Source organism: Tenrec ecaudatus, chromosome 1 (assembly GCF_050624435.1).
Source record: "Tenrec ecaudatus isolate mTenEca1 chromosome 1, mTenEca1.hap1, whole genome shotgun sequence".
NCBI classification, from domain to species: domain Eukaryota; kingdom Metazoa; phylum Chordata; class Mammalia; order Afrosoricida; family Tenrecidae; genus Tenrec; species Tenrec ecaudatus.
In genome coordinates, this window is record NC_134530.1 from 255,776,279 (window position 1) to 255,920,457 (window position 144,179).

Here is a 144,179-nt window from a genome sequence, read left to right on the forward strand (position 1 = left end):
CAAGGGGGACCACTAAAGGGCTAAGGCACACTCCCTGTGTGCATCGTCAGACCCTGGAGGTCAGCAGATGGTCAGCAGTGGCCTTCAACAAGCTTCCAACCACAGGTGAGTACAAGGCCAGGGCTGGGCTAGCGCGATCTCCCACCTGCAAGCCGGCAAACACATCCAGTAAGAGAGGGGATTAATGACACAACACAATAAATAGTGCCAGCCACCACCAATGTTGCTCATTCACGTTTTAATTCGATCTCGGTGATACCCAAGAAGTTGACACAAGGCAGCAGTCTTTCTTTGTCAACACCACTAACACAGTCAACACAATCGGGGTGTGATGACAGCTTGAGGGGGGCCCCTGGGCTCCCTCCCGCATGGCCCACTTGTTCTGCCCCACACCCACCGCAATGAGCTGGACTCCGGGGATCAGGAGCAGGAAGGAAAATAGAAGAGAGCACTCCCAAACTCACCCGGTCTCAGTAGGAATTTTCTGTTCACCCAAGAAAGCGATTGTGCGCGCGCGCGTGCGTGTGTGTGTGTGTGTGTGTGTGTGTGTGTGTGTGTGTATTTTAAAGAATTGACCAGGTCTTGAAGGCCTGCTGGCATCTGAGCCATTGCTTTTGGCTTCACGTGCCTCAGGCCTGGGCTTCATGGTTCAGGGGTTCCGACTCCCCTTTGGTAAAAGTCTATCACTCCCTTTGTGAGATGGCGGTGATTGGGGGTGGGCTCCCCCCACCCAGGGGAAAGGTCGACTGTGTGGCCCTATGTTCTCTGTATTTCTGTTTGGCGTGAGTTCTCCCCAGCGTGCTTGGCGCTCCCTGGCATTTGAGTGAGGCGGACTCATGCAGAGACATTGTGTGGGCAGAGCTGGAGGGTGGGGGGGCTGGTGACTGACTTGGTTTTGCGTGTTAGGATGAGGTAGCTCCTGACACTAGCTCTATCCACAGCCACGGGTCTCATACATCCACAGTCGAGGGTACCCACCAGGCCTGTCGTGACGTGGGAGTGTGCATCTGAGGACATCTTTGGGTGGTAGGTAGGCTGGCGGAGTGGTGGAGGACTGGTTAAGTATAATTGCCTCTGGTTCCTTCTGCGCTGGTTTGAAATGCTGAGCAGCTTGTCTCACCCTGCCTCCTCGGCGCCCCCGCCCTGGGATCTCCTTGTTTCTGGAGCGGGGTCATAGCTGTGGAGTCTGCCAGGCCTGGTGATGTCTGGCTCTGCTCCCCAAAAGCGGTGGTCTTTGGAGACTTCCTCTCGTGGACCCTCAGTTCTGATATCTGAACACTCAGTATCCTGACATCTCCCCTCCCTGGCTGTTGGAGAGAAAGTACACCCCACCTCCCCACACTCTGCCAACAGATGCGTTCTCTTCTCACTGAGGCTGGGACTGCAGAGAGGGACCCTGTGCACGCATACGCCCATCACCCCCACCCTTCAAGTGCACCCAGAGACTGGCTCCCAGGCCAACTGTCTGTCCGCCTGGAGCTGGGACCACCTGGCAGCCCCTAGCACCACAGCGTCCTGTCCCTGCCTCCTGGCTTGGAAGCCTCAGCTCTGAAACGGACTCAGAACTCGGGTCTTCTCTACGGTCCATGGGATACTCTTGGGCCACTAGAGGGTTCACACTAGCCCAGGTTCCACGTCCCAAACCCAAACCCAACTCATTGGCATTGGGTCCACTGTGACGCACAGCGACCCTCTAGGACAGAGTAGAATTGCACCTGTCCGTTTCCAAGACAGTTTCTACTCTGCATGGGAGTGGAAAGTCGTGTCTCTCCCATGGAGCAGCTGCTGGTTTGGAACTGCTGACCTCATGGGGATCACCCTCTGATCCCCCTGATGCGCCATGCATCCCTGGGTGGTGCAAACCATTAACAGCCCAGCTGCTAACAGAAAGGCTAGAGATTCTTCTACCTAGACGCACCTCCCGAGGAAGGCCTGGCAACCGACTTGAGAAAAGTTAGCACTGACCACCTTTGGGATCACAGTTCTACTCTGACACACATGGGGAGCCATGAGTCTGTGTAATTGGCAATGGGGCCACACCTGGGTCCCGGGAGCATCTCATTCCCTGTGCACTCTTCTGCTCCCCCTGATTCCTGCCCCTCACACCCATCTCAGGGCAGGGTGCTGCTGTCTGCTGATTGGTAGAAGGCAGGAGCTGGAAATGGGTCCTGACACTTTGGGACCCAAGGCAGAGATTAAGTTGGTTACAAAAGCGTTGCATGAGCTTGCTGGGGTGAGGAGTCTACTTTTAGCTAGCTAGTTGAACAAGGTGCGGTAACTGCTCCCAGACAGTCTGAGTGGCCCGGGAGAACTGTACCTTGAGTAAGTGGCCCCTGCCCTCTCTGTATCCGATGGAGATGGTGCTTTGTCGATGTGGTCCACTCAGAGGAGATGCCTTTTCAAGCAGATGCCGCCCTCCCTGTTCAACGCCCCGGCAGGCGTCTTCTTTCTTCTCCCTGCACACCTTTACCCAAGCAGGGCCTTCCTCCAGAACCTGAGCTGTTCCCAAGTGGGGGACACAGCCCTCAGGTGAGGGGAGACAGCCTGGATCGGTGGGTGTAACAGGGGCATATGTTCTTCCCGGCACATAAACCCCTGTGCTACTGGGTCCTATGCTGGGACTCATGGTACTACCTGCCACCTGGGTCTGGGCTGTGTTATGAAATGTGGAGCCCAATTTGCTGTGTCTTCTCTAATTCTGCAGAAAGTGCTCGCAGCCCAAGGCAGAAATGTAAGATACTCCTTCTCACTGCGAGGAACAGTCCCCGTGGGATCTGTCACCCTGTCAGGCATACTGGGGAGAGCTGTTGAGGGCGGGAGAGCCGTGGGCTGGTGTCTCACTAGCCATGGGTAGTAGGTGGTGGGACCCTGGCATTCTCCTCAGCTGTGCTGTCAGATCTGATGCCAGGGGAGGCTCCTTTCTCCGCTGCAGCTTCCTCAGGATGCTGCCTTCGTGCAGCCAGGGGATAAAACCAAATCCAGTCGCACCCCTCGAATGCACAAAGGATTCCAAGTCAGTGGTGGGACATCAGCAAAGAAGCAAAGAGCCAGCCCGAGGCCTGGGAGAAAGGGCCGGGCTCGTGAGCCCCAGGCAGCCGTGGACGAAGGACCAGGCGCTTATCCAAAGTAGAGGAGGGCTGGTCTCAGAGCAGGAAAGCTGCCCTTGAATCAGGACCCAGGGGTGGTCAGTGTCATTCCTTGGGAGCTGCCCACTTCACAGGGAGCTCGAGACCCCCTTCTCCCACAGGATTGTAATTAGAAAGCCTAGTGGGTGGAGACCCCAGGAAGTGCCAATGACTAACATGCTCAGCGCTGAACTCAAAGGGTGGCAGTTGGAGTCCCCCCAGAAGTACTTCTGAAGAAAATGCTTGTGACCCTGCTTCTTTAGAATCAACATTGATAACAGCACGCACATGCACGTGCACATACACATGGGACCTCTGTGAGTCTGGACCAATTGATGGCAACTGCTTGGTTACTGATTAGTGGGTGGGGTAGGAGCCCTTAGCCCCAAGGGGTAGGCCACTCCCCCAGGCAGGGACGGTAAGAATGGAGGTGAAGCAAGCAATAGTCTCCAATGAGCTGCTCAAGGTAGAGTGAGGGGCCTGTCCAGCTGAGGGGTGGTGATTTTTCAGCCTAAAATCCAAGGCGGATGCTGATATACTGAATGTATGGATTGTTATAACACATGTAAGAGCCCCCCCCAATAAAATGATTTATTACATTAAAAAAGGAAACATTTAATCTGGTATTAATTAGCTCCTTTTAAAACACAATCAAACCCAAGTTTCATCGACTCCTTCATTGGCACTGAGTCATGCCAATATTTTTCCCTAAGTTGTGATGAATATGTGATATTTTAAATATAATTTTTTATAAAAGCAAATTCCAAGTAGTGAGTTTCTTTCACACCATCTTAGAGCTATCTCTTCCTTACACACAAACACACACACGCACACACACAAAAAACAAAAACTCAAAAGGAATGCCATACACAAAGTTGACTATGAAGTCCAACAGAATATTCTGTTTTATAAAACTATGAAAGCCACCCCTGGACTACATTGATATCACCCAAACCTTTTAAAGTCAATGGACTCAGAGAACAAATATTTGCTGAGCTCTTACTACATGCCAAGAGGATTTGTGAGGGTCTTTTTTACCCGTTCATTTAGACGTATGGGTGTGTCCTTCCTCTCATGTACGTGGTTTTTCATTACCAATGGTCATTCATATGTTTTTAGATAGTAGCTACCACTTATAACACTATTTGATACTACTACAGACCAAGAATATGTTGAATTTGGTGTTTATCTCTATAATCTCACTACCCTCATGTATGGAGGCATATCTCTGATATATTGCAGACTTGGTTCCACACCACTGCAATATAGGGGGTATATCAATAAAGTGAGCCACCTGGAATTTTTTACTTCCTTGGGCATGCAAAGGCTAAAAAAAAAATCCAAGGTGGATGGGAGTGGGCACTGCTCACCAAGCTCCTCCCACGGGAAGCAGAGAGACTAGCCAGCAAGGGTCATTTCTCCAGCCCTTGCCCAATTCTGCCTGAGTCTCTGATCTGAGAGAGAGGCCCCTCAGAGAGGATGCACCCAAGAGCGCCTTGTCCAGGGGGCTGGGCACTTGTTCTGGAAACTCCCTGTTAGAGGAACAAGAGAAAGGACACACACACACACACACACACACACACACACACACACACACACACACACACACACACACACACACACCCTAATGTGCATTTCATCAACATCCTTCCTTTCGCTTAGCTTTCTGATCGAGGCTGGGTGAGCAGGGGCTTGGATGATCGCCAAGGGTTGCTCGTTTGTCGGACGCGCAGGTCCCAAGTCCGTCAGGAGGGCCCTGTGCGCCCTTTGCGGGAGGATGAATCCTTGGGCCGCATGAAGAATGTCACTTGCTAGTGCAGCTCTTTGAAGGAGGGTTTTCAGAGCACGGTTCACAATCCCATACAATTTTTTCCCCTGAAATCTCAAAAGGTCTGAAAGAGCAAGTCCCGCCCCCTCCCCCCTCCCCCAGGTGTTCAGTAGCATCCCGACCCACACTGAGGGGAGGCTATTTACAGCTTTTATTCATCCCAATCGTATGTTTTGCTGCCGCCGCAGCAGTGTTCTTGGTCATGGGAACAATTCTAGACTCTGCTGGGGAGTGATGAAAGACGAGCAGGCTTCCAAACGTCGTGGGAAAACATTCATTAATTTAATTTCGATTCCATGAGCTCTGGGAAGCACCCTCTTATAGGGTAATCAGATCCCATCACCTTTCTCAAATCCAAACTTTCTGAATTCAGAACCACGGCGGTTCCCACCCATTTCAGAAGAAGGCCCGGGACTGGGAGTATGTGAAGTGTCACGTGGCCGGTGGCCAGTCTCGGCCAGCGCAGCCCCCGCTCTGGTATGAACATCGATGATTGTAGCAGTTTCACGCAAGGACCAGAGCCCCCAGGGAGTGAACACAGCGAGTTTTGTAGATTTTGGGGTATAGTAGGAAGGGCAGGGCCGGGGCCGCTTGGGGGCTTTCTTCTTCTCGAGGTGGGGGTGGCGTCTGTCTATGCTCGACCCCGTCCTGGTGCTGCCCAAAGAGGGGCCACTCACAGCAATGTTAGCTTGGAAAGCAGGGATCCAAAGCAAGTGCCCGCCTCTGTCCTGCCCCCTTCAGAGCTTCAGGCCACCCTGAGGTCACCCTGACCAAGCCCAGCAGCCCTGACATGCCTCCAAGTGGACCGTGTGCCACACAAACCCGGAGCTGGCCTCTCAGCAGCCAGGGGCGGCCCAGGCCCTCTGCCTTTCTCCTGGCTGCCTTCACCCCACTCCCCAGGGCTCCAGAGCCTACAGAGGTATCTCGAGCTGGCAGCCCCCAGAGCCTGTTGAGAAAAGCAGATGCATTTTCAAAATAAATAATATATTTTTAAATATCCCCTCCCCACCCCCCACCCCCAAGCCTGGAAAACAGCAGAAGAGAAAATGCAAAGGTCCTTGTGCCCACGGCTGCTTCTGCGAGCAGCTGCCGGCAGCTCCAGCGCGGCTCACAGCTGCTGCGGGATGCCCTGCTCCTTGTAGCCTGTGAGGACGAAGCAGAGGAGTCATGATTAGCCACCACTTCCCCAAGAAGTGACCTGCAGACCCACACAGGCTCCCAGCAGGGTGAGGGAGTGTTACTCTAGGCACCACTCTCCCAGCAGGCATAGGCCTTTGAAAGCCAAACAAAGGAGTGCCCCAGGAATTGTGAGGGTTGGGGCTCAGTGGGCACCTATGGGAGGAGGGTACTTGCTGTGGGGGTTGGTGTTTCAAAAGCCACCCCCAGGAAGCCACGGCCTATGTGGAGCCTGAGCAGAGTCGTGCGATTTCCCAATGCAGGAGAAGGGGCCAGCCAGGGAATATTATGTGTATGTTCGGCCTGGAATGGGGAGCATAATCGATATGCTTCGTGGCTCGCCAGCAGGTGAGAGGTATCCATTCCCCCAGAGGTGCCTCAGAAGACAACCTAGCACCACACCAGCCACTGAAAACCGGGGAGCCCACGCTACTCTGACACGGGAGCCCGTCGGATCCTTCAGTAGGTCAACTCGAGGCATGACTGTGTCAATTCTTTCAGCTTAAGACCCGCCGGGCGTGGGCTTCCTGAGGTCTTTGTATAATTCACACAGTACTTTGTGTTTTTGAAAGCATCGCCAGGAAATGCCCGAGAAGCCCATTAAACTCTTTTAACTTCGTCATGGCTTCCATTCCTTTTAGCTCCTCGGGGGAATCAACCTTGGATAAAAATCATTGACCAATGAGGGGAGTGGGGTGTTTGTGGGCAGGTCTGGGGGGCCTCAATCAGGGGGGCCTTGGGGAACCCCAGGCACAGGCCCTGTCTCCAGTCTGCAGACTCACCTTGGGAAACTGGGGAGCATCACCAGCAGGCGAGGCGGTGTGAAAAAGAGGAGGAAAAGAGAAGACAGTCGGAATCCAGAAGCCATGGAGAAAAAGCAGAAACATCCAGAGAGGGAGGGTTGAGGGGGAGTACTGGGAGACGGGCGGAGGCCCCAGAGCTCGAGGCCGGGCTGGAGAGGTGCACCCTGGGGGGCTCCAGCCTGGTGAGAAGGCCTCCCATAAACTCTCTCCAATGCCTATTGGCCTTGGGAGTCTCAGGCTAAACCCAAACGTCTGCTTGCCTCCTCTCTCAGTCCTTCCACTCCCACTCAAGTTTTCCTCAGGATGAAGCAGGATGGGGCCACAGAGAAACTGCTAGGGATGGGCTTGGCTGGGATCGCTTGAAGATGCCTGTATGGGCCGTGGGGGCAATCCTGCATGTGAACACGAGTCACGTGTGTGAAAATGAATGCGTTGGGGAAGCCCAGGACGACATGCAAGGTCCATCTTGCAGGTATCTTCCCTTAGCCTGTAGTGAAGCGGCCCGGAGTCCTATGGTGAGGAAGTGTGAAACTGTTCACGGGTGCTGTGTGACCTGCGTGTGGCTGGAGGGAACGGCTTCAGATGTGCCTCGGAAGGAAGGTCTGGCAACCTGCGTTGGCAAGATCACAGCCTGGCAAGCACGATGGTGCCGTTCTGCCCTGCACCATGGAGCTGCCAAGAGGCAGAATCAACTCACTGGCAGCCAGTTCCACAGAGCTACCAAGTACTGACTGATGCACGGGAAGCCAGGGTGTTGTTGATGGCGAGGACTAATGTACGTCCAGCGGCATGCTTGGAAGGTCTCCCTGTTAGTTCTTCTTTGGCGCTTGGATCAGATAAGGGCCACATTTACCCATGAGGTGTGACTGGAGTTTTGTACAGCCCGCAAGCCCAGGCTCTCAAAATCCTTCTACAGGGATGGATACAAAACCATGTCCCTGGGTGAAGGGAGACATCCGTCAGTGTGAGACAGGAAACAATACTAACAATTTATAAATTATCAAGGGTTCCTGAGGGTGGGAGGATTAAAAATGAGGAGCTGATACCAAGGGCTCAAGTCGAAAGAACATGTTTTGAAAACGATGAAGGCAACAAATGTACAAATGTGCTTGACACAATGGATGGATGGATTGTGATGAGAGCTGTAGGAGATCCCAATAAAATGATTTTTAAAAACCACACAAAACCTGTATCCCCGAAACAAGGAGACATCCGAGAAGCCAATCATGACCCGCAGTGAAAGCTTTCAAGATGTGAAAGAGGCTAGTCTGGGTGGTCAGGATGAGGGTGGGTATCCTGCAATGTTGTGTGTGGCCTGCGGTTGATGCCCAGTCAGTCCCACACACCAGTCACTGAAGAGAAGTTTCTGGGAGAACCACCAGTCTGAACTGATGGAAAATGAGGAACCGATCCAGTTCCCACCAGGCCTTCTGGGGGCTTTGGTGCCTCGTCTAGGACATGCTGAGAGGAACTCTTTAAATCATCTCCAAGGCCCTACTCGTGGTTCCTGGTTATGAAGGGTGGCCAATGGCAGCTGCTGCTGTCAGGTGCCATGGAGGTGGTTCTGATTCACTGGGATCCGATGAACAAAAGACAATCCTCACAACCATTGTTAGACTTGAGCCTATTGTGGCCGCCACTGTGTCAGTCCACCTCATTGAAAGCCGTCCTTTATTGGATTGCCCTCTACTTTACCAAGCATGATGTCCTTTTCCAGGGACCGGTCTCTCTTAACAGCATGTCCAAAGTACGTGAGACGAAGTCTTGCCATCTTTGCCTCTAAGGAGCATTCTGGCTGTCCTTCTGGGACAGGTTTGTTTGTTCTTTTGGCAGTCCATGGTTCTTTCAATAGTCTCTGCCAGCACCATCATTCAAAGGCATCGATTCAAGGCTGACGAACAGTCTCCTTTATTTTATGTTCAACTTTCACGTGCATGTCAGTCATTATAGTACCATGGAATGGATCCAGTGCATCTTAGTCCTCAAAGTAAACTGCTTGTTTTTCAACACTTTACAGAGGCCTTGGGCACCAGTTTACCCAGTGCACTTAGTCATTTGATCTCTTGACCGCTGCTTCCATGAGCATTGATTGTGGATCCAAGCAGGAACAAATCTTTGACAACTTCAAATTTTCTCCATTTCTCATAATGTTACCTATTGTCCAGTTGTGAGGATTTTGTTCCCCTTTAAATTGAGTTGCGAGCCAGACTGAAGGCTGCGATCCTTGATCTTCATCAGCAAGCGCTTCAGGTCCTCCTCACTTTCAGCAAGCAGGGCTGTGTCATCTGAATATTGCAGGTTGCCAATAAGCCTTCCTCCAATCCTGATGCCACCTTTCCCTTCATGTGTGTAGTCCAGCTTCTCTGATGCACTGCTCAGACTGAAGACTAGTGTCCTACTCTAGAGATCAGATTAGACGTCAACCCATTTTTATCGAGATCTTCTCTGGGACATATGCTGAATCTCTGTGAATCGGCATTTCCTAGAGGGCACCTGACAATAATAGCCCGAATGGAGGCCCAGCACCCAACAGAAGGAAAAGCCGCCCAGTCCTGCACCATCCTCACAGACACAGTTATGCTTGAGCTCCCCGCTGAAGCCCCGAGTCAGTTCATCTCCGTGACTATCTCCCTCTTCTTCTCAGCTCCTCGACCAACCGCGATGTCCTTTTCTGGGGCCTGGTCTTTCCTGAGAAGATGTCCCAAATCTTGCCATCTCTTTTTTCTAATAAGCATCCTGATAGTACTTTCTCCAGGACAGATTTGTTGGTTTTTCTGGCAGTCCATGCCACTTTAATGTTCTTTGCCAACACCGTCATTCGAGTGCATCAAACCTTTTATTTCCTGTCCAGCTTTCATATGCACACGACACAACTGAAAATACCATGGCTTAGGTCAGATGGCCTTGCTATTTAACACTTTCCAGAGGTACAGTGCCGGAAATTTGCCAATATTATATGTAATTTAGTTTCTTGATCGTTTGCTGTATGAACATTGCCTGTGCACCCAAGTAAAGTCAAATTCATGACATCAATCTTCTTCCACTTACGATGACATCGTCTATTGGCCCAATCATGAGGATTCTGGTTTTCTTACCATGGAGTTGAAATCCATGCTGAAGGCTTCAGTCTTTGATCGTCATGGGCTCCTGTTATAGTGTATCCTCCAGTCCCGATGACGAGTCCTTCCTCATTTAGTGGGACTAGTTGGCTTAGTGCTCAGAGATTGAATAAATAGGGTGAAAGGCTGCAATGCTGAAGCACCCCTTTTCTGAATTTAATCCACACACTATTACCTTATTCTGTTTTTCTTGGCCCACGTGCATGTCCCACATGAGCACAATGACGTCCTCTGGAATTTCTATTCTTTTCAATGATGCCCATTGTTTGTTATGAGCCGCACCGTTGAAAATGCGTTTGCAGTTCAATAACATACAAGCAAACACCTTCCAGTCTTTCCTGCTTTCATCCAAGATGCATCTGATATCAGTGATAATATCCTCATACCATATCCTCCTCTGAATCTAGCTTGAAGGCAACCATTGTTGAATTATTGCCATTAAAACTTTACTTCCATGTGATATTAATGCTATTATTCAATGATTTCCATCTGTATTTTTCTTTGGAATGTGCATCAATATGAATGTCTTCCAGTTGGCTGGCCAGATGGTTGCCTTCCAAATTTCTTAGCATAGATGAGTGAGAGCTTCTAGTACTTCCTCAGCTTGTTGAAATATTTCAATTGGTATTCCATCAATTCCTGGAGGCTTTTATAAAAAACAGTTTTACTGACATATAATTCATGTAGCCTATGATTCACTGGTTTAGAATATATTAAGAAGAGTTGTTCAATCATTACCACGATCAAGTTCAGAATACTTTCTTCATTCTTGTACCATTATTAACTCCCCATTGCCCTCCATCCTGCCCTGCTATAACCCCGAGGAACTATTAATCTAGTGGTATCTCTATAGATTTATCTACTCTGAATTTCACACCAAGGAAGTCATACAGAAAAACCTCAGCAACAACAACAACAACAACAGAAACAGGAAAACTCAATCCAAGTGAAAGTAGAACAATATAAGTTAAAAGTCTGTCAACAAGGAAAACAAATAATAGTATGTTAAATTTGAACCTAACTATGGCTGCAGTAATCCACTTTCCAATCACTCTATCTGAGGGCATGTGTTAGTCTGGGTTAACTAGAGAAACAAATTCATAAGCACTCATGTGTGTAAAAAAGAGCTTTATAAACAAGAGCAATTGAATATTGAGAAAACATCCCAACCCAGTCCAGATCAGGTTCATAAGTCTGATATTAGCCCATATGTCCAGTACCAATCTATAAAATCTTCTTCAGACTCACAAAACACATACAATGACGCCAAATACACGAAGATCACAGGCCAGTGGGTGGGAAGTCTTGTGGATTCAGTGGCGGTGTAAGTATCTTAGCTCTGGCATGAGGCTCCATGTGGCTCCTCCAGCTCCAGGGCTCCAGTGTAGCTCCATGTGTCTTGTAAGCAGGAAAGATGAAGCAGAGAGTCTCTCTGTTTCTGGCCTCCGGTGAACTATTTATCTCCGTGGCGCCTCCAAATGAGGTCATCAAGCTGTGACTTGATTAACAGGCTAGACTCCACCCCTTCAGAAGTTGACACCAGATTATGTAACTACCACAGGGCAAGACTATTCACAGGTCTAAAGTCTGAGGGAATTCATGGAGGTTTATTCTGGGTGGGAACTCTACAAATGAATATTATTTTGGGCTTTCAGTCTGGGTGCTCAGAATTGAAGCTCTAACACAATTCCTTCCTTTGATCTTGGATTTTATTATTCACAATCTTTGGATCACATGGGCTGGTGGGCTCCTTCCATATGGCCTTAGTTGACACCTCATTGAAATGACTGCTTGTTTTAAGACAACCGTTTAAGGCCCCAGACACTATTCTGTCTGATAGCTGGGTACCATCTGATTTTTTTCACCCTATTTTAGCACTCATATGTTCAGTGGCTCGCATGTTGCTGTGATATTGGAAGTTATACCATTAGTGTTTCTGTTGTTGAGGTTTTTCTGTATGACTTCCTTGGTGTGAAATTCAGAGTAGGTAAATCTATAGAGATACTACTAGATTAAGGTGTTACCCAAGGTGAACCATTTTCAGCAGAGCTTCCAGAACAAGGACAGACTTCATGAGGTCAAGAGTGGAGGAGGACCACATCGTAAGACTTGATCGTTCTTAGATTAGGGTTCACAATTAAGTGTAAGCTCAAAATTCATTCGCATATCCCAAGTTTACATAGATCCTTATGAAGCCTTGTTTTTGTTAATGCCTTCAGCACAACTTAGACTTCTTCTTTCAGGACCATCTTGATCTTGTGCTCACCCCTTGAAATGACTGGCTGTCCACTAGTTCTCTTTGGTACAGTGACTGTGCATTCCTTCCATCTTTTTTTGGTGCTTGATGCATCTTTCAATACTTTGCCCATGGAATCCTTCAGTATTTCAACTTGAGCTTTGACTTTTTTTCCTTCAGTTCTTTCAGCATAAGATCAACTGAACATGTTCGCCCTTTCTGTTTTTTTCTAACTCTAGGTCTCTGAACAATTCCTTAGAATACTCTGTCATTTTTAGCTGCCCTTTGAAGTTTTCTGTTAAGCTATTTTACGCCATCATTTCTTCCATTTGTTCAAGATCAAGAGCAAGTTCAGAGTCTCTGCATTGGTCTGTCTTTCTCTGCTGTCTTTCAAATGCCCTTTTGCTGTTTTCTTTCTTGTATGATGCTCTTGATGTCATCCCACAGCTCCTCAGGTCCTCATTACTATTTAATGTGTCAAATCTGTTCTTGAGATGCTCTTGAAATCCAGGTGAGGTATATTCACGGATGTATTTTGGCTCTTGTAGATTTGTTCTAATTTTTTTCAGCTCCAACCTAACTTGCACAAGAGCAATTGATGATCTGTTACCTAGTCAGCCCCTGGCCTTGTTTTGGTTAATGATATTGAGCTTTTCCATCACCTGTTCACACATATAAAGTCTATTTGATTCCTATGCATTCCATCTGGGGAAGTTCACATGTATAATAGCCATTTGTGTTTTTGAAAAAAAGTTATTTGCAGTGAAGAAGTGTTGGTCTTGCATGATTCAATCATGTGATTTCCATTTTTGCTTCTGATTACCGAGGCCCTATTTTCAACTATGGTTTCTTCCTCTTTGTGTCTAACTTTTGTTTTCTAATCACCAATCATTATAAGTGCACCTGATTGCATGTTGATCAACTTCAGATGGAAAAAAATTGGTATAATTCTTCAATTTCTTCATCACTGGCTTCATTTGTTGCTGTGTGTAGTTGAATAATAGTTGAATCAAATATTAACTGTTCACCACACTATGATGGCTTGCATGTTGCTGTGACTCTGGAAGTCATGCTATTGTTATTTCAAATTCCAGCAGAGTTACCCAAGGTGAACAGTTTTCAGTGGCGCGTCTAGGCTAAGAACAGGCTGTAATGACAGAATGGGCTGTCCACTTCCGCGGGACTAGCCACAGAAAACCTTATGACTAGGGTTGACCGGCTCCACCTTCATGGGAAAGATCTCTTATTAAAGTGCCCAAATGCCTGGCCACAAATTAGATTTGATGAGGCGTTGAAGTAGCTGTACCTTTGACATGCCAACTGAGAATAGAGTCGGAGATGGTAGGCCACCACACAGGGGGTGTTCTCATGACCAGCTATGTCCTTGCATGACTTTCCCAATGCAATGTAAGGCATGCATACAGGGCTAGACTCTCATGAGGGTCCTGTACAGCTATGAGTAACTGCTGTCTGTTCTGCTGCTAACTTTCTGATGCCTGTCCTGAGACTATATCACTGTAGAAAGTCGCCTGGGCAGAACACAGTCTTTTGGATGAATCCTATCAGAGACAGGACTAGCTCCCTCACCTCCTTAGGCTTCCCAATCTCTCAGTATCTCATGGTTTGCTCTGCTGTGAGTTCTAACGCTGGGCATCCAGGCAACTCAGCCAGCCCACTTCTTCCCCTGATCTCTGTTCCTTAAAGACCTGCTCCAGACAGTCATTCCAACCCATTCACAGGATCAAACAAATCTAGCTGAGGTTCTCTACTGTCTGCTTCTTCTCTGGCTCTCAAGTGGTAAGTTACTCTGCCTTGCCTGACCCTGGTCTCTGTGTATGTTCTGGGTCTTGGATGCTCACAGGCGTCCATCTCAGATCATCCTAGAGCCTCCAGCACTCCAGCTTCCCTCCCCTTGCCATCGCTGACTGGCTTGATGGGGTAAAAGGCAGACACACTGATGACCATGGGGTAGGGATGGAGTGTGGAGAGAGGTCACAGCACCTGAAGGAGGGGTGCTCCTGTTTGTTAAGGGACAGGTAGCCTAGTGAAGTGACCAGAAGGAGTGAAAATAGCGTGGACACGACCATTGTTCAGAGACATAGTCTTGTCTGTGTACAGCATGGGTGATAAGTCTTAAAAATAATTTAGTTTATTTTAAATACATTAATCAAGTTGTCTGGAAAATTTGGTTTTCCACTTGAAGTTATTTCATAAAGTTGCTTTGTGTAACATTAGGCATTAAGTGATTGATGAATGTCCACTTAACACAAATCAGGAGCCTACAACTAAAGCACAAATAAAGTGCTCAATTTAAAGTGAGAACTTCCCCTCAAGATCCTCATTGTTGAAAATTAGTTCTAGAGCTTCCTGGGGCGACATGACCAGGTGGCTCTTCCTTTTCTCTGGAAACTTCCTGCTGGAGAGTCAGCAAACTGTTAACATTGGGGACCTGCACTGGCTTGGATCACACATTGCTAACTAGTCTTGTCGGCTGACTTGCTTGCTTCCCAGGACTCATGTGAGTGGAATAGGGTACTCTCTCCTCCTCTGCAATCACCCTCCCTCCCACTGAGACAGACTCCTTATGCCCAGCAGGCTGAGGCTGTGCGGTGGGCGTGGTGTGGGTGACGTAGGACGTGGGCGTGGCATAGCCAGGCGTGGGTGGGGCTTCTGCCCTCGTGGGGCTCGATGGAACCCTCTGCAGTGCATGTGCTTATTTAGCTACAGCGAAGCTCTTCCTGGGAGGTGCCCATGCCCTGTGTCCCACAGAGTCCCAGGACCCACACGTTCATGCAGGCCCGCCCCTCCTTTCCACCGCATCCTGGTGGGGCCCAAGCCTGGCCTCTCTTACTCACTGGCGAGGATGACCATGTCCATGCCCCAGAAGATGCTCATGATCCAGCCCACCATCACGATGGCCGTCAGGATCTGGATGAGGGCCGCCGCAATGTTCAGCCAGAAGACGCAGCACACGTGTCTGTCTGGGAGGTCAGTCCGGGCACCGCACAGCACAGTGAAGGCCGAGACGAAGGTTCCTGTGAGAAGCAGAGGGGAGATCTAGTGACCCGTGGGCTCATGGTTAGCGTGGGGCCCAGCTGCCCACCCTGCCTGAGATTGGCCTAAGGCGGGTAGTCTCTGGCATCCATGGTCTTGGATCCTGGCCCATTTCTGCTTTGGTCAGACTGGAGTCCATTCTGACTTCTGGTAACCTTATGTGTGTCCAGGTGGAACTGTGCTGCTTAGGGGTTTCCACAAAGGTGGGTTGCCAGGCCTTTCCTCTGACGCACTTCTGCTAGTAGTGGAGCGTTAACCATGTGTATTGCTGAGGGGCTCCTTGCCGTGCCGGTGTGACCAGTATGCCACCCTGGGAGGTGGAGGCCACGGTGCTGCTAGGGGTCCAGGCTGACCCTGGACTTCTGGGAAACAGCCATCACTGCACAAGCCACGCAGACCCCTGAGAGGATGACAGACCACAGCAGGGAAGGGAGAGACTGGAAAACTCCTTCCAGCCTAGGCTACTGCATCCTTGCATGGAAACTAAGGAAAGACACGGAACAGCTTGTACGAAAAGATGTTGCACGGGACACTAAACTGCTATATCAACCTCCGCTGAAAACACAAAGAAAGAGTACTGGGAAAAGGGGACAAAGGAAAAGACTAAGGCAAGAAATTCCATCCTTAGTGATTTCCAAAATGTCCCGAACATCTCTGTGCCCTTCTCCTCGTGCTGGCAGCCCCTGGAGCAGATGGTGCCCAGATCTCCGATCTGGACAGTTTGGCCTGGTGGGATCTGGCTGAGATCTTCTTACCAATACCTCTTTGTAGCTGTGACCTCACCTCAGTCTTCCTGCCTAGGAAATGGGAGCGTGACCTAGGTTCCTTTACATTTTCATCAGGCTAAACCATAGGACATGAATGTTTTTATAGGTCAAGACCATCTGAACAGCAGTGATTTCATATGGGTCAGCATCCCATGGGTGTGAACATTTGGAGCATAGCTAATTCGACCCCTCCACTCAGAGATCCTTAGAGCTAGAAGTTCATACAGTCCACCAACTGTCAAAACGCAGAGTCACACTGGAATTATCTCAGTCTGACTGGAGACCAGGGAGTCTTTTCAAGCATCTTTGTGGTCTGCTTTCCACAATGGGAGCTGACTGGGAGAACCCCAGGCTTTGCAGATATGCAAGGCTATGCAAATGAAGGGCACTAGCCAACTTTATCTGTTGGGAAGAGATGGCAGGCCCACTGTTATTTAAAAGAGAAGATAGCCACAGTAAGCGAGTGGCTTTGGTCATTCGTCTCTCTTTTAGCAGGGACTGCCAAAAGAACAAACAGACCTGCCTTAGGAAAAGTACAGCCAGAATGCTCCTTTGAGGCAAAGATGGGGAGACCAGGTCTCTCCTACTGTGGACATGTCAGGAGAGACCAGGCCTGAAGCAGGCCATTATGCTTGGTAGAGTGGAGAGACAGTGACAAATAGGAAAGTCGGGACTCGATGGATTGACCCAGGAGCAGTAGCAATGGCCTCCGACATAAGAGCAATATTACGGATGATGGTGCAGGACTGGGCGGCGTTTCTTTCTGTCGTGCACAAGATCACTATGAGCTGAAACCAACTTGATGGCACCTAACGACAACATTACAGAATATAAAACATTGCTTACACATACTTGGGAGTTAATGTTCAAAATGATGCCAGCACATTTTTATAGGAAGAGGTGTTAATAATTTTAAATGAATCCTACTTTAACAGGATTATTTAATAATAAAGAGTTCTACCCAACCAAACAGTTAAACACGTGAGAGCCAGCTAAATGGTTGGCCATTCAAACTCACCCAGAGGGCTATAAATGGAAAGGCCTGACCATCTAGTTCCACAGGATCACAGGCTTGCAAAGCTCAAAGGGCACGTCTATTCTGCACTGATGGGTCCACTGGAGTTGTAATCAACTGATGGCAACAACAATAAAAACTCAACCACAACCTGTTAGTTTTCACTTATTTGATTCACATGCCCCTGGTCTTGGGCATAAAAGGCCCAAATGGTGATGGGGCATTGGCTCAGGTCACCCTGGAAGATCACATTCTTTTAGGGACAAAACCAAAATTTTAAACACATCGCTGCTGCTCTGACTTATTGTCCCTGGGTGGTGCACACAATTTGTCATTGGATCCTCATTTCAAAGCTGGTGGTTGGAACTACGCTGAGACAGTGCAGAAGAAAGGTCTGGTGACCTGCTGCTATATAAATGACAGCCAAGAAACTCTCATGGAGCCATTCTGCTTGCTAACACGTGGGGCTGGCATGAATCTGGGAGGGATGGTGTTGTTCTGATCGGTTCTAGTATGTCGGCTCTGACTCATAAGGACCTTATGTATAAGAGTAGGAAATGTTGTCTGGTCCTGCCTCAACCTTGAAACTGTTATTAAAGTTTAGCCCACTGCCACAGTCATTGTGTCCATCTATCTCAGTAGGAATTTTCCTGTTTTTCACCGACCCTCAAACTTCACCAAGCATGATGTCTTTCTCCAGTAATCCCTCCGTCCAGATGACATGTCCAAAGTAAGTCAAAGTCTTGACTATTATTGCTTCTAAGAGCATTCTGGGTGCACTTCCCTAAGACGGATCTGTTTGTTCTTCTAGCCGTCCATGAGACATTCTATATTCTGTATTGAACATCACACTGTGAATATATCAAGTTTTCCTTTTTCATGGTCTAGCTTTCTCAGGTGTATAAAGTAATTACGTGGGCCATGCACATATAGGTTATCAAAGTGACAGCTTCGGTTTTTAACAACATAAAGAGCTCCCTTGCGGATGATTTCACAGAAGAATAAGTCATTTGATTCCCTGACTACAGCTTCCATGGGCATTGTTTGTTATCTAAGAATGAAATCGTTGACAACCTCGGTTTAAAGAGTATAACTCGTTCTTTTAGTTCTGGCAGGGAAGACTTCATAGGGGAGTGACTGACTGAGCGGGGGTCTTGAAAACTGCGCTGAACACATCAAGAGGCGAGAGGCCGGCATCCCACAGAGACCCCTGGAATGTGTGCGGCTATTCTCAGGGTGTAATGAGGGGCACAGCATGGCAATGATGAACAGCAAGGCTCACTTACATGTACACTCGCTCCTCACTTATCGATGATCCTGTTATCTGACCTGTGGCATTGACAGCAAGAATAAAATAGCTACTGTCTAAGTAGCAAGGGAGTGAAGGTGACGTTTAGACAGAGTGTATGTGGAATCCATGACAATATCTTGGGACTACATTCGCCAGAACTCTTTGTCTCCCTTCGTGGAAGTTTCTGAGAACGTCGTGCATGGGAACCTTTAAGATTCAGTGTGGAAGCAGGTAGTAAGAAATACCAAGGTCCGCCATGCTGCTGGTAAGGTTTCCTTTCTCTAAGGAGTTTCTAAATAAAAAACAAACAACAAAACAAATTGGTTGTGATGCCCTGTCTTCCAAAAGAAAATCCTTCTTTTGATAAGGTAAGAACTTAAAGTCTAGTATGTGTATTAATGATGTTTCTCTGGGAGTGATGAATGTCAAGGTGTGAGGTGAGAATGATGCTGGCTGTAAGAGGTAAGGTTATGTGTCAACTTGGCTGGGCCATGAGTCTCTGTGGTTTGGTAGTCATTTCAGAATGTAAGTTGGCAATTATGTGACGCTATAGTTATCCTTCATCTTGTGATCTGATGTGGTCATCCTCCAGTTTTGCACAAGGCTGATTTTCCCATAATGACTTGATCTTGGGAATCTAACGTTAATGTTGAAAATGAGGAGTACCACACTCCACACATTTAGAACAAACAAACATGCAGCAGATTTTGGCAAGAGGCAGGTATAGAAGCGCTGAGGGTTTTGCTTGAAGATAAACTTCCGGGCAATAGACAACCACCGAGAAGCATTTTAAAGTTTTACATGAATTATAGGGTGAGATCTGAATGATACTACGAATGCTCTGAACCAGAGGAGAATGAGTTGCAGTGGGTGAGGCAGAAAGGTGGGAGAAGAGACTTCACAAAGGTCAGAGAAAGAGATGAGTAGGCTTGAAGGGAGGCCTGTCAGTGGAGGCAGGACAGGGCTGAGTCCCGACAGATGACAAGGAGGTGGTGTCCACAGGACTGGGTGACATCCTGGGTGCTGGGGTGTCTTGGTTGCTTGCTACTACTATAACATCACCACAAGAAATATAATAGGTATATGACTATAAAGAACAGGAATTTATTTCTCTCAATTCAGGGAGGAGAGAAGTCTGAATTCAGGGCATTGATAAAATGTCTTTCCTGATAGATAGCCCCTAGAGTTTCTTGGCATTCTTTGGTGTTTATTGGCCCCTTGTATGTGTCTCTGCTGATTCTGCTCATTATATAATCCAGAAGTGCTTTAGGGTCTACCCTACTCAGGTGAGGCCCGATTAACCTATTAGAGACACTATGTCCAAACATCCACAGGTATAGGCTTCAGAAATTCAACATTATTTTAGGGGGATGTAGTTCATAACCCAGAGCAAGGCTAGAGAAGGGGTGGCAAGCAGAACCTGGGTTGCTAGGTGCTGAGTGTGGAGCCAGGAATCAGGGTGGGAAACTCAAAGAGGACGCCAACCTTCACCTGAAGAGCGAGCAGAGCTGGAGTCAAGGATGGGGAGGGGTTAATTTCGGGGACTCGTAATCCCCAATGCGAATGAGCTCACCAGAAGATGGCATTCAAGGGAAGAAGAAGAAAGGAAGACGGTGGGAATATCAAGATTCTAGAGGTGATCGCAAAGAAAAGGAGAAAGAAAGACAGAAAGAGAGAGAGAGAGAGAGAGAGAGAGAGAGAGAGAGAGAGAGAGAGAGAGAGAGAGAGAGAGAGAAAGGGCACAAAGGAGACCTGATGGAGAAGTCAGGAGAGAGTACCCCAGATTTAGCCGGGCTCATATGCCGCAGAGAGGTCTGGTGACAGGAGACCAGGGTGGACCAGTAGACGTGGCAACAGGCCCGGGGTTACTAGAGGAGGAGACATCCGGGAAAGACGGGGTTGGAGACGGCTATCCGAGAACTGGGGAGTGAACGGAGGCATGGATCCCGGCATCCATGAGAAGATCACTCTTCTAGAAAGTACATCTGAAACGTTAGTAGCTTTCTCTGCTGAGGAAAAGCGGTCAGGGGAGAGTGGAAGTGCAACATCTAACCAGATAAATCAGTCGCCATCGAGTGATTGAGCTGATTCTACTTGAGCACACGGTGACCCCGCACATGTCAGGATAGGATGGGTCCGATTGGTTTTATCAGAAGCTCGTTTCTCAGAAGGAGCTCCCCCCGGCCTTCTTCCCAGGTGCCTTCTTGTAGACTCAAACCTCCAGCCTTCCAGCAGCTCGTGTGCGATCCCTTTGTGCCACCCTGCATCGCTCTCGCCAGGTAAAGGTGGAGCTACGTGGACATCAAGATTCTGGATCAAACAAGAGGGGAGCTTTCTGGAGCCGGTTTCCAAAACAGTCTGTGCATCAGAATTTTCAAATGGAGGGTTATAAAAATGCTCATCCCAGGGTCCCGCCTCTAGGCGGTGTCTTACTGCCCTCACGGTGATCCGAGTTAGGCTGCAGGCGTTTACCTGTCTCACAACTTACAACTAAGCCTCCCCCAGATGACACTACTGTCCCACCTGACCTGGAGGGAGGGGCCTTGCAGATTCCCACCCAGAACCACCCGCCAGTTCATAGTAAATGGGTCGGTGGTTCTGACCTTCCCTGCAACCCCATCCCTCAGTGCTGGAGCCGAGATGTTCTGTGTCGCAGAGGCAAGGAGACTAGGTCCTGATGTCCTGGCAGGTGCCAAGGCCCAGCAAGCCTTGGCACAAATTAGCAAATGCAAAGCTACTGCACTGTCCCATCAACTCTCCAGCTCCATGCCGGGCTGATGAGAAGACACCTGGAATGTAAGGCCTGGGCATGCGCTTTCATGTCATATACCACAGTTCTGAGAAAGGCAGGCCGAGGGAGAGGTGCTGAGGAGGGTCCGGTCACGGCATTACAGCAAACAGAAGCTTGGATGTGCAGACAAAGCCCCCTCTGGCCCCAGCACTCCCACTGTGGTCTCTGAGCTGGCCAGGGGCTCTCTCCCAGGAGCTCAGTTTGGCTGACACAGAGACAGGGGGCCTGGCCCTCTTGGTCATGTCCAAAGGGCTTCCTTGGGTCTGTCCTTGAAGAGAATTCCCAGAGCATGGCTTTGCTGCACGCTGGCTTTGCTCTCTCTCCCACCAGCTCCTATCAGGCCCAGGAAGCAAGGCAGCCCAGACGGGGGGATTGATCCAGCCCTCGTCAAGTCAAGAGTGGGTGGGCACTGCTGAAACAGGAGGCAGCTCTACTCCCACGGGACGACGTGTGGGGGCTGGAAACGTCTGCCTTCCAGCTTTCAGTGTCTCACATGTAATCTTCAGAAGGCGCTGTTTGGAAAGGGGATGTCAAGGCCTCTTGGGAACTCAGGAGGAGAAGGGCAGAGCTGTCTTCAGAAGCAGCTTCTCTGGAGCAAATGTGTCCCCCTGAGATCTAAACCAGGATGTCGAGACTGGGTTCCCAGTGTCACTCGAAGCTGGCGCTGCTGCTTGTCAGTCTGCATGAGACACACTTGGACACCCTCCAGCCTTCTGCCAGAGAAGGCTGGTGGAGTTAACACTTCAACCTTTCTTAGGGACAGAGCTGAAATAAGGGGACAGGAGAAAGATGGAAGGGCAACCTGTGTGAGACTTCAAAGCTAATGAACCCACCCAGAAGCTCCTGGCAGTCTGCTTCCTTCCCTTCAAACCTCCCCCCCTGCCCCAACCCCCACCCCGGAGTAGTTCTGCTCTGCACGTATGGGCATGATGAGCTGGAATCAAACTGACTGTCATGGGCCGGCCTTAGCCCTCTGAAGTGTCCATTCTCAACCATCAGGGCACCAGGTACCTTGGAGAGTGTGCTCAACAACACCTTCCGGAGTCCCTCTGACAGGGAGTCTCATTCCACAGGTCTAGTCAGCATCTTCTCAGCCTTGTGCAAGTACCATATAATACCAAAAGTCGAAAAAAAATAAAGAGAACTCAGTACACATTTAGACTTCTGTCTGGGCCCATTCAGTGTGGTCTCGAGTCAACAAGGTCAAAGTGTTCATGGCCTCAATAAGCCTCCATTGGTGTTATTGTGATGAGCTGCTTCATGTCAGCCCCCTGAGTACAGTGACCCCATGTCTAAGAGGATTGGGCCACGGTGATCCATGGGGTTTCCACTGGCTGGCTTTCGCAAGCCATTACACTGGGCCTTTCTTCCTAGCCCACCATGGTCTGGAAGCTCCACTGAACCCTGTCCAGCATCATAACAAAATCACATAGGAACCTAGGCACAAGCCATCACTGCTAGGCAGTGGGGGCACAGGTGCTATTGAGTCAACCTGAACACATAGGTACTTCCTGCAGAGCAGAGTAGAACAAGGTTCCAGGGTTTTTGATGGCCGATGCTTCAGAAACAGATGGTCAGCCCTTTCGTCCAACGTGCCTCCAGGAGGCCTCAAACCTTTGATTAGAAACTGAATGCTCAGCCATTTGCACTGCACGGGTACCCCAAATAAACCAGGACAGGTCTACCTACAGGAAGAAATGAGGCGTTGATACCAAGGGCTCAAGTAGAAAGAAAATGATTTGAGAATGATGAGGGCAACAAATGTGCTTGACACAATGGATGGATATGTGGATTGTGATGAGAGTTGTATGCACCCCCAATAAAACGATTAAAAAAATTAAAACTAAAAGACAGTAAGGCCATGGCTCTCGAGGTGGCTCAGCCTGCTCCTCCTGTCTGCTCCATGCCTTGGGCTGTTTCCCAAGAAATGGGACAGAAGGGAAGAGGCCTTTGGACAGGATGCATTCCTATGGATTGTAACTCAAGCTAAAGAAAACCCAAATCCTCACAACTGGACCCGTAGGCAATATCCTGATAAATAAATTGTCAAGGGTTTGGTCTTGCTTGGATCTGCAATCATTGCTCATGGAAGCAGCACTCAAGAGAGCGAATGACACATTGCATTGGATAAATCTGCTGCATAAGACTGCTTTCAAGGAGGTTCCATTGAGGAGTAAGGTGTGGCTGGCTCAAGCCATGGGATTATCCATTGCCTCATATGCATGTGAAAGTTGGACAGTGAACGAGGAAGAATGGATGCGTTTGAATTAGGGTGCTGGCGAAGAATACTGAAAGTAGCGTGTGCTGCCCAAAGAACAGACAACTCTGTGTTGGGAGGAGTACGGCCAGAGTGCTCCTTAGATGCAAGGATGGCAAGACTTTGTCTCATGTACTTTGGACATGTCATCGGGAGAGACCCGTTCCTGGAGAGAGATATCATGCTTGGTAAGATCTCAGGGCAGCAGAATAAAAGGAAGGTCCTCTTCAAGATGGATTGACACGGAGGCTTCAGAAACGGGCACACGTGTAAGAATAATTGTGAGGAGGGGGCTGGACTGGGCAGTATTTCATTCTGTTGGACATAGGGTCACTCTGGAACTGACTCAACTAATAAGGACAACCACTGCACGGAAAGACACTCTCTGTGTCTTCAGCTTGGTAACCCTGGAGGAGAGTATACACTGAAGTCTGTGCTGGCAGGAGAGAAAGGCTCCGTTCAGACCAAGCCAGGTGAGGCGGTGCTTTTGAGATTAAAGGGAAGCTCTGTAAGTGGAAGGGTTTGAGACTGAGGAGGTCTGGGAGCCTGCGAGAGCATCTGTCTCTTCACCAGGAAATGTGCCTCATCAGTCAGTCAGCGTGGACTCTGTGGCCCCATCGCTCTTCTGGGACTTCCTGTACGTGCCATCAAGGAATGCGCAAATCGATGGCAGAACATAAAAAGCCAGGGGAGAACAGGAAAGAGAAAAGGGGGATAGTCTGGTATCCCAGTCATCTTGACGACACGCAAATTCTTGAAAACGAGTTTAAGTCTCTGCTAGTGCCGGGTCTCTATATCCTGGACCAGAAGCAACAACCTAGAATGACACATCATCTTAGTGCGGTCACTGGGCACGGCTCATCCTGCCTTTCAGCTGTCCCGAGTGGTGAATGGTCATCCCATCCACCGCTGACCAATCAAAGAGATGGAGAAATGTGCTTAGGATGATTTAGATGGTGTCTTCCCCCAGAGCTTCATGAGAGAAAGCGAAGGTGGCCATCTGCTTCACACACCAGACAGACAAAGGGAACCAGTCTTCTTCGGCTGTTGACATTTTTAGATCATGTCTTAGATTTGCCTGCCGGAAAGGCTTGCTGGCAAGCACGAGGGACTCGTTGCAAATCAATCTGCTGACCTGCCTCCAGAGGAGGGAGGACACGAGAGCCGCTCCCGCCTCGGTCCCCACGTCAGTGCCGCCAGTGAGGCGTTGGCAGATTGTCCTTCAGGAGGTGAGATGACCAGAGCACATCATTCATTGTGAAGGCCACGGGGGCTTGTCTCTGATGAGCTTGAAATCATGCTCCTAGCAGAAGATGGACTTAGGGTGCTGGGGGTGTTGCTCCTGAGAACTGGACCCCTGAGGACACCTCTCTGAGCCCCCAGGATCTGAGCTGAGCCAGATTCAAGCCCATGGCATTCTCAGTTCTTCACAGAGGCTTGTCAGTACAGATTCTGGGCTTGACATGCGGGAAGGAGAATGGAGGGGTAGAAATGGAGGGATGGGCTGGGGACCCAGGATGGCTGGGTGTTGTGAGGACCCAGCTGTGTCCTTTCCACCTTCTAGCAGGGGTGACACAAAGAGGGTTCAGTCAGGTGGAAAGATGGCCAAGGGCAGCAGTGGGGAGATTTGTTGGAGTGGGGAGACACAGCTTCTAGCTCCGAAGCATTTGCAATCTGACAAAATGAGATGTTCACAGATGGCTGGACACTGGGATTAAAATGCCATGGGACTCTGCCCAAAGTGACAGCCGCCAGGGACCTGCACCCGGCAAGGACCTGCACCGCAGTGACCCCCTCAGCTGGCTCATCTAGGGAGAAAGCTACAACGGAGAATGGGCGGCTCAAGTCCCGCACAGACCCCTCCCCTTACCAGGTACTTTTGAATCCGGAGGATCCTGGGGAAAACCTCCAGATTCCTGGTCAGCGAGTCGTATAGCAAACATGCACGGAGTACCCACCTTGTGCTCAGCCTTGAACTTGATAAATGTCAGACACTCTCCCACGGGGTCAAACCGAGGGAGCCCCTGCCCAGCTTGGGCTCCAATTGCATGTGAAGCTCGATGAGTTGTGCTCCCCTACTAGGGTGCCACCCCCCACCCCCGTGGAGGTCCCTCACAGCAAGCTGGGCCACCACTGGGAGCGCGCTGGGGCTTCCAGGCCCACTACCACCGCCTCATCTTATCCCGGAGTCCCCTCATTGAGGGTCAGTGGGCTTCCATTGTGCGTCACCAGGACTCACGGAACATTTTGACCACACCATTCTCACATGGAAATCTGTCTCTTCCTTAAAATCATACCCAACCCATCCACTTATCTTTCCATGCATTCAGCTGGCATTTATGAAGTACCTGCTGTATGGGTGTGCCAAGAACTGAGCTAAATCCATGTGTAGATATACCAAGAAAAGCGATTCTCCTTGTCCTTCGGAGTCTCCCGGTAGGGAGAGAGACAAAGGAATGAAGGAATGCATGGCTGTGGGGGACAGTGCAGAGGGCTGAGGCAGGGAGGCAGGATCTCTCCGAGGTTACAAAGTCGGAAAGCAAACTTCCAAACCCACTTTCATCATTGATGAGCTATAAGACCTTGACAAGGAGCGTCCATTTCCTCGTCTGTAAATCGAAGAAGATGGGGATGGCAGTCTGACTCATGCAGTGGAGGGGAGGATTTAAAGCTAATGCAGGCAAAATCCTGGGAAGCCTGAGAAGGGTCTCAAACCAGACTAGGGAGCGGGTGACGGAGCAACTCCACCAACACCATCTTCATGAATAAGGAGTTATTAACTGTGAATAGTAAATGCCAGTGGAAGGTCTCGCTGACTCCTGCTCCGATGGTGGCTGGTAGCTCATCATGTCCCCCTCCCTCCACGATATAGAAATGCGAATGAACGTCACCACATCAGCACCGGGAGTCCCGAGGCTCGGTACTTGCAGGACGCAGCTAACCCACGTGATACGTATGATCCCAGTGCATCCAGGCAGGAAGGCGCTTGAAGTGACATTAGCAAAAGAGTGCTTCTTCAGTGAGAGTGACGATTTTAAAATATTGATGTGGACAAGGAGTCGAGCGTAATGAGCAACAATGAAGACAGGGCGTTCTAGATAAACGCTTCTCTTAAAACAACAAATGTTCAGTTAAAAAACAAACAAACATTTTGAGGCAACTGTTGAGATCCCGCTCTGCAAGGACGTCTGTCAAACAGCACCTCACCGGTCACAGAGCAGCGGACAGATACCCAAAACCAGACCTGAGGCTGCCCAGCGCATTCTGACTCAGCCAGCCCAGCTAGGTGTCGGAGCAGAGCAGCTCCACAGGGGCACCGTGGCTGTGATCGTCACAGGAGCAGTCAGAGGGGCCTTTCTGCCATGGCCTGGTTGGGTGGGTTTGAACAGCCAACTTTCAGGTTAATCGTTGAGTATATACTGTACATTGCCCAGGGACCTTGCCGGCCAGCTACAGATAGCGGTCAGATAAACTGGGCAGCAAACAAGCAGACCCAAGAAAACAAATAGTCCTTTGGCACGGTGCCAGGCCTGCATCAAAAGGCCCAGAACTTGCAGGGGCATCTTTGGAATGTGGCTCCTAATTCGCGGGTAACCAATAAGGCTCATCTGTCAGTGTGTTGTCCTGTGGTGGCTGGTGTGTCCCTGCAAGGCTGGAAGCGATGTCCCTGGTGCTTCAAATGACCAAAGTGAACTGGCTGTCCACGTGGGCGGAAGTGGCCACTGAGAACCTTATGCACAGCATCTAAACATGGGCAGATACTGAAGGCCTACTGACTAGAAGCCAATTGTGAGGCTGGCGCAGGGCCAGGCAGTGTTTTGCTCTGCTGTACAAAGGGTCACCATGAGTTGAAACTGACTCAGTGGCACCTAACAAGCAAGGCTGGATTCTTCGCCAAACAGGAAGACTGGCACCCACCTGCTGGAGGTGGAATGACTGAGAGGATGCTAATGCTTCTTGTTTGGAAACCAAGAGAAGACGTTGCTGATCCCATGAAATGGAAACTGTAAGGAGACATTGCTAGACTCATTTCGGTGACCACACAGCAGAAAGAGAAAAACAAGGTAGCCCAGCTGAGCCGGTGTTCTGGCCTTCCCAAGGACTAAGAAGATGGAGCGAGGATAGAGGGAGTCCTTATGCTCAGCTGCTGCTTTCCATTTGGGGTGTCTTCCCGCCAGCCTGGCAGACGCACTTGCTCTTTCCCGGAGCCATGCTCAGCAGACTTGAACTCCTGATATTACCATTCACTAGCTGCACGACTTCTCAAGTTTCGAAACCTTTGGAACCCTGTCTCCCAATTAAGCCATTTTAGGCCATTTCCTCACGGGTTCCCCCAAAAGTAGTTGGTGTTGAATCAACTCCACTTCATGGTGACCCAGATGCTGGGGCAGAATTGTGCTTTCTTTGGAAGTGGACCACCAGGCCTTTCTCCCTCGGTACCTCTGAGTGGACATGGCCCTTCGGTCTTTTTCCTAGCAGCAGAGTGCTGTCTGCACCACCCAGGGTCCCGCTTCCGTAGGATGGAGATTATCGTAATATCCATTTCCAGGGCTCAAAGTGAGGTTTACTTGAGAGTATGCAGTCCAAGTACCTGAAACCAGGAATGAAGACAACCAAAAAAAAAATGTTGTGGTTATTGGGTGATTTTATGTCAATTTGAAGATGTATGAAAATGTAGGGGTGGAGCTCAACCTGTCAATCAGGACGCAGCCTGGTGATGGCCCCTTGGGGGGGTGGCCTTCATATGAGGAGGGTCCTGGGAACTTCTCTCTCTCTCTGCCCCTTGGCCAGCAATACACTGACGGGGAGCTGCCAGAGGCTCAGGCCAGATTCAGAAGAGGACACGGAACAAGGAATATCATTGCTGATGTCAGATGGATCTTGGCTCAAAGCAGAGAATATCAGAAAGATGTTTACGTGTGTGTGTTTTTGTTTTGTTTTTAACTATGCCAAGGCATTTAATTGTGTGGATCACACCAAACTATGGCTAGCCTTGAGAAAAGTGGGAATTCCAGAACACTTCATTTAACTCATGAGCAACTAGTACATGGATCGATAGAGAGTTGTTCAAACAGAACAAGGGCATACTGCATGGTTTAAAATCAGGAAAGGTGTGTCTTAGGGTTGTATCCTCTCACTATATTTATTCAATCTGTATGCTGAGCAAATCATCAGAAAAGTTGGTTTATATGAAGAAGCACTCAACCTCAGAATTGGCTTATTAACAACTGGTGATAGGCAGATGACACAAGCTTGCTTGCTGAAAGTGAGGAGGACTTGAAGCCCTTGCTGATGAAGATCAAGAATTGCAGACTTTAGAATGAATTACAACTCAATGTAAAGAAACCAAAATTCTCACAATGGTATCAATAGGTAATATGATAAATGGAGAAAAGACAGACGTTGTCAAGGGTTTCATCTTGCTTGGATCCACAATCAATGCTCATGGAAGCAGCACTCAAGAGATCAAATGACACAGTGCATTGGATAAATCTGCTGCACAAGACCTCTTGAGAGTATGGAAAAGCAAGGATGTTACTTTGAGGGCTAAAGTACGCCTGACCCAAACCATGGATTTTCAATGACCTTATATGCATGTGAAAGCTGGGCATTGAAAAAAGAATATGGAAGAATCAATGTGCTTGAATTATGGTGTTGGAAAAGAATATTGAAAGTGCCACGACTGCCAAAAGAACAGCCAAATCTGCCTAGAAAGAAGTACAGCCGGAATGCTCCTTCGAGGCAAGAATGGCAAGATTTTGTCTCATGTGCTCTGGACATGCTCTCAGGAGGGACCAGTTCCTGGAGAAGGACGTCATGCTTGGTAAAGTGGAGGGGCAGCGAGACAGAGGAAGGCCCACCACGAGCTAGAGGGGCACAGAGGCTGCAACAGGAGACCCAAGCACAGGCACAGTTGTGAGGCTGGCGCAGGACTGGGCAGTTTCCTCCTGTTATAGACGGGGCTGCTACAGGTCAGAACAGACTCGATAGTACCCAACAACAACCCAGAGCTCCGCCTGTACCGGCTAGGACACTACCACATTGGACCAATATTCTAGAAGGTACTAAACATTGTCAAAATACAGGACTGCTGGGCCCTACATACTACCCAAAACTCACACACCGGGAAACAGCTACTCTGAGAATAGAAAGGCCCATTTGTCTCCTAGGCCGTGTCATTCGGCTTACTTGTGCCTTTCCCTCCTCTTCCCAAGAACAGGTTCTGATGATCTCTTGCCTCCCTTGGCAGCCTTCTTTCACGAAGGGCCAGAAAATGGAGTGAGCGAGAGTAGAAACACGTAACGTGTCAGATTACAGGGTCCACAGGGAAAGGATGGGATAGAGAGAAGATTACTAAGCAGGGTCCCCCAGAGGACCAGGTGGATGGGGACAGGCTAATAAGTGCCTGAGAAGGAAAATACAGAACTATTGCACACTATCCTCTGGACTAGACAAGTGTGCTGGATGGTCTACCTTTCCAACCATCCAGCTGTCAACAGTATAATTATTATAATTAATCAATGTATAATTCATTGATAAACCCAAAAAGCCAAGCTCAGTGCCATCGAGTTGATGCTGACTCAGGGACCCTATAGAGCAGGGTAGAAGTGTCCTTATGGGTTTTGGGGACTGTAACTCTTAACAGGAGTAGAAAGCCTCCTCTTTCTCCCTCAGAGAGGTGGGTGCTTTTGAACTGCTGGCCTCGTGGTAGGCTGTCCAGTGTAAAACCACAACGCAACTAGGGCTTCTTTGATAAGCCCTCATTGAGTTACTAATATATACTTATTGACTACACATTGGAATTTACCTTTTCTATATCACCTCAGCTAATCCCCACAACAATCTCATGTCCTTTTCCTCACTTAGCTAGTACGCCTGGAGTAAGTGCACGAACTGTAGCAGACTGCAGAAAAAAAGCCTCGATTTTGGGTTCCTCTGGCATCGAGTGTCCTTGACAAGGTGAACCGGAAGATCCTCCCTTTCCCCCTCACTTGAATGTGGGCTGGCTCTGAGACTCCAGGGAACACAATGTAGCAGAAGTGGCGGCCGGCCAGTTCTAAGCTGCGATTACCTGGGTGTCTGGGTTTCTGCTCCCTCCCATAAAGCTCCACTTCACCATCACGTGAGCAGGCCCCAGCCAGTTAGAGGATGAAAGGCCACATGGGGGATGACTAGCCATCTGGCCACCCTGACATCCCAGCAAATGTCCCAGCTGAGAACAACCATGCCCAACCACTCTCAGCAAAGCATGGCCCTCCTAAGCCCAGGCTGGACTGCTGCCCACCGAGGGAATCCCAAGGGAAACAAGTGGCTATTGTTTTAAGCCACACTGGGTTTTAGGAAGGTTATTATTATTATTTTTTAATGATGTAAAAGACTGAAATAATTTGATACATGACCTTTTTAAGAGGAAACTCAGTTCTCAGTGTAGCTTACATCGTAGATTTCAGAAAAGGGCCAATGATTAAACCAACAGGTAGGTTTAATCATTGGTGTGTTTGATTTTACGTTTGGGCCCTGATATGCGGGAACCCCGGTGATGTGGTAACGGAAAGATCAGTGGCTCCAGCCCACTATCCGCTCGGAGGATGAATGTGGCAGCCTGCTTCCATAAAGACTGATGGCCTGGGACACTTTGCGGGGCCGTTCGACTCTGTCCTCTCGGGGTGCTGTGAGTCAAAATCAACTCAACAGCAGTGGGTTTGGCTGGTTCCTAGGCATGAGCTCTCCCCTTAGCTCATTGTTCTGAATTGATTCTGTTTGGATGGCTGAGAGGCTGGGGGCTTTACCTTTGCCAGGGCGGCGACTGGCATAGCAGGCCTAATGCTGGGCCACCTTGAGAAGCTGTGGGGAGGATCTCTGGGACCAGGGTTTCGAAGAGGGGGCTAAAGACACATTTGGTGCCAACATGGCTGCATGGTGACTAAGCTGAGGGGGAGCCCCAACCGGGGAGTGCAGGAGCTATGATACCTGACCTACAAGAATAGCAGGCGGGTCTGGGTGCATTTAGAAATGGAGAAAGAAGATGATGTTACCAAGGAGGGGGCTTACATAACACCACACCAGCGAGGCTGGCCAGGCCAGGCCTGGCTCAGGAGGCAGTCTGCTGGGTGCAGGGCCTCAGCCTTCCTGCCCCACCGCCTCTCCTGAGCCTATTTTGCTGGTTTCCTATTCTTTTCCCCACCCACTAACTGTGCCTGTCCCTCCTCCCCACCATTCTTCTGTGTCGAACGTCCTTCTTCCCACTGCCCAACCCACTGGAGTGTTCCAGCTCAGAGCCCAGGGGGCTCCACAGGCAGCCCACGCTCCATCCTGTATACTTCACGCTCGCCCCACCCAACCGCTGCTTATTTGCTTTCTCACAACAATTTAAGGCCTTTGGGGGCTCTGGCCTTGTTTGCTTCATCTTTGAGGCCCCGATATCATTAGGAGAATAAATGACATATGGACAGTGTTAAGGTGTCCCACTGACTCACAACCATCGAGTCGATGATGACTCATAATGACCCTATGTGGGTTACCACAACTGTAGCTCCTTACAGGAGTAGAAAGCCTCATCTTTTGTTTACGGAGTGGCTGGTGGGTTTGAACTGCTGATCTTATGTTAGCAGCCCAACTCATAACCACTATGCTGCATGGGTGGGACTAAGGGTTAAACGTTTGGCTCGTAACCGAAAGTTTGGCAGTTCAAATTTACCCAGAGATGCCCTGGTGAATCACTTCTGAACAATCAGACACCTGTGAAGTGTCAGGAGTCCACGTGACTATTTTTACAAAGATGATGTTCTCTACATTATCGAATGGTTCTCAGCCCTGGGGACCCCCACCCCTCGGTCATTACTTGGTGAAGAATAAATATCAATGGAGACAAACAACAAGTGGTAAATATGACACAGCCTGAGAGAGTCTGAAACACTCTCCTCACAGGCTGCAAAATCGTCATTAAAGCCAGGCCACTGGTCCCCAACATGTCCTCTCACACTACGTTGTGGCATCAAATTCTCCCTGCAAACCAAGCTACAAGCAGCCTTGGTGACACAGTGGCTAAAGGTTTTATCTGATACCCAAAGGTTGGGGGTTTGAATCTGCCCAGCCGCTCTGTGGGAGAGAAACCTGCTGATCTGTTCCTATAAAGATTACTCTGTCATAGAGGGTTGCTATGAGTTGAAATTCTACTCAACGGCATCTAACACGAACAACAACCGAGGCACAGAAATCAAGCCTGAGCTTTTTCAGCAACGCAGAGTGAAGAAAGAAGTGGACCTGCACCTCGGATACTTACCTCACAAAGTCCGTGAACAGTAGTCTACTTTGTCTCCAGACAGAGGCCATTCTCAGAAGGAGAAGAAAATAACTGAGATTTACAGCGCACCTACTAAGTGCCAGACACCAAGTGAGTAGGATTGCCAGGTACTTAGAGGAAGAGGCCCTTGGTGGCCTCTGGTCCCGTCTGGCTGTTCTTAATGTCCTGTAGAGAAACTTCCCTTGGGTCCAGAGGAGCCCTCGGCTAGGAATACCTAGAGTCAAGAATTTCTAGTCCTCTCCAATTCTTGGTTTGTGCTGATTTTGTAAAGTGAGTTAGATTTATTGGGGAGAGTTGGTGGGGTTGCGGACAGGGGCTTTCTATTAGAATCTCTGAGACGCCTGCAGGATCACTTCTAGTCTTTGGTCTGGCCTGCTCCTCCTGCCCTGCTCTATTTCCGGCATCTAAACTTCTGGATGGAGAGTGGGCCCAAGAAGTTGCACCCTGTCCCTGGTACAGGGTCGAGACCTTGGATCTGAGCAATGGAAGACCATCAGGTATGACCACAACCTGCTACCTGTGTGACCTTGGGAAGTCACGTAACCTCTCGATGCTGCTCCTTCTTCACCTGAAGATGAGAGGAATGATGCGCACCTCTATGTCATTGTGAGTGTTAAAGACGTTACTAGAACAATATGGCACTCACTGGGCCCTGCCAAAGAGTGTGTTTTCACTATTATTCTAGAAAACATGATTTGCATTTTCTTCTTCTATATGGCAGAGCATTAAAAAAAACCCGAGCTCACTGCCGGGAAGTCTATTCCGATTCATAGAGACCCTTTAGGGGAGAGTGGAATTGCTCCTCAGGGCTTCTGAAGCTGTAAATCTAGACAGTAAATCTGGACAGTAGCAGACGGCCCCAGATTACTGCTGGTGGGTCCTAATGGCTGACCTTTCGGTTAGCAGCCTAGGGCTTAATCCACTGCACTACAACACGGATGTGCTAATCAAAAGGTTGGAGGTTTGAATCCATCTCAAGGTCCCTCAGAAGAAAGGGCTGGTGATCGATTTCTGCAAAATCACCCTGTGAAAGCCCTCTGGAACACAGTTTGACCCCACACATGCGGACTCACCACAAGTTGGAGTCAACGTGATGGCAACTGATTTGTGGCTTATCAGATGGATACTCCTGTGTAGAGGCCTCGTCTGAGGCCCAGAGAGCTGTGTTTCTACAGACCTGGGTACTTGCGTTTGCGGTGTTGTGCTGCTTCTGCTGCCATACACTTTTCTCTGGTGCTACATGGTTGGCTGTGAGTAATATGAGCTCTTGAGAGCAAGCCTGCACACAGCAGGGCTGGCTGGCATTCAGCTAAACAACACCCTAGCTAGAGTATTTCAGCTGAAAAGCCGTTAGTTAAATGGAGTAGTCTGCAGACGATGTTACTGGGGAGCCAGCTGGGGTCCCTCTAAAGAGACAAGGTGGTCACTATATGAGACCCTTAGAAAGACAGTATGATAGTTGTTTTTGTTTTTTGTTTTTGCCAACATGGCTCCTGTAAGAACATGTGGGCTGAGTTTAGCCTGTCAATCAGGCTGAAGCTTGACTGGAGGGCAACCGAGATAAATGGCTCTCCAGGGCCAGTCCCTTTCTCTTTCTCCCTGGTGATTGGACCAGCAGGCTGCCACCTGAGTTAGCTGCTCTGCACTACCTGAGGGCTGAGCCAACCTGTGGATCATGATGAATCTTGTCTCTGTACCATGCATTGCTAAGCCTTGAGGCTCCAAGGTGACCTGCTTCACTACATGGCTGTGTTACTGGCTACTGGCCTCTACGGTGCCTCGACATCTCATCTTCCTGCTGTTGCCAACCCACCTTGCTGTGTCTGCTGCCTGCTGGCCGACTCATCTTGCCTGAGGGCAGATTCTGAACCTCCCACCAGCCACCTTGCTGTGCTTCCTTGACCTTGGACCAGCGGCCTGCATGAGTTGGAAGGACTTTCAATATATTAACTGACCCATGAAAGTGAGTTGGACCGAGCCCTCTGTACTGCTGTGTGGACTAATTAGCTTATGTACCTGCTTTGTCTTCAGTGATCATGTCAGGAAGGTGAGCATCATGGAATTCCAGTTAATACAACAAAGTATGCTTGGATTGATGGAGCACTTGAGTGGAGACCCATTGTCCACCTACTACCTTAGTACTAAACCTATACATATATGCACGTAGATCTGTTTCCCCATCCTCATATATAAATATATTTGCATAGGTACATGCCTGTATTTTGACCCCTATAAATGCCCTTTGCCTCCTAGTTCTTTCTTCTATTTCCTTTTGCTTTCCTCTTGTCCCACTATCATCCCAGCCTTCATTTGGGTTTCAGGAATTACTCTCAGTGATCTGAAAATATCTTTGACCATTTCCAGAAACCAGCTTTGGGAGCCAGTTAGAATTTTCTAAAGAACGCACTGTCAACCCTGACAGCAGATTTCCATGAGATGCTCAGCTTTTCCCACACTAACCGATGGCATTCCAGGAAAAGAGCGCCACCCAGAAACACAACCCCTGCAGATATGAGCCTTATGTCACCTAGTCACCCCGTCTAGCGGATGGTGTCCAGAGGCAGCACACACAGGCTCCCTACAGTCTTTCCTTGAATTCCCTCAGTGTGATTGGCACCAGAAGATCTAGATGTTGGACAGCAGTGGCTGCTTGTAGCTATCATAACCTTCTCCCTAAAGGTGTGACCACCAAGGACTCAGGCCACCTCATGCTGCTAGACTCAGTCTATCATCTGCTCAAGTACCCAGGCTACCCCACAGGGCTCCAATACGCAGGTGCAACTGGAGAAAGGCATCCAGCATGTATGTAAGAAAGTCTGCCAAGGTACTGGAGAAAGCAGACTGTGTCAGTAGTACAACTGGTTAACGTGCTCAACTCCCAACTGAAAGGTTGCAAGTTTAAGTCCACCTTGGGAGAAAGACCTAGTGTTGTCTTTCAAAAAAAAAAAAAAAACACCAACAAAACAAAACACAAACTCACTGTCATTGAGTCAGTGATGACTCATAGCAACCTTATAGGACAGGGTAGAACTGCCCCTGGGAGTGTAAAAACCCAATGGAGCCACAGCTTTATTCTGCCATGCATGGGGTTACTATAAGTGAGCTCAACAGCAACTGGTTTGATGTATTATTACTATGTGGAGTACCAACTACACAAGGTTATGTATTTTCTTACAGTGTAGGACTGTAGAAGTCTACATTCAGGGTCCAACTCAAAAGAAACACTGGGTCTGGAGGAGGAAGCTTGGTCTTGGCTTCCCTCGCATTTCTTGTTTCCATGGAGGTCTCCACAGGGCATCTATCTTTCTAGAATTTGCCCTTTCTTGCTTCTGTGCCTAAACTGCTCTTTTATATCCCCAAAATGGTTAGTTTAAAACACAGCCTCATTAACATAACAGAGCAAATCAAATCTCAGTCAGATTACAGCCACAGTACAGGGGTTACAACACATACTTTGGGGGAATGCGATTTGGTCTATAACAATTTGGTCATGGACGGGTCACCTCGGCAGATGGGGAGTTTAGAGTCAACTGCCCCCAACACATGGCTTTTCCCAGGTGGAAGCCAGTGCCACCCTCTCCTCTGCACCTCTGGGAAGGGAGACAAAAGAAGCGCACCCCCCTCCAGCCAGTCAGACACCACACCAACCCTCGAGAGCTCTGCAGTGAGGTGCCACAACTAGAGGTTTTGAGAAAGCACTGATCTTTGGTCTTTGGAGTGATAGAAAAATTCAGGAATGGTTTATAGTGATGGTTGGATGGCATGAGAGACATGATAAATGTCACTGAACACTACATGGGAATATTGTTGACATGCACGCGTTTTGTTACCTCCTATATATTGACCACAATGAAAAGAATGCCCTTTGGTCATCTGCTAACTTATTTGTCATTGACAACCTTAACCAGAGATAGATTTCTCCTGGGTTCTGAACACTCTATCCAAAAACCACGGGGGCATTCCACAATAAAGTCCATGGCTGAAGTTAATTCCTCCCCTGACTTGAACGCCTAGCTGATTCAACAGGCCAAATGTATGGGGACATAGTACAGTGGGATACACGCTGCACTGCTGACCTCAAACTCGGGGGCTTGAACCCACCAGCCGTCTGGAGGGAGAGAGATGAGACTACATGTTCTTGAAAAGATTGAAAGTCTAGGAAACCCAAAGGGGCAGCCCTCGTTTGCCCTACAGGGTCACTTCGAAGCAGAATTGACTCGGTGACACTGGGTGGAGTGTATGGGTGCCTAAACCGGGGTCCTGCCCCCTTACAAACTAGCTGTCATGGAGTCAACTCCAACTGGTGGTGACCCCGAGTGAAGCGGAGTGCAACGGCGTCCCATTGGGTTTTCAATGGCTACTATTACTCTGAAAGTACATCACCGGGCCTGTCCTCAAAGCTATCTCTGAGTAGACTTGAACCACCAACCTTTGAGTTAGCCACCAAGATTGTAAGCATTTGCATCAACCACGAACCCTTTCTTGGCCTTGTAGAGGTTACTTATAGTTGGGAATGCCTAAAATTGTCCCCAGCCCACCCATGGTCCTGTCCCTCTGACTCTGCTCTTACTATGCCCGGTGTTCAGGAAAACACCATGCCACCACCTTTAAAGACGTGTGCAGAGACCCGGGACAAGACAAGGCCATCCGCCCCCTCTCCAGGGAGTGGCCAGGGAGAAGCTGTGCTCTTTCTACATCTGATTACTGAGCCAAGGGGAGAATTAGAGGGTCACACGGAGCTACTGGTGCTGCTGACTGGTTCCTCTAAGCAGAGCGCGTTCTGTGGAGGGAAACTTCTTGGCGCCGTGTATTGTCTTTCTGGTGGCCGGAAAAAGCAGGGAAGTGATGCAGGTGGCTGTCCCAGAGAGCTGGACTCCGACCTCAGGCGGGCGCCAGCGTTTGCTCTGGGGAGGAGCTCACTCACCATCAGAGATTTCCTATTAGGGCAAGAAGACTGGGTATGTGGGGATGCTGGATGCGTGCCCACAGTACAAGCCCTCTGATATTTCATAGTTCAAGCTAGAGCTTGCAGGCTCCACTCTGCCTGAAAAGGGGCTGAAGGCGGGCCAGTGAGACCTGTAGTTTTAGGAAATCTTTGCTTTTTTTTTTTTCCCTTTTGAAAATGGAAGTTTAGGAAAACGTGTTTTCTGACTTTATTGTTCTTAGTTGCCTTCAGCAGAATAGAACAAAATGCTGCCCGGGGCACTGTCACATTGTGCAAAAGCCAGCTCACCTTTACTTAGGATATACATGTGCCTTGTCTGCAAGAACTCATTTCATCAAAATACAAACAAAATAATTAACCCCAAACCTCTCTGAGATGAACACAGCTGGCTAGAGAGGTGGAAGGGGCAGTAACCACGGGGGAAGATGGGCGCCAGAGCCTGGTGGCCTGAGTCAGCCTGGCTCTTCCCTCTTCCAAACTTGGGCAAGATGAGGGTGGTGATGTTAATTGTACCAACTTTACAGGCTCAGGTGATAAATACATGAGCAAACCTACTTGGGGCTCTTAGAACAGAGCCTGCTCCGTGGTAGCACCCACCACGGCGTCTAAGGCACATGTGTTCTTCCTCTGATACTGGACACACATGGTGTCACGGACAATGGGGTCGGATGACCTTCCCCATCCACTCTATTTGCTTTCTCCAGTGAGGGTGAAGCAGGTCTTTCATGGGGACTGTGGTGCCTACAGCCTGGGAGGCCTTCCCTTACCAAATCTAATATCCTGTCTTATTTCTCCTGTTTGCTCATTGCTAAAGGTGGACTCCCACTAGTCTGGGCCTCTCGGGTCCTGTCATAGTCCCAAGTCTATGCAGCCCTCTGAGGATGGTCCACAAAGTCCCATCCTCATCTCCCTCAGAAAAGCCCTTCTTGTTCACACAAAACAAAAATTTTAGGCAAGAACCAGACTTTAGAGCACCAACTGATGCACACAACCCCCCTCACCTCCCCCCAAAAAACAACCCCAAACCCAAAACAACTTTTCACCTCTGCCTCCAGGAGAGAAAATATCTCTAATATTTTATCCATTATCTTGCTGTGTAAGGCCCGCTGTCTCTGCCCTCTGACACTCTCTCCATCTTAGAGTTGATGAAAGATCTCCAAGCCTAGGGCTGCCCTACATTTGTGAGGTCAGCACACCCTTCGACTCTTCTGGGCATCTATGACTTTTGTCTATTCATATCAACTCTTCTTCTTCTGGAAGCAGACTGTTAGTTTCTGTTGGAAATCCACCTTTTCCCCACGCACAATTTAGGTGAGATTGACCTTGGCTCCCAATGCCCAATAAGACCACATGGTATAGATCTGACCAATCTAAGCGTTCTATTGCCCTGACCACAATGATTGGCTCAGAGATTGGCACATGGCCTAAGCCAGGTCCATGAGACTCAACGGTAAGAATCTTAATGAACTGTGTTAATCTGGGTAGACTAGAGAAACAAAATTCATAAACACTCATATTTTTAAAAAGTTTTATATAAAGGGTAAGTGTACATTAAGAAAGCATTCCAACCCAGTGCTGTCCAAGCCCACAAGTCCGACATTAGCCCATGTGTGACACCGATCTACAAAGTCCTCCTTAATCTCACAAAACACAAGCAATGATGCAGAATGCAGGAGGATAGCTGAATCAGTGAGCCTGTAAGCATCTCAGCGCTGGCAGGGGTCTCCATGCGGCGTCTTGAGCACCCAGTGCTGCATCAGGGTAGGTCCATGTGGCTTCTCCTCAGGGATGTCTCACATGAAGTGAGTCTTGCCAGCTGAGGCAGAGAACTAGCTAAAGCAGCTGCAACTGGTCCGACCATCAGAGAACAAGAGACAAGACAGGAGAGCCATTTATCTCTTTGCCCTTCAATTAAACTGCCCTTCAATTAATCCCACATGTGTTCATCAGCCAGGCTGGCACAATAAACCTTAACTATCACATGGACCAATTGGAGAAAAATAAGCCCACTTCCCCCCTGAAATGGTAAATTGAAAATATGTCTATATAGAGCACCCGGGAGTCACAGCAGGGAGAAAAATTCACCTGGGGGAAAGGGAGGGGAAGCCAACAAACCCAGGAACAAGGGAACAACAAGACATCTAAAATCCATGGCAAAGAGGGCATAGACCACCTGGTGGGGCTTGATCAAGTTCAAAGTAGCTGAGAGAAATTAATGAGAGCTGAATGAAGGTCGAATGTGATAGTGGAACAGGAGGAAAGTAAAGGAAAATAAAGGAAGGAACTAGCAGGAAAAAGACATCTATAGAGGTATAAAGATAGGTATGTATAGATGTAGATACATTAATATATAATGATAGGGATATAGGTCTATATATATGTTTTATATGTTAAGTATTAAGCAAGCAAATGGGCATTGGGACTCTACTCAAGTCCTTCCTCAATGCAAGAATGGATTGTTCTAATAACCTGGCATTCTGTGAGCTCACCTTCCTGACATGATCCCTGAAGGCAAAATGGGTGCCAGAGAAAATGTGGTGAAGAAAGATGATGGTGCTTGGCTATTAAAAGATATCATGTGTACAGTCATAAAGGCTTGAAGATAAACAAGTGGCCATCTATCTGGGAAACAACAAAGCCCACATGGACGAAGCACACTAGCCTGTGTGATCATGAGGTGTCAAAAGAATCAGATACCAGGCATCAGAAGGCCCCAAACAAGCAATCATATTGATGTGCACGAGGGGGGTTGGAGTGGAGATGCAAAACCCATCTGTAGACAATTGGACATCTCACAGAAAGGTCACAAGGAAGGGACGAGCCAGCCAGAATGCAGTATGACATCGACAAAACATACAGTGTTCCACTAATTAAGCAGTTCTCAACCTGTGGGTTGCAACCCTTTGGTGGTCAAACGACCCTTTCACAGGGGTCGCCTGATTCATAACTGTAGCAAAATTGCAGTTCTGAAGTAGCAATGGAAATAATTTTATGGTTGGGGTTAGCACACCATGAGGTATTAAAGGGTCGCAGCATTAGGAAGGTTGAGAACCTCTGCTCTAGTTCTTTCATGCTTTCTGCCCCCTCCAGACTATCATGAGCCCAGTTCTACCTTACAAATCTGGCTAGACCAGAGCATGTGCCCTGGTGCAGATAAGAGCTCCGACACACAGAATCCAGGACAGATAAACCCCTCAGGAACAGTAATGGGAGTAGTGATACCATGAGGGTGAGGGAAGGTTGGGGGGAGAAGGGAGAGAAAGGTAAAACTTATCACAATAATTGACATATACTCTCCCCTCCAGTGTCCCCAATGGGGATGAACAACAGAAACGTGGGTGAAGGGAAAAAGTAGGCAGTGTAAGATATGAAAATAATAATACTTTATAATTTATCAAGGATCATGAGCATGGGAGGGTAAAGGATGGGGGAAAGAGGTAAAAAGAGGAGCTGATGCCAAGGGCTCAAGTAGAAAGAAAATGTTTAGAAAGCGATCATGGCAATATATGTACAAATATGCTTGCTACAATTGATGTATGGATTGTTACAAGAGCTGTAAGAGCTCCCAATAAAGTGATTTATAAAAATAATGTAGAGCAGCGGTTCTCAACCTGTGGGTCGTGACCCCTTTGGGGGTTGAACAATACTTTCACAGGGGTCACCCAACTCATAACAGTAGTAAAATTACAGTTATGAAGTAGCAACAACAATAATTTTATGACTTGGGGTCACCACAACATGAGGAATTGTATTAAAGAGTCACAGCATTAGGAAGGTTGAGAACCACTGATCTCGAGGAATGGAAGTAGAGTCAAAGCTAGAAAGAGAAACTATGTCCCAAGGACTTCTTTAAGAATCTGGATCCAGCAGGACCCCAAATCAATGTGCCCATGGATCTTACAGTTCTATTAGCCATTATGTTCCTCTTCTGTTCCAGCCAGCTGAGTTGGTTTCCTGAATGTACCTGAAAAATGTCACGACTAACCCAAAACCATCTGTCACAAGAGTTCTATGTATATTAACCTGTTTATTCATGGCAATGAGCCTGTGAAGTATGTATTATAAACATCAGCCTATTTTTTAACTTGAGGAAAACTTCCTGCTCAAAGAGAGGAAGAGGCACAGCCAGGGACAGCAGCACTGAGGCATCGCTTTGGAAAACCTGCTCCATGCAGCACCCAGCCTACGTAAGACTGAATAACTGATATGAGAATGAGCCCAGGGATGCTCCTGTGGGGGCGGAAGTGACTTTTCAGCTGTTGTAATTGTTGTCAGTTGCCGTTGAGTTGCTTCTGACTCAGAAGCCCTACGTACAACAGGACAAAATGCTGCCTGGTCCTGCACCCTCCTCTCAATTATTGTTATATGTGAGTCCATAGTGGCCGTCACGGTGTCAGTCCAACTCCTTGAGGGCCTTCCTCTTTTCCACTGCCCCTCCGCTTTACCAAGCCTGGCGTCCTTTCCAGAGGCCAATCACCCCTGATCACGTGTCCCAAGTATGCGAGACGAAGACTCACCATCCTCACGTCTTAGAAGTGTCTGGCTGCGCTGTGCTTCTTAGAAGACAGAGTTGCTTGCTTTCCTGATACTCTATGGCATTTTTAATGCAATTCCCCAGCACCACCATTCAATTGCTTCAATTCTTCTTCAGTTTTCCTAATTCATTGGCCAACTTTCACATGCATATAAGGTGACTGAAAAGATCATTTCTTAGGTCAAATGTACCTTAGTCCTCAAAGTGACCTATTTGCTCTCCAACACTTTGAAGAGCTTTTACAACACATTTATTTGCCAAGTGCAATGCACTATTGATTGTGGACCCAAGCAAGATGAAATCCTTGATAATTTCAATGTTTTCCCTGTTTATCATGTTTGTGATAGTTGGGTTTATTGTGCCAACCTGGCCAATAGGAACATATGGGATTAATCAGGTCACAGTTTGATTGGAGGGCAAAGAGATAAATGACTCTGCAAGGCCCTCCCCCATCTCTCTCTTGCACTCTGGTGATTGGAGTGTGCTGGAGTGTGCTGCTGCTGTAGCTAGTTCTCTGCCTCAACCTGTGAGCTACACTACCTGTGGGCCACGCCAAGCAATAGATTGTGTAGCTAGAGCTTGAGGCTCCTTCGAGACCTGCTTCTCCATGCTGTTGGTGCATACACCACCTGATCTTGAGGCTGGTGGATCCTGTCACCTTGCGTTGCTCGGGTTTGATATCCCATCCAGGCCTGCTCCTCTAAGCTCCCGAGCTACCGACTGTTGGTGAAGCACTCTGCTGTTTGCTGCCTGCTGGCAGACTCTACTTGCCTTGTCGTAGGGAGTATTCCACTGTCTGCTTCCTTGATCTTGGACCCAGCAGCCCATGTGAGTGAAGGACTTCCAGTCTATTAACTGTTCCATGGAAGTGAGTTGAACTGAACCCTCTGTACTGCTGTGTGGACTAATGAGCTGCTTTATTCCTTCCTCTGTATAAACCTATCCAAATATATATATAAAATCATCAATGTCCTGGTTTTGTTTCTCTAGAGAACCCTGCTTAACACAACACTGTTATTTGTTCATGCATTTGTGAGGATTTGGGTTTCTTTTCTAGTCTACAGAGGCTGCAGGCTTTGAGCTTCATCAGCATGTCCTCCTCGATTTTAGCAAGCAAGACTGTGTCATCTGCATATCCTGATGCTGAGTTCTTCTTCATAGAGTCTAGTTTTGCAGATTATTTCCTCCGCATACATATTTGGTGAGCATGATGAAAAGTTCGAACCCTGATGCACACATCTCCTAATCTCAAGCCATGCAGTATCCCCTTGTGGTGCTTGAATGACTGCCTCATCATGCAGGTACAGGCTTCACACAGCATTCTTCACAGTGCTATCCATGGGGTGTTATCCGCACCGTCGGAGGCTTTTGAACAGTCAATAACACACAAGTAAACACCTTTCTCATACTCACTGCTTTCAGTCAAGACCCATTCCTACATTCACAATTTGTACATTCCATGTTCTAATTAGTGATAGATATTTGCAGCTGTTCCTTCTCGTTCTGACTTGCATCCTCATCAGCAAACGAAGACTCTGAAAGCTTTAATCTTTCTAGGTCATTAGAGTTGGCTCCACTTTGAGAAGTGTCTTCTGACCTGGAGGGACTCATCTTCTGGTACTATATCTGACAACAATCTGCTTCTGTTCAGAATGTTTTCCGTGTCTGACACTGTTCTGCTGGCATTCACCAGATTTTCAGTGTGTAATCCCTCAGAGGTGGACAGCCTAATCCTGATTTGTAGTCTGTTCTGGAAGTTCCACCAAAACATGTTCGCCTTGAATTATTCTGCTGGTATTTAAAATAGCAGTGTCGTAACTTCCCAGAATTACAATAACATTCAAGACACCACAGTGCAATAAACTGGAAGAGAAGAGGTGGGGCTCTCCACCTAGTTGTATGGAAACAACAAAGAAAACTGTTGTATTTAAACTCCTTAACTGGTACCAGGCTGAGACATGATCTCTATCTTAATCTGGTACAATGCTCCAGACCTGGGCTCAGTAGACCTGGGTTCTAGCTATGGGGCCCGAGCGTGTCATGCCTGCCTCAGGATTAGTCTCTGTCACATGAAAACCTAGGCCTGCTAGTTCCCCAAGTTCTTCTCCAGCGCTAGAAGTTTAAGGCCCTGGCAGTGAGAAGCAGGCAAAAGCCATTTCCTGGAAGAACCAAGAACATGAACCTCACAACTTTCCTGGCTCAATGAAGAAGAAGAACAACCCAAGAACACTTTAGTATTTTCCCAGGAACAGCCGGCACTTGGGGTGTCTTCCCCATGGGAGAGCAGTTATGTGCGGCCTGAGTCCCAAGGATCTTGGCTCCGTGATCGGATTCAAGGACTCTGGGAGCTCAGGGACCCTGCTCATCTTCTGATCTGGTTTCACAGAGAAGCCCAATCTGTTCAAGGTCAACCATTGTCAACACCACTCGAGCTCCCCATACATCTTGCTGTGCAAGATTGCTAACCTCCGCTGTCTTGCGTGTTCAGATTTCCCCTGGAGTCTAGCTTTATGAGAGCATTCACTACAGACACAGGCTTTAGCCGACTTCCTACCACACTAACACAAATGCCTATACATTAGACACATAATATACTTAGTGAACATTGATAAATGAATGTACTAGACATTCATTGAAAGATTGAAAAAACAAACAAACCCTCAAACCTGTTCATGAAGGCTCTCATAGGTGGGGGCTCTCATAGGTGGGGCTCTCATCTTTCCAAGGTCAAATTAATTTCCAATGACTTGGATCCTGACCCGTGTGGTCTGAATGGCCCCCTCTGGAGGAAAGTGATGGCATGACCTTCTTTGATGGCAGCGATCACAGGTCTCACAACAGCCCACAACAACAATCACTTCAAATTATGATGATGTTGTTTAATAAAGGTTTCTATGATTTTAGCAGTAATTTTGCATACACATATTGCCATGTTCTTTAATACTTGTTTATAAACTCTGGTAGCTCAACAGGAACTTGCTACCTGTCTATCTACCTGTCTATGCCAATATAGTACCTCTGACAACATGGAGTCTTCAGATACTTTGGTCCGCAGGCCTGCAGATCTACGTAAGTGCAAAGTCAGGCTGTTGACGGAAGACACAGCAGGGAAGAGGTCCTAAGGAGTAAATTTGTTGTCCACAGATTCTCAGGGATTCATGAACTGGGATTGAAAAGGATCACATTTTAATTTTCACTACATTCTAATTCCATTTTAGCACTTGCTTTCCTTATAGACATAGGCGATAATCACAATAATATCACTAGAACCTGGCCTCCATCATCATCGGTAAAGATCGTTGCTATTTCTGTACCACATTGCAGCCAAGGTGGATGTCCAAAATATCATTTATACCAATTGGTCCTTTTAAATTATGGTAGTTATTAGAGCTAGGCCTTTCCTCATAGTTTGTCTTAGTCGAGAAGTATCACTGAAACCTGTCTGCCAGGGTGACCCTGCTGGTATTTGGAATACCAGTGGCCTTGCTTCCAGTATCACAGTAATAAAAAAGCTACCACAGTAACAAAATTACAAACAAGTGTTTGTATATAGCCAATGAAATAGATATGTTTGTATGATATGTATGTCTTTGTAGATAATATATAAATATTATATCTGCACAAAATGTGCTGAAAAACTGGGGTTCGGCTTATACACGGGTCAGTGTTACCCCAGCGAGGTGTAACATCTGGCGGGTGATTGCCATTCCTCAGCTGTTCATTCAAAGCTCCGCTGACACTGCAGGGCTATGAATGTTTGTTTACTCACATCTAACCAATCAGAGCCATCCTATGACGTGGACGGCTCCAATTCACAGAAGCACCCAAAGTGATTCACTTAAGCCGGCAGCTGAACTGGTAAGGATGTGTCTGTGGCTGTGCTCCGTCTCTCCCCTTTGGTCTCTGTGTTAATTCACATCCTGCATTTCCCACCCTAGGCTTACCCTCGAGTCAATCAGTTTTTATGGTTTCCCAGGTAATAATTAGGTGCCTCGGCTTATACTCGGGTAGGCTTATATTCGAGTATATACGGTACATGTATACATAATATGCACATCTTTGTATGTACTATGTATATGTATATATATGTGTGTGTGTGTGTGTGTGTGTGTGTGTGTGTGTGTGTTTTAGAGAAACACACAGGCAAACAAGTGTTAGAGTCAGGAAAACAGTTTTGCTCATACCCACACAAGTCTAGTTCAAACAAATGTGCTTACATGTGTTTCTGAAATTTCTACAAGTTCTCTCAGTAGTATGTTTGTCTTGGTCTCATTAGGAGATGCCTTTTAAAATATCTAGTTACAATCGTGGCTTCCAAGGGGATCTACTGGGCCAATTAAATTCAAGGCAGAGATCAGCTCCGAAAGTTGCTTACAGTGACTGATTTGAGGGACTCCAGATCCTAAATCTGAGCTTTTCTTAAGGGACAGAGGATGATCACAGGAGTTTACTTGGAAGGACTTTTCAGAGAAGTGTGAATGACAATGGTGGGGAAAAGGGCAGGAAATCTGTGCCGAGTAATGTTTTTCTGTCACAACAAAGTGTTTACTTATTCGTCATGGGTAGCAAGGATTGTCCTACACGAATTTCACTCAGAAACCTGCCTCCAGCCCTAATCTTGCCTCTTCGGACATCTTTTTGTTCCCAAACTCCAAGACCATTTTAACGGAATATGCTTTGGGTTCCTTGAGGATGCCAACTGTTGTGGTGGTATAAATGGAAGAGCACAGAATTCCCTGGGGAAGGGCTAGAGAGCTGGAAGCCACACTCTCGGAAGTGTATATCTAGATGGATATTTTATTGAGAAACAATTACAGGGTAAGTAATGTGACTCTTCTCGCCATCTCTTGAACTCTCCCCAACCAGCCTTTTTCTGTATGGTCTGGTAAAAAGGTGGGGGAAGATACTGATAGGATTCACTTGTGAGTGATTGTGAGCAGTCTAAAATGAGCCCTGAGAAGGAGGAAGAAGGACTTTGTTACCAGCAAGAGCCCGGAGTAGACCATGTTCTCTGTACCCAAGAACCCCGCACAATGGACCTCCTGGATCCAAAGCAAGCTATACCATCAGGGGTGCGGCAGAAGAGCCTTGAGTCAGCATGGGACAGAGTGGTAGGTTTTCCAACCCACAGAGCAAGTAAAGCTGAGTGCTTTTGTGCAGAAGGCTGGCTTGTGGAGTGGGGGTGGGGTGAGGGGGAGCGCTCTGGGCACTTAATACAGGAACCTGGGTAGCTTGATCGGAATACCTTTGGGTTGAGGTTTACAATGGAGAGGTATGTCCCTTTGGGCATATATTAGCAGAGCTGAAAGAACTTCACAACATGACTTTATAAAGGACTGTCTCCTGTGCACTCCTCATTTGTATTACAATCCATTAACTTCATTAATAAACCCTGTTGTCTGTGAGTTCTGGGTAGTCACCACAATGAATATTAGAGGATAATACTCAAGACAACACAACAATCACTTCAAATTATGATAGCTTTGTTTAATAAAGGTTCCCATGATTTTAGCGGTAATTTTTGACATGCACATATATCCACGTATCTTAAATAACCAATAGATACATGGAATAAACACTCCGCTGACAAAATGTGCTTCTAGTCCACGCGCTGTTTTCCTTCAACAGACCTCTCTCGGATGGAAAAGCGTCTAGGTATTTTCTCACAGGACCCGACCACCTTTACGAAAGAAGTCCAATACCTAACGCAAGCTTAGGATCTCACCTGGCATGACTTATATGTAGTGTTAGCCTCCACCCTCGCCCCTGATGAGTGAGAGCATGTTTTCAGGCCGCTCAGCAGCACGCAGGTCAAGTCCATTTAACCGGTGTTACCGTGCCAGTAGGCTCCCAGGCTGTCCCAAGGGAGGACTCAGGTTGGACTTACCAGGTAGATACTCCATGGGATGCAAAGGCAGGGCCCACCTGGACCACATGATACAGTGCTTACTGGCTGGCTTGCAAGTCATCTCTCACAAAGCAGTACACTTTGATAAGCTGCGAGAGGTCACCCAGCATCCGGGTGAGAACCCGGCAGCTTTCCTTACACACCTAACTGAAGCCTTAACTCAGTATCCCAGGCTAGACCCTATTCCCAAGCTGGGGCTACTGTGCTAGCCACTCATTTTATAATGCAGTCAGCCCCTGATATTAAAAAGGAACTTTAAAAGGCTGAGGAGGACCCTCAGACCCCTATCCGTGAACTGGTAAACATGGTATTTAAAGTTTTTAATGCCTGAGAGGAACAGGCAGAAGCAGCGTGGGGTCCCGAGCCCACCAAAAGGCCTACTGACAAGCCCAGGCCTTAACTGCTGCCCTTAGGAGGGGAGGGTCAGAAGACTGCTGGAAAGAACAGCTGTCGCCACCCCAGCCAGGACCTTGCTTCAAGCATGTCTAGAAAGGGCACTGGGCCAAATACTGTCCATAGCCTTGACCACCCAGTAAACCTTGCCCCGTGTGTGGTCAGCAGGGCCACTGACTGCCTCTCGGTGCCTACCGTCGGAGAGACTGTCCCTCCAAACTCTGACCTGCTGTTGGTGTTGCTGGGTCTAACAACTGACAAGAATTGATGGAGCCTGGATTCAACAACCCCAGTAACCCTCGCTTAGCCTAGGGTGACAGTTAAGTTAGCGGGCAAACCACTCTTTCCTGGTGGACATGGGGGCTACCTTCTCAGTCCTCCCTTCCTTATTGGGCCCAACTTCTTCCCTGGTCACAGTTATGGGAATAGATGGCAAACCCTCAAGACCCCTAAAAACTCCCCCTTTGTTCTTAGACATAGGGGGCTCCCCTCTTTCCTACTCCTTTTTAGTAATGCCTTCATGCCCTGCACTACTACTAGGTAGAGATCAGGAGTCAGCCTTCAGTGGAACCACCTGCTACCACCTCCTTCCTCAGCTCCATTTGAGTTAACACTTTCCATCACCACTCCCCCGCCCACACTCTCTTCGACTCTGCTAATGCACTGGGTAAACCTGGAAATATCAAATACTTCCCAACCCATCATTGCTATGCATCACCAACCCGTTCTTATCCACCTTAAAGACCTCTACACCTTCCCATCCCCAGTTTCCAATTCTGCTCACCTACCGTAAAGGCTTAAAACCTCTCATTCAGTGCCTCCTTGCTAATCAGCTTCTTATACCCATCCACTCTCCCTGCAACACCCCTATCTTGCCTGTTAAGAAAGCAGATGATTCCTATCGCTTATTGCAGGATTTACGTCTTATCAACAAAGCCATAGTACCCATTCACCCTGTAGTCCCTAACCCCTATACCCTTCTGCCCCATATAGTCCCCCTAATACTACCCACTTTTCTGCACTCGATCTGAAAGACGCTTTCTTTATGGTTCTGCTAGATCCCCGCTTGTCAGTACCTGTTTGCGTTCACTTGGGAGGATCCAGGCACCGGTACTGCCTCCCAATACATGTGGGTCGTCCTCCCCCAGCATTACCACACATCCCCTCACTGGATGACTTGCTGTTGTGTAGTCTGTCTGAGGCCAGTTCACTGGAACATATGGCCCAGCTTTTAAACGTTTTAGCTTCTAAAGGCAATTGAGTGTCACGCGCCAAAGCCCAGCTCTCCTGAACGTCTGTTACCTTCCTGGGCTTGCATCTCACCCTCACCACCTATCAGTAGAGGACTCCAAGCCCCAGAACTGGCAGATTAGATACTTTCCTTTTTAGACTTTGTGGGATTTTCAGGCACTGGGTCCCAAACTTCTCCCTGCTTACTAAGCCACTGTACGAAGCTGCTAAAGCCACCCCTACCGGTCCCCTAGATTCCACCCAGTTGTTCAAGATGGCCTTTGATAAGCCCCGAAAAACCCTCCTTAGGTCTCCACCTTTGCATTTACCAACCCCTGAAAAGCCTTCTCCCTTTGCACTGATGAAAGACAGGGTATGGCGGTGGGAATCCTCACCCAACCCTTGGGACCCACTCACTCACCAATAGCTTATCTCTCCCAACAGTTAGACATGACAATCAGGGAATGGCAACTGTGCCTCCGGGCCCTAGCGGCCGCAGCTGCTCTCCTCAAGGAAGCTCTCACACTGACTTTAGGAGAGCCTATCCAGACTTAACCTACTCACAGGTTACAGGACCGTCTCTCACACCGCGCCCTGTCTTTACTTGCTCCCAGCCGCACATGTGACCTCCTCCCCGGGGGACGGAAAACAGAAAAGGGTGAAGGGAGACATTGGACCGGGCAAGATATGACAAAATAATAATTTATAAATTATCAAGGGCTCACGAGGGAGGGAAGAGCATGGAGGAAGGGGGGGGAAATGAGGAGCTGATACCAGGGGCTTAAGTGGAGAGCAAATGTTTTGAGAATGATGAGGGCAATGAATGTACAAATGTGCTTTATACAATTGATGTATGTATGGCTTATGATAAGAGTTGTATGAGCCCCTAATAAAACGATTTTAAAAGAAGGAAAACCCGGACATATGTCTGTGTTGGTCTCCCTCCTTAAGCCCAGCAACTCTCCTGGCTCAGGAAATGGTCAGTACCCGACAGTCACTCCTACCCATGAGTGGTTGAGGAATTAACACCGCCTCAACCCAGACTTTCGGATCAACCCTATCCCAACTCTGATCTCACTTTATTTGTTGATGGCAGCTCTGTTGTTGACATGCAAGGAGGCAGTGTAGTCTCACTTGGCCAGGTCTGGGACGCCCAGCGCCTCCCGGTCAGCATCACCTCCCAAAAAGCAGAGCTCATTGCTTTAACGTGGGCACTCCATTTGGCTAAGGGAAAGGCAGTTAATATCTTTACACACTCCAAATATTCTTTCCTTATTGCCCACTGTCACACCACTATCTGGAGGGCAGGGGACTCCGTACCACTAACGATCTCCCATCATAACTGGTACACTGATAGTTAATCTTTTACAGGCTCTTCAGCTGCAGCTAAGGTGGCTATCATCCACTGCGGAGGGCACCAGACTGAGAACCCCTTTGTCACACAGGACAACGGCAAAGCAGACGCTACTGCCAGAAGCCTGACTACCAGCTCTGCTGGGCCAGCTCCAATACTCTACTCTACCATCCCCGAAGTGCAGCCCTCTACACACCCCAGGAAGAAGCTGCCCTAACCCAAAAGGGAGGAAAGAAAGAAATTTCCTAACAAAATGGCGTTACCAACACAGCAAGCCCAGGACCTCACACACCAAATACACCACTCTACACACAGGGCCCCGTGCCCTATCCCAGTTCTTGCAGTCAGTCTCTTACCACCCCGCACTGGCCCTGCTCATTCAAACTGCTAGTTCCTCTTGTTCCACGTGCAAAGCCATCAATGCTCAGGGAACCCTTAAACCAAAAGTCCACACACACCAACTGCATGGCTAGCTGCCCAGCCAGGACTGGCAAATTGACTTCCCTCATATGCCTAGCCACAAAGGTCTTAAGTGTCTCCTCATGGTAGTGGGACACTTTTACAAGATGGGTCGAAGCCTTCCCTCCCAAACAGGAGACAGCAGATACGGTCACAAACATTCTGCTTACCCAAATCACCCTCAGGTTTGTCTCCCCAACTCTAGTCAGTCTGATAATGGCCCGTGTTTTGTGTCTCAAATCACACAACAGGGTTCGTCTGCTTTACACATCAAGTAGCACTTACACATTCCGTGTAGGACCCAGTCCTCAGGAAAAGTTGAAAAATGAATGGGATTATAAAAAATCATCTGTCAAAACTGTCCTTCGTTCATGGGTGGACCTGCTCCCTCTCACCCTAACTCAAATTCGCACCACCTCCAGCTCCCCCACCTTCTTAAGCCCCTTAGAGTTAATGTATGGCAGGCCCTTTCTAATCAACCGTAATCTGCCGGCCCAACCACCACCACTAGCGAACTATTTACCTTTCCTTTCCCTTTTAAGGAAGCTGCTCCGGGAGCAAGCAGCTAGGTGTCTGCCCACCCCAGACCCTACACGACCTGAATTGTTGGTGATCAGCCCGGGAGACTCTGTTCTGCTAAAAGAACTTCATCCTCAGCCCTTGCAGCCTAAGTGGAAGGAAGGGACCACACCCCATCATCCTCACTACCACATCCTCCTCACTACCCCCAGTGCAGTGACCCCAACTGGTATCATCTTACCAGAGTAAAACTAGCCCCCAAAGTGAACCATGCCCAGTATTCAACCCAGGTCGTGGGGCCTACTAGCTTACGCTTTACTAGAGTATCTTCTGCTTCCCAGACCTGACACCTACTCCTGGTCTGCTGGTTCCTTTTACTTCTCCTGCCCATCCAAACCCCACCACGCCCAGAGTCTTATGTACGGCAATTCATTCTCCGTGGAACCACTCAAGACAGGACCCATGTCATCAATAAGGCACACTGTGACCAGGGTGGATGCCAACAACCAGTTTGCTTCCACTTCAGTTTCACCCAACTTCAACCCCTGACCTGTGACTATGACGCTCCTAAATTTTGGCTACTTTAGGGATGGTCTAGCACTCTGCTCTCTTTATGACCAGGTAGAAGATTATGTGGCGGGACACATGCAAAGGATGCCCTTATCACTCATGTGTAAAGCACACAAGCAACATTAAGGAGAATGTCTTTACCACAGACAGTATCGGAAACTATCAAATTTACATTAAAGGTCCCTGGAACCTAGGTATTGTAGGGGGCCTGTATAAATCCTTTGCCTTTCAATATCCTACCACCATATTAAAAATCCATATATATTCAGGTTCCTCACCCACCTAAAAAGCTGAATGATGTTGCCAAGGAAATATGGGATAATGAGCTTAACTTGTTAACCCAATTAGCAAAGAAAAGCAGCAGCTTCACTCTTGAATGGGGAAAACTGATTCAGGAAGCTGCCCTCCTATTAAATGCCTCTGGGGTAGAAGACTCATCCTGTTTTCTCTGTGCCTCCTGCCAACGCCCACTGTTAGTGGCCATCCCAGGAAATTCTCTCCCCACTGGTAATAACAGCAGCATGTGTCCTGCCCCCATTCCTAAAATACCATTGTTTGCCCCAGAAAGCAACATCAGCGTTAGCTACACCCTGTGCTACTCACCATCCACAGGCCAAAGCCGGAGCCTACCCTGAAACCACATGGAAAGTTACAAACTTGCTTAAAGACCCCTGGGGCCATTCTTTTGGTGCAATGGGACTTTAACAAAGTGCCTCAAGGCCTCCAGCGGCACCCCTTGCCTCCCGGTCACTGGAGTCCCTCAACTCACGATGTATGGGCAGGCAGAATTCAAGTGACTGTGTGGCCTACACGCTCGTTCCAGCCTTCAGACCAATCGAGCAGTATTCATATGGTCCTAGTAGGCCCCAGCCTGACCTCCTCTTTAGCTGCGGCAGGAGTTTCTGGTGGGGTCACGGGACAAATCATCATCCAATCTCAAATTTTTAACCCAAAAATTCAACTGGTAAAGGATTCCACCTCTGACTCCCTTACAGCCCTACAAAGGCAGATTACATCACTGGTGCAGGTCACCCTTCAAAACCGCTGGACCCTGGATTTGTTAACCGCTGACAAAGGAGGTACGTGCATGTTTCTAGGAAAGGCGTGTTGCTACTACATTAATGAATCAGGAGTAGTGGAGCAAAATGTAAAAGTGCTAAAAACCATAGCTGGGGAAATCAAGCGCCATCACTGGGGCAATGCAGCCGCCACCCCATGGCTCCAAAACCCTATCATGTCCTGGGTCATGCCCCTAGTAGGACCCCTGGCAATAATTTGCTTGCTGTTACTTTTGGCCCCCTGTTTCTTTAAGTTCCTTCAAGAATGAATGAGAGACTTACCCAATCTAGCTATTAACCAACTCTTGTTACATCCTTTCAGCCCGCTGTCTGCTGATGCTGGTCTGGACCATTCCAGCCCATAGCCCTCCCCCCATCATCCTGTACCAGCAGGAAGTAGCCAGATCAGATCTAAATGCCCCTTTTTATCACAAAAGAAGCTGGAATGATTGGGCTAAGCTGAAGCAGGCTGGAGCCCCGCTTCCCTGCACATCAAGTAGGTCAGCAGCTGCCCCCTGGAATAAGGAGATCGAGAAACCATGCCCAGAATGAATGCCTGACTCCCCAATAAATGGACAGCTTACCTGCCAGAGCTGATAAACTATCTCCTGGGCCATAAGCCTTGCCCTGAGCTCCTGGACCATAAACCTCACTGCTGACATCCTGTGCTATAAATCTTCCCCCACCAGCATGACCCATTCCCCTACTTTCCTTTAAAATTCCCAGGCCTTGAACAAAGCCTGCTATCTCCCGGGGCTCCTTGCTAGACCAAGGGATTTCACCAGGGACTCTTTCCCTCTCTTTCTCCCTGCTATGATAAACCTGTCTCTGACTGCATCTCCTTCACCCTGACTGTTCTCATCCTGTGCCTCAGTCCATCTTTACAAGAACGAGACTTTGTGTCAACGTGTGGCTGAGCCAGTATTGTCAGTAGTTTGGCGATTGAGACCTCCTAGGATGGGATCTGCTGTGAGCAGCCAAATGGCTGTGGGAAGCTTAGGGTGGCTCCTATACAACTTGACACTGTGGGAAAGTTAGCTCACTTTCTGGTGTGACTGGGTCCTGTATTAGTTCATAGACTTCTGGTTCTTTGGACGTTAGCCAACAGCCTGCCCTCTGACCTGCAACCTTGAATTCGTTTGCCTCTCCAATAATAAACCTGATCTGCTGACCTTGGGTTCTCTGCCTCTGCAGCCTATGGGGTTTCTGCTGATACTAGGTAAAGAAGCCTCCGTCTTAACATCATCATTTCTCTATATCTATATCGATATAGATATAGTCACACACATATGTACACACACATAACATCACATATATTTTTAAACACACATTCATATATACAAATATATATGATGATTCTATATATCCAAAACCAAACTCATTGCCATTGAGTTAATGCTAACTTTTAGTGACCCTATAAGGCAGCGTAGAACTGCCCTTGTGAGTATCCAAGACTGAAAGCCCTGTCTTTCTCCCACAGAATGGCTGGTGGTTTCAAACTGCCGACCTTTCCACGAGCATATGTATATGTATATGATGGTAATATATATGCATATATATGTACACATATGATAGCTAAATAGATATATCATTGGCTTTGTTTCTCTAGAGAACCTAAACTAACAGACAAATTGGAATGTTAGAATATATTTAGCAGGTTACCCATAGACCCATATATGGGGCGCCCAGAGGCCACATATTTTACTGTGATGGTCAGTGTAAGACACAAAATAACAATATATAATTAATATTCACAAAGATGGGAGGGTTGGGGAGAGAGGGTAAAAAAAGGAGAGCTGATATCAGGAGCTCAAGTAGAAAGAAATTGTTTTGGAAATGTTGATGGCAACATATACAAGTGTGTTTAATACTATTGACTGATGGATTGTTATAAGATTTGTAAGAGCACCCCAATGATGTAATAATTTATTAATAATTTAATAATAAGCTTATATACTAGCAGAAAAACAAACAAAAAACCCAGTAAGTGGATAGACGTCTTTAAATGGGCCAAAAGTGGAAGATATTTGTATCTCAAGTGAGTACTCAACAAAAGGTAACCCTGAAAGAGGAGTTTTAAAAATTAATTGGCTAGGATGGCACATTCTGTGGAAACTATTTCTCTTCTAATCCCTGTCATTGCCTAATAGACTCATGAACAAAGCAGCCAAGGTGGTCGAGATGGAGATTATTCAAGGGTTTTGTTACATGGACTTTCTCTCATGGAGGCTCGCTTGGCTGCTGTAAATGCTGAGTACACAATCTACCAGCAGCAAAACCCAATACCGACAATTCCTCAGGGAGATCTCAGAGAGAGAGATCAGTCAGCAACCTGGTAGCATGTTGATTACATTGGGTCACTTCCATCACTGAAAAGGCAGCATTTTCCCCTGGCAGAGGGGTCTTGGGGAGGAGATGAGCCAGTCAGGGTACGATGTAGTGACGATGGAAAATACAACGTTCCTCTAGTTCCTAAATTCTTCCTCCCCCCGCCGCCCCCCACACCACTATCATGACCCCAATTCTACCTTGCAAGTCTGGCTAGACCAGAGGATGTACACAAATAGGAACTAGAAACACAGGGAATCCAGGGTAGATGATCCCTTCAGGACCAGCAGTGAGAGTGGTGATACTGGGAGGGTAGAGGGAGGGTGGTTTGGAAATGGGGAACCGAATACAAGGATCTGCATGTGACCTCCTCCCTGGAGGACGGACAACAGACAAGTGGGTGAAGGGAGATGTTGGACAGGGCAAGATATGACAAAATAATAATTTATAAATTATCAAGGGTTCATGAGGGAGTGGGGAGCGGGGAAGGAGGGGGAAAATGAGGACCTGATGCCAGGGGCTTAAGTAGAGAACAAATGTTTTAAGAATGATTAGGGCAATGAATGTACAAATGTGCTTTACACAACTGATGTATGTACGAATTGTGATAAGAGTTGTATGAGCCCCTAATAAAATGATTTTAAAAAGTAATTTAAGAACAACAACAAAAAAGAAAAGGCAGCATTTTATTTTTATTCAAATAGACACTTTATCTGGATATGGATTTGCCTTCCCTGCATGCAATGCTTTTTAACAAATTTACATCTATGGACTTTGATAATGCCTTATCCAACATCCTGGTATTTCTGTCTCAAACCAAAGGACTCATTTCACAGAAATTGACGTGTGGCAATGGGTCCACGCTCGTGGAATCCACTGGACTTACCATGCTACCCATCACCCTGAGCAGCTGCCTTGATAATGACTTAATGGCCTTTTAAAGGAACAATTGTGGCAACAGCTAGGCTGCAATGCCTTACAGTGTTGGGCATTGTTCTCTACACGGCTGTACGTGCTCTAAACCAGTGTCTAAGGCATATACAGTGACTTTCCTCCAATAGTCAGGCTTCACAGACCCCAAAACCAAGAGTGGGAAATAGGAGTGGCAGTATTTACTATTTATTTTCCTAGTGAGTCACTCACAATATTCATGCTGCTTGTCCTTTCAAACCTATGCTCTTTAGATCTGGAGAATGTATTTCCAAAGGAATAAAGAATCCCACATGGAGACACAACATGGAATGCATTGAACCGGAAGTTAAGACTTCCCAACCATCCTTAATGGCTTGTATTCAAACAAGCAGCCATCTAAGCTAGGAGTCAACCAAGTCCACATGGAAGAAGCATACCAGCTTGTGTGATCCAAAGATGACAATGAAAACATTTGAATATGGTGAAGGGAAAAGTATCAGAGCTAAAATTATGAACACCCAATCTGTAGAAGGCTACGAAGAGCAGTAGGAACCCAAATCCATCTGCATAGTTATCTGGTTGGACAGAGTCACTGGCAGATCTGCTCTAGCCACAGTCAAGGGTCTTGAATAGCCTTGCTATCAGGCAGAGACCACTATAACCTTGAATATGCTGAATTGAACTTGATACTTAGCCAGATGACCTCCCTATAGACCCGAACTGAGTTGGTTCTGTGTGCAAGTATCTCTTACTTGTTCCATGAGAAATTTCTTTCCTGGCTTTCAGAATGTTGATGGGGATCTTTTCTTTCTTATTCATTATTTGTATTTTGGTTTTTATATTATTATTTTATCCTTACCACCTTATTTCAAATTTGATTTTTATTGTTTCTGTTGTGTTTTCCAGTGTGATAGGTAGGTGTATTATGCCAACATGGGCAATGAACGCATGTGGAATTAATAAAGTCACAGTTTAATTAAAGGTCAAAGAGATAAATGGCACAGCAAGCTTCTCCTTTCTGTCTCTTGCTCTCTGTTGATGGGACCATTGTGTGACTGCCTTAGCTAGTTCTCTGCCTTAACTTGAGAGCTACACTACCTGTGGGAAAGTTAATCCATGGACCATGTTGCTATAGTTTGAGGTTCCTTCGAGACCTGCTTTCATCACACTGCTGCTGTATACATCACCTGAGCTGGAAACTGTTGTACCCTGTTATCTGGCTGACTGTTGGTGACCCACCCTGCTGTGCCTGCCTGTGGCCAGACTGCTTGTATTGCTCTACAGAAGACAGCTGTCTGCTTCCTTGACTTGCACCCATCAGCACTTGTGAGTTGAAGGACTGCCGGTATATTAACTGTCTCGTGGAAGTGAGTTGAACTGAGCTCTTTGTACTGCTTTGTGAACTAATTAGCTGTTTATTTATTTGTTTTTATATATATATCATAAGTATCCTGATTTTGTTTCTCTAGGGAACCCTGTCTAACACACCCAGTTTGTGACCCACAGCAGGAGTGGATGCATAGTGCTAATATCAGATACTGGGGTTGATAAGAGATTCAGGGGTGGGAGTGGGAGATAGGGAAAATAAGGGGATTTCTGGAGTGGGAAATGTAGATGGGAGTGGGCAGTGGATACTAAAACTGACTGTGATTGCACAACTTATTTTAAATGTGATTTAACTAAGGGTTTGGGGTGTTCTAACATTGATATGGTAATGTTTGTACAATGTTTCTTGATATGGCTGAACTACTGAAGTATATGTTTTGTAAATTATGTGCCAATAAAACTGTTAAAAAAAGAAGAAAGAAAGCTAATAGCGCACACACATTGAATATTACCTAACACTCAAAAAGAATATAAGAAAAAAGTATTCCCTGTATGCAGTCCAGTCACAGCAAATCTCGTCTTGAACGGCCCCCATGGACTTGCTTGCTGTAGCCAAAAGACACCACTCCCGCAGCCTGCTGCCCCTATGAGGCTTGGGTACCCACCCCCAGGCTTCACTTACCTTCGGCTTCCCTGAGGGGCTTCTCCCAACCCCCAGACCTTCTGTGTAGGGCCACAGCGGCATCACATCTTCTTCACAAGGCTGCTCCCAACCTTGGGGCTTACACTGCTCCTAAACACGAGACCACCCTGCCACTGGGCCCAGATCTGCAGTTCCTCTATAATGTGACCCAGTCCAGCAGCTTCCCAGCCAGCCTAGACCGTTTCCATGTCTATACTACTGGCTCACACCAACCCAGCCTAGTGGCCTACCTACAATCGCCAGCCTCAGCCCACCCTCCAAGGCCCCACACTGCTGCTGGCCACCAAGTCGCTGGCACACCTCATCTACAAGGTAATCTGACCACCCACCACAGTAAGCCACAGGCAGTCTGTTAAACCATTCTTACCAGTATCACAGAGAGAGAGCTCAGGGCCCCTGTTTCCCAGTGATATGGCACTGAGTTCCCCCAAAATGATACATTGATAGTAACCTACCTCAACCTGCTCCAGAAGAAGACCAGAAAAATAAACTGCAGCAGGGGAGGAAGTCCTGAACCTAATGACACTCATAGAAGAAGTAGTCATTAATCTGCCACAAAAGTAAATCTTCAGAATGCTGCTTGGAGTCATATAGGATATGAGGAAAGCAATGTAGAATAAGGATGGGGATGACGTCCAAACACCAAAAGGAAATATAAGAACTAAGGGATGAGGGAACAGAAGCAAAAAAAAAAACAAGATAATGGACGTCACCAACAGACTAGAAGAGACAGAGAATAATATCAGTGATCTCAAGAACAATCAGGCAGACTTCAACAAATGGGAAAGACGGTGAAACAAGATGATCAAAGAGGCGGAAGAAAATCTGATAACAATGAAAGATGCTTTGAACAGGAACAATATTCGAATAATTGGGATAACAGAACAAGACACAATGAAGAAGTCAACAGCTAAAGTAGCAAGAGAATTCCTGGAAGAAAAATCCCTCAAGTTAATGAATGAGAATCAGGCATCCATACAGAAAGCAGAGAGGACACCAATTAGATTAAACCACAGGAAGAACACACCAAGGCATATATAAGTTAAATTATCCAAATTCAAGAAAAAAGAGAAAATGCTAAGGGCAGCAAGAGGGAAAAAAAGGCAGTCAGATATAATGGTACTCAGGTAAGAATATGGTCAGATCAATCATCAGGAGGTACCAGGAAAAGGAGGAGCGAATTGAGTAACATCTTCTGAAAGTTGAAAGAAAACAATGCCCACCTGAGAATCCTCTTCCTGCCAAACTATTTATTAAGATAGATGGTGAGGTAAGGGTCTTCCTGAACAAGGAAAAAAATTTAAAATATGCCATAAGTCACCCAACCCTGCAGAAAATTCTTTGTCTTACTGTGGGCAGAAGATCAACATCCACCAAGCACAAGCAGGAGACCATCATATAGTTAAACTTCACCCAGAAGTCAACACGCTGAAAACAACTACCAAGATGACATTGCTCCAGAAGGGAAAAGAGGACAGGAATCAAACCCCCAATATAAACACAGCACACTGTGATGAAAGGACATAGGAAATCTTTGAACATTAAAAGTACGAGGTGGCACAGATGATGGTAATAACTCTGAATTTCAATGGCATGAATTCACCCATTAAAAGACAAAGGTTAGCAGACTGGCTCAGAAAATTTAACCTATCAATCTATTGTTTACAAGAGACACATCTTTTTTGTTGTTGTTTGTTTGTTTGTTTTTGTTTATTAACAGTTAAGTGGGTTATTATTGAAGAGGGTACAATTTAAGAGCATCCAGCTATCACTCTCAGGATGAGGAAACATGTCGGCAGTCTCCCTTCTTCAGTGCAGGACAGGCTCTCCACTTGGTCCTGCCAGCTATCAACACCAGCACTGCCACTAGCTCCCTTCTGGGCCTCTTGACTCATTTTCTCTCTCTCATTTTTAAGGAAACTCTTTTGGGAAATTTCTTTCTTTTTATCATTTTTTTGGTGGCTCATACAGCTCTTATCACAATCCATCCATCCATTGTGTCAAGTACATTTGTACATATGTTGCCATTATCCTTTTCAAAAGATTTTCTTTCTACTTGAGCCCTTGGTATCAGTTCCTCATTTTCTCCCTCCCTGCCTTTACTCTCCTCCCCTCCCACCCTCATGAACACTTGATAATTTATAAATTATTATTATTTTTCATGTCTTACACTGACTGATGAAAAGACTCATTTTAAGCTCACAGACAAAAATATACTAAGAATAAAAGGCTGGCAGCAAATATATATATGCCTAATGAGAGACCTGCCAAATATGTCAAAGAAATTATTCAAAGGAGGAAAAAAGACATCACAGACTGAACAATCATAGTAGGTGATTTTCATTCACTGTTATCAAAGAAAGGTAGATCACCAGGAAAGAAGCTCATCAAGGATGATACAGAGCTAAACACTTCAATTAGGCGACTTGTCCTGATAGACATTTATAGGGCTCTACATGCAATTTTGAAAATCACATTCTTTCCAAATGCACAAGCCTCTTATTCGAAAATAGACCACATGTTGGGACATAAGGAGAGCCCGAGTAAATTCAAACACATAGAGATTACTCAGACATCCTTCTCGGACCACCATGCCATCAAGCTGGAGATCAGTAAAAGGATGACCAGAAAAACAAGGGCAAACAATTGGAGGGAGAGTGAATAATGATCGTCTACAAAATAAATGGGCACTGGTCCAGATTAGAGAGGAAATTAGGAAGTTAATAGAAACTAATGAGAATGAGAATACCATGTACCCAAACCTGTGGGATACAGCAAAAGCAGTTATCAGCGGAAGTTTTTTTTAAAAACATTTTATTAGGGGCTCATACAACTCTTATCACAATCCATACATATACATACATCAATTGTATAAAGCACATCCATACATTCCCTGCCCCAATCATTCTCAAAGCATTTGCTCTCCACTTAAGCCCTTTGCATCAGGTCCTCTTTCTTTTCCCCTCCCTCCCTCATGTGCCCTTGGTAATTTATACATTGTTATTTTGTCATATCTTGCCCTATCTGGAGTCTCCCTTCCCCCCCTTCTCTGCTGTCCCTCTCCCAGGGAGGAGGTCACATGTGGATCCTTGTAATCAGTTCCCCCTTTCCAACCCACTCACCCTCCACTCTCCCAGCATCGTCCCTCACACCCTTGGTCCTGAAGGTATCATCCACCCTGGATTCCCTGTGCCTCCAGCCCCCATATGTACCAGTGTACAACCTCTGCCCTATCCAACCCTGCAAGGTAGAATTCGGATCATGGTAGTTGGGGGAGGAAGCATCCAGGATCTTGGGGAAAGCTGTGTTCTTCATCGGTACTACCTCGCACCCTGACTGATCCACCTCCTCTCCTAAACCCCTCTATGAGGGGATCTCCAGTGGCCGACACTTGGGCCTTGGGTCTCCACTCTGCACTTCCCCCTTCATTCAATATGGTATATATATATATATATATATATATATATATATATATATATATATATATATATACACACACACACACACACACACACACACACACACGTATATATACATATCTATTTTATCAGTGGAAGCTTTATAGCAATTGAGGAACATATGTAAAAGGAAGAGTGACTGATGATTTACATTCTATCACAAAACTTCTGACAATTAGAACAGAGTCAACAGAACAATCCCTCCAATAGCATAAGAAAAGCTATAATAAAAACCAGGACAAAGTTAAATGAGTGGGAAAGTAAGAGAACAATTAAAAAAACAATACCAAAAAAATCTGGTTCTTTGATGCATCAACAGAATTGACAGACCTACGGTCAAACTAACCAAGGAAACGAGGAGCAAACCTCAATAGCTAGGATGAGGGAGGAAACAGGGGAAATCACAAGGGTAACCACAAAGTACTATGAATATTTGTATTCTAATGAATTCAACATTGTGGAAGACATGGACAAATACTTAGAAAAACAATCCTTCCCTACATTATCCTAGATGAAAATCAAGAACCCCAGCAGGTCCACAGCAAAAGAAGAAATAGAAACGGTCATCAAGAAACTACCAATGAAAAAACCTCCTGGACCACAGGGCTTCACAGGAGCATTCTATCAGCCATTCAGGGGAGAGCTGACAGAACCTCCACAAATTATTCCTGAGCATAGAAAAAAAAAGCAAACTCCTAAACTCATTCTATGAAGTTAGTATAACATTTATACCTAAATCAGGCCACGATCCTACAGGAATGGAGAATTACAGACTGGTATCTCTAATGAACATAGATGAAAAATTCTTAAGAAAATATTGGCCAATAGAATACAAAAGAATATAAAGTATATCATCCATCACGATCAGGTGACATTCACTCCCGAGATGCAGGAATGGTTCAACATTTGGAAGTTGATCAGCATTATCCATCACATTGATAAGAAAAAAGGATAAGAACCACATGATAATATCAATACACTTAGAAAAAGCCTTTGACAACATTCAACACATATTCCTAACACATTCCTAATTGAGAATCTCAATAAGATAGGAATGGAAGGAAAATTCCTCAAGATAATTCAAGCTACTTATGAAAAGCCTACAGCCAACACTATAGTCAATGGGGAAAAGATTAAAATAATCCTACTGATAAAAGGGGACCAGACAAAGATGCCCCTTGTCCCCACTTCTAGTCAACATCATACTGGAGGTCATAGCTAACAATATAAGGCAGCAGAAGGACATTAAAGTATCCCTCTGGGCGTGAGAGGCGATACTATTGCTATTTGCAGATGACATCATTCTATACATTGCAAACCCAAAAAAGCTCCACAACAGGGGTGCTGGCAGTGATTGAGGAAAACAGAAGAGTGGCAGGATACAAGATCAACAAACAAAAGTCCATTGGTTTGCTATACATATCAGACAAGACCACAGAAGAGGAGATCAAGAAAGCAGTGCCCTATTGATGGATAGATTGTTATAAGAGCTGTAAGATCCCCCAATAAAGTGATTGTAAATAAAAAAAACAGTATCTTTTACAATAGCCAAGCACAAATTGAAATATGTAGGGATATGCCTAACCAATAATAAACAAAAGAGCTATACAAGGAAAACTACAGAAACCTACTCCAGGAAACCTAAAGTGACCTCTACAAGTGGAAGAATATCCCACACTCGTGGGTCAGAAGACTTAATATAGCTAAGATGCCAGTCTCACTCAAGGCACTACATAAGTTTAATGCTGTCCCAATACAATTACCAACATCCTTCTTCAAATAACTGGAAAAACTAATCACCAATTTCATATGCAGGGAAGAAGCACAGAATTAGCAGTGAACTCCTCAAGAAGAAGGATAAAGTTGGAGGGCCTGCTTTACCTGACTTTAACACCTGCTACACAATCATAGTGGTAAAAAAAAGCATGGTACTAGCATAATAACAGATTCTCAGACCAATGGAAAAGAACAGAAAACCCAGAAATACAACCATCAGCATCTAGACAACTGGTCTTCAACAAGGTCCCCCAAAATACCAGGTAGGATATGGTTGTCCTCGTCAACAAGTGGTGCCAGATGGATAACCACCTGTAGAAAAATGAAACAAGACCCTTACCTCACTCCATGCATAAGAACAAACTCAAGGTGGATCACAGACCTCAAAGTAAAACCCCAAACTATTAGGGCGATCAATGAGGGAATCGGGACAAATTGATGAACCTTGGCACAAGAAATACATAAGCTAGCTGAAATAGGGTAGGACACACACACGTCCGTGCGCGCATGCGCGCGCAAACCTGAAATTGACAAGTGGGATATACTAAGGATAAAACACTTGTGCATGTTAAAAGAATTCACCAAGGGAGTTAATAAGAGAATCCACAGACTGGGAGAAGATTTTTAGAAATGACACCTTGATGCTTTGTCTGCCTTATAAGATAAGCATGAGAAGCAAGCCCAAGGAGAAAGCAACAGAACCGAGGATTCTGGGGAGCATTTGGGGGGAGAAGGAGGTGGGAGGAAGGGAGTGGTGAGTAAACAATGCTGTGGACAGGGGAACGACTAGGGAATTAATAGCAAGGGGGCATAGGGACCATGGTGGTGTTGGAGCAACAGTAATCTAGCCAAGAGGAATTACTGAGAGGCAGATGAAGGGTAAGCACGACAGTGGAGCAGGAGAAAGGTAAAGTGAAACAGGAAAGATCTAGGAAGCAAAATCATTGATAGAGGTATAAACATAATTGTGTACATATGTAAATACACTAATCCATAAAAATAGAGGTATTAGAAGATGATGTTCCTGATTAGAGCAGCCAATCCACAGAGAGGACAACATGGCTGGCCCCACTATGAGCCATGATGCCCCTCACTGACCCATGGTGCTACAGGAGAGACAAAGTGTGGGAATTGCACCTGACCTGATCCAACCACATGGAGGCAAAGCAGGGGGCGCAAAGCACTGGGGGAGTGTAGCGGAATAGCAAGGGAATGGAGCGGTAAGGTCCCCAAGGAATGCTGAAAGTGGACTTTGGGGCCAGGGCGTGGTGCCCCAACAGACTGGACTGGAAAACACTCCTAAAGGCCAACAAATGATCCTTGAACTAACTACAAACTTTTCTTTCTTGATGTGTTTTGTTTTGTTCTTTGTCAGTGGTTTGTTGTTGTTGTTTTGTTGTATACTGTTGCTTTGTTTTCCTCTGTCGTGTTTCTGTCCATGTTATTATCTCCACAGGTCTGTCTAAATAAGAGGCTGGATGAACTATTTGGATGAAAAATATCAGGACCGACAGTTCTGGGGGGACTTGGGATGTGGGGAGGTGGGGGTTAAGGAAGTGGTGTTAACAAACCCAGGGACAAGGGAACGACAAGGGATCTAAATTGGTGGTGAGGTGGGAGTGACAGGCCTGGTAGGGAATGATCAAGGGTAAGGTAACGAAGAGGTATAGCTGTAATCCAGGTGGGGATGGAGCATGATAGTGGGACAGGAGGAAAGTCAAGGGAAATAGAGGAAAGAGCTAGGAGGCAAAGGGCATTTGTAGAGGTCTAGACAAAGCCATGTACATAAGCAAATATATATATATGAGGATGGAGAAATAGATCTATGTGCCTATATTTATAGGTTTAGTATTAAGGTGGAAGAAGGACCTTGGGCCTCTACTCAAGCACTCCCTCAATGCAAGAATACTTTCTTCTATTAAATTGGCATTCTATGATGTTCACCGTCCCGACACAACCGCTGAAGCCAAAGCGGGTGAACAAGCAAATGTGGTGAAGAAAGCTGATGGTGCCCGGCTATCAAAAGAGATAGCATGTGGGGTCTTAAAGACTTGAAGATAAACAAGCAGCCATCTAGCTCAGAAACAACAAAGCCCACATGGAAGAAGCACACCAGCCTGTGTGATCACGTGGTTCCGAAGGGATCAGTTATCAGGCATCAAAGAACAAAAAATCATATCATTGGGTGCAAAACTCCATGATACAATCGCCGAGGACAAACGGGTGCATAAGCAAATGTGGTGAAGAAAGCTGATGGTGCCCAGCTATCAAAAGAGATAATGTCTGGGATCTTAAAGGCTTGAAGGTAAACAAGCAGCCATCTAGCTCAGAAGCAACAAAGCCCACATGGAAGAAGCACACCAGCCTGTGCGATCAGGTGGTGTCGAAGGGATCAGGTATAAGGCATCATCAGAACAAAAAAATCTTACCATTGTGAATGAAAGGAGAAGTGCAGAGTGGAGACCCAAAGCCCATTTGTAGGTCACTGGAGATCCCCTCACAGAGGGGCCTAGGGGAGGAGATGAGTCAGTCAGGGTGCGATGTAGCACCAATGAAGAATACAGCTTTCCTCCAGTTCCTAAATGCTTCCTCCCCACCAACCACCATGATCAGAATTCTACCTTGCAAGTCTAGATAGAGCAGAGGAAGTACACTGGTGCATATAGGAGCTGGAGGCAAAGGGAATCCAGGGTGGATGATACCTTCAGGACCAGGGATGTGAGGGGCAATACTGGGAGGGTAGAGGGTGAGTGGGTTGGAAAGAGGGAACCGATTACAAGGATCTACATGTGACCTCCTCCCTGGGGGACGGACAATAGAAAAGGGGGTGAAGGGAGACGCCGGACAGGGCAAGATATGACAAAATAATATTTTATAAATTATCAAGGGCTCATGAGGGAGGGGGAAGTGGGGAGAGAGGGCAAAAAGAGGACTCAATGCAAAGGGCTTAAGTGGAAAGCAAATGCTTTGAAAATGATGAGGGCAAAAGAATGTACAGATATGCTTTATACAATTGATGTATGTATGGATTGTGATAAGAATTGTATAAGTCCCTAATAAAATGTTTTAAAAAATAGAGGTATTGACCTATGTACATATATTTATATGAAAATACATTGAGGAAGTGGATGGACTTTGGGTCTCCCTCAAGCACACCCTCAACCCAAGAACACTTGTCTATTAACTTGGCATTTTGTAATGCTTACCCTCTTGACACGATTGCTGAAGACAAAACGTGTGCATAAGCAAATGTGGTGAAGACCACTAATGGGGTCCAGCTATTAAAAGAGATAGCATCTGGGGTCTTAAAGGCTTGAATTTAAACAAGTGGCCATCTGGAAGAGAAGCAACAGGTCCTCATGGAAGAAGCACACCAGCCTGTGTGGTCACGAGGTGTAGAGGGGGTCAGGTAACAGGCATCAGAAGACTCAAAACAAATAATCATATTGTTGAGAATGAGGAAGGTCAGAGTGGAGACCCAAAGTCCATCTGTAGACAATTGGACATCCTCCAGAGAAGAGTCACAAGGAAGGGACAAGTCAGCCAGGGTGCATTATAGCACCGATAAAACACACAATAGTCCTCTGGTTCCTTGAAGCTTCCTTCCCCCCAATATCATGAGCTCAGCTCTACCTTACAAATTCAGCTAGACTGGAGCATGCATACTGGTACAGACTTGTGCTCTTGACACATGGAATGCAGAATAGATAAAACTCCTCAGGAACAAAAAATGGAGTATTGATACCAAGTGTGTAGGAGGGAGGTGGGAGGAGATGGGGAGGGGTGGAGAAAAGGAGGAACTGATTGCAATGATCGATGTATAACGCCCCCAGCAAAGACGAACAATAGAAACGTGGGTGAAGGGAGACAGCGGTAAGTATACTATATGAAAATAATCATAATGTATAATTTATCAAGGGTTCACGAGGGAGGGAGGGTGGGAGAAAGAGGGAAAAAAGAGGCGCTGATACCAAGGGCTCAAGTAGAAAGAAAATGCTTAGAAAATGACGATGGCAACAAATGCACAAGTGCGCTTGATATAATGTATGGATTGCTATGAGTTTAAGAGTCCCCAATAAAATGGTTAAATAAATAATAATAATATAACAAAAAGAACGGGTCAACAACCAGCCATTGGAGGAGGTAGCACATGAAGAAGATCCAATGGTACTGAAGGAAGAGGTTCAAGCTGCAAGGCTCCGGGAACTGATGGAATACTAATGGAAATGGTTCACCAGGCTGACAAAGTACTGGAAGCACTCACTGCTCTACGCACTGGAAACTTGGACGTCAGCTACTTGGCCAACTGACTGGAAGAGATCCGTATTTTTACCCATTCCAAAGAAAAGTGATCCAACAGAATGCTTAAATTACAGAGCAATATCACTGATACCACACGCAGGTAAAACTTTGCTAAAGATCATTCAACAGCGGTTATAGCAGCACATTGCCTGGGAGCTGGCAGAAATTCAGGCTAGTTTCAAAAGAGGATATGCAATAAGGGATATCATTCTCATGTCGTATGAATCTTGGCTGAAAGCAGAGAATACTAGAAAGATGTGTACTTGTGTTTCATTGACTCTGCTAAGGTATTTAACTGTGTGGACCTTAACAAACTATGGATAGCCTTGAGAAGAATGGGAATTCCAGAACATTTTATTGTGTTCAAGTGGAACTTGTGTATGAACTAAGAGGCAATTGTGGGAACAGAGCAAAAGAATACTGCATAGTTTAAAACCAGGAAAGATGTGTGTTAACATTGTAGTCTCTTACCATACTCTTTCAATCTGTATGCTGAGAAAATCACCAGAGAAGCAGGATTATAGGAATAGGAATGTGGCATTAGGATTGGAGGAAGACTTCTTAACAACCTGTGATGGGCAGATGAGACAACCTTGTTTGCTGAAAGCGAGGAGGACTTGAAGCACTTACTGATGAAGCAACCCAGTGCTGACATGATTACTTAGGACCTGGCCTCTTCAGAAAGGAAAGTTTTCGTGCACCCTACCAGGCATAGAGCCGTCCCCATCTGAGGTGCTTGCTGAGGGCAAAGGGAATACAGAATGCACCCTTCAATATGGATGACAACGGAACGGAACCAACGGGTAACATCACGATAAACAGGGAATAGGTTGAAGTTGTCAAGGATTTTATCTTGCTCATGGAAATAGTAGACAAAATATGTTTCATTAGGCAAACATCCTGCACAAGACCTCTTCAAAGTATTGAAAAGCAAGGCTGTTACATTGAGGCCTAAGGTGTGCCTGATCTAAGCCGTGATAGTTTCAATCGCTTCATATGCATGCGACCATGGGACATTGACTAAGGGTTGTAGTGCTGGTGACGAATATTGAAATTACCATGGACTACTAAAGGGACAAACGGACCGGTCTTGGGATAAGTACAGCCAAAGCACGTCTTAGAAGCAAGGATGGCAAAACTTTCTCTCTGTTACTTTGGACATGTTGTCAGGAGAGAGCAGTCCTGGGATAAGGACATCGTGCTTGGTAGAGGGGCAGGGGAAGAGAGGAATTCCTCACTGAGATGAACTGTCATGGGGGCTGCAACACTGAGCTCTAGCATAGGACCAACGCTGAGGATGGCGCAGGACTCGATCGTGTTTCCTGAGGTTGTGCCTATGCACAGCGTGGGTCACTGTGGGATGGAACTGACTCAATGGTCCCCAACAACAACAACAACATGTGTGCATCTTTTTGTTTTCTTCACTGATAAAATATAAGATGTAAATGGAGCCAGTGTGTTTTGAGTTATACACATGTACGTTCTATCATCTTATGTACAAGGATAATCTGATATTTGTCTTCATGTAGAGATTATGTATGGTTTAAGATTTGTACATGTCCCAAGCTGATGAAGAGTGGACCGTAATGGCAAGGTTGTGTGTCAACTGTGGGGCCGTGACTCTTTGGCTTGGCAGTTATGATGTGGCCCTCTCCAGGATAAGATCTGACACAATGTAATCACTTACTCGATGAGATTTGCTACCAGCAGCCAATGAGTTGAAAGGGAGTTTCCTAGGGGTGGGGGCTGCATCACATATATGTGGAAGTTCTGGTAAAGCTTAGCTAGAGTTTGCATGTGCTGGATTCAGCTGTCATCATCCGATTCCTGGTTTGGGGGACTTGAGCCAGCAATCTGTGTTATTGCATCCTGATCCTGGTGTTTATTAGCCGCTGCAGCCTGTGAGCCAGCAGCTTACCATCTTCACTGAAGAGTTTGGATTTCTCGATTTTTGCAGCCCATGATATCTGATCTGCTAATCTTGAAGTTGTCAGTCCCTGTGGCTACATGTGTCGGGAGAAGCCGTTATTCTGACATCGGATTCACGAACTTGCGACTTGTCAGCCTCTACAGCGATGAATCATTTCCTTATAATGACTCTCTGCCCCCTCATGGAACTTTGTCTTTCTGGAGAACGCAGCCTAACACACCTACTTTGGGCACAGGATCAGGAAATATCAATCACTAGAAAAAGACAACATGGTTGATACAGGGTCGACAAAAATGAAACTGAGGAAAATCTTCAACAGAGACGATTGACACGATAGCCGCAACAACGGACTCAGACTTGCCAGTGATCCAGAAGATGGGAACCATCCCAGGACTGAGAACCATTTAATTCTGTTATACACACAGGCGACAGACTTGGAGCTGACTCACTAGCAACTAACAACAGTGTCTCGCCTGGGGCTCACATTGGCTCCTCTTCAAACACAACTAGAGAAGGCCACTTAGGTGTATGCTGTAGCTCCCAAGAAAGAGACCAGACAAGCTTTGTTTCTGGGTGATGCTGTTGGAGGAAGGCTTCTGCGGGTCTATGGGAAACCAGGTGAAATGGGGTGGCTTGGCTGAACTTGTCTCACCCCGTTGCTCTCAATTCTCTGCCACTATCTATGCAGGAGGCTGAGGGTTTTACCTGAGGAGGAGCTTCTGTTCTCCCACTCAGAAGATTGTTATTGCCCTTCCGCTGCTGCAGCACCATTGGCGGTGCTCTCACTGCCACTGTGCTCTAGATGTGCCCTGTTGCTAAGAAACAAGCCCTAGATGTAGCTTTAAATGCACAGCTCCATACAAGTGCATTCCTCCTCACTAAACCCCACCGTGTCTTTTCGTTAGCTGCTTAGATGAAACCACACTGCTTTCCAAAGACCACGTTTTGTATCTTACCTTAATGTGCCAAACAGAGTCCCATCAGAGCCTTGGGAAGAAAGGAGGGTACTTATCTGGCCCAAGTTGTAGCAAACACAGAGAAGAGGCTCATGAGGGTCCAAACCAACTAGAGGGTCCTAGTGAATGGGGCCAGACGGCCCAAGGGATAACATAGAGCTGGCCTCAGGTTTGTGCACATGGAAAAGAGGAGCAGTGGCCTTGTCCTTGGGGGCTCCTTCGAGGAGCCACAACTTCCCCTGTAGACCAGTGTGCTAGTCTGGGTACTTTAGAGACACAAATCCACAGCAACTCATATATAACCCTAGAGTTTGATATAAAGGGTGAGTGCACATCAAGAAAATCATCCCAACCCAGGGCTGCCCAAACCCACAAGTCCAACATTAGCCCATATGTCCAACACCAATCCACAAAGTCCCCCTCCATCTCACAAAACACATGCAATGATGCCGACTGCAGGAGGAGAGCTGAATCAGTGAACGTGTAAGCATCTCAGCGCTGGCAGGGGTCTCCACACGGCTGCTCCAGCACCCAGGGCTGTATCGGGGTAGGTCTATGTGGCTTCTCCTCGGGGATGTCTTGCAGGAAGTGAGCCTTGCCAGCTGAAGCAAGGAACTGGCTAAGGCAGCTGCACCCTGGTCCGACTATCAGAGAGCAAGAGACCTGAGAACTCGAAAGACAGGGCTCACTGAGCCATTTAACTCTCAGCCCTTCAATTAACCCCACATGTGTTTATCAGCCAGGTTGGCACAATAAACTAACTAACTCAACCAGCTCCAAGTTAAACATGCTTAAAGCCAAATACAATCACACTGTATCTCCCTGGGTGGATCAAATCTTTCTCTATATTTCTATCAAACTTTCTAAGCCAAGGTAGATCTAGGCTACCACCTCCACCCTTTGCCCCTCTCTACTCCTAACAGCAAGAGAGCCACTCTGGGTCTTTCTCAGCCCAGTCCCAGCATGGGGCTACAGCAGAGCACCACACTCTGAAGCAGACTCAGAAGTCAGTCTTTCTCAAAATGGAGTTCTTTGGCATACGTACAAATTCCCAGGCCCATCCCGTTCCTACTAACACTAAATGAGGCACTCTGAGGGTGGGATCTGAGGTTTTACACTGTACCACGCTTCCCAGGGGATTAGGCTCAGTCTTCAAGTTGGAGAGCTGTCCTGCAGAACCACACAGCTATAGTCCAGAACCCAGCGATGTGATGGGGTCAATGCTGGGCTTCTCACGGAGAAGCTGACAGTTTGAACACCTCGCCGGCACTGTGGGAGAAAGATGAGGTGACCGACTTCTGTAAAGACTCCGTCCCTGAAACCTGTGGGAGCAGGTCTATACTGCCCTGCAGGGTGGGCTCTGAAACCACAATGTGGAGCACCTGGCCAGTGCAGCAGTTAATGCATGCGCTACCAGGAAGGTTCGGGGTTTGCGTCCACCCAGGTGATAGTTCTGGTAATTAGACTTTCCAAAAAATCCGCCATTGAAAACCCTATGGCATACATCTAGACTCTCACCTACATGCGGCCTCCATGTGTCAAACCATTGGCAAATGGTTTATGGATTAATGTGCCACACTACATAAAGAGCCATGCATACCTAATGGGCCACACTGCTCCGGATACTTTACATGTAACAACCTTCAGAATGATCCCCCTTGTCATGCCCATTTTGCACATGAAGGAACCGAGGGACAGATAAGTACCTTGCTCAATGTCACCCAGTTGTTCTGTGGTAGAGTGGGGGCCGTGGGTATTTTGCTCAGCACATTGCCGAAGTGTCACCAGGATTTTGAGAGGCACCACAAACATTTTAGGTCCCTGGCTCACCACCATCACATGTTTTTCTCTCAGGCCTGCTTCCTCCCATGCCACCTCCTGGGGGCATCGAGTGTGGCAGGCCATGCCACTTCTATTTAACCTCCTCTCTCCAAGAATCACATAGATCTTTCCCAGGGAGCCAGGGCCAGGGAGCCAGGGAGCCAGCATCGTGGTGTACCTTGGGGTCATTGACTCTGGGGCAAAGGTCTCTGGCCTGTTCTGCCTCAGGCCTCAGCCAAGAGCAGGATGAGGGACAAGTTGCTTGCTCTTCCCTGCCACCGGGACAGAAAGGTGTTTGGGGACTGTCACATGTTGTTACCCAGCCAGTTCCTTTCCTCTCCCCATTGCCACCCACCGGCCTCAGGCAAGCTGCCTGCTTCTGATGTTAAAGAAACAACAAAACAACCAACGACATGAAAACAAAACAAAGCAAAACTTGCGTGTGAGGGAAGAAGCTGGAGCAGTAAGTACTGCGGCCAGTGCTCTGGTCTGGATTCCCACTCCGGTTGGAGCGCTGAACCACTTTCCCACAGCCTTCTGTGCCAAATTCCTCAGAACTATTTCAGGGCAAGAAAAGGCGCCTGGGAACTTCTCTGAGCAGCCCTGGAAGCCACACGTCCTCACTGCAGGCAGGCCCCAGGCCCCTGCCCGTGTCATCCTTTCAGGGTTGACGGCTGGGCTAGGTAGCCTGGACAGGCCCCTGGGCCCCAGGCAGAGGAGCCACCACCAGCACGTGGAGGCCCTGCACTGAGATTGAACCTTGCCCCGAGCACCGCTCTCCGGAGAAGCACAAAGTGCACTGTGTTAGACATGGGTCTCTAGAGAAACAAAGCCAGAATGCTAATATATACATACATACATACATACATACATACATACATACATACATATATATATATATATATATATATATATATATATATATACAGCTAGATAGCTATATAACATAAGAAATGAAGAGTTAATTAAATTATAAAGGAGTACAAATGGCTCAGTGCAACTCACTCCCATGAGACAGTTGTGAGACACTGGCACTCCTTCAAGTCTTGAGAGCCACTGGGTAGTCAGTTCTCTGAAGAGCAAGTCAGGCTATCCCGGCAAACAGCAAGGCAGGTCACCAATAGTCAGCCAGATGACAGGGTCCGACAGTCCCCAGCTCAAGAGATGTAAATTCCAATGGTGTGGCGAAGCAGGTCTTAAAGGGGCCTCAAATTACAGCGACACAGTCCACGGGTTAGGTGTCCCACAGGTAGTATAGCTTGCAAATTGAAGCACAAAACAAGCAAGGCAGCTGCACACTGGTCCAATGATCAAAGAGCAAGAGACCAAAAGGCAAGGCTCGCCAAGCCATTTATCCCTCCACCCTTCAATTAACCCCTCATGTGTTTATCGGCCAGTTTGGCGCAATAAACTACCTCATGCACCAATGTTTTTCTTTTTCAACGAATTCAAAACTTCTGTTGCTTTCCAGTATATTCCAACTGAGGACAAGTGGGTGTTCCACAGTAGAGTGACTCCATGGCTTTCTTGGGTGCAGTCTTTCTGCAAGCAGCTTGCCAGGCGTCTCTTCTGTGGAGCTGCTGGGTGCATGCCAACCACCAATCTTAGGCTAGCAGATGGGCACAAAAGGTTTCCTGCCAATCAAGGGCCTTCATCAATAAGCACATATGGAAACTTCCTGGGTGGTGCAAATGGTGATGCCCTCAAGGATTAGTTGAGGGGGTTGGCATGACAAACTTACCTCCAGGTGCCTCAGAAGCAAGCTCAGGAGCCCTGCTTCTGAATGGCTTACAGCCTGGCTTACCCCATGAGCAGTTGGTGGCTGCACACACAGGACAGCCACCATTTGGGGCGGATTAGATAGCAACTAAAAAGAGCAACAGGTCCCAAGTCAGCACACTCATGTCTGCAAACTCGACCGTCGATTGGTCGTTCTCATGTGTGTGAAAGGTAGAGAGCTATACGCAGCAGAGCTGTGATGTGTGCCTCCTAATTTACGCATGCAGGCGCACACGGTAACATAGCGCACACACGAGACCTCTCAGGCTCACAGGTGTGACTTTCAACGAACAGGATGATCAGCAGTCGCCAGACAGGGCGTCTGGCACATCCTTCTCTGGGCAGCCCTGTGTGCATTTCTGGCATGACATAAATAAGAGCAGTTGACACAATGGCTTTCTAGTCATTCATAACTCCTTATGATTCATAAGATTGTATGATTCAAACCCCTCCGCTATGCCCAGGTACCCAACTGGGCAGCACCTGGTGCTGAATGCCACCCCTCCCCCCCCCCATAAAGAGCCTTCCAATGAATGGCTGAATGCTGACCAATTGCCACTTTCAGCTTCTTGTCTTATTTCAGTTCCAAATCACTTTTGGTTACTAGAAAATTCTCTCTCCTACTCAGTCTGTTTCTCTCTCAATCTCTCTATTCTCTGGAAGCCACTCCACATGCGGGCCAGCACAAACAGTCGCTCTATCTTCCTTGATGAAGTGTCTGGTGCCACTAGGACTATCTACCTGTTTTTCCAATTTGTGGGTTTTTCCTCCTGTATTGGTGTTCCGGATGAACGTGAAATGATCTCTCTGTCAATGTTTTCTTATTTTGTTTAACAGCTATTATGATTGTGCTTGTTCTTCCTATTGCTTTCCGCATTTTGGGAGGTTCGCATTTTAGCAGTATTGGGCCTTCAGTGGGATTTGTGAACTCATCTAACTAAAAGGGAAAAAGAGCTTTCAGAATTCTTGCCAACCATTTGGCAGCTCCAGACTCTCTAGTCCTCAAAGACTTGATGAAACCAAGGTTTTGGGAGACACTGCAGGTCAATCTGCCCTCCATCTAATCTTGAGTGACTCACTATCTTCTCAGCTTCATCTCAGGAGCCGGTTGGCCCCTGGCCTGGGCACATGCCCGCCACTCAGAAGCTTCATGGGCATGTGCGCTCTTTAAAAGAGAGGCACATCTCTGACATAACATGGATTCTTGGAATCAAATTTGTAGCATTTGAGGGAAGCAGCAATGGAGTGTGTCTGCCAAATTCACCACCTACTCCCACCCCCCCCTGCATTTCAACCTCAGCCTTCAGTGTGCAGAAAACCACACAAAACTCGTGTTTATGGAAATTATATTTCCATGGCAACGGCAAAGGTCTCACGAGTATTTTAAAATAGCAAATTAACACAACTTACTTATAAAAATCGAAAATCTGTTCCCTCAGAGGCATTTGCAAACACACAAAGTCTAACAAATACAGGACGTGTTTTGCGACAGCAATGGCAAAAAGTGCGTTAAAAAGGGCCCTTGACTCTGGGTTCACTGGAGGTAGAAGGTTGAATCTTTGAAAGAAAAGTTTGGATTTTCCAATGAAAGACTGCCATTTGGGGAAGAGACCTGCATTGTTGAAACCCTAATTTCTTACTTTCTATTTTCACATCACTGATATTATTACCTTCCCCACTCTGCAAGACTATTCCATTTTTAACTCAGAAGTTTTTCAGCAGTTGCATAAGCTTCTGCCGCTGCAATCCAGCCTGGCTAAATCTTTATTACAAAACCTGCTTCTCAGAAGTCGGCACACAAATCACACAGGAGGGGGAATGAGATTCACGAGCACCCAACGAGAACATTCTTGCTTCAGAAAGCTGTAATTCGTGTGGCTATTAAAGGGAGTCTTTTTAAGTGGCTGATATCTTTTCCTGGCGTCTTTTGTGAAGACATAAAACATACAAGGCATATTTTGATGACTCTTCTCATAACAAGAAATCATTGGGAGCTGTAACAATGCAAACAGTGGAGGTTCTTTCTGGGGGTGGAGGAAGGAAATGAAACCACCAGGCTGAGGGCTTCATTCCTCAGATGGTTCCAATACCCAAATGAGGGCTGGGTGGGGAGAGGAGAAAGGAGGGGCCACGGAAAGCAAAGTGGCCAGACCGAGGGGTGCAATGGCCTCCCCCGATCCTGAGGCCAAGTCTGCTGCAGAGTCCAGCTTCTTGGACGGTTTGACTAAGTATGGTGATAGGATACAACCCTGACACACACCTTTGCTGATTGTAAACCTCACAACACCCCCTTGTTCTGTTCAAAGGGCTGCCTCTTGGCCTATGCCTAGGTTCTGTGAGAGTGCAATTAAGTATTAATCTGCCATATTCATAGCCTGCGATGTGCAGATGACACAAGCTTGCTTGCTGGAAGCCAACAGGACTTGAGACACTTGCTGATGAAGATCAAAGACTGCGGTCTTCAGCAATGATTACAACTCAATGTAAAGGAAACAACCCCAAAAAAACAAAAACAAAAACCCTCACAATGTGATGAATGGGCAGCATCATAGTACAAAGAGGAGAGATTAAAGTTTTCATCGATCCACAATCAATGTTCATGGAAACCGCATTCAAGTAATCCAGCAATGTATTGCATCGGGCAGATCCACTGCAAAAGTGTTAACCTTAGATAGAAACTGGAAACACAGGGATTTCAGGACAGATGAACTCCTCAGGACCACTGGTGAGAATGACGATACCGGGAGGGTAGAGGGAAGGTGGGGTAGAAAGGGAGAACTGATTACAAGGATCTACATACAACCTCCTCTCTTAGGGACGGACAACAGGAAAATGGGCAAAGGGAGACGTCAGACAGCATTAGGACATGACAAAATAATAATTTATAAATTATCAAGGGTTCATGAGGGAGGGGGAGCAGGAAGGGAGAGGGAAAATGAGGACCTGATTCCAAGGACCCAAGTGGAAAGCAAATGTTTTGAGAATGATGGGGGCAACAAATTTACAAATGTGCTTGTTGCAATGGATGTATGTATGGATTGTGAAAGAGTTGTACGAGCCCCTAATAAAATGATTTTTTTTAAAGTGTTAACCATTGGAGGCGTGAGTCACTCTGAGGACGCAGGTGTGCCTGACCCAAGCCGTGGTATTTTCAATCCCCGTAGGTTGTGGAAGCTGGACAGTGAAGACCAGTTAGAACAGATGCATTTGAATCATGGTACTGGCAAAGAATACTGAAAGGACCCCAAACTTCCAGAAGCCCAAACAAAGTTATCTTACAAGAATGGTTGCCAGCGTTGCAAGCGTCCTCCTTAGAAGGGAAGATGGTAAGACTTCGTCTTGCATACGTTGGACACGCTAATAAGAGGGATCAGTCCCTGGAGGGGACATCATGATTCGTGAAGTAGACCCTCATGGGTCATGTATTGATACGATTGGTGCAAACATAAAAGGATTGTGAGGTCCTGGAGCAGGACGGAGCAGGGCGTCATTACTTGGCGCATAGGGTTGCTATGCATTGTCATTGGCTTTGACGCATCTAACAACACCACAAGGTGTGCAGAGCATGGTGGACGGCATGAGTGCTTTGCTTTCATCACCCTGCTTTGCACATGAAGGCAAAAACACAGGCTGGACAACTGTTGCATCTTCCAAATGATCAACTAGAGAAGTATCAAAAGGTAAGGTGTGACTAGTGAGCTAGTTCTTTTTCTTTTTTGACTCCCTTGTGAGCTACTTCTTGAAAGATGGACTGCCTGATCCTTGGTTGGCACGGGGGAAGCAGGTGAGCCATGGAATGTGCCACCCACAGCGGAAGAAAACGCGAGAAGGGAGGGGAGGTTCTGGCTGAAGGAGGAGAGGAGTACTCTTTGGGGTGGGGGGGCAGCCATGCCGCTAGTGTTCTAGGTGTCCTTCAAGGAAAGGAGGGAGCCCAGACACTGCTGAGCCAATTGCCCTGGGAGGAGTCAGGCTGATGCCTGTCATGAAGCAACGTAAGTGATAAACCAAACAGGGAATACAGAAAGCTGAGTGCTGAGCTGGAAATCCTGGGAAGTCATAAGCGCAGCCCCTCCCTGAGCTTCTGGCCCCCGTCCCACCCCCTCTCCTGTGCTACTTGAGAAGATAGCAGCGCACAGGCACCGAGAGCCACTTGGAAACAGGAATCCCACGCTTTCCAATGTCAGGAAGCTAGGCTCTGGCTCCTATACCGGTAGTCCCAAAGTTTCCCAGAGAAGACTCTTGGAAACCAAGCTAGGAAAATGGCTAAGCAGGTGGTTCAGGATCCCACAGCCTAGTTGGCAGCACTAGAAACAACCGTCTCTGCCCCAGTCGGGGTCCTGGCAGGAAACAAAGGCTCTCGCTATCATTCTTTTTGAGGTCGCGAGTGAAGAGTCCATTGACAGAGGTCCTGGAGGATCAAGGGGTCTGAGAGAGTGAAGGGCCAGGGAGGGAGGAAATGGAGATGCTGGTGACTAGTAACCATTAAGGGAGCACACATGGTCAACTGGAAGTTGGCAGTTTGCACTTACTCAGAGGCACCTTGGAATAAAGGCCTCGTGATCCGCTTCCTTAAAGATTCCAGTTAAGCAAACACTACGGGTCGCAATTCTACTCGGCGACACACTGGGTAGCCATGAGTCAGCATCGACTCAAGGGCAACCACTTTCTCTGTGAAGCAACATTTAGAGGCCTTTCCACCCCTGGACTTGAAGGGGAAGGAGGAGGGAAGATGGTGTTGACTTAGTCTGCTGAGAGTTGGGGCGGTGGAACAGAAGCTGTGGCCATAGATGGGGGACCAGAGACAATGGGAGGATCCAAAATCCTAATCTCTCTCTTCCCAGTCCTTGCCAGTGATGAGAATGCCAACGGCAAAGGCAGCCAGTGATGCAGATGCCCTGGGCACAAAGCAACTCAGGGAAGAGGTCAGATGTGAAAGTGAGGAACAGACCCCAGTGTGCCCTCGAAGCCCCTCTCCTGCCTGTCTCTGAGCAGTGAATGCACGACAGATGCAAGGCTGTGTATCTGGATCACCGTTACACTGCTGGACAGAGCCTCAATTCACTTCCTGTGAATGAGTGGTCCAAAGAGCAAGAAGGCTTGGCACCATTTAATGGATTTACTTTGAACTATTTCAGAACAAACAAGGAGGAAAAATAATTACCTAACAAATCATAAGCTTATTTATATTTTTTAAAAGTACCTAGAATAATTACCTAATTAGGTACAAAGCGGGACCTAATTACCATCAAGCCAAGGGTGAGGATATGCCAGGGTTGAAATGAGAAGCTGGGAAACCAAACCCCAGTCTGGTGCAAGCTACACATTTTGAAGGAGGAACATTAGCTCAGTCAGCAAGTAGGCTGAGTACCTGCTATGGGCTCTGACCCAGGTCATGTCAGGGAAAGACACAGGTGCATGGTTCATAAATTAGCAAACGCGAAATCATAGTGGTTGGTATCCCAGGAATCCCAAAGAGAAGGTGTGTGGTTTTAATGCATCGTGAAGCCATTATCCTACTCCTACCCCCAGTTACTATGTAATAAGCCTTCCTCCGATCGGCATACCGAGCTCTTCGTCCTATCGTCTAGTTTTTCAGATTATTTGCTCAGCACACACACTGAATTGACAGGGTGACAGGACACCACTCTGATGCACACCTGTCCTGCTTCTAAACCACACAGGCTTCCCTTGTTCCATTCAAATGGCTGGCTGCCTCGTGGCCAATGTACAGGTTCCACATGAGCACAACGAAATGTTCTAGAATCCCCAGTCATCTCAATGTTGTCCATACTTGATTATGACCCACGCAGTCCAATGTCTTTGCAGAGTCAATCAAACATAAGTTAATATGTTTCTGGTACTCTCTGCTTTCAGGCCAGATCCGTCTGATGTCAGCAATGCGATCCTGTATTCCACGTCCTCTTCCGAATCCAGCGACTTTCTGGGAGCTCCCTGTCGATGCACTGCTACAGCCATTGCTAAATAATCTTCAGAAAAATTGTACCTGCATATGATATTAATGATATTATTAGATAATTTCCACATTCTACTGGCTCACCTTTCTTTAGATCCCTTTCAGTTGGCTAAGTAGCCATCTTCCAAATTTCTTGGCAGAGACAAGTGAATGCTTCCAGTGCTTCATCAGCCTGTTGAAATATTTGAGTTGGAATGCCATCAATTCCTGGTGCCTTGTTTTTGGCTAAAGCCTTCAGTGCAGCTTGGGATTCTCCCTTCAGTGCCACTGGTTCGAGATCACATGCTACCTCTGGAAATGGTTGAAGGATAAAGATCAGCCAGTTCTTTTTTGGTACAGTGACTCTGTATTTCTTTGATTTTTTTGCATGTTTCCTACATTGTTCATTATTTTTCCCATGGAAACTTTCAATGTTGTAACTCAAGGTATGACTTTTTTCTTCAGTTCTTTTGGCTTGATAGTGAACAAACAAACAAATCTGTCTTGGAAGAAGTACAACTAGAATGCCCTGTAGAAGTGAGGTAGTGATACTTCATCTCATGTACTTTGAGCATGTTACCACGTGAGACTCATCCCTGGAGAAGGGCATCATGTTTGGTAAAGTGGAACAGCATCATAAAAGAGGAAGACCCGACCTGTGGTTCTGAACTACTGACCTTGCAGTTAGCATTCCAACATGTAGCTCACTACACCACCAGGAGACTCGGGAGTAAGATGACTGCATGGTGTTTAAGGTGAATCTTATCGCATAGAGACTGGAGGCAATAAAAAGAAAAGTTACTACAAGAGCTGAGACAAAGCACGTGAAACCCTGAAGTAGGGTGGTCGAATAAGCAATGAAGGATGGATTTTAGGGATCTTTCAAAAACAACAAAAAAAAGAGGAAGACCCTAGATGAGATGGACTGACTGAGACAGTGGGCTCAAACGTAACGATCGTGAGGCTGGTGCAGAATGGGGCAGTGTTTTGTTCTGTTACAACAGAACCAGCACCCAAGGGTCTAGAATATTCTGCGACATGCACTGCCTGGGGCTCAGAGGAGAAGTTGGTAGGGAAGAGAAACCAGAGAGCTGTACCACCCCAAAGGGTAGGTCCAAGAGATCCCGTGTCTTTCCAAACTCATTGCTGCCCTGGTTTGCTTTCCTTTTCACTCAAAGCAATTTCTAAGCACCAAGCACCAAGGGCCTGCCTTCTTCTCACAAAATACCAGCTTCAGCATCCAGCCATGAGCATTTAAACCTCAGGCCACCCAAGTCTTCTGCCCACCCAGACATGTGAGCTTTTGGTCCCCTGCCCATCCTTTTGCCTTGAGCCCTACTTGCATGTGATGCTAATGTTATGGTTCAATAATTTTAGCCTTCTGTTGTATCATCTCTCCTTGGAAATGGGCATAAACATGGGTCTCCTCCAGTTGATTGAGTCAGTTATCACAGTTAGGAACTTAATATTGTCATACTATTTTATCTACTCTGTGGTCCATATTCCAATTGTGCCAGTTGTCTCAATAATGTCTGTATTAGTACTTGATTCAAGATCACACTTTGTATTGAGTTGTCATGTCTCCTTTAATCTTTCATGCTTCCTCCCCCCCAAATACCATGATCCGAATTCTACCTTGCAAGACTGGATAGAGCAGAGGTTGTACACTGGTGCAGATAGGAGCTGGAGGCACAGGGAATCCAGGGAGGATGATACCTTCAGGACCAGGGATGTGAGGGGCGATGCTGGGAGGGTAGAGGGTGAGTGGGTTAGAAAGGGGGAACCGATTACAAGATTACAAGGATCTACATGTGACCTCCTCCCTGGGGGACAGACAAAAGAGAAGGGGGTGAAGGGAGATGCTGGATAGGGAAAGATATGACAAAATAATATTCTATAAATTATCAAGGGCTAATGAGGGAGGGGGGGGAAGGAGGGTGGGGTAAAAGAGGACCTGATGCAAAGGGCTTAAGTGGAGAGCAAATGCTTTGAAAATGATGAGGGCAAAGAATGTACAGATGTGCTTTATACAATTGATGTATGTATGTGTATGGATTGTGATAAGAGTTGTATGAGCCCTTAATAAAATGTTTTTTAAAAAAGAATATTAGAGTTTAAAAAATTTTATTGAAAAATTTCAGTTTCTTTCAATCCCATTTTTCTATAAACTCTTTGAAGCGCCGCCCCCTCATACAAGCTAATATTTTGTGGAATGTTCCTCAAAGTTTCCTCATAATTCAGGTTATGTGTCATTGGCTGCAATATTCCAAAAATGAAAAAAAAAAATCCAAAAGTGATGCCGTGTCTTTCAGGAGGCACCGGATGACGATCTTACCCTCATAGGTGATGCTCATTTTCTTAACCATCTTTATTGAGATTGAATTCACATGTTATACAATTCACTCCTTTTAAAGTACATAGTTCATCATTTTTAGCATATTCACAGAGACACCTATGTAACCGTCATCACAATCGATTTTGGAATATTGTCATCATCCACGCCTATAGTCACTAGCTCCTGTTTCTCCACAACCTCCTCCCAAGCTCCACTCCAAGCCTTACCCCTCACCCAGTCTTAGGTCACCACTTGTCTACTTCCTAGCTCTCTAAGTTTGCCGGGGAATATCTTTCTGGAAAGCCACCGATGAGCACCCTCCACGGGGTTCTCCCTGTGGAAGACTGTTCTATTCCAATTCCAGCTGTCATGAGTCAGAATTCAGTGAACAAGAACTGCTTCCCATGTGACTCTCCCTCCCCCTGGTTCTTGGAAATCTGGACTGTTTGCTTCCTTGAGGTTTAAGGACAAACTTTATTCTCCTCAAACACCAAATTAGTCTTAGCCTCAATAAGGATGTGGGTTTTTATCAACAAAGATGATAACCCACCCTGAGCTTCTTCCACCCAATGACCTGACACATTCAAGATTTAGAGGGGAGCTTGGCCTCGTTTTGTCTTAACCTTTTTAAGAAAAATGACTTCTTCAACGCAATTTTAAACCTTTCATAAAACAAATGCATAATGAATCCCTGTGCCCTACGTTTTGATTAGGAAATGTCACCTTGCCATGATTCTCCCCGGAAGGGGAAAGGTCCTCGTATTTAATGGTAATTGTTGGGTTTTGTGTCAGCTTGTTGGGCTAGCATTCTAGGTTCTTTGGCAGGTAAGGCCTAGTCATTTCCCACGATGTGACCTAAAACAATTTTATTGACTCCATAATGGGATCGGTTGTAAACAGCCAATCAGGCGTAAGAAGATAAGGGGGGAGTGCAATCCCCTGACTCAGCTCACATCCCCAAAGATGGCTTACTTACCCAGAGAATGGCTTACTTCCAGAGCAAACTCTGTGGAACGCTTGTTTGCTTCCTGCTATTCTGGGTCCTCTATCGGATTCATGGACTTCTAACTCTTTGGACTTGACTCAACGCCCCTCATATTGTCTGCTGACCCTGGGAGTCAGCAGCAGCCTGGCATCTGACCTGTCTGTCATCTGATCTGATGACCTTGGATTCATGGGTTTTGTAGGCACAAGCCTGACCTACTGGTCTTGAATTTGTCTGGCTCTGCAGCTGCTAGCTTGTGGTCTTCCTGTTTCCCAACTTGTCTACCTGCTTTTTGATTCATCAGCCCCAACAGCTACATGAGTCAGAAGCAGCAGCCAGCTTATCATCTTACTCTCAGACTTGAACCAGACTGGACTTACCCACTTCTACAATTGTATGAGTAACTTTCTTAATATATATTTTCTCTCTCCCTCTATGTGTATATATATACATATATGTGTGCATATATATACATATATATGTGTGTATAGATAAATATGATAAGAATTTATCATGATAAATTTATATGTGATATAAATTTCTCCCTCTCTATAAACACATACATGCACATATAAATACACATGTACATTTTAAAAAATCACTGTTTTTGCTTCTTTCGAGAACCCCGCCTAACACACATGTCTTAGAGAGAATCTACCGATAACTGGACCAGTGATATTCAGGACATAATTCTCATTGTGAAGTTCTCATATTTAAGACACACTAGTCCTCAGACTACATCCTTTGGTCCTAGGGCTGAATGCTTCAAGACTAAGCCATGCAGCATGAACTCAAGAATCAAAGACCCAACTGACAAGGTGGTTTTTGTACTTAAAACTTTCAAATGCTCAAAACCAACTATTGTACAGCTTTGGGGTTTGTAGTTTGTGTTCTCTCTCTCTCTCTCTCTCTCTCTCTCTCTCTCTCTCTCTCTCTCTCTATCTGTCACTCTCTCTCTCTCTCTCTCTCTCTCTCACACACACGTACACACATACATGCACACACACACAAATTCACCAGTTTGATCCACCTACAGCTATTACCAAATGGTACAATCAGTTTCAGAGACAAATCCTTCATACAGACTTAGGGTCCAGGGTTAATGACAAAACCTTCTACTTGATGTGTTTAAAAATGAAACAAAATAAAACTAGAGGATTTCTCCTCTCCTCTCTCACCCTCAGCAGGCCAGTGTGTGTGGCCTGTCCAGGTACCCAGTGAAAAGTGCAGGTTTCAGATATGCTTAACTACTTGAGACCTGAAACTGTAGAACTTCATGCTGGTCTTTCCCTTCCTCCACCTGTCTCTTCCCCTCTTCCCACTCCAGCCACGACCCTGAGACGCACCCCAGGAATGAGATCATGGGAACAAGGTGACCTTTTCCCCACCTCAGAGAATAGTTTTTGTAAAATTAATTTTTAATTGTGATTTAGGTGAAATTTGAGTGTTACATTCAATAATTCATACATATTTTGTTTCAACTCATCTGTTGTAATCACTTCAATGTACCTCACTTAGTCCAGTTCTTCAGGTGTTTTCTGTTCACATCAATTCTTCTTTCCTCACCATCTTTACTTTGTCCATGGATAAACACTGTCTTTTTTATCTCAATTCGTTGATTGTCTGACATGAGGGGAGGTTCACTTCCAGACCTGGAGGATGACTGAAGGCCACAGTCTTGATGGTCACAAGAGTCTCTCTGTGACCATTAAGTCTGGCCTCTTGTGATTTTGAGATTCGGTCCACATTTTTCTCCCCCTCTATCCAGAAGCTTCTAATAGGATCCTTTCCAGAGCAGTTGGCAGTGGGAGCTGGACTCCATTTAGTTCTTTTAGTCTCAGGGTTGTGGAAACTGATGTTTGTAGGGACCTGATGGACCATTGGGTGAAGAGTTTCCATCTATCTTTGGATTGGCATCTGGGCGAAGAGAGACTAACAGTTACACCTTAGGTTGCTGCTCACAAGCTTTTACGATTCCAGCTACAACTCACCTAAGGAGGATGTAGAAGATTTTATTTGTGAATTCTGTTATGACAGTTGACCTTGGTGTCCCCTGAAATCCCGGCAACTCATTTCCTCAAGGAGTTCGGTTATGTCTAAGAAATTTTCATAACTGCTCCCTGTATGCTCTCCCATAGTCATGTGTATATTTGCAGCAAGGTAAATACATATATACTTACTATACCTTCTGCAAATCTAAATATATTTGTGGGTAAACTCCCACTCTTCCTCTAGCACCTGTTCAGCTAGTATGTCTATCCAGGCCTCTATTTGTCGAGCACCACGATTGCGAAAGTGTGTTTATAACTGTGTTTGCCTGTTGCCTTGAACGCTTGCAAACCTCCCACTAGCTGACCCTGCTTCCATAATTGTTTGCCCACCTCCCTTGTATTGTATGTTGTCTTCCTCTTCATCCAAATGACTGTTTATCTACTCTCTAAGCAGTGAATTTCCTGCCCGCTCTCCCGTGGGAGCCATTACAGACTGTATTTTTGTGTGGAGATGTTTTCCTGACTCTTTGTTATAGTGGTCCCGTACAATATTTGTCCTTTTGTGATGAGCAAATCTCACTCAGCATAATGTCCTCCAGGTTGATCCATGTTCGGAGATGTTTCACAGATTCATCATTACTTTATAATGTTCATAGTATTCGCTGAGTGTAAGAATCAACATTTTTTATCCAATATTTCAACAATAGCATTTAGGTTGTTTCCATCTGTGTGCTATTGTGAGTAATGCTGCAATGAACACGAGTGTGCATGCCACTGATCTTATTTTTCTAAGATATATACCAAGTAATGGAGTTGCTAGATTATAGGGTATTTATAGTCCCAACTTCTTGAGAAGGCGCCATACTACTTTTCGCAGGGGTTGTACCTCTTCACAACCCGACTAGCAGTGTATGAGGGTTCCAGTCTCTATTCACCCTCCCCGACATTTGTTATCTGTTCTTGTGAACTTTGCTACGAATGCTGAGGTGAGATGATCTCTCAGTTTCGTTTTGATTTGCATCTCTCAAAAGGGAAAAAATGAGGAGCTGATACCAAGGGCTCAAGTAGGAAGCAAATGTTTTGAGAAGGATGAGGGAAATGAATGTACAAAAGTGCTTGACACAATGCATGTATGTGTGGATTGTGATAAGAGTTGTACAAGGCCCCAATAAATTTATTTAATTAATTTTTTAAAAAAAGGTCAGGATCCATGGAAACCTCATTCCCAGGAAAAGGGAGAGGGGCTGAGAGATTGGGCTGATACCTTTTGATGTTGCATTTCCAGCCTGTTGGCTGGTGCTTTGATATTGCTTAAAGAAAGGGCCCGGGGGGAAGAATGTGAGGGTTTGGTAAAAAGTTATTTTTCTATCCAAAGCCTGTAACATAGGTTTGATGAGACAAAGCCAATAAACTTTTTTTCAATCCCTAAGGAAAAAAAGAGCTAATAATTGTGAGCATAATTTCCATATGCTCGTTGACTACCTGAATGTCCTCCTTAGTGCAGTGGAATCCAGATTGCTCCTCAGGCTGTGGGAAAATCTTTTGATGTACATAAGTGTCATTTTTTAAGAGATCCCAGTTATATGATTTGTCTTCTGCTGCCTATGTGTTTTTCATTATGTTGGATAATGTATTGACATCACGCTTTAGAATTCCTAAGTTTATTTCTATTTTCCATGGATGATCTTTATAATTCTAGGTTTTATATTTAGGTCTTTGATCTATCTTGTGTTCATTTTTGTAAGTGGTGTGAGAGACCCTGTTTCATGTTTCTGAAAAAAATAATCTTGCCAGCACCATTTGTTAAAGAGACTATATTTTCCTTATTTAGCATGTTTCAGTATGAAAGGATAAAATCATTTAGTTTTTTCCCCTTTGTTTTATTTCTGTGATAGATTGCTTTAATTGTTTTTTCAATGTTGAACCTTTCTTGTACACATAAGAAACCCACTTGGTTCTGATGCATAATTTTTTGAAATATTGTTGGATTCTATTGGCTAGGATTTTGTTGCTATTTTTGCATCTATGTTCCTAAGGAATATTGGTCTATAATTTTATTATTTAGTGATGTCTCTGCCTGTTTTTTGGTATTAACTTTATACTTCATAAAATTAATGCTTTCCCATCCTTTTTTATACTCTGGAATATTTTGAGTAGAATTGTCTGAATGTTTGGTAGAAATAACTATGAAAGTCATCTGGGCTGAGGTTTTTGTTTTACTGTTTTGGGGCTTGAGGATATTTTAATGACCTGCTAATGTCTTCATTTTCTATGGTCTGTTCAGCTTTGCTACTTTAGCCCATGTGGGTTTAGGCAGGCAATGTGTTTCTAGGCATTTACACATTTTTTTCTAGATTTTTAAATTGGTTGGAGTACAGTTCTTCATCATAATCCGTTGTTGCCCCTTTGATTTCAGTTGGTTCTCTTTTCTCCTCCCAACAGTTTAATTAGCACATAATTTTCATGTCATACAATTCAGTAGTTCAATCGTTCAATCATATCAAGGGCATTGTACAGTTATGACCACACCAATCTTAGAGCACCACCCCCCCGCATGGAGAAATCGCCTTTAAAGTGAGTTGTGCAATCACAATCAGTTCTAGTGCCCTGTCCCTGCCTACTGTCTTCACCCTATTTACTCCTGAAATCCCCTTTCCCTCTCTGTCGCCCACCCCCAACCCCTGCATTCCCTACACTCCTTTGTATCAGTTATTGTCATTATGCATCCACTCCTCCTGTGCTTCACAGTTGAGAAATCCCACAGAAAACAATAAAAACAAATTGCACTAAGGTGTTACGACTAAACCATAAAATCAAAGACAAAACACAAATATTGCACAAGAAGGAAAAGACCCCCAACAACAGTCAAAAAGCCAGGGAGGACATTTCTGTCATGGAATAAGTAAGAGTAACTTGCCCCTTGTACAAATTCAGTCCTGTCTATAGGGAGTCAACTGACCAACTATGGAGTTTGATCCAGCATAATCAAGATTACAGTGGTCTCTGCCTGATAGTAAGGTTGTTCAAGACTCTTGTCTTTGGCTGGAGTGGATCTGTCAGCAGCTCCGTCTGACTAGACACTCTGCAGATGGGTTTGGGGCTCCCACTGTCCTCCACAGCCTTCTCTCGTGATATTACCCATTTTATTTCCTATTTGTGTTATTTACATTCTCTTTTTCCTTTATTAAATTTGCCAGTCGATTTTATTAATCTATCAAAGAAGCTTCTTTGTCATGTCTTGTTGATTCTTTCTATTGTTTTTCTCTTTATTTTTGCTCTCAACAAAACAAACAAACTCATTGCCCTTGACCCCCACCCCCACCCCCGTGACACTGTAGACACGGTAGAACTGCCCCTCATGTTTCTGAGAGTATAGCTCTTCACAGGAGTAGAAAGCGTCATCTCGCTCCTATGCAGTAGCTGGTGGTTTCAAACTGTTGACCTTGAGTTAGCATCTCAATGCCCACTGTGCCACCAGGTTTTTAATCTTTATTACTCCTTTTTTTTCTGGTGGCTGTAGGCTTGTTTTGTTGTTCTTTTTCTAATTGTTGGAAATGTTTGTTTGAGGGTGATGATGTTCTTTCATCTTTTGGATGCATTTATTACTACCAGTTGCCCTGCGATCACGGCTTTTGCTGTGTCCCAAAGGTTTTAAGTATGTTGTGTTTTCATTCTTATTTGATGCAAGGAATTTAAATTTTTATTATTGATTTTATTATCCATTAATTGTAAAGCTGGATGTTATTCAATTTCCATGTATTTGACTTTTTCCTTTGATCTTCCTATTTTTGATTTCTTATTTTATAGTCTTTTGATCTGAGAAAATGCTTTGTCATACTTGATGTTTTAAAATATATTGAAAAAATATAGAGAGAGGCTTGATTTGTGGCCTAACGTGGTTTATTCCAGAGAATATTCAGCGTGCACTGGAAAAGAAAGTGTATTGTGCTAAGGCTGTGTGTGTGTTTGTGTGTGTGTGTGTGTGTGTGTGTGTGTGTGGAGTGTTATGTATAAATCTCTGAGATCAAGTCGGTTGGTTGTGTTTGTTTACTTCTTCTGTGTGTTTATTGAGATACTTCTAGTTGGTCTATCCTTCATTGAAAATGGTATCCTAAAGTCCCCTCTGGGAGGAGAGGCATTAAAGAACTAGAGGAAAGTTGTGTGTGTCTCTTCTTTGTGACCCTTCTGCAAGGGGATGTCCAATTTGACAATTGGACAGATGGGCTTTGGGTCTCCACTCTGCCCTCTCCTTCATTCACCTAGATATGATTTTTTGTTCTGGGTCTTTTATGCCTGATCCCTGATCCCTTCAACATCTCATGATCACATGGGCTGGTGTGGTCCTTCGATGCGAACTTTGTTGCTTCTCAGACAGATGACTGCTTGTTTATCTTCAGTCCTTTAAGACCCCAGATGCTATATCTTTTGGTAGCCAGGCACCATCAGCTTTCTTCACCACATTTGCTTATGCACCCATTTCGTCTTCAATGATCATGTCAGGAAGGTGAGCATCACAGAATGCTGGGTTATTAGAACAAAGTGTTCTTGTGCTGAGAGAGTACTTGAGTGGGCCCAATGTCTATCTGCTGACTTAAAACTTAACAAATAAATATATGTACATAGATCTATTTCCCTATCATTATATATAAATGTATTTACATATGTACATGCCTGTATTTAGGCGTCTATAAATGTCCTTTGCCTCCTAGTTCTTTCCTTCTTTCCTTCTACTTTCCTCTTGTCCCACTATCATGTTTGGCCTTAATTTGGTTTTCACTAATTCCTCTCAGCTATATTGCCCTTAGTCAAATCCCACCAGGCAACCTATGCCCTCCTCACCATTGATTTTGATCACTTGTTGTTCCCTTGTCCCTGGATTTGTTGGAATACCCCTTCCTTTCCTTCAACATATGTCTCTTATTTACCTTAGAGACATCAATGGCATTTTATGATGGAGAAAGTTATCAATCATCCCCCTGCAGCATAAGTAAATTTTATTGAGAGTGTCATTAATTTAGCCAATGGTATAGAATTTAAGATACTGTAGAGGAAAGGAAAATTTATGAGTGTAGGCTAGCTATGCACCATAATACATACATTGTTGACTTGTACAGACTAAACTCTTAAGTGATGACACCATTTACACAATTAATGAAGATTAGTGATAGGGCAAAACTTTCAATAATATTCCTTTACAATGACAGAGCATTCCTACCAGATTGATACACTCATAATAAAGCAAACCAGAAAACCAAATCCACTGCCATAGAGTCTAGTCCATGTCAACTCATAGCGATTCTATAGGACAGGGTAGAACTAACTGTCCCTGTGGATTTCCAAGACTGTAAGTCCTCTTTCCCCTGTGGAGTGGCTGGTGGCTTTGAACTACTGACCTTACAGTTAGAAGCTCAAAGGGTAATTCATTATTCCACCAGAGCTATTTAATATTAAAGAAGGTATTAAAATAGAAAGTATATGGTAGCCCTGGGCTGACATTCACTGAGCACCCTCAAGGCAAAAGATCCGAACCAAAGTCCAATGACCACCAGTTCTATAACCTTGGGATAGCAGTCATCTGCTTTTTCTCACACTAGGGAGTTTCAGCCTTAAGTCCAGGGGTACAGGTAAGTTTGAGGTAAAGCCCAGTTCACTTAGTGGGTTCTTCACATCGACTCCTTCTGGTGTGGCCCTATGAAGGACGTTGTATGGCCTGAAAGAACAGAGTCTAAAGTCCCAGTTGTCTATAGCACCTGGCCTGGATCATCCAGGGTTGGATAGAATTTAGGTCAAAAGTGTCCAATTAGGAGTTAAGTTGTAGGCATTGAATCAACTCAATGCAACCGATATGAATACCCTCACATTAGACCAATAGTTTCTTGAGAGACCTGCATTTTCTTTATCCTAAGTCTAAGAACACAGCCTGGCATATGGTAGGAACACAATGCATGCTTGGTGAATGAGAAGCTACTGAAGGCACTCAGAAGTCAGCTCTCCTATGTCTAACCCTCTGCCTAACCATTACTGGAACAAACTTCTTCTGTATCATCATATGCAATCCTTATAGAAATTAGGCTCATCATAAGTCTCATAAAAATGTGTATGATGTTTACTTTATTGACTCTGACCCTGTCAGTTATCAAAATGTCACTACCCCAACCTGTGACCTAACATATAATATCTGTTAATATAATATGTATTTAATGGGGAACTCACTGAGCAGTTTTCAGTCAACTTACAAAATCGCAAGGATGTTTCTAACCCCATTACGACAATGTGACATTTCAAATTGAGATTATAAATGATTTGGGAGGTACACATAAGCAGGGAATTTAAATACAGTGTGGTACATGACCTCATGTATATGCAACTTGAGTCTAGAGACCATCTCAAGAACAGGTGTGACCCACTGAACACTAATGAGTGAAGAACACGTGCATTATGGAATAACATCAAGGAGATCATACATGATGAAAGCAAATGTTAATTTAAAAAGTTAGGAAAAAAGAAAAATTCAAAGTGGAGGTCAGCAAAGACTCGGAAACTTGCTCTTGAATACAGAGTGGCTAAAGCGAATGGAAGAATTGACGACCATGAAACATGAGCAGACCATTGAGGAGGCTAACGCAATAATTCAGGTAATGATGGAAGTTTAGACCAGGGAGGTAGCCGCAAAGTGGGAAGAAGTGGTCAGATCCTGCAAGGACAGCCACGAGCATTTGCTGACAGATTGGCCATATGGTGTGAGAAAAAGAGACGGGTCAAGGATAAGTTTCCATGTTTAGCTTGAGCATCGAAAGGGGTACAATTTTCTGAGATGAAGGAGAAAGGTGTTTGGAGAAGAAGATTGGGGGTTAGGTTCTGGTTCAGGAAAGTCTAGTATACTTTTGGTTCCATAGTAGATGTATTAAATTATATAGATGACTTTTCAGGAGTGAAGTTTGAGCTGGAGATTTTAATTTGGGGAGCATCGTCATAAGGATGAACTTTAAAGCCAGGAGCTGGATGAGAAAGCGTCAAGGAAGTGTGGATAGGCAGGAGGGGGAAGATAAAGTCCTTGGTCATTCCCAAGTTTCAGATCGCTGAGATGAGCAGAGAAAACAGAGAGAGAGCTGTGAGGTATAAAGAAATCGGGAAACGGCGGTGTTCCTGGAGCCAAGGAATGAGCTTCAAGGAGGAGAGAGTGGACAACTGTTTCCAGTGTTGTTGCGCCACTTGGAGAACGAGCCTCTGTACTTAGCAGTCAGAAACCCTAACTAGTGAAGTTTAGGTGCGTGGTGGAGGAAAAATCACAGTGAAGGCAGAATCAAGAAAAAATGAGAAAATAGGGAGTATTGCCGATAATTGTTAGTCCTCTCTACCTTATGGTGGCCACCTTGTCTTATTTTACATTGATTTGTAATCCATATTGAAGATTTCAGTCTTTGATCTTCACCAGTAAGTGCTTTCTTGCTTTCAGGAGGCACGATTGTGTCATCTGCATATCACAAGTTGTTAATGAGCCTTCCTCCAATCCTGATGCTTCAATTTCTTAATCTAATCCAGTTTCTCAGATCATTTGTTCAGCATACAGCTTCAGCAAGCATGATGAGAGGATACAGCCCGACACACACTTGTCCTGATGTTAAATGATGCGGTATTCCTTGTTTTGTTCAATTGGCTGCCTCTTTCTCCACGTACAGATTCCTCATAAATACATTGAAGTGTTCTGGGATTCCCATTCTATTTGAGGATCTCCATAGTTTGCTGTGATCCACACAGCTGGATGCCTTTGAAGAGTCAATAAAACACAAATAAGCATCTTTCTGGCATTCTCTGTTTTGAGCCAAGCTCTGACACAGCAATGACATCCCTGGCTCTGTGCCTTCTCTGAAACCAGCTTGGATTTCTGATCGTCAGTGGACTGCTGCAACGCTTTTTGAATTATCTTCAACAAAACGTGACTTGCTTGTAATATTAATTATATTGTTCAATAATTCCCACATTCTATTGGATCATCTTTCTTTGGAATGAACACAAATATGGACCTCTTTCAGCTGGTTGGCCAAGTACCTCTCTTACAAATTTCTGGGCATAAATAAATGCTTCCAGTATTTCCTTATCTTGTTGAAACCTTTCCGTTGGCATTCTGTCAATTCCCGGAGCCTTGTTTTTCACAAATGCCTTCAGTGCAGCCTGAACTTTTTCCCTTCAGTACTATCGGTTCTTGATCCTATTCTACCACTTGAAATGGTTGAATACTGGCCAATTCTTTTGATATGGCTACTCTGTGTATTCCTTCTATCTTTTGATGTTTCCTGCATTAATCATTATGTTTCCTATAAAAACAAATCCACTTCCACTGACTCAGAGCAATCCTGCAGGACAAAGAAGAACTTCCCCTGTGGTTTTCTAAGACTTGAAATCTTTATGGAAGCAGGCAGTCTCATCCTTCTCCTGTGGAGTGGCCAGTGAGTTTGAACTGCTGATGTTGCAGTTAGTAGCCCAACCCACTAAGCCAGCAGGTCTCCTGTATTGACCATAGAATCCTTCAATATTACAACTTGATGCTTGAATTTTTCTTCAATTCTTTCAGCTTGAGGTAAGCTTGGGGTGGGGCTTTCTAGCACCAGGTCTGTGCATTTTATTATACTATTCTATTCTTTCTTCTCTAGCTGCCTTTTGAACATGTCTGCCCCACTCATTTATTTCATCATTTCTCCCTTTCGCTTTATCTACTCTATGATCAAGAGCAAGTTTCAGAGTCTCTTCTGCCATCCACTTTCATATTTTCTTTCTTTCCTGTCTTTTAATGACCTTGGGCTTCCTTCATGTATGATGCTCTTCATATCATCCCATGGCTTGTCATGTCTTAATGTTCAAAGTGCCAAATCTATTCATGAGATGTTCTCTAAACTCACTTGGGATATATTTGAGATTGTATTTTGGCTCTTGTGCACTTGTTTTCATTTTTATCAACTTCAAACTAAACTTGCTTATGAGCAATGGATGATTTGTTTCATAATAAGCCCCTGGTTTTGTTTTGGTGATATTGAGCTTCTCCATAGTCTCATCACAAATATAGCCAATTTGATTTTGCATATTCTATTTGGTGATGTCCACGTACATAGGTTCCATTTAAGGCTTTGAAAACAGCTATTTGCAGTAAAGAAGTTGTTGGTCTTGCAGAATCCTCTCGTGTGTTCTCTAGCATTGTTTCTATCACCAAGGTCATATGTTCAATGACTGTTGCTTCCTCTTTGTTTTTAACTTTCTCTTTCTAATTATCAGCGATTATTAATGCATCTTGCACATTTTGTCATCTTCAAACTGAAGACGTTGGTGGACTTCTTCAACTTCTTCAGCACTGGCTTTAGGGGTTAGTGTGCAGCATTCAAAGATAGCTGTATTGACTGGATTTCTTAGTATGCATACAGATCGTATCCTTTCGCAGACAGCAGTGTGTCTCAAGGCAGATCTTGAAACAGTCTTTTCGACAACGACTCCATTCCTCTTGTACGAGTTGTTCATAGCACAGTGAACCATCTGGTCATGTGACTCAGAATGGCTAGTGCCAATTCATTTCAAGCAATTTTGGAAGCGAACAAGTCTCATGTGTGTGGGGTCAGGAGGTAGGCTGAAGACTTTCCATATTCAAGAGGATTGTAAGATGAACTTAGAGCTTTGTTAGAATGTCATGTGTTTGGGATGCGGGCTGTGTCGCCAAGGAAACTCTCCTTCGAAAGGAACGGCTGTTCATTCCGGGTCACCAAATGGAGGAGGACTACCTAATGTCTGCCAAACCCCTGGGAATCATGGCCTTGCCAATTTGACACACATGAGAGAGGGGAAAAAATAACAATGGCACAATCTCCCAGTGCCTTGTCCGTGTCAACTTGAGCAGAGCACATATCACTTCTACTCACATCCAACTGATCAAAGCAAGGCACGTGACCAGTGAGCACCAAAGGCCTTTCCTACCACAGGAAGCACGGCAAGTTACATAATGTTGGGGGGGGGGTGCAGTCCTCTTTCAGGGATGCCAGTGAATAATTGGGAATTATAATCTAGTCAATCACACTTTAATTTCTCCTCTCCTACCTCCCAACTTGTATAAGTTGTGTTTTACATTTCACATTGTCACTGTGGAGATTTTGATATTCTCCCTTAAGGCTATAATTAAGTAGTGTTCCATGCTTTGCCTATAGTTGGTTTCAGAAGTTAAAACCCACTGAGAATCATTTATATTACTATGACAACGCAAATATTCTTCACAGCATATCCAAGCAGAAATGCCCATATCATGTGCCATTGAGCCAATGCTGTAGACTATGTGTTTAAAAGAGCCTTTCTTATATCCCACTACTTGCTCCAAATCAGTTCACATTTTTATTAGCTTAATATTTGGACTAAGCCTTCCATGAAGACTCACTTGTTTGCTTTTTGTTTTGCCTAAAGTCTCTGATTACCTCTCCAATAAGATTTGGTAAAGAAACATGCTCTCTACACTATGTTCCAGATAGCTTCCAAATCCCTTCTCAATCCAGTTATTGATTGAAATGTCTCTGTTTTTCTTTTTTGATACCTGTTGACTTCTAGATCTAATTTGTAAATTTGGATCTTACTTGTTTTGTATAGATTTTTATCTTCATTGCAGCTCATCATCGTGTGTTTTTAGCAAATCCTTAATTTCTTGGAGGTTCCCAATCATACTCCTTATGAGGAAGGCACCTGTCTCATGCCACTCTCAGGGGCTTTTTCCCTGGAGCTCTGTAGTCTTGAACTCTAATGAACACTGAACACTTTCCTCTAGGCAATTAATTAAATTATGACACGATTTAATTCTGGAGTTTCTTTTCATGGATGCCCTACGTTGAACCCATTGTATCGCATATATTATTTCTCAGTTTGATACCTTATCTTGCTGAACTACAACCTTAAGTAACTTGCTAAGACAGAATGAATAGGAGGAGGAGGTAAACTTGAAGCCTTAGGCCTGACTCACCTATAAAATAAAGGTACTGGACATGCTCTCTAGTGTCCATTCCAGAAGCATAATTCTATTCAATATGCGATAGTATATAATATGTCAGAGAAATTTAAAATAGGTCCTGAGATCAAGGGACTTACAGTCTATTTAGATAAAGAATAAACTATGAAAATATTAATTAAAAATCAACAGTTCAAAAGATGCTGCAAGGTAGGATATGAGTAATCAACAATTTGATCCACGTGCCTAGAGAAAGGAGAGATACTGGACGTGAGTTAGCCCGTGGTGCTTTTACTAGGGAATCGAGAGTTTAGTCGAATCTCAAAGGACGGGCAGCATATTAGATATGGGTGCCACACTCTGTCCCCAAAGTCTATTTTTGGCATTCCCCAGGGATTTCATCACTTTGCTCCCCTTGCTGCTCTGTTGCACACCCGCAGTGTTTCGCCCCAGTGTGGTGGGGTCAGATTGGGCACAATTCCCACACTGTGTCTCCAGTGCATTTTCATTTTATCAAATCAATCAAAATGGATGCAATTTTAAAAGTAAAATTATACCCTTGATCACTAAACAAACTCTCCAACTGTTTGGGGACATAACAATCAACTTTTATTACATTTATGAAGAATTGTGTATGTACTTATCAATTCCCTTTGTTGGAATATGAAAGAACCCACCGTGGTTGGAAGGTTTTGCTGAATGACTCTATCAACTGTTATTTTGAATTGTTCCAATGAGATGTCTGAGTACTCACCAATCACTTCCAGTGCCTTCCACTCTCTAGGAGAGGATCCACTGTTTTTATGGAGCGGGTGCTAACTGCATAGTACATAGAGGAGTATCACTGCATGCATGCCTAAGACACCAGGGAAGAAGAAACACATTTCATTCAGCCCAACACCTGGGCTCTCATACGATATGCAGATGAGAAGACTCGGAGGGAAGGCGCTTTCCAGAACAAAGATGGGAATCTCTGGATCGTGGCCAGATCAGTTTTCAGAAGGTGGGAGTCTACGAAGTGGTTGGGATCACGGGGTGGGTTTTCTGAGCAGGATGGATCCTCCTCCTTCTCCCTTTAGGCAGCTTTTTAGAAGGCTCGAGGAAAAACTCACAGTGACTACAAAACATTGGTCTGCGGCCATGTCACTATACTTATCGAATTCCAACAATGCTTGCTCCATCTCCCCCGACAGTCTATAAAATCTTGACTGATTTATTCATCGTCACATCTTTAGTGCCTGCCATGTGTGGGTGCTTTGGCTGTTCTGAATGAATGGAAAGAAGCTGCATCTCATTAAAGGGCAGAGCCAGACATGCATATTCAGTTTTTGTTCCGTGTTTCAGAGAAGCTGGGGTCCTTGTATGGCACAAACTGCTAAGAGGCACTTCTGAAGAAAATACTGGACAGCTAATTCAGACAACCACAAAAAAGATCATTGACCAACCTATGGGTCACAGAAAGTTCAACTCCAAAACGTATGGGATCCTCAGGAGTCAGGACTGACTACAGTACAGCAATGAGTTGCTGGATCAGATAGAGCAGGTGAATCTGGAGTCATTAATTTGGGTCAAGTGGAGGATTTCCAGGAGCTGGGATCATTCAAACAACTCTTGGGAAGAAGAAAAAAAAAACCACATGCAAGACGTGTCTGGTCTGCTTTGTAGTCAGAACCCTGCTGCGTGTTGAGGGGGCATGGGAATGGACATCAGTAAGCACAGGTGCGGGAACACAACAGCACAAGGTACTCAGAAGCAGAGGTCAGAAGAGCATCACCGCTACCAGCCACAGCACCCCCGCCCAGAGATGAAACCACTGCTCATCTCTAAGAAGGACAAAGAGCAAGATGGACCTCCTGCCCCTCTCCAATTCCTGAACACTTCCAGTGTGCCAGACGCTGTGCTTAATGTCATCACACTTTATCCTCCCGGCACCCTAGAGAGGGAGGTCTCTCTGTTTCACCAAAGAAAAGCACAGCAAGGACGGGGCTGCCCCACTCAATGTAGACAGGAGCTCAGGCATCCAGTAAACAATACTCCCTGGAGGCAGGACACCAGCAAGGAAGCACAGAGAAAAAAATTCCGGGAGGTCAATGACAATTTAGAGGTCGACACTGGAGGTCCGCCTGGTTTATGACATTTTATAGCCTGTCTCCCTCTTCCTCCTGATTTCTTAAGTAGGTTTCTTGTAAAAATCCCATACTACTCTGATCTAACAAGAGGAAGCAGAGAAGAGGGAAAGACTGCGCTCTGGGGCAGGGAGCCAGAAGAGGGAAGAGCGCCTATGGCCACCCACTACAAAGCAAGGCTCAGGGTGAGGAAGGAACCCAGTAAGGTGAGGAGTGGTCTCTGGGTGGTCTGGTCACATGTGTCTTGATAGCCACTGCTAATTATCCAGTGGTTCCTTGGAGAACTGCTTCCATTGAGAATACACCCAAGAAAATTCAATGCAGCAGATCTGTTCTGCAGTACTTGAACTTGAGTCAGAATTAACTGAACATCATCAGCTTTGATTTTGGTTGGAGGTGATGCCTGGGATGTATGTATGTGTGGGTAATGGGTCTCCTGGCATAGTTCTTCTACCCAGCACCAACTCAATCCTTCCACTGGTCACAAATGCTTCTGTTTCCTCACTGTAGAATCAATCGGGTGTCTCCCTTCTGACAATCTTCAAGCCTGCTAGAGATGGACAGAAATCTGTTTTTCCTCCAGTAAATTGACTCCTAGAATTTCTGACTGCTGAATGGACATCAGTGTCATGGAATTTTTCTTTCATATTTTCAAAAATTAAATCTAACTCAATTTTAAAATGGGTCAAGAGAGAGAACAAATGATCAGGTATTCCATCTTAGCCTAACTACATCTGCCACAATTGACTTCGCAATGCTCTCTGAGAGCAAGGTTACTCATCCCTGGACTGTGTTCAGAGGGGATTCACCAGAAGCTTAATCTTTTGGGGAACATTGCAAATGCATTTTGGGCTCTTACGGTCATCCATAGGCTTCTGCAAACTGAGTGTTCACGATTTAAACTCTGATACCATCCCCTCCTTTGGATGTGGATTTTATTATTTACAGTCCGTGGATGACACAGGCTGGTGTGCTTCTTTCATGTGGTGTTAGTTGATACTTCATTTAGACAACTGCTTGTTTGAACACAAAGGTGCCCTGGTGGCATAGGAGTTACGTCGCTGCAGTCTGCGAGGTCAGTAGTTGGAAACCACCAGCCAATTCCTGAGAAGGAAGATGGGTTTTCTATTCCCATCAACAGTGACAGTCTCGGTAACTCACAGGGGCAGTACTACCCTGTCCTCTAGGGTTCCCATGAGTCAGTATGGACTCAGTGGTGGTGATTTTTGTTTGAAGACAAGCTTTTAAGACCCTAAGCACTATTCTTTTTTTATATGTAATAGTCTTATTGGCATATCTTACACAATCCAATATATCCTTTCACATACATTTCTGTTGTTTAACCCCATTGAGTGGAGTTATACAATCATCAATGCTATCAGCTCCCCTACCCCCCTTCCCCACCCCCTTCTCTTCCCTTAGGGAACTGTTACTTCTGTTACTGTTTCTGAAAAATTATCTATCTTGCCTTCTATGTTCCGAACAAACTTAAATATGCAAATGAACATATGCAAATCTAACATAATGAATGAAGTAAAACAAATACAAATCTTAATAGCAAAGGTGAGAAATATTAAAGAACTAGAGGTTATTTATGTGGCTCACAGTGTCATACCACACCTTGGAGTTACCATCTTTCCATGCGGCCCTCTGGAAAGAAACTGTCCAATTACCTTGCAGGTGAATTTTGGGTCTCTATTGCCTCCATGCCCCTTCACATCAAATTAGGGTGTATTTTTGCCTTCTGATGCCTCTTCCCATCAACACCTCATGATCACATGGGCTGGTGTGCTTCTTCCATGTGGGCTTCATTGCTTCTCTGCTAGATGACCGCTTGTTTAATTATGAAACTTTAAGACCCCAGATGCTATATCTTTTGGTAGTTGGGCACCATTAGCTTTCTTTATCACCTTTGCTTATGCACTCATTTTGTCTTCAGCAATCACGTCAGGAAGGTATCATACAAAGCCAAATTATTAGAACAAACAGTTCTTGTACTATGGCAAGATTCAAGTCGAGACCCAAATATATATATGTTCACTCCGACCCTACATTTATGTTTACCCATCACTCACATTTCAGTAATTCCTCAGATATAAGTCAATTGCTCACAGTCAATTTTAGAACACTTGCTATTTCTTGTACCCCTCATTACTGACTCCCCATTCTCCTCCCTCCCTCTCCCTTCCCGTGGCCCAGGTGCTGTCAGCCCTATTGCTATCTCTGTTCTGCTGCTGCCTATCCTGGATTTGCTGTATAGATAAACGCCAAAGCAACACACACGAAGCCACAAGCTTAACAAGGAGAATGACATAGAGCAGATAAAACCCTTTAGGTTAAGGAAAGAAAAGGACATGTTAGAAACCATTGTTCCAGCCCCCATTTCTTTCACGGTTACCTCTCCCAGGTCCCTATTACTTAACAACTCATGCGTCCTTTTAGTCTTTAGCAATCACAGACACTCTTCTTTATGACAGTGGGGCACCGCGTGGTTTCTTCGCCACACTTTTCTATAGCAGCCATGGGTTCGGTGATCTTTCACAACAGTGAGTGTTGAGAAGGCCCATGTCATAAGAACCGACTGTTCTTAGAGTGAGGCTGGAATTAAGTGTGAGCCCCCCAATCCATTCATGTATCTATGGTTTACATATGTCTCTGGCTCACTTTAGAGACATTGTTATCATTTTACTTTAGACAACATTATAAATCATCTCCTTGCCCCCCCTCCCCCCGGGACATAAGGTAATTCTATAACTGATGTCATTTATTTAGCCAATACCGTGTGGTCATTGCAATGAGTCATGGGATGCAAAATAGAAGTAGAGTGCTGTGGGGGGAACAGTTGGTGCCAGAGTAGGTACAGAAGGATGGAGTGCAGAGGTCTGTCTGAGAAGCCAGAGGACAAGAGATCTGGCCCCATGCCATTTGCTGATGATACTAATTGTATGTGTGGGGGTGGGGGGGTAGGTAGGGGGAAGAATGAAAGGCCAACTGGAGGCCACCCAATGTGCTGCTCAGACAGGGGTATCCCTCTGGCCACAGCAGCCACCAAGGCAGAAAGAAACCCATGTCAAACAAACCCCAAAGCAAATAAACCCACTGCCACTGGGCCCTTCCTACTCATCTTGATCCCTTAGGGTAGAGGAGACCCTCTTCACAGCCAGAGAATGTGGAGCACTCTAGGAGCAAAGAGCCTCGTTTTCCTCTCCTGAGAGGAGGCCTGCTGGTCCGACCCTCCAACCCTGCGGGTTAGCCATCCGATGCTAAATCAACTCCACCACCAAGGTCTCTTGGCAGAAAGACAAGTAGACAGAAAAAACAGGGGAAACTGTGTGGTGTATTCTGCTTGTGTGGGTGAGTGTCAGCTTCGTGACCACCGCCATAGAGCCGGCTCTTTTACCCACCTCGGCCACAAGTGATGTCCGGAATCTGAGCTACACGGCGAGAAAGACCAAAATAAAACGGAAAACAACGTCCAGCTGACCTCTGCTCTTGGGCCTCGGAGCCCTTCGCCATCAACTGGCTCCAGGACAGCAGTGGGTCTCCTGGGAGTCACCGGAGGTCGCCAGCTAGGGGTGAGCAATGCAGGCCGGCTTGCCAGCTGCCAAGCACAGCCCTTGACTGGGGGGTGGGGGGGATGAGGGCAGAGATTTGGGGGCGGATCTAGAGAAAGGGAGAGGCCACTACAACTCTTTCCTCCTCTCCAGACACCCGTCAGCCCCTCAACTCTTGGGCTAGACTTGTTTTAAAATCGAGAAGCCGGCGTAAGGCATAAAATGACATCGGCGCGCTGTGCATTTTCTCAGAAACGGAAGGGTGTTTTGGGGGTACCCATAGCCACATGGATCCAAGCTTATAAAACCACCCCCACCGCCCTGGCGCACAGCAGGGATGCCGGCGGAAGCGCTGGCGGCGGGGAAGGCGAAGGAGATTTCTGGTTGAAGTTCTCATCCCCACCCTGGCTACACTCGGCAGGCGCAGGCGGGGCTACGAGGTGTCTCCTGAACCCCATTTGTCCCTCCTTCCACTCTGCCTTTCCCCGGCTGGGGCAACTTTTCCCATGCCAAAAAAGTCTGGTTGCTTAGCCGACTCTTCTGGTCCCGGTCCCTGGGCCCCTGGGCCAAAAGGACGTGCGGAACCACCGACCTGGCAGCGGGGGGGGGGGGGGGGGGGGGAGGGGAAGAAGAGGAGGAGGGCGGCATAGACAGGTTTCGGGGCGCCCGGATCTGTACAGTTCAGGGCCAAGGGAGCCAACCCTGGGGCCGCCATCCGCAGTTTCTAAATTTCCTTTCCAAGTTTCCCACGCGTTCTGGCCGGACCATCTGGTGCCGGCCTCGGAATGATGTCAGGGAGCCAGAGGGGGCACCCCTTCTCCCAGGGCGCCCGGGGTGGCGGCCGCTGCTACTTACCCAATCCTGGCACGAAAGTGTTGAGAAAGAGGCAGAGGACGGCCACCGGGAAAGGCATGCAGGGGATGGCGGCGCGCAGGGGTCCCTTCTTCTCGCGGACCTGCACCACCACCCCACTGGACGCAGACGCCCCCCGAGGCTCGGCCGCCGCCGCCGCCGCCACCACAGTCTCCGCTTCCTTGTGTGCTGGCTCCATGGCCCCGTGCGCCCGGGAAGCCCTCCGGCTGCGGCCGCAGCTGCCTCCTGCGCGCAGGTGGAGGGCGGCGCCCACTCGGCTCTGCCCGCCGAGCCCGGGCGACCAGGCGGCTGCTGCTGCGGGTGCGGGTGCAGCGCGGCTCGCGGACAGCCCCGCAGTCCGAGTCCCCGCGCACCGACCGCGGCCGCGCTGCTCGCACCGCCCCGCGGGAGCGCAGGAGGACGGCGTGACTCTGGGGCGACAGCGCTCCGACGCCCCTCCCCGCCCACCGCGTCCCCGCCCTCTCGCCGACACTCCCGAGGAATGGAAAATCCACGAGCCGAGCAGGGAGAAAAGTAGCCAGAAGGACGCAGAGGGAGCGGGTGGTACAAGTGGCGGGGGTGACGGGTCCCACCTCGTCCGCCCCCAGGAAGGTGAGCGGAGCTCAGACAAGCAAACCCGGGAACTATGGCCCAGGGGCGCGTCTGGCGCCACTTCTGCCCTTAGGGACAGCCTTGGGGTCAATGAAACCCTCAGGGCCATCTGGCCATCTAGTCGATTCCAAGGCGCAGCGACTCTATGGTCGGCCCCCGAGGCTGTGAATCTTTCGAAGAGCACATTTTCTTTTTTACCCTTGGGGGGTGGCTATGAACCATTGACCTTGAAGTTCACAGTCCAACCCTTACTAAGCGGTGCCACTGGGGCTCCTGAAGCCTCAAGGTAGAGTCCTTCAATTCGGAAGGTAATTGTAATGGCTAGGGAGCTGAGCAAAAGGGTCCCGTGCCATGCTGAATACCTAGCATGCTTGCAATGCATTCTGATTCAAATGAATTCCATTCAGGGCACGGCAGGGAACAAACAATTGGGGAATCGATAATAGTGCTGTACACCCAAAACATAGCTCTTCACCTGGCTGGGCCTTGGCAACACTGATTAAAATGGAACAGCACCCCGCCCCCCTCCCGCAACACACACGCGCAGTTTCAGAGGGCTGGACTTGTTGCTCACTGTGCTGGGGAAGGGAGATGCGGGCAGCGATTCCTTCAACTGTGCAGGGAGGGAAACTTGGGCCTTTCATGCGCTCCGCTCCACGTGCTGGGTACAAAAGCCAGCGAAGAAACAGCGCCGTCTGGTGTTGATAACGCAGCAGCTGGTGGAAGGGAGAGGATTTCTCGGGTCCACTTCTGCGGCGCCAGACTCCATATTGAATTTGGTTTTCTAAAAGAAGAAGGCAGTCTTCATCTCCACCCCCGGGAAAAGTAAGCGAAGAAAAGCCACGGGCTCGACTTCTGGAGAAAGAAAGCAGTCAAGGCTCTGGAATTATCTAGGCACCAGCAAATGGTCTAAATATTGGAAGGCTGCAAACCATGTTCCTTCCCTGTAATGCTCTTTCTCCAATCACCGTTATTGAACGACCACACTCCGTTTTATGAGCGCCCTGGTGGCGTAGTGGTCACTTCTTGGCCTGCTAACTGCAAAGTCAAAGCCACCAGTCGCTCCCAGGGAAAGAGGAGACTTCCTACTCCATAGAGTTACAGCCTCGGAAATTGCCCACAGGGGCAATTCTCCACTGTCCAGGGAGTTGGAATCGGCTCGATGGCTCAGAGGGCCCCTAAACTAACAGGACGGAAAGCTCTAGTCTATCTACGTGCAGCCAGTGATTACTGGTATAACCTTGAATAACAAACAGCCTTTCATGTGCTTGAGTCTCTGTTTTATCAAATAAAGCAGTAACCGGATAATACATTTATTGACGGCCTATGATGGCTCGGGTTCTGGGGATAGAGAAATTAGAGTGATGATCGAATAGATCAACCAGGGGATACTAACAATTACAGTGATAAAATTACAGAGAAAACAACACGCGCTTTAGCCCTGGAAAACCGAAGGCGCGATCGGAAACATGTATCTCTGTGTAACCTGCTAGAACGAGGGGAGGCATCTGGGGAAATCTTTCAAAGGTAATATTGAATGAGACCTGAGCAATGACGAGAGCTTACTGCTTGTTGTTGTTGCTATTAGATGCTACCGAGTCCGCTCTAACTCATAGCGACCTTGTGTACCGCGGAACAAAACTCTGCCTGGCATGGCACCTCCCTCCCAGTTGTTATCTTTGAGCCCATTGTTGGATCTTGTGGAGGGTCTGCGTTGCTTTTCACCGGCCCGCTGCTTTACCAAACATTCTTCCTGGTAGCATGTCCAAAGTACGTGAGATGCAATCTTGCCATCCTCTCTTTGAAGGAGTTTCTTGGCTGTACTTTCTTCTATGATGCTGTTGTTGGGCGGTGCCATCTCATAGTGCCCCTGTGTACAACAGAACAAAAGGCCACCAGGGCCCTTGCCAGCCTTACCATTGTTCTTACGTTGGAGCCCACCCAGGGTCTTCCTCATCTTCACTGCCCCTCTACTTTACCAAGCTTGATGTCCTTCTCCAGGGACTGGACTCTCCTGATAACACGTCCCAAGGACATGTCAATTTGTTTATTCTTCTGCAAAGACACGATTCTTTCACTATTCTTTGCCAACACCTCAGTTCAAATGCATACATTTTACCCAGCTGGTCATTAGTCCAGCTTACACACGCATATGAGGTGATTGAATTTGCCCTGGCTCCGGGCAAGTGAAACTTAGTCCTCATACTACTCGGAGGAGATTTGTGTTGTCTTAAACAAACACTTATGTATCCAAGCACTCACTCCCAGGCATCGTTTTATGCACATATTAACTCAGCTAATCATTACCATAAATCTGTGAAGTAGGTATTACTGATTATCCCGTTTTACACATGGGAAAATTGAAATATAGAGATGTTAAATAATGTGTCCAAAATCACCCCGTAATGAGTGGTAGAGATGGAATTTGAATGCAGAAATTCTGGCTCCCAAATCTTTGTATACACATTCTATTTTCCCCAAGGACCTAGGAAATCCCCCATACTCTTTACACATTCTTTCTCACAGCACCTGAATTGTGCTCCCACAGCCATTAAGTCCATTCTGACTCATAGCAACTGTTGGGGGTGGGGAGTGGGGTGGGGAAGAGACCCCAAATTTAAATATAATTCATAGAGCCCCATTAATGAATTCTTAAACAGAACAAAGACAATTCGCCTGGAAGAGGAGACCATCAGCATGAGACCATAGTGGTGTTCAAAGAGTCACAATCCCGAAGCTACTTACATAGGCCATGGCACACAAAGGACACTGTCGCAGAATCAGGACTGGTAGCAGATCAATTCATCACAGTTTCAAGCAGGACTATAGAATCAGGAGAGACACTATGATGGCATAGAAACGCTCTGGCCAGTTAGAGTCTTCCAGCCACCTGGATGGGGCATGGCTCAAGGCCTTATGGCCCTAGAACCCTGACTTCCATCAAAGACAAGACTGTCTCTCCCTGGGCTGCCCAGAGGCACCAGAGATCTGCTTTCAAACACGCTCTACCTGAGGGCAAAGCTTGTTTTACATTCCCAATGGTTGCTATGTGGGGATTCAAAATCGATCCAGGACTCCTTCTGTAAACTTAGCCTCCTGCAAACCGAGTGCTTAGAATTGAATAAGCTTTGATAATGACCCTATGATATAGGGTTTCTGAGATGGTACCTCTTTTTAAAAAAGACTAAAATTTTGAATTTGGTGAAGGCTTGTGGAACATACCGTAAGTTTTACATTCAATAATTCATTTTACACTTTGTTTCAACTCATCCAATGTAGTGCCCTCAGTGTACTACCATGTATCCCAATTTCACCCACTGGCTCTTTCTTCCCTCCTTCCTCAACCCTCTGAAATTTCCGCCAGGTAAATGCTGTCCTATTGGTCTTAAATCACTGATTACTCTAACACAGGTATGAGTTCCAGACCCGAAATCTGACTAAAAGCTAGAGTTATGGTGATCTCTATTCATGAGTTCTGTTTTGTGTTTTTCTCCCACACTATCCAGGACCTTCTAATATCCTTTCAAAGGCAATTGGTAGGGTAGCTGGACCCCCGCTACTTCATCTGATTTCACGATGGGGAAGACTAAAGCCTGCAAGACCCATGAGCTCATTGGACTAGTTGCTTCCGTCTATCTTTCTACTGTCATCACCCTCCTCGCCTCCGAATGGGGAAAGACCAATAGTTACACATTAGATGGTTGCTCATAGTTTTTAAAATCCCAGTTGATACTCACCCAAGTAGGATGTCGAACATTGTCTTGGTGAATTATGTTTGCCAATTGATCTTGGTGTCTCCTGAAACTATGGTCCTGATCGCTCAGTCCCTCGAGGTGTTTAGTGATGTCTAAGGAGTTTTCATAACTTAGTTCCCTGTACACTCAACTAGATTCAGATATATTTGCAGCACAGGTTAGATAATCAAATATCCTATGTTAGACCTATTTATATTTGAAAGCATACTCCCATTCCCTCTCCCACACCTGGTTTGTCTATGTGCCCATCCAAGCATCTACTTGTCGATGACTATTATTGTAGGTTGTGTATAAGACAGCATTTTTCTCTATTGCCTTTAATTCTTACAAATAATGGAAACAACCTAAATGCCAGTCAATGAAAAGAATGGATTAGTATACGTTGGTTTATACACACAATGGAACACGAAGCAATGTTGAAGAATACCAAATACAAAACTGCTCACGATACGGAGACCTGGAGGACATGATGCCGAGTGAAAGTGCTGTTGTTAGGTGCCAACAAGTCAGTCCCAACTCATAGTGGCCCTATGTCCACAGAACAAAGCAGTGCTCAGTCCTGTGCCACACTCCCCGTTGTCATGCTTGAGCCATCACCGGAGTCGCCATGTCATTCCATCTTGTTGAGAGTCTTCCTCTTCTTTGCTGCTCTCTTACATGATGGCCGTGTCCAGGAAGTGATCTCTCCTGATTCATGTCCAAAGTCTATGAGGCTAAGTCTCAACATCCTTGCTTCTAAAGAGCATTCTGGTTGTACTGCTTCCAAGACAGATTCATTCATTCCTTTGGCAGTCCATGGTACTTTAAATATTCTTGGCCAGCACCATAATTCAAATGCATCAACTCTTCGGTCTTCTCTTTTCTTGATCACTTTTGCAGGGAGTTGATACTGTATCTACTTGACATTGTGACTGTGGTTGATGGTTAAAGAAGAGATGAAGATAGCTATTTCAGAGAAGAATTGGTCTACAAGCAAAAACTAAAACCTTAAATGATACCCCTTTTAACACCTCCCCCCACCAAATCAGAAACAAATACAAGGATAGCATATCAACAGTTGATTGCATCAGCCAAATAGATCATGCAAGCCAGGGACTGGATCAGAACGATAAGACCTATTTCTTGGCCTTGTTCTGTCACCAGGTAAATAAATACCTCAGCCTTGGTGCTCTTTTTTAGCTGAAAAAAATAATTTTGTTTCAACTCAGCTTTCGAACTGTACCCCCCAAAAATCATATGCCAATCACAGGTGTCTCTTTTTTGCCAAGACTGATATTGTAGTATTTTCAATGAGAAAAATGGATTTTTGTTGGAATCTCTATGCCTATGTCTTGACCACTCTGAGCAGCCATCTGAAAAATTGTAAATCACACCTATCTCATCTGTGCATGGATGAGGATTAAATGAGATCATACATTTAAGTCACTCAATGAATGTTAACCAAGTCAAAAACTTTCAAAACAAAACAGAACAAAGAAACCCCCCCCCCCCAAACAAACAAAAGGTAATTATGTGTGTGATAGCTTTTTGTTGTATCAACTTCTCTTAATGACACGGATTGACACTACAGCTAAAACAATAGGTTAAAGCGTACAACAATTATGGCAATAACGAAAGACTAGGCAACATTTCTCTCTTTTAAAAAGATCATTTTATTGGGGGCTCATACAACTCGAATCACAATCCACACATCCGTCCATGTGTCAAGCACATCTGTACATGTGTCACCATCATCATTTTCAAAGCATTTTCTTTCTATTTGAGTCCTCGGTATCAGCTCCTCATTTTGTTTCTCCTCCCCTCTCTCATGAACCCTTGATAATTTATGAATTATTATTATTTTTTCATGTCTTGCACTGTCCGATGTCTCCCTTTACCCCCTTGTCTATTGTCCATCCACCCTGAGAGGGGGTTATAGGTAGGTCATTGTGATCGGTTCCCCCTTTCTTCCCCCACCTCCCCCTCCCCCTGGTGGTATGGCTACTCTCGATATTGGTCCCGAAGTATTTATCTGTCCTGGATTCCCTGTGTTTCCAGCTCTCATCTGCACCCAAGCAACATTTCTTTTTGTTAGACATAAGGCTGTCATAACTTGGGACAGCCCAATAGAAACTAACAACAACAGCAAAAGCAAGGGATAGTCTTTCAAGGATTGGAGTAGAGAAGGAAGGCAGCACTAGTTTTATAGTGTATACACACTCTACCAGTTATTCAACTAATCCTAATTCAGGTGCTTCTGTGAAGTGACTCTATAAATGTGATCAAAGTCCCAATCAGTTGTCTTAAATTCATCAAGAGGAGATTACCTTAGGTGGGCCTTATTTATAAATTCTTTAAAAGAGATCGTGTATATCCTCTAGAGCAGTGGTTCTCAACCTCCTAATACCGCGACCTTTTAATACAGTTCCTCATGTTGTGGTGACCCCAACCATAAAATTATTTTTGTTGCTACTTTATAACTGTCATTTTGCTACTTTTATGAATTGGGTGATTCTGGTGAAAGGGTAATTTGACCCCCAAAGGGGTCCAGACCCATAGGTTGAGAACTGCTGCTCTACAGTACAGTGGGTTACATGTTAGGCTGCTAACCCCACAGTCAGCAGTACGAAACCACGAGCCACTCAATGGGAGAAAGATGAGGCTTTCTGCTCCCATAAAGATGCACTTATATTTATAGGTTTAGTATTAAGGCAGTAGCTGGACACTGGGCCTCCACTCAAGTACTCACTCAATGCAAGAACACTTAGTTCTATTAAATTGGCATTCTATGATGGACACCTTCCTGACACAATCAATGAAGACAAATGGGTGCATAAGCAAATGTGGTGAAGAAAGCTGATGGTGACCGGCTATCAAAAGATATAGCGTCTGGGGTCTTAAAGCCTTGCAGGGAAACAAGCAGCCATCTAGCTCAGAAGCAACAAAGCCCACATGGAAGAAGCACACCAGACTGTGTGACCATGAGGTGTCAAAAGAATCTGATACCAGGCATCACAAGACCCCAAACAAGCAACCATATTGATGTACACAAGGGGGGTTGGAGTGGAGACGCAAAGCCCATCTGTAGACAATTGTTATGGGTGAAGGAAAACAGTTTGATCTTACCATGTTGAGCATAGAAAGAGAAAACGAATCAAATTCACTGCCATGGAATTGGTGCTGACCCAAAGTGACCCCCTGGAACAGAGTCGAACTGTCCCTTTGGGTTTCTGAGATGGTAAATCTTCAGAGGAGCCAAAACTCTTATCTTTTGAACTGCTGACCTGGAGGTGGGCAACTCAGCGCTTAACCCACTATGCCACCAGAGGAGAATAAATGATAGAAGGAGAAGAACTTGAAGAAGAAGAAAACAACACTTTGAGCACATCATAAACCAACTTGCATCAGTGAAAGCAAGGAGGATGCCTTTGTAAATTTTATGTAGGGCCATAATATGAAAGTAAAAGATTTCTGAGCGTGACTTGTCTTTTAGAGCTTCTATTCTGGTAAAGTTATCTTCCTGTTGTCCGATGGCTGGGCAGGAGTGCAATTCCAGTGTTTTCCACAGGTGCTGCTTTCTGTAGCTATGCCTCTGGGCAGGACCCCAGTCTCAAATGATGCCAATGGCTTACTATTTGGACTCAAAGTCCTTTCTCCTTGTTCCTCTCAACTTCTTTCCCTTCCCCTCTCCTCCCGTGCCTTTTCCTCTCTCATGCAACGTTGCTTCCCTGTGTGTGCGCCTTAGTTTTGCAGACCTGGTCCTACCATGTGATGAGGAAGATGACCTCTGAAAACCCCAGACTGACATCGTCCCAAGCGAATGCACAGAAAGGGACCACTTTGGCTTCTCTAGGAAAGGAGTTCTGATTAGCCCAACCTAGGTAATGGGATCAGTCGATGTTACCAGGTTATTGTGGTTTGATACTAAGGTTGTCCAGACCTGTAACATTTTGTGATTGAGAGTCCCAAGGCATCATTGAAATGCCCCCAGGAAGTAGATGGTACTACAAAGGAACTTGGGACTATATGTGAGGTAGATACAACTGTAATGATCACAGACTCAAGATTGGAGTTAGTGGGCTTCTTAATAATTAATCTTCTAAATCACTGATCTTGACTGACTCAAGTCACACTTTTTACTTTCCTCCACCTGTTGACATCTAGGGACCCATCATCTGATGGGTTTCCCATTGGCTAAAGACTCATGTGAAGTATGAATTTATGGATCATAGAAAACCAGCCTGGTTTCTAATCACACCTCAGCTTCTACATCTCTGGGTGATCTTGGTTAGAGGAACTTATCTCTGTGCCTCCAATTAATCATTTATTTCATAGCAATTACTGTGCTTAACCTCTATGTTCTGTGTGGCCAGGAGTGTGGTGTTGGAGTGTAAATTAAGATAGCATCATTTCAAGTCTTTGGATTAGATGGTTTCGTTCCCTGGTTTTTATGTGGAAGTTGGCTTCCCTTTGACCTTACTCAAGTGGTATTTTCCTTGATTCCTTTTAGCCATAATGGTGAAATATTTGCAAAGAAATATGGTAAAGGAAAATAAATTCTTATCAAGCAACAGTGAGCCAAAAAGCAAAGCATGGGTCACCCATCCTCCTGTCTTCTTACTGAAGAGCACACTGGAGCCAGGGTGATTCTCCTTGTGGCCCCCTTCCCCCTTTTTTTAATAGGATAAGTATTATCATCTTGTCAGTGAGTAAAGAATAATCAGATGAGGAAGCCTAGAATTTGATGCCAGTTGTTTACAGAAGTATTGCAAACCTTAATTCTCATAAGAGGTTACAGGGAGAGGAAGGGGTGGTAGAAGCTACTCATCCTGTGACAAGATGAGCTTGGGAGCACATGTGTCCCTGTCACATCATCCTGTTCCTTGTCCTACATGGTCATTGAGAACACTGAATTTTGGGTCTTGAGCTGAGAAAATCATGCTTAAATGAACTCTAGCAATGCCAGGGGAAGATTACTGTCTCATTGAGTTCCTTGGTACATACTTGAGCTAGAGCTTTATCTTGGCAAGCCCCACTTCTTATGTAAACTGTTTTAGATTTTTCTGAAGCTGGTCAGGCTGCAGCTACAGAACATGTTACCAAGAAAAATATGGAATGCTATTAAGAGGGACTATAAGAGAGCCAGCATAAGCCTTTGGACTAAAAGCAAATTGAATTAAGCAGATTTGCAGTGTCTTAAGGACAAATGGACTTCCAGACTGTACTGTTAAAGCATGGGTCAAATCACGAACCACACAAGAAGAGAGCAAGGAGGATCCCACTCACAGGAAATGCATACCTGCAGGGAGAAGTCATTTAAAAAGAGCCATCCTCATAGAGGAGCAGGCGGACTGTGTGCGGTCCGGTCACAGCCTACCTGGGGCATGTTAGTAGTAACGACATATGGCCATGGAACAGAATTTAGGACCCAATGTTCCCATCTTCCTGATTATCTGCCCATGATCCCCATCCCAAGTTTCCAGATCTGATTACTTCTCCATCAACAACTTGACTTTACCATCGACCACCGTTTGAGTTTCGGAGTTCGCTTGGTGGTGTAATTCAGCCATTCTAACTCCGGGTTTGGGTTTGGGCAATATGAGCTCTCTTGTTACAAGAAGTGAGCCTTTCTTTTGGAGCACAATGGGGAACTCTGAGGTCTTTTTCTCAACACTTGAGCTGTGACCTCGAAGTCCTGAGCTCATTTCTTCCCTTTACAACTTTCTCTCTTGTAAGTAGGACCAGCCAACCTGCCTTCCTGCACTTCGCATCCTGAAAAAAAGTCCCCTAAAGTATCGATCACTGAGATCCTCACCTCTCATCATCACTGGATCTCTTAGTGGTGATCATTTACATGTGAACATTGCCACTTCGCTCCATGAATTAACAGCAAACCTCCTTACTCATGGAAGCAGAGTTATCAGTATGAATGGATGCAGAGTTATTGAACTTAAGAATACATTTAGAAAATGTATCCCTATAATTTTGTTTCTGGAGTACCACTCCCAATACTGAATGTCCTAGCCTGGGTTCTCTAGAGAAAAAAAAAACAATGAATATATAAATATATATTATAAACATATATACATATTTATAGACATGTATAAATTTATATCAAGGATATGAGTCACACAGTTGTAGAGGACTGCAAGTTTGATGTCTGTGGTTGGATGTAAGACTGGAGGCTTCTCTTGACTCACATAGATACATGCGGCTACTTAGAATTAAGGTTAAATAAATTAAAATTAAATAATATTCAAAAGTCATTTTATCAATTGCATTAACCACATTTCAAGCATTCAATAATCACAATATGGCAGCTAGTAGCTGCAATGTTGAACAGTACAAATATAGAACATGTTCATCATCACAAAATATTTGATTGAACAGTGAATTAGAATATAGGTTGGATGCACATTTTAAAACTACTTAAAGTCTCAACTTATTTTGTTCTTTGTTAAAACTGTTGTCCAGTAAAGTGTTATGGTATCCCTGGGTGGCACCAATAGTTAATGTAGTCAACTGTTAACTGAAAGGTTACAAGGTTGTGTCCACCCAGATGTATATCTGAAGAAAGGCCGATCTACTTCTGAAAAATCAGCAATTGAAAACGATATGGAGCGCATCGTCGTACGGTCAGAGGGGATTCACTGGAAGCTGAATCTACATGGGGCCTCTGAAAATGGATTTGGGGTGTGCACTGTCATCCACGGCCTTCTACAAACTTGGGAAATTTAAGCTCTAATACAATTCCCTCCTCTAGTTTCGGATTTTATTACTTATTATCTTTGGATCACACAGGCTAGTATGCTTCTTCTGTGTGGCCTTAGCTGATGCCTCACTAGATAGTTGGTTGTTTTAAGAAAAGCCTTTAACATTCCAGGATGCACACCTTTCCAACGTGATTGCTGAAGAAAAATGTGCGCTAAGCAAATGTGGTGAAGAAAGGTGATGGTGTCTGGCTATCAAAAGATATAGCGTTTGGGGTCTTAAAGGCTTGAAGGTAAACAAGCAGCCATCTAACTTAGAAGCATCAAAGCCCACATGGAAGAAGCACACAAGCCTGTCTGACCACGAGGTGTAGAAGGGACCAGTTATCAGACCTTAAAGAACAAAAATCATATCAGTGGTTGCCCACCTTCCTGATATGATCACTGAAGACAAACGTGTGCATAAGCAAATGTGGTGAAGAAAGTTGATGGTGCCCGGCTATCAAAAGATATAGCATCTGGGTTCTTAAAGTCTTGAAGATAAACAAGTGGTCATCTAGTTCAGAAGCAACAAAGCCCATGGAAGAAACACACCAGCCTGCGTGATCATGAGGTGTCAGAATCAGGTACCAGGTATCAAAGACCCAGAACAAAAAATCATATCAATGTGAATGAGGGGGAGTATGGAGTGGAGACACAAAGCCCATCTGTAGACAATTGGGCATCCCCTTACAGAGGGTTCACAAGGAAGGGACAAGCCAGTCAGGGTGTAGTATAGCACCCATGAAACACACAACTTTTCTCTAGTTCTGTAATGCTTCCTGCTCCCCCCCCACCCTACTGTCATGACCACAATTCTACCTTACAAATCCGGCTAGATCAGAGCATGTACATGGGTACATATAAGAGCTGGAAGCACAGGGAATCCAGGACAGATAAGCCCCTCAGGACCAATAATGATACTAGCAATATCAGGAGGGGGATGGGAAAGTGGGGGGAGAAAGGGGAACTGATCACAATGATCTACAGAGAACCCCCTCCCAGGGTAATGGACAACAGAAAAGTGGGTAAATGGAGACAGCAGTCGGTGTAAGACATGTAAAGAAATTATAAATAATCAAAGGTTCTTGACGGAGGGTGGAAAAATGAGCTGAAATCGAGGACTCAAATAGAAAGAAAATGCTTTGAAAATGGTGATGGCAATAAATGTAAAAATGTGCTTGACACAATGGATGTATGGATGGATTGTGATAAGAGCTGTATGAGCCCACAATAAAATGATTTTTAAAATGTTTCTTTTTTATTGGTGATAACAGTTGTTATATGATTTGAAAAGAAAATTTTAATATATAAAACCATGCATATTCTTTATGCTGTTAAAAGGTTTTTTTTAAATAACATATATTCACTGTAACATATCAAATAATTTGGAGATGTTCAAGAAAATAATTTTAATTTATCCTCCATAGTTTCCAATAATATTTTACTGTGGTCTTGTTCTTCTTAAAAAAACTCATTTTATTGGGGTCTCTTACAGCTCTTATTACAATCCATACATCCATCCATGTGTCAAGCACATTTTTACATTTGTTGTCATCATCATTTTCAAAACATTTTCTTTCTACTTGAGCCCTTGGGATCAGCTCATCCCTAACTCCCCCACCCCCCATGAGCCCTTGATAATTTATAAATTATTTATTTTTTTCATGTCTCACACCAATCGCTGTCTCCCTTCACCCACTTTTCTGTTGTTCTCCCCCCTGGGAGGGGGTGATACATCGATCATTGTGATCAGTTCCCCCTGTCTCCCCCTACCTTCTCCCTACCCTCCTGGTATCGCTACTCTCATTATTGGTCCTGAGAAGTTTATCTGTCCTGGATTCCTTGTGTTTCCAGTTCTTACCTGTACCAGTATATATGCTCTGGTCTAGCCGGATTTGTAAGGTAGAATTGGGGTCATGATAGTGAGGGTGGTGGGGTGCGCGGGGGGGAAGCATTAAAGAACTAGAGGAAAGTTGTATGCTTCATTGGTGCTATACTACACCATGACTGGGTCATCTCTTCCTTGTGTCTCTTCTGTAAGGGGATGTCCAATTTGCCAATTGGACAGATGGGCTTTGTGTCTCTACTCCATCCTCCCCTTCATTCACATCGATATGATTTTTTGTTCTGGGTTTTGATGCCTAATACCTAATCCCATTGACACCTCATGATCACCCAGGCTGGTGTGCTTCTCCCATGTGGGCTTTGTTGCTTCTCAGCTAGACGGCTGCTTGTTAATCTTCAAGCCTTTAAGACCCCTGATGCTTTATCTTTTGATAGCCCAGCACCATCAGCTTTCTTTACCACATTTGCTTATGCACCCATTTTGTCTTCAGCGACTGTGTTGGGAAGGTGAGCATCACAGAATGTTGGGGTATTAGAACAAAGTATTCTTGCATTGAGGGAGTACTTGAGTAGAGGCCCAATATCCATCTGCTGCCTTATAAGACTTAACCTATAAATATATGTACATAAATCTATTTCCCTATCATTATATAAAAATATATTTACATATATATGTACCTGTATTTAGACCTCTATAAATGTCCTTTGCTTCCGAATTCTTTCCTCTATTTCCTTTTACTATCCTCTTCTCCCACTATCATGTCTGACCTTCATTCAGGTTTCAATAATTCCTCTCAGCTACATTACACTTGATCAAGCCCCACCAGGCATCCTATGGCTTCCTTGCCATTGATTTTTGATCACTTGTTCCCTTGTCCCTGGGTTTGTAAGGCAACTGTTTTAAATCATATGTTCATATGCTTTCCATAGAGTTCAGGGTCCAGACTCTTTCCATCTTGATGTTCTGCCACTCCAGGATATTGCCCTTATCTGCATGGTTCAATACGGTACTTCAGCCTTGGCAATGGCAAGAGAGAGAGCACACCCCTTCCTTTTGAAAGCATGGCCTAGCCCTGGCATGCAATGTCCACTTATATTCCTCTGGCCAGAAGGTGAGTAGCTTCACCTAACTGCAAGGGAGCTTAGGAAACTATTCTGGGTATTCCAAGCTTTGGAAAATATTACTATGAAAGAAAGAGTGCTCTTGAAGACCTGCAGCAATCCCTTCTCAGTCAGTTAGTAATGCAGCACTTGAATCCTCCTTCTTATCACGTCCCTCTGCTCTCTCTTCTGTCCCACCTCTTCTCTGTCTCTCTTTCTCTCCTCCTTTGATCACACCCCACAGGACATCCCCCTTCTCAGATATCATGTTTGCCTCTTTGACATAGACAACCTCATTTCGTAGTCACCACCACCTTGTGAGTAGGTGCCCATGTTACAGACATAGATTCCTACACATTGTGAGAGTAACTTGATTCCCAAAACTTTCTCCGCATATCACTAAAGACCACTTGATTTTTCCTTTCTGCCTGCTCCAGCCCATCTCTCCTTTTCCTTGGATTTCCCCCACCCCACCCCCACCCCCACTCCCACCCCCACCCCCACCCCTCCCTCCCATCTCCACCCACTCTAACCCCTCCTCCTTTCTCCTTCAGCTTCTGCCTTTTATTTCTCTCTCTGTCTCCCAAGCCAGCAGGCTGGCCTTGCTCAGTCTATCACTCCCTGGGCCATTCAGCTCTCAATACATCTATTAGGTTGTAACCAATCTATAAATCAGCTCTACCAATTAAGGCTGGAAATTAGGTTTCAGTTTCCTTGTAATTATAGTTGAAGAATTGAGCAATAAATCAAATGGACAGACAGAAAAAAATGGGGTTACCTTAAAGTACCCTATATTTTCTGCCCTGTGGCCTCCCGTTCAGGCCCTGACCACAGAGATTCTATCTCCCTGCTGACTTCTTAGTTTTCACTGTATTCCCCCTTCCCAAGACTGAGGGTGGTGGTGGTGGGGGTGTCGATGTAGATAGACCTTTGAACTTGGGTGCAGAATCTGAGAGGAACAGAAGAGTAGAGTCCAAGGCAGACAAGAATCCTCTGGAGAAATAAGAGCCATGGCATGGCTATAAGCACACACATGTCCATCAATAGCAAAAAAGATGAAAACAGCCATAAATACCTATCAATCTAAGAATGGACAAATTATGGTACATACATGCAATGATAATACTTAATGTTGAGAATAATGATGAATCCCTGGGGCATCTTCTAATGTGGCTGAACCTGGAGGACATTATGCTGAGTGAAAGAAGTCAATCTTAGAAGAACAAATATTATGTGAGACAATTATTGTAAAATGTCAATAAAGATTTGCATTTAAAAAAATATTTTTTCAGGGGTGGGCAAGGTAGGGAGGGTAAATTACAATTACTAATTAAAGCAGTAGTTCTCAAGTTTCCTAATGCCGTGACCCTTTAATACAGTTCCTCATGTTATGTGACCCCAACCATAAAATCATTTTTATTGCTACTTCATAACTGTAATTTTGCTACTGTTATGAATCATCTTGTAAATATCTGATATGCAGCATGTATTTTCATTGTTACAAATTGAACTTAATCAAAGCATAGTGATTAATCACAAAACAAAATATAATTATATATTGTGAAATATTTATTTCTAATTACAAATAAATAAACTTTTGTCTTGAAGCATGGTATAGCATGAGTGTTCACATCTGAAGTCTTCACATAGGGTACCTACATGTGGGGGTATCCGCCTGAAGACGGATAGAGGAGTGGTGTCTCAGTTCCTATGTGTTTTCTGATGGTCTTAGGCAACACCTGTAAAAGGGTCGTCCGAACACCAAAGGGGTCACGACCCACAGGTTGAGAACCACTGAACTAAAGGGAACCCAAACCCCACTGAGTCCATTGCACCTCATAGCAACCGTATGGAGAGTTTCTGAGGCTATGAATCTTTCCAAAAGCAGCCAACCTCATCTTTCTCCCAAGGAGTGGCTGATGAGTCTGAACTTCCCACCTTGTGGTTTGCAGCTCAAGACTTCCCCAACAGTGAGGTCAGCTTCTGGGGATTGTAATTAATGACACACATAAAAAATGTGGACTGGAAAACTGATTTTCTCAGCAAACCTTGACATAATTCACAATAAAAAAGTTTTAAAACCCCTACAAGCTAAAATCAGCATGACCTTAATATCTTTCAAAATAGGATTTCATAATTATGTAACATTCCATATGTAAAGGGTTTAGCCACACGCACAAAAATCTTCTAGCACTTGAATCCTCTCCGACATGAAAACTCCTCCTCCGGGTTCTCTCTCCCTTGGACTGAAGTACCAAAGAAGTGGGAAAGAGGGCAGGATTTCAGGGATGTGTCCACCCCTGTCTTTGTTTCCTAGGGCTGCTTCAAGGTGTTACTTTTAAAGAACAGAAATTTGCTGTCTCACAGTTCTGGCATCTGGAAGCATAAAGCAGGGTACTGACCGTAAGGATCCCTTCTCCTTCTGAAGGCTCCGGGGGAGAAATGGATCCATGTCTCTCCTAGCTTCAGGATGCGCCCCCTCTCCGTAAAGCACCTTACCTTGTAGATCCTTTCAACGTGGGGCTTTCTTTTATAAGACCATCCTCCAGCATGACTTCAGGTAAATCAGATAGTATCTCAAAGACTGTTTGCTAACAAGTTCATGTTACAGGTACTGGGGATTAGGCCTGCCACATCTTTTTTTTTTCTTTCTGGAGGACACAGTGTAATCCATAAGAACCCACTAACTGGTTAGGAGAGTGCATTTCACCTGTACTCTTTACGGAGGAAAGGTGGGCAGCGGTGAGCATGATGGTGATTGCCAAAGATCAGAGGTGAGGGTGGGCTCTAAGCAGGCCAGATGATGAAGATGTTCTGGAAGTGGCAAATCAATCTCCCTCTCGACCCCTTCCAGAGAGCACAAGCTGAATTGGTCTAGGCAGAAACATTGACCTCAGATAAGAATTTTCACAGTCAAATTCGTACTTTGGTCGCCTTGTCTCCCAGTCCCGCTTCCCTGCAACGCACCCCCATACTTCAGGCTGAGCAGGGCTTGTTTGCATGTCCTGGGGGTTCAATCAGGATATTGTGCATTGAACGAACTGACTCATCCGGCCACCAATCAACTCGTGTGTCACCACACATGGATTTCTTATTTTCCACTGGTTCCAGACATTTCTGATTCACTGATGTCTTTTCGGAAGCAGTGGAAGTCCCAGAACTGATGACTTGCTAGAGAATAGGAGAAACGGGAGAAGTCCAAAGTGAAACAGGGGAGGAAGGGAAGAGGAAAGGGGCAAGTAGTTTGGGGAGGGAAGGAGAGAAAGAATGAGTGGCAGAGAGAGCTTTCCTTAAAGACATTCAGTACCAGGGCACAGCTGTGGCCCATGTGCCTGTATACTCACTACACTAGTACTTAACTAAGAAAGCATCATATTAGAAAACAAACCAAAGAAAAACAACACAAAGTCCAACCACTCAAGAAGGTAGGCATTGTTGTTAGTCCTCTACCATCTCAAATTGTAAAAGAGGGTAATGCAAATGCCCAATGTCTGCTAACAGATTTCCTTCTAAGTCAGGCATCTAAAACCCTCAAGCAGAAAGACCCAGAGGCTCTGCCGACAGCCCTTCACCTGCCGCCTTTCTGACCCAGTTCTGCACCTCACAAGGAAGCCCTGGAGCTTGGTTGGGCTGCTGTCACATCGGTTATGTGGTCTTGTGTTTCCTGTGATGACACACGGGGACATGAAGCACTGTTATTCTGGCAGGCACCACAGACTGGTCTCACTCAGCATTTAGTTCCTGGGCGTGGGTTGGTTTGTTTCTCTCTTAACCACTTGGTTCTTATGTTAGGAGTGCCAAGGCGTGGGGGTGGTGCTGTTGCTGCTGCTGGGCCTGCCCTGCTGCAAAGCCCATCCCCCTAGAAGGTCCTCAGATCCTGTGCTCTCAGGTCTGACCCTGCCCACCCCTTTCACCCTACTCTTGCCCAGGGGCTGCCTCAGAATGCCTTGGCCAGGCAGTGAGTGTGGTAGGTGGATGTGTGCACTCTGTACTGACGACCACGTATCACTTGGGCTTGAGAGCCAGGCATTCTAGGGAGGCTACTTCTGCCCCTTGCCCATGTGACTTTGAACAAAAGGCTTAGACTTTCAGAGACTTAGTTTCCACATTTTAAAATGAGGACAAAAACGCAGTACCAAATTCACAGGTTTAACATGAAGACCTCAGAGGAAAGATGCACCAGTCTGCTTCTGTAAAGTTGTACAGCCATGGAAACCCACTGGGGTAATTTTACTCTCTCCGGTAGGGTTACTGTGAGTCGGTTTCTTCTCTCTGACATTGGGTTTGGTTTTATGTTCTGCATACACATCCATATATGCATATACGTGTATCCTTAACAAATGAGGGTGACAGGACTTTGACGCACTTACTTTGTACACAACATCAGGGAAGACCAATCTCCAGAACAGGCCACACCTAGCTCCAGAGGAGGACATCCCATGTGGTAGAGTAGGGTCCATGAAGGTCAGGGCTGCTCTCGGTGAGGGGGAGTTTGACACTGTGATTCAAACAGTTGATTCCACAACAATAATCGTGAAGGCGTTGCAGGACTGAGCAACATTTTGTTCTCTTATGCTTAAGCTCGCTGTGAATTGAAGCCAACTCAACAACACCTAGCAACAATGATCAGTGTCATTATTACGACTTTCTGAAGGAGACTCGGACAATGTCCTTGGTACCAGCCATCCCTCACCCATGTGAAATACAACTATGCAAACGGTGGGCAGTTCTCAGGCCATTTGTCCTCAGGGGCAATAGGAGAAGGGAGATCTCACTGCACAACTCCACAAAAGGTAGCTCTCGCTGGTAGCAAAGTAGGCAGTCACATAAGGAGGGACCTTTCCAGACACCATACAAGATATTTTACCACCAAACAGTCAGAAAACCCAAACCACGTGCACCAACATGAAGTTGATTCTGACGCATAGAGACCCTACAGGAACCAGGCATGGATTCCTAAAACATCCATCACTGTCGCATCTCTGGGACAAGACATTAGGAAAAGACTGAGACCCTAGACAGACATAGTGTATTGGGACCTTTTGGGGGATGTCTTTGGCCAATCATTTCTACATTTTTGACAGCTAGGAGGGAAAAAATAGTGTGAAGGTAAAATGGAAACTTAAGTATTAGATTACTAGCTTGGACAAACAGGTTTACCCTGTAAAATCTCTTCCCCTCGAGTAGACGCGAAATCCAATAGAATACAGGAGACGGATGCCCCCAGGTATGAGGGGGCTTTAAGAAGTTACTGGAAAGAAAGGAATAAGATGGTGAAAAATTTCCACAAACTTCTTGAATCCCCATTATATAACGAAGATTTCAAATCAGTTGGTTTTGAGTTAGCATAACGCAGATGGGACTGATTTAATCAGATGAAAACCATTGACTGAGGTACTAGACCCCCCCCCCCCACACACACACACACTGTCCCCAGTCCTTCACTCTCCAAGTTGAGAGACCTTCTTGCAGGGTCAGTGAAGTTAATGGACAATGTGGTGAAGCCCACTGGCAGGAAATTACAGACGGTCTCTAGGACCTGAGGGTAACCTCCAGCTAGCAAAAAAAACAAACAAAAAAAAAACGGGGCCCTTAGTTATATAACCAAAAACCAGACCAGACTCATTTCAATCAAGTCGGTTCTGATTCATAGCCTCCCGACTAGCAAATAAATGAGTTTGATCCACAACCTGAGTGAGCAGGAAAATGGGTTCTTCTTTAGACAAACTTCCAGGAAAAAAAACTCAAACTTACTACCATCGAGTTGCTATCTACTCATAAGCAACCATATAGGGCAGACCTATCCTTGTGGGCTCCTAAGACTGTACCTGTTTACAGGAACAGGAAGCCACACCTTTCTGTCAAGGAACAGCTGGTGGATTTGAACTGATGACCTTGTGGTTAGCAGCCCAACCCATTAACCCACTATGCCACCTGGGCTCCTAGAAAGAACCCAGACTCATTGACTACAGCTTTGTGAGACCCTGAGCAGTAGATTAAGCTAAACCACGCTTGTACTCCAGAGCCCCAGAAACAGATCATGTGCTGCCTTAAGCTGAATTTGTGGCCATTTGTTATGCAGCAGTAGAAAAGTAATACAAGCAGGGAGGAGTTCTGTAGCAGGAAACGGAGGCCTAGAAAACTGCCTCTGACTGTAGCACATTTTTCTGCCTCTCACTCTGGAAGGCACTGGGTCTTTTTAACGATAGTCAACCTTGACCACCTTAATGATCACACTCTGTTTTTTGTTGAGGCTCAAAGGATCATATGTTGGGGGATCTGCTTCTATAAGAATGCTTGCATAGAGTTTAAATGATAAGGGCAGCCTGCCTGAGTCACACTACTAAGGTGCCTCACCCTTGCACAAACCCAAGTCCTCTGGAACTTCAAGTCTTACTCAGAGGAAGCTACTGGAGGCTGTCAGGAAAGCAGTAGATTTTCCTGTGTGGATCAGGTCAAGGACAAGCACCTTACTTTCCTTCAATGTCCTTCTAGAGTGGTTATCCTAGCATTCCTGACCTGGCCCTTTCATGTGCTGATCTTGTACCACCTTTAGTAAGCTTGGGGTCACCCCTGGGTCACAGAAGAGCCAGTATGTCCGGACTGTGCTCTCAGACCAAAGGATGCAGACGGTGCCTTTGTGCCAGAGCTGACTCTGGGGCCCATCCTCACCACCCTGGAGCGGGTAGCTGCCTGCCCCTTCTCACCACCACTGCCCCCTCTCAATTCCAAAGGCTTGTGCATCCTGTTTCCATGAGTCTAGCCCTGGGTCTCCTCCGTTTTTGAGCCCACACCAAAGCAGGTCACTGAATGCTTGGGGTGACTTAATGTTTCTCAGGAATGAGATCTCTCTAGCCGTGGGTTTAAACCTATTGTTTTGAGCTCTAGAGCCTGCTCTTCAGAAAAAAATCTTAGACGATAACTCAGTCTGCAAAGACAAAAAGTTGAGTGGGGTGATCTCTCCCCTGCACTGTCCTACGTGCTTGTCCATCCTCAACTCCTTCTCTACTTCTAGGAGCCACTAAGGGCTGTGTGGAGGTGAAGAGCTTGTTGGAGGGTCAGCTGGTCAGGACTTCCTGTTTGTCTACCTCAGGGCTGTCTGGGACAGGAAGTCCTGCCTTCTCAATGCCACTGTCAGCCAATGATAGCACAGAGTGCCCTCAGTGCAGAGGCTGAACATCCGATCATGGAGATGTCTTCCACCCAGAAGACTGCATTCCCTCCCCACTTCCAAGTGGACTAGGTTTGGAATGGACATGTGGACTAGATCTTTGTGAGACAAATGGATGTCTTTTTGTGTAAATCATTTTATTGGGGGCTCATACAACTCTTATCACAATCTGTACATCCATCGATGGTGTCAAGCACATTTGTACATTTGTGGCCATCATCATTCTCAAAATATTTTCTTTCTACTTGAGCCCCTGGTATCAGCTCCTCACCCCCCCCCTACCTTCTGCACCCTCCCTCCCAAACCCTTGATAATTTATAATTTTTTTTCATATCTCAGATTCTTATTTTGATCTTTTCTCTCTTTCCTGTCTTTTTTTTTTTTTTGTGGAGACAAATGTTTTTCTAAGGTTTCCAAGGAGAGCTTTAAATTGGCTCCTTTGACAGGACACGTACACATTCTTAAGCCCGTCAATTCAGCAAGTGGTGGTCCTAGCTCTCTCTGAACATTTCCCACGATGAGGTACTCAGTCCTTCATGAAACAAGTGTCTCATGGCTGAATGAACCCTGTAAAAATTCTCACCTGTCTCCCTGTAACTCTTACCTACTGTCTCTGCCTCTAGGGCTCAGCTCACCTCATTTTAACTCCGTTTACCCCCAGGCAGTCTGCTCCTCCCCTGCTCCACTCGGCTCAGAGCTCACTGTGTAGACTGTTAACCTCCATGCCCCAATGAACCACACTCTCAGTACTCAGAGCTTTGTGTAGTCATTTTTACATTGACCTACAGATGCTCCTTGGGACTTGGTTTAGACAATGATATGCCTACAATATCCCAGCTCCAGGGAGACCTAATGCGTACTTGTACATTGCAGATGGTATGCTACCACGCTGAAGGAAGCACATACGTTAGACTGCCTGATGCAAGGCCATCTGGAGGGAGACCTTGGAGGAGGACAGGCCACTTTGGATGTCCAACCCGCTGAGCTTCCACCTTGATGAACAGAGGAGCGACCTAAGCAGAACTGCCCACCTGAACCCAGTCAATTCACAAAACCATGAACCTTGACTTTCAGCCGCTGCATATTAGAATTTTTTAATTTTTATGCAGTAATACCCCGGCAGCTGCCATCAGTCAATTCTGACTCATGGCAACCCCAGGTATTTCAGAGTAGAACTACTCCCAAGGCCATTAATGGCTGTGGCCTTTCAGAAGTAGATCACCAAACCTCTTTCAAGGTACCTCTGCGTGAGTTAAAATAACCAACCTTCCAGTTAGTAGCTGCTTGATTAACTATTTGTGCTGAACAGATGTATCTGAAAACGACTGATAGACTGCCGCCCTCTCCCCACCCGTCCACCGGGAGAAACTTCCTGAGCATATGACCTAAATTTTCATCCCAAGCAAGTCATCTGTATAGAACATGCACCAGCTGGCTCAGTTGAGAGAACGCAAGCATCGTTGCCGGGGACACCGAGAACCCTCCTCCTTAGAACTGGATCCGGAAGAGCTAGTCAGAGGTAAGGAGGAGCACAGGACCTTTGACACGAGCAAGTCTGAGGCTCCTTGCTGGATGAAAAAGCCGGCAGAACAGCACGATTTCCTTCACAAAGTGGAATTATGTTTCAGCTTGAAGTCCTTGTCATTTATAAACTGCTCTTTATGTGATTGCCCACAACCTACTCCGAAGACAGACTGGGATGCCGTTTGGGAGATGCCATTCTCCAAAAGTGTGAAGGGGGAAATCACATGTCATCCCCAGTGGTTTGGGAAGAGATGCTTTTACTTCCAAACACAGCAATAATAGGTTAAAAGTGGGCGGGGGGTGGGGGGAGAAAAAGACCAGCAATATCAATTGGCTGCTTCCCTGAGCATTGATTTTGGGTTCAAGCAAGACAAAATCCTTGACAACTTCGACCTTTTCTCTCTTTATCATGGTTATCTATTGGTCCATGTGTTAGGCCAGGTTAACTAGAGAAACAAATCCAGGGATATATACATAGATATATAGATATAGATATATATGAAAGAGCTTTGTATAAAAAAATTAATCAAAAAGTAATTGCATATTGAGAAAAAATCCCAACCCAGTCCAGATCAAGTCCATAAATCTGATATTAACCCATATGTCCAATACTAGTCTATAAATTCCTCTTCACACTCACAAAGCACATGCAATAATGATGAAGATTACCGGCCAGTGGGTGGAAAGTCTTATGGATCTGGTGGTGGTGGGAGCATCTCAGCGCTGGCGCAGGTCTCCACGTGGCTCCTCTAGCTCCTCAGTGTGCCTCCTCAACAAGAAGGTGAAGCAGAGAGCGTGGTTCTCGCAAAGTTCCGAAAGTCTCTGCCTGGTTTGTCAACAGGAGCTTGAAGACAAAGAGAGAATGTGGCCCATCTCCAGGGAGAAAGAGAGGAAGTTCCCAGAATCCTCCTGAGAAGGCCACGCCCACAAGGAGGCACCATCAGATTGTGACCTGAGTGACAGGCTAGACTCCACCCCTAGACCTATTTAACAAATTGGCATGAAATTATGTAACTCCCATAGTCCAGTTGTGAGGATTTTGCTCTTCTTTACATTGTGTCTTAATGCATACTGGACACTATAATTCTTGATATTTATCACCAAGAGCTTTAAGTCCTCCTCATTTCAGCCATTGTGTACCTTAAAGCAAACTTGCTAAGAACGCTAATACAGAAACTTAAAAAGAGCTTGGGTTCCTGTGTTAGTCTGGGTACATTAGAGAAACAAATCCACAGAAACCCATATGTGTAAGAGAGAGTTTTCTATAAAGGGTAAGTGTATATCAAGAAAACATCCCAACCCTGTGCTGCCCAAGCCCACAAGTCCAACATTAGCCCATATGTCCTACACCAACCCACAAAGTCCTCCTCCATCTCACAAAACACACACAATGATGCCGACTGCAGGAGGAAAGCCGAGTCAGTGAACATGTAAGCACCTCAGCGCTGGCAGGGGTCTCCACATGGGTGCTCTAGCACCCAGGGATGCATCAGGGTAGGTCCATGTGGCTTCTCCTCAGGGATGTGTTTCAGGAAGTGAGCCTTGCCAGCTGAAGCATGGAACTGGCTAAGGCAGCTGCATCCTGATCTGACCATAGCAAAAGCAGGAGACCCTAGAACTCGAAAGACGAGGCTCACGGAGCCATGTATCCCTCCTCCCTTCAATTAACCCCACATGTGTCTATCGGCCAGGTTGGCACAATAAACATTAACTATAGCAGCTCCTGACAACTGTGGAGTTGTTCTATCAGCCTCAGAGAGGCCCTCATATTTAAACTTCTTATATTTTATTGTTTTATGTGGAGAAGAACCTAAGCTTAAGTGATGCACCCGCATGTGTGAATGTCTAGACCTGCAAATGGTTCCATCACTGCAGCTCTACGAAGTGTGGACGTGACAGAAGAGACAGTTGGGGGAGCAGCTGGAAAGGGAAGCTGAGTCAGATTGGGACTTGGGGAGCAGGGGCACTGAGGTAAATTATAATCTGTGGTGTTTATGAAGGATTTTAAAGAACATGCTCTTCACACATCTGAAGAAAGGACACCTCTTCTCTCACTCAGAGACGTCTCTGTATTAGACAATAAACTGTCCAAAGTCAAAGGATCAGTCTCAAAACAGGATCCGTGGGCACAGACAAGGGCCCTCAGCTGTGAGAACTGCCTGATGACTTTTCTTAAACGAAATAAAACCTGGTTGTGAGTCCAAACTGACTCGATGGCCATGAGTTTGGTTTGGTTTTTGATGGGAACAAAGATCAGCCGCCCCTGCACAAGCTCTGTACAAGACTCAGGAACAACAGCCGCAGCACACCGAGCAGTCTTTCTGGAACATGGGCCATTTCTGGGCTGCTGTGATTCAGGCCGGCTGCTTTGCATCCTAGACTCAGCCTGGAAACAGGGACACCTTCTCAGAGTCAGAGTCCGGGGCTGGCAGTGAGAGACCGTCTGGACTCCACGCCACCACAGAAGTCAGTTAGCTGCTACGGCTGTGTGCAGGGCACTGGGGCAGACTCTGCCTCCCTTAGGAGCCCCCAGGCCCAACTCTCACCTTTCTAGGGGACATTTTGGACCCCTACAGTAACCTGTAGCCTTCCCCTCAATTCTCCTTGATAACCCTGACATATTAGGAGGTCTCCCTCCGAGCTCCCCCCCCCCCCCGCCTCAGGGAAAGGGAGGCTATAAGAAACTGCAGCACAGACCTTACTCAAGCCTCTCACATCAACACTGGCAGAAGAGGCTCCTGAAAATGATTCATCCAGGAGCAATTTGATAGAGCAGCCAGCGAGGAAGCAATCAAAGGCAATTAGGGAATCATGTCAGAAATACCTGGGAGCCAGGGGAAAGAGGCTCCCTCTGGCCAGAGGGAGACTAATGTGAGCAGGGATAATGAGAGGAACTGCAATAGGCAGAAGCAGATCACAGGCAATGATATCCGGAATGGCACATTAAGCAGAGAAACAAAACAATTATCAGTTGAGGATGTTAAGAACACAATTCCTTATGCAGAAAATGGATAAATTTTAAAAAATGACTTAAGCAAGCGATCAGAACCGAAAGAGAAGACATCCTATCCTAAGGCGTCTCTAAAAAGAATGGAGCATTTAGCCTATAGCGACTCTAAACTTGTGGGTGCAGGGAACACGGCCACGTTTAACGAGGCACCGGAAATGGTGTCTCCTTGTTTTGTGTCTGGGTGGCCAACAGGAGGTGGCTTGAGGGACAGGGCAGGCAGGGTTTCCTGAGATATGGTCCTCGCCTGAAAACACCCTTCAGAAGACCTCACACAGAACGGGATATGGATAGACTGAGACCGCAGCAAGAATACTCCAGGAAGGAAACAAGCAATTTCCCAGGACCATCCAAGTTGTTTGACACAATTGGTTATTGTTTGTTACCTGCCATCATGTCAACCCCTGACTCACGGGACCTCATGTACAATAATGAAATGCTGTTAATCCTGTGTCAGAGCCATGATTGGCTGTGAATCAGACAATATTCCATAATGCACTAGTTACAAAATTTCATGTTCACGTGATAAATAGAAGTGTAGGGGTGGAGTCAAGCTGTCCGTCAGGTCACAGCCTGATGGTGCTTCCTTGTGGGTGTGGCCTTCTCATAAGGAGGGTCCTGGGAACCTCCCCCCTCTCTCTGCCTTTGCCTTCTTGTTGACAAGCCCACGTGGAGACCTGTGCAAGCCCTGTGTTGCGGCCACTACACAACTCTGCACCCACCGGCCTGAATCTGTCTGTATTCACATGTCACTGCATGTGACTGCGTGGGTCTGAAGAGGGCCTTATGTGCTAGTATCTAACTTATGAACTTGAGTTGGACTGGGATATTTTATTGATACACGGTTACTTCTTGGAGTATTATTTATTTAAGTTTTATTTGCACATCATCCACATATAACACAATTCAATAGTTCAATCATGTCAAGAAGAGTTGTACAATCATTACCACAATCAATTTTAGAACATATTCTTTTTTCCCCCAGGGTAAATTTGCTTTTATTTATTTTTATCATTTTATTGGGGGCTTATACAGCTCTTATCACAACCCATCCATACATCCATTGTGTCAAGCACATTTGTACATATGTTGCCATCATCATTTTCAAAACACGAGTCCTTGGTATCTGTGTTAGTCCATATAGACTAGAGAAACAAGTTCAACGCATATGTGTATAAGAAAGAACTTTTTATGCAAGAGCAATTGAATACTGAGAAAATGCCCCAGGTCAAGCCCTTAAGTCCGATATTAGCCCATATGTTTGATACCAATTTATCAGATCATTAAAAATGCCCCCAAACAAAAACAACTCTGGCTCAGGTGGTCTCACTAATGTATGCTACCAAACATGCAGGGAGGAGATGATAAAAATTTTACTCAAACTCTTCCAAAGTATTCAAAAGTATGGAAGACTCCCAAATTCATTTTAGGAAGTGAGCATAACCCTGATATCAAAACCATGCAGAGACATCACTCAGAAAGTAAAATTATGGATCAATATCACTCATGAATATAGATGCAAAAAATTCACAACAAAATTCTGTCCAATGGAATATAACAATATGTCAAAAAATAATGTGCCATAAACAAGTAGGATTATGTGTCAAAAAATTTCACCAAACGATTGAGAAGAGAACTCTCAGATTGGAAATTTTTTAATTTGGGGGCATTTATATATCAAACAAGAGAATAATATCTAAAAGATAAAGCAGACTTCAGTACCTAAGCAAGTCAAAGACAAATAATCTAATTAAATCAGGGGCAGAGGACACTAACAGGCACTTTACACAAGAAAACATTCAAGCAGTCAACCAACATGAAGAAATGCTTGTTGTCATCAGCATTGGAAAGATGCAAAGCAAAACAACAAATGTACATGGAATGTACAAAGTATGAATCTAGGAAAATTGGAAGCTGTTGAAAATGAAATGGAAGACATAAGATTAAAACAGTGGGCTGTGTGTGTTGCTATGATACTGGCCAGGTTTTAGCAGGGCTTTTTGATCACAACAGACTAGGAATAAACGCCTGGCAATCTACTTCCTAATGAAAACCTTATAGACTCTAATGTGGGTTAGGCTGGGTTAACTAGAGAAACAAATCCACTCACATATGAAAGCTTTCTAGCAAGAAGTAAGTGTGCAACATTGGGTATGTACTCAAGTGCTCCCTCAATGCAAGAACACTTTGTTGTAATAATCTGGCATTCTGGGATGCATACCTTCCCAACACGATCGCCAAAGACAAAATGGGTGCATAAGCACATGTGGTGAAGAAAGCTGATGGTGCCCGGCTATCAAAAGATATAGCATCTAGGGCCTTAAAGTCTTGAAGATAAACAGCAGCCATCTAGCTGAGAAGCAGCAAAGCCCACATGGAAGAAGCACACAAGCCTGAGTGATCATGAGGTGTCGATGGGATTAGGTATCAGGCATCAAAGAACAAAAAATCATATCAATGTGAATTAGGGAGAGTTCAGAGTAAAGACCGGAAGCCCATCTGTAGATAATTGGACATCCCCTTACAAAAGGGTCACAGGAAAAGCCGAGTCAGTCGGGGTGCAGTCAGTCAGTGTTTCCCACTGGTGAAACACACAACTTTCCTCTAGTTCTTTAATGCTTCCCCTCTCCCCAAACACCCCCACCACTATCATGGCCCAATTTCTACAAATCCAGCTAGACCAGAGCATGTACACTGGTACAGATAAGAGCTGGAAACACAGGGAATCCAGGACAGATAAACCCCTCAGGACCAATAATGAGAGTAGTGATGCCAGGAGGGGAAGGGGAAGGTGGGGGAGAAAAGGAGAACTGATCACAATGATCTAGAAATGAAAAAATAATCATGATTTATAAATTATCAAGGGTTCAGGAGGGAAGGAGGAAAAACAATGAGGAGCCGATACTGTGGTAGTTGCAGAATCTGTTGTCAATTTGAGACTTATGAGTGGAGGGGTGGAGTTTACCTATCACGTGCCCTCCGTGTAAACATGATGGCCATTAAAAACCTTGGGGCAGCAGCTGGGACGTTCTCACTAACATACTGGCAGTATTCCAGGTCATGGTCTCCATCAGCAATCATGTCTGGTCCCACATTCACCAACCCTTTCTGCTGACAGATACGGACATATCAGGCCAGGGTGTCAGTTTCTTGTGAATAGAGAGGTTGGGTGGGCACTGGTAAGCATTCCTCAGCACAGCATTCGATTTCTCAAAATCAGCTCTCTCCTGTGTGTATTGAGCACCGTGTTCAGAGAGGCCACTCAGCCCTTGAATTGGGAGGTTTATTTTAACCTCTGAAAGGAGAAGCTCCTTGGTCTAACTTGATTCCCAGCACAATCCCCCTTTCCTGGAAGATGGTTTTGAACAGCTTTCCCTGTTTGTCCCTCGGGTGGAGGGTCTCGTGGAAAAGGCTCCCACACTTGATACTCTTGTTGACGAAATTGTCCACAGTGAAGGGGATTTCTCTGAACTGCGAGTGGCTCTCCTCAGGGTTCTCCATCTTCATCCCCTGCAGGCATTTCCCATGGTGCCTACAGGCTCATCTGCAGGATCCCCTTTCTATTTGCACAATGAAAACGGCAAGGCTGGAGAGCTCCCTCTTTGTTTTGGGTATGAGGGCTGGGAATCGGTGGACTATGGTGACAGGTCAGAAGTGGTGGCCGAAGCAGCAATTTTGTAAGTTGGGATACTTTACATTTTCTGGAGGATTTCTTTTGTCCTAATATATGGTATTTTCTGAAGAATGCTCCACGTGGGCTGCAAAACCACGTGCTTGGGACTGTTGTTGGGTGGAGTGCTCTGGATACGTCTGTGAAGTCAAATGGGTTGAATGTGTTGTTCAGTTCTTGTGTGGCTTTGTTAGATTTCTCTCTAGTTGTTCTATCCTTCATGGAGAGTGGTGCATAAAGTCTCCTACTATTATTATAGAACACTCCATTTCTTCATTTATGTGAGAATTTGATTGATGTATTTTGATGCTCTTTTATGGCATCCTCAGAAATTTATTATGGTTATGTCCTCTTGTTCAATCGATCTTTTAATTAATTAATCGATTATATAATTGTAAAAAGGCCTTTTTTGTCTCGTGATCAATTTTGCCTTAAACTACATATCATCAAAAATTAATATTGTCACTCTTGCATTTTTTATACCTATTAGCTTGTTATGTTTTCTCTATTTGTTGATTGTCAGTCATTTTTGTCCTTCTATTTAAGGTGTTTCTCTTACAGACAGCATATTGATGGGCCTTTAAAAAAAACCTTTGCTATTCTGTCTCTTAACTAGTGCATTTATGCCATTTTATTCACTGTAATTATCGATAGATAGGAATTTATTACTGTTTTTTGTGTGCTTTTTGGTGGTTGTGTTAGTCTGGGTATATAAGAGAAACAAATCCACGGAAACCCATATGCATAAGAGAGAGTTTTATATAAAGGGTAAGTGTACATCAAGAAAGCATCCCAACCCAGTGCTGCCCAAGCCCACAAGTCCAACATTAGCCCATATGTCCAACACCAATCCACAAAGTCCTCCTCCATCTCACAAAGCACACACAGTGATCCCGACTGCAGGAGGAAAGCCAAATCAGTGAATGTGCAAACATCTCAGTGCTGGCAGGGGTCTCCACAGGGCTGCTCCAGCACTCAGGGCTGCATTGGGGTAGGTTCATGTGGCTTTTCCTAGGGGATGTCTTGCAGGAAGTGAGCTTTGTCAGCTGAAACAGGGAACTGGCTAAGGCAGTGGCGCTACTAGTTTCTTAGGAGCTGTGGTAATTATATAATTTCATGTCAACTTGAAGATATATAAAAGTGTAGGACTGGAGTTTAGCCTGTCAATCAGGTCACAGCCTGAAGTTGACCTCTTGTGGGGGTGGGCTTCTCATAAGGAGGGCTCTGGGACCCTCCCCTTTTCTCTATGCCTTCACCTTCCTGCTAGCTAGCCCTGGTGGCTGCCAGAACCCTGGAGCTGTGTCCACCACCATTGAATCCACAAGACTTTGAACCCACCGGCCTGTGATCTTCCTGCGTTCTGCATCATTACATATGGCTGTGTGAGTCTGAAGAGGGACTTATGGACTACTAATGAGCGTAATAGACTTGAGTTAGACTGGGCTGGAATGTCTTCTCAATATTTAATTATTTTTTTTATATAACACTCTTCTTACACATATGTGAGGGTCAATGGATTAGTTTCTCCAGTCAACCTGGCCTGACACAGGAGTCTTGGTGGCATGGTAGGTTATTCACTGGGATGCTAACCACAAGGTCGGCGGTCCAAACCCAATGGTTGTTCCTCAAGAGGAAGACGAGGCTATCTGTCCTCCTAAAGATTTAGACTCACAGAAAACAAAATGGGCAGTTCTGCTCTGTTCTACGGGGTCTTTATAAATCGGAATCAACTTGATGGCAGTGGATTTAGGGGTGGTTTCCTTTATTACAAAAAATTTCCTGTGCTGAGTTTATTTTGTGTGTGGGGCTTCATGTAATTTTTAAAAATTACTATTGTTTTTGTGTTTACCAAATGTGATTTTTCTCTTTTTACATTTTTATGAGGTGTATTCATTTTCTTTGAAGCAACCCTGTACTTTATTAATTTCTTCTCAAGTTTAAAACAACATGTTTTATATTGAAATCTACTGCCTTCCTCTCCACTTTAAAGTTCTGTTAACCACACAATTCCCTCTATTTACTTTGTAATTGTCATTAGCAATTGATATCACTAGTTCCCTATTTTTAGTTTTGTAGATTTGTTTTACTTTGAATACATCTATATCTGGGTTCACTTCTGGATGACAGTGTCATGTATGTTAATGTACAAGGCTGAGAAAAAAATCCAGTGACGCTCATATATGTGTAAGAAAGAACTTTATGTCAAGAGGTAATTATGTATCAAGAAAGCACCCAACCCAGTCCAACTCAAGTCCATAAGTCTGAAGCTTGTTCATCAGCCCCTCTTCAGACTCATGTAGCTGCAGGTCAGGGACTTGGAGAAGCAGGGAGATCACAGGCTGGGATCAGGGACTCAGGGAAGCAGGGAGACCCCAGGCTGGTGAATGCAGAGTGGCATGGATTCAGGGTCAGTGGAAGCATGGCAAGGTGCTCACAGCTCAGAGCCTACCCCTGAAGGCAGGCTGTGTCCCAGCAAGCAGGAAAGCAGAGACTGGCAGAGAGACAGAGTGTGTCTCTTCTATAAAAAGGCTTATCACACGAAGGAGGTGTCATCAGGCTGCGACCCAATTCTTGAACTTTGCCCTGTCTTTAACCAGGAGTGTCTGATGTTCTGATACATTGTCATGTTGTTGTCCTTTACTTAATTGAATGCCTGTTGGTGAAAACATAGTCACTCATCACCTATCTCCTGATGGGTGTAATATAAATGTGAGGTTTCTGTTCGCATAACACAACTGAGGGCTGATTTGGCTGGTGTTTGGACTGTTAATTACTCACGATGATGAGAAATGCTTTTCTGCCAGTAGGTATGGCTACAGGAGATATGGATGTGGGGATGATGCTAGATCCATGAAGATGGGGCTAGATCCATGAAGATGGGGCTCTGACTTGAGGTGACGCTGATCTCCAATGGAAGAGGAGTTTTTAAAATGGGGGTGGGGAGTGAGTGAGTGAGGGTGGTGGCTAGCCATGCTTCTGGTAACCAGGAGGGTGTCAGGAACAATTGAGGATTCAACCCTTCTCATTGCCTGTCATGAGTGTGCCAGCCCACAGTCTGTTTGGAATGTTACTTCCAAGTTTGTGATATTTGTGCTGCATCAGACTAGCTACAATACACCCTTCTGTCTCCTTTCCCACTGCTTTGTTCAGCTCTTATGCCTAGGCTGTACCCAGTCCATGTTTCTAGCCCTCCCATTAATGTTCTGGGTTCCAGGATTATCATCTGTTTAAGTAGGTCTCTCAAGTCTTTGATGTTGAGGCTCTGTGTTCTCTATCTGCCTAGAATATCATCTTGCTGGAAGCTTACTTAAAACAAAATAACTACAAAAACCAGAGGCAAAATACTGTTGTAGTTCAGTAAGAGCATCTCCAAGTATGCAAATGACCAAGGTGCTCAACTGTTAACCCAAAGACTAGAGGTTCAAGTTCACCTAGAGACACATCATAAGAAACTCTGAAAACCCATTGAAAACTCAATGGAGCACAGTTCTACTCTGGCACAGGTGGGGTTACCGTGATTCAGAATGGACTCCCCTGACAATTGGTATTTAAATGTTCACAGATCTGGAGTCGGACTGCTCTAGCTTTAATCCCACCACTCCCTGGAGTCACTAGGGTTGGTGCAACGCAATTGGAAGTTATCTCAAGGTGTCAACTCTTTCCCCATAAATCTCTTTCCATACAAGAGAATGCATAATTCTTAGTAATGTTTTGTATAATTGATGTTTGCAAATCTTAATTCTCATATATTACTGGAAAGTAAGTGTAATAGTAGTGGCATAAATAACTAGGAAAATAAAATTGCATCTTTAAATTACCATATATAGGCACAGTCTAAATGCTTTTGCATTTATATAGTTTCATGCAGTTAAAGTGACAGTTCAGAAAAAAATAATAAAGTGACAATTCAGTAAGAGAACAAAATAATCTGAAGTAGAAACATTCAAGAACTACATCAAAATTATGTTAATTTTAGTATCAATATTTACCATTACATGAGATAAATTAATGGTATAGGTTTGCATAGTAAATTATGACCTAATTAATATAAAAGTTGTAGACAAATATATGTGTGTGAATTATATCCCAATAAAACTGTTTGGAGAAAATGGAAAATACCAGGGTTTGGATCAGATGCACATTTTCTGCAAAGTAGCAGCCTTGCTTTTCAGCACTCTAAAGAAGTCTGTGCAGCAGATTTACCTAATACAGCACATTGTTTTTTTCTTGGCTATGACCAAGATCATCCATTGTGGATCTAAGCAAAACAAAATCCTTCACAACTTCAATCTTTGCCCCATTCATCATAGTCTTACCTATTGGCTCACTTGTGAGGATTTTGGTCTTCTTTACATTGAGTTGTAATTCACACTGAAGGCCGCAATCTTAGACTTTCATCAGCTCCTGCTTCAAGTCCCCCTCACTTTCAACAAGCAAGGGTGTGTCATCTGCATGTCAAATAGTGTGAATAAAGCTTCCTCTAATCTTTTATGTTGCATTCTTCTTTATATAATCCAGTTTCTCCCATGATTTCCTCAGCACAGAGATTGAGTAAGTGTGGTGAAAGGATACATCCCTGTCGCACACTTTTCCTGATTTTAAACCAGGAAAATGTGTCTTGTGCTGTTTGCACAACTGCCTCTTTGTCCAGGTACGAGTTTTGCATGAACACAATGTAGTGTTCTAGGACGTATTCTTCTCAAGGTTCTCCATAGTTTGCTGTGATCCACACAGTCGAATGCATTGGCATAGGCAATAAACCACAAGTAAATATCTTTCAGTTATTCTCTGCTTTTAGCCAAGATCCATCTAACATCAGCAATGAGAACTTTTGTTCCACCTCCTTTTCTAAATCTGGCCTGAACTTCTGGCAGCTCCCTGTCAATGTACTACGGCAAACATCATTGGGTGATCTGAAGCAAAAGCACAGCGGTTCACCACTTAATGACCATCTCAATTAAATCAGAACTTTCCTTTCCTGGACTTCAAAGCTTTGAATTTATGAACCACTTTTACCAACTGACTTTCAATTGATAATATCATAGGACTGGTAGAGTGCAAATCATTCTTGAAAGCCTCAACTTTGAAGTTCCTTTTCAATGAAGTCAGGCACACAGACTGTCATAAATAATTTTAGGCTCAGTGAAAAGACTGGGAGAGATTCTGAAGAGTCCTATTCAGCTATGAATGTCAAAACATCTAACATTACACAATCTTTGACTTCTCAGTCAACCTCTGCAGCTTCAGGTGTCTTCTCAGCTTTGGTATTTCTACTAAAATGCCACTCTTGGATTCCTCATCATAGAAGGTGGTCAGTTTTGGCTTGATCCCCTGCGACTGCTCTTCATGACTTTTAATCTGATCTGGAGTTCAGAATGAAAGCTATCAATGCCCTCCAGCATCACCTTGTTATTTTCTCCTTGCAATGTGAACCCAGCATTTCTTGGCTGCTCCCTATCCCCTTCTTTAATCGGAATCTCCTCTCTTCTGAAATTCCATATTTGCCGGATTTCAAAAACGTCTGTTCAATTACATGATCCCAGGGTAACTGTATTACTCATGTAGAAAAACAAACAAAACAAAACAATCCTTAGCATGTCTAACTTTGTTACCACCTTGCTGAGAGTTAAACCTTCAGTCTGTCCATAATTCCAAAGTGATGTGTTATAATTGGGGACTTTAGTCCTGAGGCTACAATCCCCTTTCAGAGGACAGTCGCTGTCACAGAATTAGGGTGGGTGGATCCTTGGACTCTTTCACTACACAAGGTGACTGAAATCGCCATTTTTTGTTTCCTTGGGGGAACACTCTGCAAAAACACAAACCTATGCCTCCATAAAAGCAATTCCTCTGTGTTATATAAGGGCCATATTAGACACAGAGAGAAAGCCTAGGACAGTCAGTGAAGTACATTCCAGATCTCTGGCTGAAGTGGTGGAGACCAAGATCAGAGACACTGGAGACTGTGGCATGGTGACTATGGGACAGAACAAGAGGGGTAACACCGAGACTATGAAACTGTGAGACAAAGTGATAGATGGGCTTCCTGGTGCACAGAGGCAGAGGCAAAAGAACTATGTGGCTCGTGATCACAGAGAGACACTTGGTTGCTAGCTGAAGAGAGGGGTTGCTGTGGATCAATGACTGTAACCTTACAATTTACTGATTCTGATTTGTGGTAATCCATTAGCTTCTCTCATAATCCCCATAACTGTGAGTATTGTATGTGCATCCTGTGTGGCCATTGCAACAAATTATTGAACACAGCATAGAAGTAGAGTGCTAGGGGAGGACCAGTTGGTACCAGAGTAGGTAAAGAAGGATGGCGTATGATCCACATTAAAAGTTTATGCTGTTTATTGCAAAATGCTTACATTGCTTTCAACTGTCAAAATTTTAATGTGGATCACAAAAAAGAATTTCAATCACCACAATTTATCCAAATTCTCTTTAACTGATTTAATTGTAATACAATAAACCCTCCACAATATGAAGGGCCAAACATGTGACTAAAATAAAGAGCTAGAAAAAAAATCCTAATGAAGAAATTGCATTGATAGAATAATGAATTCAAAAGAATGATATTTAGGTACCTTCACGAGATTAAGAGAGTGAGGAAAACATAAACAAAACTCTTGAGGAACTCAGCAAAACACTATAAGAATAAAGTGATAACATAAATAAAAATTTTAGAAACCATACAAAAGGAGCTAATAGAAATCCAGATGATTAATACTAAGATTTCAGAATTAGATAATGCAATAGATATATAGTGCATTGAATGTAAAAATAGACAATGCTTTGGATAGGTAAAGGAGTCAAATGAATCAATAGAAGACAGAATTATCAAGATTGAAGATAAACATCTCAATACTAATCTACTAGAGCAGATCCCTGGTGTCGTAGTGCATTACATATTGGGCTTCCAACCACAGTTCAGTAGTTTGAAACCACCAGCCACTCCGCAGAAGAAAAATAACTCTACTCCTGTAAAGATTTATGGTCTTGGAAACTCACAGAGACAGTTCTCCTCAGTGCTATAGCATCACTGTGGGTCAGAATAGACCCGATACCAGTAAGTTTTCAGTTTTGTTTAATCTCCTAGAGAATCAATCAGACAAAATAATACACCAAAAAAAATTCTAAGAATCATGTGGGGTACTATCAAGAATAACTTATGTCTGACTAGAATTTCAGACAGGAAGAGGACAGTGGGAATGGACAGAGAAACTTGTTGAAGATTTGATGGGAGAGCTGTGGTGGCATAGTAGTTATGCATTGGGCTATTTTCCTTAGGGTCAGTGGTTCGAAAGCACGAGTCTCTCTGTAATAAAAATGGGGCTTTCTACTCCTATAAAGAGTTACAGTCTCAGAAACTTACAGGGGCAGTTCTATCCTGTCCTATCAGTCCTATGAACTGTCATTGACTTTAGGGCTGTGCATTTGGGGTTTGGTTTATCACAACAGCTGAGAAGATATACATTCAATAACCTCAACAAACTCCAAACAGATTGGGCCTCTAAATAAAATCATCAAGACATATCATAATCAAACTTTTCAAAACCCAAAACAAAGAAAGAATCCTGAAAGCAGTTCAGGAAATAGAAAAAGTTACCTACTAGGGAGAGTCAATAAAATGTATCTTTTATTTTTCAGACGAAACCATGCAGGAAAGAAGGCAATGGGGTGGAATGTATATACACATACTGAATGAAAAAAGAATGCCAAACAAGAATTATATACCCAACAACATTATCTGCAGATAAAAATTAAATCAAAACATTTCCAGATAAAGAACAGTTAGGGAATTTGTGGAAATCAGACCAACCTTACAAGAAATACTAAAGGAAATTCTTCAGAGAACCAGCCATGGGAGATAATAAACTGAGATTAATATAAGTGACAACATCCCCCAAAAGCCAACCCAGATATGTTGTTAAACCAAAAACAAACAAACACACTGCATCAAGTTGATGCTGATTCATGACCCCACTTTGGTTTCCTGAGACTGTAACATTTTACAGGAGTAAAAAGTCTCATCTTATTCCCTCAGGCTTGGTGGTTTTGAACAGCAGACCTTGTGGATTGCAGCCCAAAGTATAACCACTATACCACCAGGGCTCCTATGTTAGAAGCCACTAAATTGATTCTGATTCACATCAACCTTACGTATTACAGAGCAAAATACTGCCAAGTCCTGTGCTACTTTCACAATTGTTCTTATGGTTGAACTCATTGTGGCAGCCACTATGTCAATCGATCTTACCAAGGGCCTTCCTCATTTGCGCTGCCCTTTTAGTTTACCAAGCATAGTGTCCTTCAGGGACTGGTCTCTTCTGACAACATGTCCAAAGTTCATGATAAATAGTCTGGCCATCCTTGTCTCTAAGGAGATTCTGGCTGTACTTCTTCTAAGACAGATCATTTTGTTCTTTTGGTACTTTCAATATTCTTTGAAAGTATCACAATTCAAGTGCGTTGATTCTTTTTCAATCTTCCTTATTCAATAGCCAACTTTCACATGCATCTGAGGCAGTTGAAAATATCATGGTGTGGTCCAGGCACACCTTAATCCTCAAAGTAACATCCTTGCTTTTCAACACTTTAAGGTCTTGTGCAGCAGATTTAACTAACACAATGTATCATTTGATCTCTTGACTGCTGCTTCCATGAGCATGGATTATGGATCCAAGCAAGACAAAATCTTTGACGAAATCAATCTTTTTCCATTTATCATGGTGTTACCTATCAGTCCAGTTGTGAGGATTTAGGTTTTCTTTGCTCTTTACATTGAGATGCAATCTCAATGAGATGTATGTCATCTGCATATTTTGGGTTATTAACAAGCCTTCCTTCAATCTTGATGCTGCATTGTCTTTCATGTCTTCTCCCATTATTCGTTCAGCATACAGACTGAATAAGTATGATTAGAGTATATAATCTTGATGATAGAGAGATTCAATAAAATAGTATAAGCAAAATGCCAGGTACAAAGTAGGCAATCAGTTAATGGTTGTATTAGCCTGGGTTGACTAGAGAAACAAATTTATAGACACACATAAGTATGTAAGAGAGAACTTTGTATCAAAAAGTAATTGTACATTCAGAAAACATCCCAAACCAGTCCAGGTCAAGTCCATACGTCTGATATTACCATATATGTTGATACTAGTTCATAAATTCCTCTTTAGACTCATGCAGCCATGCACTGATGCCGAATGCAGGAAGATCACAGGCCAGTGGGTCTGTGGATCCAGTGGTGGTGGAAGCATCTCAGTGTTGGCCTGGGTCTCCACATGGCTCTTCCAGCTCCAGGGCTCTAATTCTATCAGAGTAGTTCCATGTGGCTTGTCAGCAGGAATGTCTTGAAGGGAGTGTGTGTATCTGGCCTCCAGTGAGCTATTTATCCCCATTGTACCTCCAAATGAGGTCATCAAGCTGAGACCTGATGGACAGTCTCAACTTCACCCCTTCACTCAATAGTCTCAAGTTGACACCAGATAAGGTAACTACTACAAAAGTAAAATAATTATTTGGTATTTCATAACAGGTACCTGGATAACCTACTTGGGGTCTTCTACATATCAAGTTCTATGTGGATATTTCATGAAGTAGTAAACTGTATTAGCTAGCCATAAGGCATGCTTCCGTGTCCTCTTTGGGAGATTGCTCCCCACTCCATAGAAGAAGCAAGATTCAAGATTCTGGCAGAACAGAAACTGGTGACTAGGAATTCTTGTAAATGATCATGCAGCAATCTAGGCTAAACATGACAAGAGGCTAAGTAGGGTGTGTGTGTGTGTGTGTGTGTGTGTGTGTGTGTGTGTAGAATGGAGAGTATTTGTGAGCTTAGACCTGAGAGATACAGGAAATAGAATATATATAGGAAGTAGAATAGAGTATGACAGGTGACTGTGGGATGCAGTGTGGTATAATGAAGATAATATGAGCGTACTCAGCTTCTTTCTTTTATACCTGCCTCACTACACTGCCTACCAGGGATCAGTATCTGACCTAGGCGTCAGGAATATAACCCAGAACATGACAGAGACCTTACTCTCTTGCAGTTTACAGTCTAGATAGAGGATAATATATTTTAAGGGATGACCCATAGGAAACACTTAATGAATGGTGGTGTTATTGTTGTTGTTATTAGTTAGCTCCAACTCTGGCCAGAGCACAACATTGCCCAATCCTGTGTCATCTTCATAATCATTGGTATGCTTGAGTTCCGTTGGACAATCTTCTGTTAGGATCCACATGTTTTCACTGGCTAATTTTTAGAAGTAATTTGCCAGAACTTTCTTTCTATGCTGGACTAGTCTGAAACCTATCTACCATGGATGCCTCTGCTGGTGCTTGAAAATACTAGTGGTGCAGGATAAACTCAACTTAAATGTGGTATACTATTTTTTAATACCATGTTGATATTTTATTTAATATTTCTGTGTCTATAAGCATGAATGAAATGGGTCCATAATTTTTCTTTCCATAAAGACTGGTTAGGGTATTGCAAATGGAAGATATAGATGTTGTAATCCAACTTTCATGTTACCTTTACACAGAAATCTCTGAAAAATAATTTTTAATGAACAATGGCACCTATTGAGGACTGATTCCCCACTTCCAAGTACTGAAAACATCAAATACTTTAACAATATTTTGTAGACTGTTCTCATAATTTGAGCTTGTGTTCAATAAAAGATAAGGTGTGCTGGTGGCATAGTGGATTACATAGCAACACGCAAGCCAGCATGGTACAAGCAACTGGCAGCTGGTGGAATACTCATATTAGACACTTGATATTTTATGATACCATAAAAGATCATTAAATTGTAATTGCTTGGTGCTGGTTTAGAGAACTGTTAAAATGATTTTTGTTTTATTAATCTTATATCCACCAACTTTGTTAAACCGTGGTCCACATGCGTGTCAATGATTGCATGCTGGGTCTCTTGGGTTCTCTATGTAGCT

At 45.3% G+C, this 144,179-nt stretch overlaps 1 protein-coding gene across 1 annotated transcript; it reads right to left on the reverse strand.

Annotated features, from left to right (window-relative positions):
• Nucleotides 1-3,088: 3,088 nt before the first annotated feature.
• On the reverse strand, nucleotides 3,089-104,209 carry STUM (stum, mechanosensory transduction mediator homolog). Its single transcript, XM_075531546.1, has 3 exons — nucleotides 103,793-104,209; nucleotides 15,143-15,322; nucleotides 3,089-6,096 (listed from the first exon to the last, which is right to left on the reverse strand). The coding sequence occupies exons 1-3, from the start codon at nucleotides 103,986-103,988 to the stop codon at nucleotides 6,062-6,064; spliced, it is 411 nt and encodes a 136-aa protein (XP_075387661.1). The 5' UTR covers nucleotides 103,989-104,209; the 3' UTR covers nucleotides 3,089-6,061.
• Nucleotides 104,210-144,179: the final 39,970 nt, after the last annotated feature.

What these genes read in the sequence shown, in the direction of transcription:
- STUM (XM_075531546.1), bottom strand. Translation starts at nt 103,988, where the DNA reads ATGGAGCCAGCACACAAGGAAGCGGAGACTGTGGTGGCGGCGGCGGCG. An exon ending in CACTTTCGTGCCAGGATTGG is followed by an intron (nt 15,323 to 103,792) that starts GTAAGTAGCAGC and finishes TGCTTCTCACAG; the next exon opens with GAACCTTCGTCTCGGCCTTC. An exon ending in GGACATGGTCATCCTCGCCA is followed by an intron (nt 6,097 to 15,142) that starts GTGAGTAAGAGA and finishes TCGTCCTCACAG; the next exon opens with GCTACAAGGAGCAGGGCATC.